General features: G+C 39.0%; 3 protein-coding genes and 1 non-coding gene across 10 annotated transcripts; all 4 read left to right on the forward strand.

The window, feature by feature from the left end:
* The first annotated feature begins 9,182 nt into the window (after positions 1 to 9,182).
* abcc9 (ATP binding cassette subfamily C member 9) lies at positions 9,183 to 76,250 on the forward strand. 5 transcript variants are annotated; one of them, XM_088645733.1, is made up of 40 exons: positions 9,183 to 9,352; positions 12,798 to 12,939; positions 16,054 to 16,175; positions 17,645 to 17,811; positions 18,015 to 18,257; positions 19,668 to 19,859; positions 23,154 to 23,318; positions 24,791 to 24,946; positions 25,931 to 26,065; positions 26,404 to 26,566; positions 27,569 to 27,609; positions 28,295 to 28,437; positions 29,543 to 29,651; positions 31,462 to 31,569; positions 32,099 to 32,171; positions 32,716 to 32,821; positions 36,103 to 36,141; positions 38,079 to 38,117; positions 39,185 to 39,286; positions 40,025 to 40,109; positions 40,462 to 40,542; positions 43,223 to 43,360; positions 46,438 to 46,563; positions 47,447 to 47,546; positions 48,158 to 48,411; positions 49,371 to 49,525; positions 50,037 to 50,106; positions 51,142 to 51,299; positions 51,841 to 51,933; positions 52,854 to 52,956; positions 54,501 to 54,611; positions 57,935 to 58,055; positions 60,491 to 60,621; positions 61,297 to 61,375; positions 65,463 to 65,571; positions 66,989 to 67,092; positions 68,318 to 68,451; positions 68,603 to 68,665; positions 69,813 to 69,991; positions 72,189 to 72,328. In XM_088645733.1, exons 1-39 carry the CDS (start codon positions 9,208 to 9,210, stop codon positions 69,948 to 69,950), a joined length of 4,743 nt encoding a protein of 1,580 aa, XP_088501859.1. In that variant the 5' UTR covers positions 9,183 to 9,207; the 3' UTR covers positions 69,951 to 69,991; positions 72,189 to 72,328. The 5 variants fall into 5 exon arrangements, with proteins under 5 accessions (XP_088501859.1, XP_088501858.1, XP_088501860.1 ...); XM_088645732.1 differs by lacking the exon at positions 69,813 to 69,991 and having other exon boundaries at positions 72,189 to 76,250; XM_088645734.1 differs by lacking the exons at positions 38,079 to 38,117; positions 69,813 to 69,991 and having other exon boundaries at positions 72,189 to 76,250.
* A 4,473-nt stretch (positions 76,251 to 80,723) lies between these two features.
* kcnj8 (potassium inwardly rectifying channel subfamily J member 8) lies at positions 80,724 to 85,355 on the forward strand. The gene is made up of 2 exons (XM_088645741.1): positions 80,724 to 81,769; positions 82,775 to 85,355. The coding sequence occupies exons 1-2, from the start codon at positions 81,420 to 81,422 to the stop codon at positions 83,673 to 83,675; spliced, it is 1,251 nt and encodes a 416-aa protein (XP_088501867.1). The 5' UTR covers positions 80,724 to 81,419; the 3' UTR covers positions 83,676 to 85,355.
* A 6,163-nt stretch (positions 85,356 to 91,518) lies between these two features.
* On the forward strand, positions 91,519 to 104,281 carry cmasa (cytidine monophosphate N-acetylneuraminic acid synthetase a). Of its 3 annotated transcripts, XM_088645737.1 has the most exons (10): positions 91,519 to 91,924; positions 92,207 to 92,250; positions 92,896 to 93,266; positions 93,600 to 93,742; positions 94,144 to 94,299; positions 94,833 to 94,966; positions 95,412 to 95,506; positions 96,501 to 96,672; positions 98,968 to 99,121; positions 100,426 to 104,281. In XM_088645737.1, exons 3-10 carry the CDS (start codon positions 92,944 to 92,946, stop codon positions 100,638 to 100,640), a joined length of 1,392 nt encoding a protein of 463 aa, XP_088501863.1. In that variant the 5' UTR covers positions 91,519 to 91,924; positions 92,207 to 92,250; positions 92,896 to 92,943; the 3' UTR covers positions 100,641 to 104,281. The 3 variants fall into 3 exon arrangements, with proteins under 3 accessions (XP_088501863.1, XP_088501864.1, XP_088501865.1); XM_088645738.1 differs by lacking the exon at positions 92,207 to 92,250; XM_088645739.1 differs by lacking the exons at positions 91,519 to 91,924; positions 92,207 to 92,250 and adding an exon at positions 92,586 to 92,663.
* Positions 91,530 to 91,670, forward strand: LOC148655292 (U4 spliceosomal RNA). The gene has a single exon (XR_015941515.1). It is a non-coding gene; the product is annotated as a U4 spliceosomal RNA (small nuclear RNA).
* Positions 104,282 to 144,179: the final 39,898 nt, after the last annotated feature.

The raw sequence follows: 144,179 nt of genomic DNA on the forward strand, positions 1-144,179 counted from the left end.
ATTCCAGCATAGGCTGGCATGTGTCCTTTGAAATGTTTTGGTGATCATTCACAAGCATTTCAGTGTGTCTTGTCCAGAGGATTGCCCCAATGGTGTATGGTGTTTAACGATGAATAGTGTATCTCCTTGGATTGTTCTTAAAGTATCAAGCCATATTTTATGCCCTTTGCATTACAGGTGATGACAGAGGGATTCTCCACTGGTATGCTTAGACCACTCAGAAGTCCAAGCAGTGGAAGAACCCTCTTGTACACTTGTAGCACTTTCAATCCTGTGCAGTATCACACAGGCAGGGATTCACAGTGCTGCAAACACAAGTCTATAGTAAAGGATATGATAGAAGAATAACAAGGCAATAGCTCAGGGGAATAATTCAGACATAAGGATGTACTGTCTTCCGTTTAGTCTCTGTTCTCCAGTACAGAATGTCTTAAGCACAGCCACTGTGACGTTTATAGAGCTGAAGGTGGGTCCCAGGACAGGCTGATTGGATGACTGACCACACATAGAGAACGCAAGAATGTGCTTGCGTTCTCACGTTAGTCAGTCACTCCCCCTCCACTGGGAGCCTCTCACTGCTGTCCAGCTGCTCCAGTCAGGGCACGACAGAGACTGGTCTGCCACACCACCACATGTGGCACATAAAGCTATTAATAATACAGGATTATAAATTATGTTGATTCCACTAAAAAACACACCACTAAGGCAAGCCATGCAGGCAGGAGAGGTGAATGTTGGCCAAAGACATGCCACACCTGCACAGCCCTGCTGCCGGCTGAGAACTGACTCGGAGCAGCTGAATCTGCCACTCAGCGGGTGCAGATTGACAGATTGGTATCCGTCCCAAACTCTGAGGACTATTCTCCGCGGGAAGAGGCTAGCAGCTGATAAAAAAAACCTGGATAAATCTTTCTTATCTGCTGGCAAAGAATTAGAGGAAAAAGCGGCTTGGGTGCATACCAACTGGATGAAAGCAAGTGTGGATACAGACACCACGTGGTTAGAACCATTTTAAGAACCTTGATTATGATTTCATTAACTCACCCTCATCCACAGCAATAAAGCTTAAAGACATTTGTGTGGCTTCTACTCTTCATTTTCCTATTATTTATTCAGAGCTTTAACAATAATAAATCAAAAAGGCAAGATTCTTAGAATTACTCTTCAGAGCATTTATGTTGGTCCCAGAAGACACCACATCCCTGACTACTATAAATTTGCACCAGATCATTTTTCTTACACTGAGAGTTTGATATTTAGTCATTTTATCATGCTTGTCCATTTCACTTACGAATGAAACAACTGAGTTAATATTACTGGTCAAACTACATTTGTCACCTTAAGAAAATGGACTGTCACTGAAAACCTCTGGGAAATTTAACAGATAAAACAGAAAGTACTTCATTGTGATTCATATAAAATTGTGAGTATTTTGCTACACTGACCAATTTCTGCTTGTTTTCTTTTCATGTCCGTTTTAGCAGCGATGTCATTTCTCTTATGTCATTACTTTTGTGCAGACTTGTTGTGGATTCTTTTTCTTCTCCTTTTTATTGATGCACACAGCATGTGTACGTGCAAAAAAGGGCAATTTCAAACGGCCTTAAATGTGATGGGAAGCTTGGATTTTCTCAAAGAGGTGATTCTGTTTCCGCAAACAGCACCAGTACCTCCGTCCAATTCCTCTGGTCCCAGTCCTGAAGGCTCAGTCCCATGCTCTCTGCCTAGCTGGGGGCCCTTTGATGGAGAACACATGCAAGACTTCCTCTGGGTGTCAGGGCTGTGACTGGGGCCCTTCTCCAGGGACTGTTGAAGGATGTGAACTGCAGCATTTCATCCTAACACTCACACACTGTACCATGGCTTACTAATCAGACCACTCCTTGCAAAGCTCTAACTCTTCTCCTCAGACTAGAGCCACTACTGTGAGGGCTGCTCTCACAGACTGACTCCTTCCCAGTCAAGTGTATTTATCAGTCAGGCTTGGTGACTTGGTGTCGCAGTCAGCACGGATGGTTGTGTAGACATGTCAGCCTCACTACACTGAAGTGCATGTACAGTATCTGAAGTCTAGCCAGCAGCTTCTGTTATACCCCAGTATAGTGATGGGGACAGTATACTGTAAAAAGGCGCTGCCCTTTGATTGAGATGTAAAACTGAGGTCCTGACTCTCTGTAGTACTGAAATCCCAAGGCATTTCTTGAGGGTTGTTACCTCAGTGTCCTGACCAGATTTCCCAATCATGGCCTTCTAATAATCCCCATCTATGCCATGGCATCATCACTCTGTTCTCCTCCCCACTGATAGCATGCTGGTGTACTGTGGCTGCTGTTGTATCATCCAAGTGGGGCTGCCTACTGGTGGCGGATGGGAGTCCCCATTACCTGTAAAGTGCTTTGAGTGGAGTGTCCAGAAAATTACTATACAGCACAATAGAAGCACTATACAAGTGTAAGGAATTATTATGATAAGTCTGCATATCTTTTGCTAAGTATTTTAAGACATTTACAGTAGAAGATTTCAACCAGGTAAACAAGAGAATTTTAAAACCAGTCCTGTAAGAGACTTGTAGCCAGTGTAGGTTTTCCAGCACAGGAGAAATATATTTGGCTTTTGTAGACTGTAGTACATACTGTAGTAATGTAGAAGCTTTGTGCCTTCTCATCTACATCACACAGAAGCAATGCCGAAACTAGTAGAATGGGTTTGTGTTACTCCGAGCCTTCCACTAACAGGGACCTGTTTGACTCACCTGCAATCTGTCTGTGTCAGGACGTCCCCTCTGGATCACTGTTCTGATGTATGTACTGTGTGGTTCTGCTTTCCATATGGAACCCCTCCAGTACTTTGGGTTGCTTCTGTTAATTCCTCTCAAATCTTTGAATACCTAAACTCCGTCCTTGGCAAGTTCTCCCTTTCTGCTTCAAATAAAGGTGCTCTTTTTGCTATGACATAAATTTCAGCCCACTTTTTCCTAGCTGAATATACTGTATACATTGGGTCACCCAGAATCATTCACCCTGCCAGTGTTTTCTATATTAGACAGAAGTATCCAATGCTAAGCAGAATTAAAGATATATAGTGAGATCAAATAGGTCGCAGTGAGCCAATGTTTTATTTGTTTCCACCTTTTGGAGAGAAAAAAAAGCAAAAAACATAGAACAAGACAGGAAATGTCAAATTCTGAAAAGAAGAACAAAAAACATGCTTGTTTTTGGATATGACCCCAACCTAATAATACCAAACTCCTGTGTATCTGTATATTAGTTTGTTCATTGGGAAATTACAATAAGCACTGTTTCAAATAACATGGCCTTCTTAAATATCTTAGAAATGATGTGAAGGATATCTTTGTGTGAAGTCTGGTCTTAATGTAACACTCCAGACAAGGCAGTGCTCAGGTCTCAGGGCGTAGTAATGCCAAGAGCACTGAACTTCAGAGCTTCTCAAACAGCTAAGCTGGCTCAACATTCAGGTATCAGCTTCCACCTCAAAGCATCTGCTGGCATTCCTAACAGCTATAAGGGCCCACAGCAATTAGAGGAGAACCCCTGAATTTCAGATGTGTAAAAATCACACTACCAAAAAGGAAAGAGTAAAGGTTACAAACAAGGATTTAAACAAATCTCAAAAGTGATCTATCTGTCTTTAGAAAATGGGATAATCTGTGCTTGCAAGACTTGTCCTCCAGGCAATCTTCCACAGTTCAGTTATGTAGTCAGTGAGCTGGATGTTTGCCTCAGTGATCCTAGCTAGGCCTGTTGGGTACTAACTACCGCCTATTTTTATATTAAATGTTCTTTTTATTATGAACTTAAAGTGCTGGTTGCGTGTGGCAGTTTAGCATTGACAGCTCTTATATGGCTTTCCTGAGAAATATGGATTCAATTTATGGTTGTGGTGGTGGTTGGATGTAACCCTATATCCCAAGACTTTGAACCAACAGTGGTCCACTGAGAATAAACCATAACTGTAACTATAACTAAAACAGCACAGAATACGGGAAGTACAGAGCCATTTATCCCAGGAAATTAAACAAGAAAAAAGCTCTCAGAGGAGTTAATCACACAGTGATATCTGATATCAGCTTCCATAGATAAAACACTGTACATAAAGTTACATCCTGATCTGTCAAGCTAACCTTTGGGTCATTCCACTCCAGTTCTCTTTAAATCACATTAAGGCTAGATTAAAACAAACAGGAAAAGTTAAGTGCCTGTGCTACTGTAGCTCCCCATGGTACATTTTGAGGATGGGATGATAAACAAATACCACTTCCTGGCTTCTGTGTGTGTTTATTAGATTCTCAGGCCACAAGAGAGAGTATTTTCTGAGGTATTGTAAGGAACGCTCTCAGACAAGGGCAGGTGATGCCAGTGGAGGCACATCTTTGTAGATATTACTGTATTTCAGATCAGGGGATCACTGCTTCATGAACGAAAGTACAGTAGCTGAATAAAAAACTATATGAATCCAAACTCTTTATGAACTTCAAATACCCTAAATCAGTCCCTTATCACTATTATACTGTACATGATTATTTCACAAACCTATGGCTCTCTTTTGTGAGGGTGAATGGCTGCAGTTTTTTTTCTGTGTACTTATTCACATTTTCAGCCAGTGAAAACCTCAGTGAGGAGAATGCATTTCTGTACAGAAGAGCTTCAGACCCACCTTTTCCAATGACCAAAATCAACTCCCTGGCTGGGCTCCATACTTTTTCACTTCCTGTTTTTGGTACAATGTTGCCATACCTTGGATAGTGGGAAAAATTACTACTTTAAAATTTAAAATTTAAAATTTAAAATACTACTTTAAAATCTTCCGAGTGTGTAACACAGAACAGATAACCGTGGTCCATTTTTTCTCCTGGATATTTCAAACATCTTTTGACTTTTTAGCGGTTTTAAAATGTTTTGTTAGTTTTACAGTACTTTTTCGTTTTTTTGCTCTTAAAAAGAGAGTAGCATGGATAAAGAGCAGTGGTTGAAGAGGTACTGTATGCCTGTGAAGGTTGATACAAGCTCTAGGTGAAAAAACTGCTTGTTTCAGGTTTCTCCTGGGTACAGTAAAAGGAATTACAGTACACTGCATTATACAAGCACATCTGAATTTACTACGTGCTCACTCTTGAGATTCTGAGCTTTTAATTTTAGCATAATGTATTATTAAGCTACATACTGGTAACATTTCTTCTGATAACACTATGTTAACATCTGAATATAAAGAATATTGTACTTGACGTGGTTGTATAAATAGTTTGTTAGAGGTGATGAACGTTACGTTTGACATGATTACAGTAGTATTCAGTAAGTATTCTCTCACCATTTCCTTTACACTAAGGGTGAAGAAAAACGACACTACTGTACGTGGTTGAGCGTGAAAAATAAAAACTCGCTATGTATTTTTATACAAGAACACGCTAAAACAGATTTCATCTCACACTGCAGGCTACTGTACAGGTTGTATCGATCAGTCCATTCGCACTACACACGATTTGTTCACAGGTATCGGCGAATGCGATTGTGATAGTGGCATGAAATATTAGCGGCACATTTACGCTTTTAATAACAAACGAGCCGCGGTCTGTGGCAGCCCGCTTTCACAATCGCAGCTATCCACCATTTCTAAGTATATGGATATAACAATGGGAACCTCACAATGTCATCCTACTCCAGCGAGGGTAATATAAACGCCGAATTGCTCCGCACTGACTGGCCGACCAGGGAAACAGAATCGCCAGTAAGTGTTCGTGGTCTTTTTTAAAACCGCAGTAATAAAGACGTCGTGTGATTCTTAGGCTCTTTTTTTTTTACCTGTGGCGAAAAAAACGAGTACGTCTGTAGATTCTAGTCTTTAAATGCTGGTTGGTCGAAGTGAAAGAAAATACAGCAATCAAGCTTGGCGTTGCTACTGTGTACAGTATATTGCCTGACCAGGAACCGACGAGGAACACGCCGTAACCAGAGCTGCTACTCCTATTCTGCAAAAATAGACCGATTTTCTATCATTATGACTTCACTCTATGATGATGATGATATTATTATTGTTGTTGTTATTATTATTATTATTATTATTATTATTATTATTATTATTATTATTATTATTATTATTATTATTATATGCAGCCTCTCTTTAATTCCTACTGTCCTTGCTTATTTTATCTTAGGGATTCCATTAATACTTAATACTGTATGTACTGTACGTAGGTTGCTGTGCGGTGCATTAGTGATGGGCTTTGATTGTAGCCCCGATTCTGGGGTTTAAGGTGTGATTTCAAATTATTGGTTCTCTTATGTTGTAATACGGCAATGTTATTGTAACTACAGATTCTGTCCGACCTACACCTACAGTACCACATTCATTGCTTCATTGAGGCGGAAAGACTCTGGCAGGGACGGATCGCGTGTTTCTTTCATTCTCGCCTGTGTTTTTTGCTTGAGCTGTTTCTTATACAGTACATTTTTTCAAGCGACCTCAGATTCTATGAATAAATGTCAAAAGACTGTTTAACAAAAACACCACAACGGCTACATTTAGGCATATTACTACTCACAGTTAATGGTGTAGTAATTATTAATAAAGGTAACAACATGCCATCAATGAGATTCGAAGAGCAGTGTGTATGATATCGTGGCACTAAGGAGTTGTGAAAATCCTCTGCCCATCAGCGACACAGTTGATTCATAATTTGCTGTCAAGACTTGCTGCACTATAAAAAAAAAAACTATTGAGCGTGACCAGGGCTCCGACAGAAGGCAGGAAATTACAGTAGCTCTTTTCATCTGTCGCACCAAGAGAAACGTGTCTATTTTATTCAATTCATCTGATTATGTGCTCTGTGCAATGATTACAATAAATTCCATACAATTCAGTTTTCGGGTTTGAAGACTGTAAGCGTTCGAGTGAAAATAATCTCCTAATCCTATAAAAACAGAGGTGTATTTCCATCACGGGTTACCTGTAAATGGTACAACAACAAATCTATTTCTTTTTTAACTTCAGCTGCAGATCCTTGCCTTGCTCAGAGGCCTGCCGTGTTGGAGGGGAAGTTTGTCCCTGTAGATTTGGACAAGTTTGGAAACCCGATAGTGAGGCAGCAGTCTGAGCAGCTGATGCGCCGCAGCTAAAAATAATCCGCTTCCACTATTCACTGCCTGATTACACACTCGAAAAATCCGGGAATGAGAATGAAAGTGTGTCAATAGCCAAAAGGATATTTTCTGAGGTAAGAATTTCTTTTAAACGGTTTATTTTCTCTTCTGTGGTAAGCACACATGTGAGTTACTGTAAGTGCGTTCATTACGTGTAGCCGTACGGTACGTTAAGACTGAATTTACTATTGCAAGAACTTCTCAGTATGGGCACATTTACTGTACAAATTGTGAGTGATTTGGTTTTAGTTTGACGTTCTTTACGATGCATATTTGGGATATTTTTTGAGAACTTGCTGACGAAAATTAAAGATTTCTACAGAAAAGTCCAATTTCCGAGGCGAAATCTATAGGTTATCAATACAGTAGCTTATTTCCTTAATGGGAGATGTGCTGTAATGATTACTACCATTTATTAAAATATTAAATGTGTATTTTCTCTCTTTTAGTGCTTTATTATTATTATTTTTATTATTATTATCACAAATGCAGCACGGATATTTTAATGTATTTCACAATGACACAGTAGACTTTAAAACACAATTTGGAAAATGCTGAAGTTCAGTTAATGACTGTAATCAATACTGCTCAGTAATATACCGCTTAAAATTGAGCATTTATGTTGTTTTGATTACGCCATGGCGTTATACTACTTAAGATGTGAGCAGCAGGGCAGAGGGATGAGGTTGGGAATAATTTTTATTGAAGTATTAAGGTCCCAGAGAGATTCAAGGGCAAATGTACTGCAGGCTGCCCAAGTGAAGACTGGCTTCTATCCCGTGTCAAAACTCACCTACTGTACAGTCCAACCTCATGCTGTAGGTGGCTAATGGAATCGCTTCACGATTTGTGCAGATTTCCTTAAAGTGATTTTTGTGGTGATGATAATATTAATATTACAAGTTCAGGTAAATAACAACATTTAGCATGGCATTTTTAATTTTGAATTCTCCGAATCCCTTTACTTCAAAATGTGATAGTTTTCTTTTATGAAGTGTATTTGAAATGGCTTTAAATGAATGGATTTTTAATTTCCATTGCAACTGTTGCTTTTTTTCCCAAATCTTTGTAGACCTGTATCTCCTGGTCTCACTATAATCTCAGCATAAATATTTGTCTGTTTCAAAGCACGTCTGGATCTAAGTTTTTTAATAACAAAACAGGGAACGTACAGCGCTGTCATACCTAGTCACACCTGTTACACATGCCTTTACTTTCAAAAAATTAAATTTTTTGAAAGAAATTTGCTAACCTTCCAAGCCAAACATTCAGTTATAGTGAAATGTGAACAGCCTATATGTTTGAATTAGTAAGAATATAGGAAACAAAATCTGATGTGAAACTTAATCTGGTGGAATTCCTTCATGTGGTCTAGTCAGACCAGAATGACCTCTGGGAATTGGACTGGTATAGTTCCAGGTGCTTGAATGTCCTAACTCATTGTGCTGCTGTCCAGCCAAGGAAATCCTCACAAAATTAATTACATTCAACAGTAACTATTGATTTTTTTTACCCTAGCTCATTCATTGAGAATTAGATCTTTTTACAACAGAAAATATTCATCTTAACATAATGAATTGCAGTTGGTGTTTTGAATATTCATTCTAACCACTTTTTGGAACTTGATGCACTGGCATTCTTGCAAAACCAGAAAGATGGAAATTGGAAATTGGATTGAATATCTTTAGTCTGTTTCAGTCACGTGCCAGAGGAGTACTGTCCTATCTATAAAAGTATTATCCTGTCACTTCTGACAATTATTACCCTTTTCAGATATCCAAAACATGCTTACAAGTGAAAACACATACAGTAAAGCACAACCCCCAAGGTAAACAGTTTAAAACATACAGACTGTATATTTGTGCTGAAAGAGATCTACAGTATGTCTAACAATATGAGCTAGAACCTGTTTCCTGCTGGTTTACTGTTAAGTGCTTAGAGTTTTACTGTTGTGATGAAATATACAGTATAATAATTGCCATAAAAGCTATGATAAGGATAATTATTGTTATGTGTTCTTCTCTACCAGCTCTCTCAGAATCAAGTTGGCATCATGTCCCTTTCATTCTGTGGTAATGACAGAAATGACTCCTACAGTGTGGAACCCAGAGTCCTGGACAATGGCTGTTTTGTGGATGCTCTTAACTTGGTTCCCCACGTCTTCCTTCTCTTCATCACGTTCCCCATTTTGTTTATTGGTATGTAAGGTGGTGTCCTCTGGGACGAGTTACTGTTCACACCTGGATGGTAGCCTGAGAGTTTCTCATGTACACAATGCACTCACTGTGTGACCTCTGAAACAGTACAGTAAATGGGATCAGATGGGGTCGGTGTGAGGTGAAAAAAAGAAAAAAATGAAAAATGTGGAAACAACATTTTTATGGAACCTGAATATTTTAACCACTGCATGATATAAAACATGCATTAAGTTTGAATGAATTGTCTAATTACAGTTTGGGTACTGGCAACATCAAATCAAACCTGACCCAGAAAATTGCTTGTAGTGTTTAGTGTTTTCATGACAAATGTCAGAAAAGGATCTGCTGAAGTGAATTAAATGCAGAACCAATTAAACAAATCAATAATTCAGTTTGGCAATTTGCCAAATATACCTCCAAAGTATTCCATCTAACTTACTCTAGAGCTCACAAGATTATTGGGAATCTTTTGAACTGAAACGCAAACAATGTGTTGTTTATAATTAAAGATTTCTGTTAAAAAGTAGATTTTGTGCTCGAACATCTTTAGTCATATTTGTCCTTCACCTAGTCCCCACCAAGCCCTATTAGTAAATAACATTGAATTTCTTTGACAACACAAAAATGTACTTTATTATTATTTTTTTAAAATCAATCAGAATTCAATATCTTTGTGTGATGAAGTAAGTGTTTACTTTTAGTCCTACCTTAGCCTTAGTCAGTTAAGATGGTACAGTACGTGGAATCAGGTGCTAGAAGTAATTCTACCTGTATATAAAAATCAGGAACTTTGTCAGTTTGGTCTTAAACATTCAGGTTTCCGGTAACACATCATGTCAGATCCAAAGAAATCTGTGACAGTCTTAGAGAAAGAATTGTTGCTGCTTATCTGTCTGGAAGGGATTAGAAAGATATTTCAAAACTAAATGAGGCCTATAATTCCACAGTAAGATAATCTGCAAATGGAAAAAAACAATTAAGACTGTTACCGATATACCTAGGAGTGGCCATCCTTACCAGATTCTGAGCATTTGAGATTTGACTATATGATCATCCTAGAAGCCTTGAAGAGTCCCAAGACTACACCCAGGGATCTACACACCTCTCTTCCTGTGGCAAATGTCAGAGTTCGTGAGTCTCCATCAGGGAAAGCAGAAGGAGGAAACCCTGGTCTCCAAGATGAACTTTGCTGCATGGCTTAAGTTTGCAAAAAAAGAGCACTTGAACAAAAAACAAAACTGTTGGAACAATGTGCTCTGGTACTATAAGTCAAAAGTGGACTTGATTGGCCATAATGCAAAATGTCATGTTTGGTGAAAACCAAACACTTGACCAGAAGAACTTCACACCACTCATCAAACACAGTGGTGGTGGGGTGATGGTTTGACTCTGCTTTGCTGCCTCAGGACCAGGACACGTTGCTATCAGTGAGTCTACAATGAAATCCACACTGTACCAGAGTTAAGATAAAGGAAAATGTGAGACCATCTCTCTGGCAGCTAAAGCTAAACTGATAGTGGATCATTTAACAGGACAATGATCAATTGTCATTTACCAATGGAATGGCCAAGTCAAAGTCCAGATCTAAAATCCACAGAGATGCTGTGGCAGGACCTAAAGAGGAGCTTTGCATATATGAGGACCTCAAACATCACAGAGCTGAAGCTGTTCTATAAAGAACAGTGGGCCATTTTTGCTGCTAAAGGCAGTGCTACATGTTACTGAATCAAGGAGTGAATATTGAATGCTGGCTGATTTATTTTTTAAATAAAGTAGAATTTTGTGTTATTGGTCAAACTAGTTTTACTATTAAGACTTGGTGAAGACTCAGTTAAGGTCAAATATGTCTAAATATGGTCAATATGGTCATCCACAAAACCTTAAGGGGGTGTATTTACCACTGTATTCTTATATACAGTAGTACCTCTCAATACAGAGCATTCTTAAGGCATTTAACATCAATTGTACATTTTAAATACTACATTATACAGAATATACAATTAAACTAATGTAGTTGTAATTGGGAAATTAAAAGAAAAAAATGTATTGAGAATTAAAGGCCATAAGTTTTAAGATGAGTTCTAATAATTCTTATTAAAAAGCATCTGCATAAAGTCTAGAGTTTAACATGCTGGCTCTGTTTCTAATATTTTTAGTTCAAACCGCGTTTCAGTTTGGTACTCTTGTTTTATGTTGCACTTGAAATGTATTCTCTGAGGAAACTCAATTTTCAGTTTATCTTGGTTATTTTTTGCACTGTATTCCTGGGAATGTCTTGTATCAGCATCTCTTAATCCATTCTCCCAGGACCTTTTAATTGACACTTCCTGATAAGTCCTTTCATGAGGTTATTTTGATGAGCGTCTGTGAGAAAGCCTAGTAATGTCTTTCACTGAAGAGACTTTGTTACTTCATTTTCATGCAGCAACAGAGAATGAACAAGACAGAAAAGATTAAGTTGCTTATTAAAAACTAGTACCCAGACTGTGCAGTAGTAGAAGCATAAAAAGTAATTTTGTTTTGTGTCATACTCTTCATTCATGAGGGTCATTTTGCACAGCACAGACTCACTTCATCCACCACTTATGGGCAGCTGCTACTTGTCAATAAAAAAAAATATATTTCAGCCTGTTTAATTATGCATGATTATATCTGGATTTTTAACTTAAAGGGTTTGTTTGAAAAGCAGTCAAATCAAGTTTCTAGATGTAGTGTATATGTTACCTTAATTTTTTACTAGTGTTTTAAAGAAACATAACTACCAACTGGATTGACATACAGTATACACTATTTGATTTGAAACCCTTTAGAAATGGACATCTGTATTTCAAGGAGAGGTTTTTTTTTTTACCCATAAACATTTCTGATTTATTTCCATGGAAAATATTGTAGAGATGAGATGGTGTCAAGGTAAGTAATAAGAGATTCAGATATAAGGGTTTGCCTGTAGTTGATCGATTTTACATGATGCTTTCCCCAGTGCCGTCCAGAGTGGGCTTCATGCTCAGGGACTGGTTTGGTTCCTATATATAGATGTGCTATCAAGATCCAGCCCTGACACTGAATATGTCTATGGATGGACTAAATGGGCACTGAGGGACATATGTCACATCTTTTCCATTTGGTACAGTAGCAGGTAGTATTTGGTCCTTAATATTAAGGTAGAGCTGACCATGAAAAGTGTTGCATAAAAATAAAAAGTGGTAGATTAATTGATTACAAAACAAGATGATTATTGGTGGAACTGCGAGAGGCCCTGAAGACAGTGCAATACCAGTTCAATACCAGTACAATACCAGTGCCCATTGTCCTCCAAGGTGACCTAGGTGCTACACATAAGGTATTGCTGTTCTTGTATTCTGTGGCAGACATTCATTAGTCCTCAGAATGTCAAGATGCAAAAGCACACTGAGACTCCATTCAGGATCCTCTTTTGTCTCTGCAGGCTGGGGCAGCCAGAGCTCTAAGGTACAGATCCATCACAACACTTGGCTGCATTTCCCTGGTCACAACATGAGATGGATCCTGACCTTCACTCTGCTGTTTGTTCATGTGTGTGAGATAGCGGAAGGCATTGTTTCTAATGGGTAAGCCTCTTGATCTGCTCCCGTCAAGCTGATCTACTAAAGTGCAGCAGGGCAGAGAGCGAGAAGGACTGCTCTAGGTTTCTGTTCAAAATATGGAAGTCTGATTATATACAGTATAATTTGCTTTTGCATTACAGAGTTGCCATTAATATTAATATTAATGTGTTTTGTTAGCTTATCACTCTTGTTACCATAATGGGAGTAATCCCAGGTTTGCCACAGACATACAGTACAGTACATACTAGTACAAATAATTGTAGACCCAGTATAGCTTCGGGTAGAGTAGAGTAGTTTATTGCCATATCTACACATACATTGGAATTCTTAATCACGCTGATCTCTTGGGATGTACCAAATTAGGAATCCTGACTGGGGGTGCATTCAACAGCAGTAGTGGTGGCCAAAATTATTAATTGTCTTGTGACCAGGAACCTGTGGATCTCTATGGGTATGCATTGATCTTTCTGTCTAAATCACTGTAGCAAGACCTTCATAAGCCTACTTGTGTTAAAGAAGGATCTTACCCAAGGGAAAGCTTGTCTGCCATCAATTTCTATTTGCTGAGATATACTGCAGGTTCTAGCAGCCAGATTAAGCTGGAATTTTCTATAATATTCAAGTTTGAATGTTCTATAGGAGATAAAATTAGAAAAAAAGATGGAAATGGACAGATTTATGCTACTAGAAATCATACGATGTTGGTACTATATGTTTCTCTTGAAAACGCAATGGATATTTATATTTTATGGTTCTCAAAGCCTTTTACTTGGTAAATGGATGCATGCACAGATTTCAAATAATCAAGTTGTTAAAATGCAAAAAATAGTAGTAATAGTAAAGTAATAAGAATAAGAATACAATGTTCGTTTCAGCTCTTTGCCTTTCCAACATGGACCATGCAAGGTGCAACTTTGCCTCAATGTTTGTAGCTCACAAATATATTGTAAAAAATGAGGAGGATGGAATGCACAAGTGTTCCCTAGCTAACACACAGGAGAAATGTCATAACCTGGATGATCTCTGCCAGAACTCTTGGGAGTTAGAAGGGGTTTCTGGGGGCACAGGAGGCAAGTCAGCCTCTTGAAATACTGGGTTGCCATCTGCATGTCCCAGAAGGCCAGTGGAGAGCAGTGGAATGGAATCCAAATTAGCAGTGTGTCACTGGAATGGAATTCCCCCAAAAGATGATGTGATGCTCTTGTGCTGTATGGTTGCGTACCGGGGAACATATTACCATCAAAAAATGGTTTAACCTTTGGTTTGTTTGGCATTCTTAACTCTCCCTTGCCATATCTACACATGTGAGATTTCCCAGTGTCTTTCTCTAAGTGGTGAACAGTCTGACTGCAGGTTTATTTGCCAAAGCTGAAGAGAGCATGTCATATCTCATATACCTACAGTACATTAAGGTTCAGAGACAGCTGTGTGTAATGCAGATTGTAAGAGTGGTATAAACTCTGTATATAGCCATAAAACAGCACTGAAGTGCTACAAGCAAGCATGGGTTTAACACAGACAGCAAATGTTTATATATGTGTGGGTTGGTATAAATTAGAAAGCTTTGGTTTGTTTGAAAATGTGCACAGTGGAGTTTTAATATACTGACTAGAATATCAATGCATTTTTCCAGCCGAGCTCTTCTTTTCCATTCAGTAAGTGACTGCATTGCTGTTTCCTAACTCTGTCCTTGAGAAGCTGTGCTGAGCTATAACTCTTCGTTTAATACAGTTTATGAGACAAGGATCAATGCAGACTCTCGTGTTTCTTACATTATTGTCTGTCACCTTCATTTTCATGAGATCACGTTTCTCATCTTACTGAGCATCCTATTGTTTTTGTTCTGTTAGAGTTTCTGTTATTTAACCCAGTTTGGCTAAAATCACATTCCCACAACTTTCCCCAGTAAGGAAAGAGACTTCATAAAGAACTCTTTTTCATTCACAACAATAACAATAATAATAATACTTCTTCTGGGGACTCCCCTCCACCAACACCAGTGTGCACCCCGAGCTTGTATGAAGGTGACAGCAGCCAGAGTGCTCCAGTACACTCACCACACATCAGCTATCAGCGGGAAGGAGAACAGAGTGTTGAAGCCAATACATAGAAGGGGATTAGTAGGAGGCCATGATTGGTAAATCCCAATAGGAAGTTTGGCCAGGACGCTACTCTTTACAAGCATTGTCCTCAGATTTTAAGTGACAACAGAGAGTCAGGACCTCAGTTTTGTATCTCATCTGAAGAACGGCACCTTTTTATATTATAAGGTCCCCTTCACTATATTGGCATATTAGGACCTACACAGACTACAGGGTGAGCGCCCCCTACTGGTCCCACTACTACCTCTTCCAGCAGCAACCTTTCTCCCATCCAGGTACTAACCAGCTCCAGTGGGCTGCAGGGTGATATGGCTGCAAGTTCACTAGGTTTGACTTTACTGATTTTTATCAATGTACTCATTGTACTTCAACAACACCAATACCTGACAATCTTTTCTGGATCTTTGTTTTGAATATTTAGTTTGTGTGGTGAAAAGAATTTAACCAGAAACAGAATATAACAAGTAGCATTTAAAGAAGCACATTAAAAAGGAATGAGATATTGCATTAAAATTTCATAAAAAATTCCAATGGTACCAATGAGGCTTGTTCATATTAAAAAGTAAATGTAAACAAAGATGTAATAATTTGAAAAAAATACCAAGAAAATAATATCCTAAAATATAGTAATTTCATATTATTCTCTTCCTATGATAAATGTAGTTTCACCCATTTCACAAATTTACAACAATGGATGAAAGGAATCATAAACTCTCACAAATATAAGCCATGATCGTTTTCTCTTCAAATTCACTTTGGTTTTCTTTAAAGTAATCTTAAAACCAACACTTACTCTCTGTGCACTTACCTGAAGTCATGCAAATCTTCAGGAAGTAGACAAAGTTCATATGACAAAACATATATCCCCGGATTATAAATGAAACCCGAACTGGTGGCAGAATTTCACCTTAGACAAGAATGTGGCACGAATGATTCTGTATTTTGATGTTATATCTCTTTCTACAAACTGAGTATGGATTACTCTAGCTATTACACTCTTTCTTTTTCTTTTTAGGTACATGAAAACACACCATCTTCATCTTTTCATGCCTGCATTTATGGGCTTTATAGCAGCCACTACATCTGTAGTTTATTACCACAACATTGAAACCTCCAATTTCCCCAAATTGCTGCTTGGTAAGTGAATGGTCAAAATGTGTTTTTTTTGCAGGGGAGAGCTCTCATTGCCTGCCTGGCTAACATAGAGCCAGCAGCTGCATATTGGGGGTGATTCTCCATGTCAAAAACTTTAAAAGCATGACTATACCACTGCTTTTGGCAAAGTGATATTTCTATTACCTGATTTTTGGAATGAGGAACTCCTCTGCAGTTTAGGTCAGCATATAAGCTTCAACATTATAGGGAGAAGGCTCTAATCTAGTCTTATTTTCACTACTTTTATGCAGAGTATTCTTATCACATTTGCAAGTATGACTCTGCTCATTTCTTTTGTTAAATTAGTGCATCACTCTTTCAGTCCTGTGAATTTTTAAAGGGACCAGTTGGGGTGCAATGGTCGTGAGGCAGTTAGTGCTGCTGCCTCATTCCTCTGTGTCCTGGGTTTGATTCTGGCATATTTTGTGTGGAGTTTACATGTCATCCTGTGAAGAAAAAGGGAAAGGTTTATTCCATGTTAAAACCTGAAGAAGGCTCCACAGCCGAAATGCTATGCCTCTTTTCTTTTCCTTTCAGCATGGAATAAACCCTTACCTGTTCCTTTCCAGCTTGCACATGCTAATGCAGCTACTGTACCTAGTCAAACTTCATGTTATCCTGTGTGTCTGTGTGGACTTTCGCAGGGTACTCCCGCCTCTCACATGTGTGTAATTTTGCCATTCAGGATGTGGTCCTGCCTTACACCATGATATTCCAGAGTAGGCTCTAGTTGTCTCAACCTTAGAATACCAGTATATGTTTAATGGAAGGATGGAAAGGGACCAGTTATTAGGGCAGCTGTTAGCAGAAGACTGTTGATCTTTAATGTGGTACATAAGGGATTTCAGTTTAGGTCTTGCAGTTAGAACAATTTAACAAGGCAAGGGTGAAATGATTGTGAAGTCAATAGGAGTAAAATGTGTGTAGTTGGACCCTGTATTTGATTTCTTGTCTAAGGAGACTTCCAGGCACTCAGCACGCACAGCCCCAGACAGGTACTTAACACTCCATTGAAAAAGACTGGAGTTTGAACTCTTTAGAAAGAGTTAGAGTGTAATTCTGACTCTTTGAAGTGTGTTGCACAGGCCATGCAGGATATTCATAGAAGTGCGGATTTTTATATTCAGGATGGAGTACTGTGCCGTATGCAATAATGTATACTATTCATGTTGTCAGAGCTGAAAAGTGCAGGTGGTATGATTTCTGATGGGAATCTCCAGGGCTTGTGCACAGAGGAACAGTTCATTTCTGTTTAAGATTAAAACCTAGTTTAAGATTTAAATAATCTTTCTGACAGTTGAAAATAGGGCCATAGACCATAGGGCCTGGTCTTTATAGTAATGGAGTGTCTATGAGCTTGACCTGGTTGTTTAGAATCATTCCAGGCTGCAGGAGGGAGTACATCTCTGTATCATATTTTAATGGTATAATTTTTTTTCTCTAATTCACAGCTCTGTTCATTTATTGGGTACTGGCGTTCATCACAAAGACTATAAAGCTGGTAAAGTACTTTGAATACCAAGTGGGGATTCAGCATTTGAGGTTTTGCATCACTGCTATGCTGGTCATCCTCTATGGGCTGCTAATGGCAGTGGAGATCAATGTCATTAGGATCAGGGTGAGCACATATTTTCTTTTTCTCTCCAATGCAAGTGTCTCCTTTATAAGAAATTAAACAATCCCACTCCCCTCTCCTCTATCACACCAGTACAACTTCTCCTTCCAATTAAATATTCTGTCTCAGAATGATGGAAGTTCTTGGAGTTGGAGCACGTTGAATTGTCCTGATATTTGAGCGGCTTCCGTCTGTGTGATTTCCAGAGGTACGTCTTTTTCACAAACCCCCAGAAGGTGAAACCTCCAGAAGACCTGCAGGATCTGGGGGTGAGGTTCCTGCAGCCTTTTGTTAATTTGCTGTCCAAGGCCACATACTGGTGGATGAACCCTATGATCATCGGTGCCCATAAGAGGCCAATTGAACTGAAGAAGATTGGTAAGCTACCAATAGCTATGAGGGCTCTGACCAACTACTTGCGCCTGAAAGATGCCTATGAGGAGCAAAGGGTGAGTAGTATAGACCACATTCATACAAGCTTTTGCTTGCTTTTAATAACACTGCAAACCTGAAAGGCATTTGTTGTTAAGATACATATACAAGTCCTCTAAATCTCACTGGTTAAGGTATAGCTATGATAATGAGCCCTAATAAGGGTTAAATATCTGTCTGTGGCAATTTTCTGCAATTTAATGTATGCAAAGAAGAATTAGAAGTCTTTTTAGACAGGTTTGCTTTCTAGTGTTGGGAAACAGAGCTAAATAACAACTTCTCATGATTCTTAGCAATTTCTGCTTGTCCTTAAAAACACTGTTAGACACCAAAACACCTTTTGGCTTTAGTTGATAAATCCTGATATCTCTCAATGCGAAAACATCAATCAGGTGTATTTAATAATCCTCATAGGAAAAACACCACATACTGGTGGGACACAGAAGTGTTGCTCAGCTTGCGTTTACTTTCCTGGAGCAATTGTAAAATCACCAGCTTTTCTGAAGTGTTTGTGTTGATGTGTTCTATGTTTATTAGGCTTAATCCTTCATAACAGCTCAGAACAGTACGAGCATTGTGGATTTTAAAACATTATTTGTTGAAGGAAAACCTGCTGGCTTACCCCCAAAACTAGTACTTTCAGTATAGTGTTTATGAAAGTATATATACAGCTACCCTCCAAAGATTGATTGGCTAAGCTAAATTGTCCATTTCTTGAGTAGCAGGTTTGAAACCCCTTTCTAATTAACCTATGCTATCTGGATATGATCTACAATTGTACAATCTGCTACAATTCTGACTCCAACTTATTAAGTGTGAGCTTCAGGTGAATAAGATTGTTACTTTCATATTCATAACTATCTACGTTTTTTACTGTATTATATAGAGTATTAAGCAGGAAGGAAAAACAAAAAGAATTTAGAATGATATTTTATAGTGTATTTATTATTAAATATCATACTTTTTCCAAGAAATATATTGAAAAAATGTTATACCTTTACCAAGCAGAAATGTATCTAAATACTAAACTACAAAACAAATTTGACAAAATTGAGGTTTTTCTAAAGTAGAGTTTTTTCTTAAAGTAGGTACTTTGGTACAATGTGTTTTGTTCCAGATTCTCTTGCACTTAAGACAGAAAAGCTCAATGTGAATGTTTCTGCTTTTGACCTGCAGCCTTGTGACCTTATAGGGGATCTTTCTTTGATGTCTTTTAAAATTGCTCTCAGTACAGCATGGGATTTCGTAAGCAGATGTATTTTACCCTCTGGAACATCAAAGCAGGTCTGAAATGCACAAGATGAAATTAGGATAAAGGAGCTATGGAGCAAAATCCAGGAAAAAAAAAAACAATGTAGCTGAACCCGTTGCTAAAGCGTTTTTCATCCTCTCTTCTGTTCCCTGGTGTCCTGACTGCATGGAACAAGGTGGCCGACGATCCTGAAAAGGCCCCCTCGATCTGGAAGTCAATGTACCGGGCGTTCGGACGGCCCATCCTGCTCAGCAGCACCTTCCGCTACCTCGCTGACCTGCTGGGCTTCGCCGGGCCGCTGTGCATCTCCGGCATCGTCATGCGGCTGGAGAATGAGAGGAACTCAACTAAGAGCGAGCAGAACAACGTGAGTTCGCAGGGGTAGTGTCACGATTGTAGTCCCTCCCCTTTAAGGGCACTCCGGCACTTTTACTTCTGAGTTGATTTTGTGCACCTGCCTCCTATTCAGCCCACCTTAAAAGCCAGAAGCTCACTCTGTTCCGGGCTCTGCATTGGTCCCGAGTTCGGGACCTGTAGCGTCTGGTTCCGTTCCCCCTGTTTTCCTCCCTCATCCCCGGATTGTGTCGTCTGCATAGGGTCCCGAAAGAACGCTTTGTTACAGGTAGCACAGGGTCTGTGCCTTGTTCCTGGAGCTGCTTTCAACTTTTTAATAGTTAACCAACACAAGCAATTAATATCAACCTGTACCTGGGTTTTTAGATGTCCCTTCATTCAGGGGTCTGGAACGAAAGCAGTTATACTTCTGTGACGCAAAGGGTCTTATGTCAGGAAATCATTAAGTAAACATTGGTTGTTCAGAGGGAGCAGCTACTTCGGTAAAATGGGACGAGGAGAGTTCATTTGCTAAATTTCTTAGCAAAGTATTTTTGAAATTCTTTAATAAGGAACTTTTGAAACTAGAGTCTGAGAGCAAGATGCTGGTTTAAAAACCTAATAAAGCTATATAAAGGTTATATAGATACTGTAGGTGGGTGACCCAATAGAGTTACTTAGCACTAGGGTCAGGATCCATTGTCTAGCATGGCTAAACTGCTGAAATGTTGCCTAGGATGTACAAAGATTTTATAAAACAAGCTTTAGTGTAAATTTGTAGATAATAAAACAAAGGTAAAAGTAACAGTATGATCATGATAAAAGTAACAGCAATGATAAATCACAGAAGATTGTTATGAAGCAGTGTAAATGTATGCAGTCAAACACCAGATTAAATTCCTACCTTGTTCTCTAGCCTCAGTGCCCTGTTTAAGTCTTTGGACTACATTATTGTTCTAGGTGTTCTTTTTTCATGTCATTTCAGGTCATCTTGCTCTGTGTTCTCTCTTTATAAAAAAATGAAGTGCAACAATGTTTTAATCAGAAACTCCCTTGGCATTGACAACTGGTATTTCTAAACTGTTTGATTTAGATGATTATATATCAAGTAATTTTCTTCTTGTGTTTATCATAACTTAGCTCACACTTGCTGAAGAGAGCTATTTTAGCTCAGCTTATCTTTTGTATCATATAACACTTCTTCAGGTGACATATGCCTGGAAGCTTCAGTATTTCAAGGTTTGTAAGGACGTGGAGTGTTGCTATGTAATCTGCATATAAACTATCTCTATCTCTGAACCTGTGTTGTATAAAGAGTAGTTCTCAGTCTTGGTCCTGGGTGACCACTGTGTCTGCTGGTTTTCATTCCTCCTCAACCATCTGGACACAGACTGGGATGACCTATCAGTCGCTCCCGCAATGACATTTTTTTCCTTCTGGGTAAATGCAATTGGTTACATCCCAGGAAACACACCTGCATGATGGCAATTTTGAAACTCCAGAATTGTCACACGGCTAAAAGCAATTACAAAACCCATTCACCTTTATTAGAGATGGAAGAAAATTGAACAACACACTCACAAACAGGAAATTGAAAATAATTTGTCCGATAAGGACAAGTAAATACCAGAAGAGACATACCAGATTTCACAACCACTGGCCTAAAGGGTCTTGTTTCTTCCCTTTTGAGTTCTCAGATACTGTATGTATCTGACCTACAGTGATTACTGACCTCTAAGAATATAAGAACTGTTACAAAAACAGACTAGGCCATATAGCTGATCTGTCTAGTTTTGTTGCTGGAGAGATCAGGAAAGCCCAAGACAACATGAAGAACAAACTGAAAGCAAAATTACACATTCATTTTAGCTGCTTATGCCTTAATGCTAAAAGTTTAAGGAGTGCAATGCAAGACCTCAAGGCTATACATATAGAGGTAGCTTTGACATTATAAGAATAACCAAATCGCAGGTACAGAATGATGATGGGGACTGTTGTGTTTGATCAATTAGAGAGACATTAGGGCTTTGAATAGTTAATCCAAGGTATTGTGTGTTCCAAGTCTCTACTCACTGAGCATTTTAATCAATCATAATTAAAATCTGCATAGCAGTAGTTTTCTAGAGCACGAGTAATAGACATTTGAGTTAACTTACCTTTTTATCACGTTATGGGTGTTTATTTTGAATTAAGGAGTCATTTGTTACCTGTTTCTAAAATTTATCCACAATAAATGTGACTCAAGTCCCAGTGAAAAGAGCCAGAGTGGGTCTTTACAGTATGTCTTCACTCAAAACCTTTAGCACAATAGATACATTAATAATTAGCCAGAGTCAACCAGGGATCTGTTTCACATTCACTAGGAAAACTAGTAAAGGGTCACAAGTAGAAACTAAAAGAAAATACATTTAAGATGGAGGGAAGAAAACATTTTTCACAGTGCTGCAGATATCTTTCCAGCCAGCTGGTTGAAGCCCCAAATCCAAACTCTCTCAGGACATATCTGTATAAAATTTTAGATTTGCTTAGCTGCTAAACTGCCTAATAAGCAACATGAGCCAAATGGCTCTGATTCGCAAACTTTTTAAGTTTTTTTAAAATTTATATTTCATTCCATTTAGAAAAAGAAAGTTTTGGAAAGTTTGTATTAAACTCTGTGTGAATGTAGCCCACAATCACTGCTCCTTCATCAGTGTCATTTGGATTTTTTTGGTGTCGATGCTGAATGTCACGAATTAAGAATTCAAGTTCACTCAAGGCTCCTCTGTAGGATGTAAATGTAATCTATAGAGAATGCAAGAACCGTACACTCGAGAGCAGCAACAAACTCTAAGATCTCAAGTTAAAAGGGTGACTGGTCTCTTCCTGTGCCTCCTGTGAAAGACAGTAGGAGAGGGTAAACTCATTGAAACGCTGGGCCAGAACAGGCTTGCATATCTTTGTGACATGGAAAATTCTCGACTCACGTCACACTCTCTCAGCTTTTTGTGATGGCACAAGTGTAAGTTTAAGACTTGAGCCACCCTGGAAAATGTCAATGACTGTTTCCTAATGTCCTACAGTCTCACCAGTAGTAACCAAACTTTTCCAGCACCTGTGGGGGATTCTGCAAGTGCACAAATTCGACAAACAACAAAAAAGAATCAGGCAGAAAGCTCGAAAGATCGAAATCTGTATTCTTTTCTTTGAAGAATCATATACAGTACCAGTATAATGTAGGAAACATTACATAAGATTTTTTTGTGATTCTGTATCCTTCATAAATCTGGTTTATGAAGGAGTCATGCTAGCATGTTGATCACTTGCAGTCTGTGTTGCTCTTTTCTAGGCTTGGTTTTTTGGAGTTTACTTCCTGTCATCAAATGAGCTACTGCAGAACACCTATGTCCTGGCAGTTCTACTGTTTCTGGCCCTGGTGCTGCAGAGGACATTTTTACAGGCTTCGTATTATGTTACCATAGAAACTGGCATCAACCTCAGAGGGGCATTACTGGTAAGTATGAATTCCCCTTTACTCCCAGTGGGTATGTGTTTGCACCCCCCTTTCTGTTCTTGTTCTGTTCCTGCTTTTTTTCTAAAGGCAAGAATGTTTTTTTTTTCTGTGAATACTTTGCTATCCAGGATTTTTCCAGCAAAGGTCAAATACAACTACATTTTACAACTGTGAGAATATGTCTATTTGTCTTTGGACAGGAACGTGAGATACTCTCGTTTGCTTATCAGGCATTGTCATCAAAACTATCCTAAAATGAATTAGATGTTCAAATCTAACACAAAGGCTACATCAATTGTTTACATGTACTTTATTTTTCTGATCTGTTATGCAATAAATCTTTATAAATAACTAACCTAGCTGGAAAAATACAGATTTGATTAGTTACTGCTTGTTTTAGCTCTACACATTTTAAGTTCACATTGTCTGGCTGTAGCTTCAAGTATTTTCAAGTGAGAGCCGTTCCTAATAAATTATGTTTTCACAAAATAACAAAATTAGTGCTCATGTATTTCCTGTGTTTCTTTTCTGAAATAAACCAACAGCTCATCCAGTCATGAGGAGCAAGTCCAGAGCTATACAAAAGATTCATTACACCCTTAAAATTGTCTCAGAATGTCTTCTTTGCCAGCTGTACCTGGAAAAGTCAGTGCTGTTTCAAATGTTGAAATGCTATGACGACCTAGTAGCTAAAACATAATTGTTTGAATGAATAGATATCCTGGCATGTTTTGAATCTGTGTGCATTCCTTTGTGCTACACTATTTGCAGAAATGGAAAGGCTAACAGTACAGGCTAAACATTAAACAAAACATTCAACAAACAAAAACTAGTGTGGGACTAACAAAGGCAAAATCATTAGTTCGCTTTGTAGACAAAGATAATCCTTTTTGTCTCATCCTTAAAACTTAGAGTAATATCTGGATATATTTCAGGTGTAGCTTAAATATTATTGTTGTGACTGATAAATTAACTCAGAGTTCTGGTCCTGGAGAGCCAGTTGGACGTACAGTAGAATAGTTAATTCAACAATAGTGTGTTCCAGGTCTCCACTCAATATGCATTTTGATCTGTAGTTAAAATCAACATATTTGTAGTTTTCCAGAGCAGGAGTAACAGATCCTTGCAATTACTTACCCTTCTAGCATATCAAATTATGTACTGTATGTTTGTTTTAAGTTAGATGCAGTCTCTAACCTCTTTCAAGCCTTCTCGTCATCTCATAACATTAGTCTAAAGTAAATATGATACAAGATGCAGTGAAATATTACAAGCCATGGTGGGACTTTGTGTCTTGGCTCCACATTTCTAATTGCAAGAAAATTGGATAAAACAAATAAACTAGGAAGTTCATGTAACACATAATTTACAGTGCATTCCGTGAAGGAAAGTTTTGCAAGTGACTTGTGAAAGATTTTGCTGTTGGTGCTTTCCCTGAGCCCCGAGCTTCTCTTTCTTTGACTTCCTCGCAGGCCATGATTTATAACAAGATCCTGCGCCTCTCCACCTCCAACATGTCCATGGGAGAGATGACCCTGGGGCAGATAAACAATCTGGTGGCTATAGAGACCAATCAGCTGATGTGGTTTCTGTTCCTGTGCCCAAACCTCTGGGCAATGCCTGTGCAGGTAACAAGATTATGGGCCCCCCTACTCCCCAGCAGCCCATTGGATCTCAATAGACAGACAGCATTCACACAGAGATTGCACGGTCTGTTACAAAAGCATTAAGGATAAATGGCAAATGAGGATCTAATAGTGAGCGCTCATTCAGTTCCTATTGCAAGAGGGCATTAAGAAGATAGGTATTTATCCCACATGAAAGCAGGCACTGCAGGAAAGCTCTACAGTAGCAGTGAGACGTTGTTTCAGCTGCCATTTCAAACGGAGTTTGGCAAGTAGCAATTGCCTTTTTTGTTGTTTGCCCTTAGAAGTGGCTTCTTCCTGGCAAGACCCGTCATGTTCAGCTGGTACCTTTCTATCACTGTATCCCCCCCTTGTTTAAGAAAACCTTGATGGTCTTTATGATGGATTAGATTTGGCTGAAAATTCAATATTTATCTGAGGGAAATTTCTGAGACAGATGCATTTACTCTGGAGTAGAGTTAAATCCCTTTGATTACACACAGACAGTAGTGACAGTCACACTACTTTTATAACTTTACATCAGAACTCATCTGGGTTGCTGTAGCTAAGGGGCTGAATTGAATTCTTTATGCAATTGAAAACCTTTTGAATTTCATTAAAAAATCCAATTATTTGCTAACTATGACCATTTTTAGCTTTAGCAGTTTGCAGTGTAGATTCCAAATCTAAAGTCTTACTATATACGAATGTGTCATGATTGCAAACACAGATGTCCAGAAAATGTGGACACTATGCAGGATGCTGAATAACTTTGCTGGGCACTGTATATTTACATATATGAAGACATAAATAGCACATGAAAAATTAAATGTACTGGCAATTTATTGCAAATTACTTTAAATGAAATAAACTTAATTATTTTAATTTTATCTGCAAGTGCAGGTTATTGCCTTTTCTTTGACATGCAACATCTGAAAGGAAAGCACTAATGTAGCTGTTAGTGAGCTGTTAATGTGTTCTCTACAGATCATCATGGGAGTGATCCTCCTGTATTACCTGCTGGGTGTCAGTGCTTTAATAGGAGCCTCGGTCATCGTGCTTCTTGCCCCAGTGCAATACTTCATAGCCACCAAGCTTGCCGATGCCCAAAAAAGCTCACTGGTAAGTATGCATTTGAAGAGTATCTTGCGTCTATGATCATAGATGTTGGCGAAAGGCACGGGTTTCATTAGATCAGGATATTAGAAGCACGCCTTTTTCTTTGGAAGACACTATACAGCATCAAACAAGGCGAAGAGTGTTCAGTGCCTGCTAAATCAAACATTGTTCTAAAGTTGCTATATAACCCCAAAAATCCCTTTTCTTGCACATCTGGATGTACATTAACTTTTAAACGTGGAAAGAAGAAGAAGGAAGTGTTTTTGTTTTTGCCATGTAATGCAGAGTATTTTCGAAACTTTGTACTTTATCATGGTGTCTCATATTGGCTTCTGTCCCAGGATTATTCCACAGACAGACTAAAGAAGACCAATGAGATATTGAAGGGGATTAAGCTGCTAAAACTCTATGCCTGGGAGAACATCTTCTGTGCCAGTGTAGAAGAGACCAGGAGAAAGGAGCTCATCAGCCTGAAAACCTTTGCCCTCTACACCTCCATGTCTAGTAAGAATAAGAGAACCCCAAAGGATTAAAAGCAATTTTTGTACCATCAATAATGCTGTCACTGTGGACAGACTTCACTAGCAGGGTGGTCTGTGGCTGTAAGAACACATTGAGGTGTCGCATCTGCACCCTCCTCAGAGCTTCTCCAGTTAGAGTCATGAGGAGTTCATAGAACAACAGTTCATCAAGCCTTTTAGTGCACCCAGTTTGCAATATGCATTTTAAAATTCTGTTTACTGGAACTCCACTCTTAATGCAGAATTGGCTTTTACAACTGTAGGCACATGTATTACCCCCAGAGTTTGGGTGAAAACAACAGCAAACATCTTATACAGATGTCAGGCAAATCTTAAGGCATATGAGAAAAATGCCCATTAAATAAATGGCTCTGGATTCCATCCTTATATAATTTGTTTGATCATTATACAGTACATTTTAAGCACTGGATTAGTTTGGTGTTGTTAAAGAAAAACATAAAACTGAAATCTAAAATTTGATCATTGATATTGATACATATTGACAATTGATACACATCCCACTGAGCTACAGCAAAAATGAAAATGTTTACAAAAATACAGGAGTGGTTCATAGGCAGTGAGTGTGAGATATATTGGAAATTGGCAAAAACGTAAAAGTACAGTAAAATAGTAAAGTAGGAAAAGTGTATTTGCTGAGCTCTTTGCAGGCTCAGTCCTTCACAACAGAACACCTTATGTGTCATAGTCACCACCAACACCACACAGAGCATCAGTCTAAACAACAGTGAATGTTCTCCAAATAAGGTTTCCACAATGACCTCTGTTGCGTTTGTCAAATAAATATAAAAATGTTTATAAAACAGATTTGTTTGGCACATTTTTGGGAATAAGTGCAGTCATTCCATGTTATTTTGTGAGGTATGAATATCACTCCTGCTGAGATATCAGTTAACAGCTGAATGGTTTGATAAACATGCACTTTTCCATGACAAATGTAAATAACTTTTGATCTCCTTTTTTACAGTTTTCATGAATACCGCTATCCCTATTGCAGCAGTACTAGCGGTAAGCAGATGTACAGTATATGTTATACTTTATAACTATGTATACCTTCCAGATGAGCCCATTAAAAATTGACTTTTTATATAGGCACTCCATTATTTTACTTGTTTATTGGTAGCTATTTTTATTGTTCCTCTCTCTTTTTATTGTTATTTCTATTATGAATCTTCTATAGGCCAGGAGATGTTGAAGTTGGAAGTTTCAGTCTGCCTTGTGAAAGAATAAATTCTTATTTCCCTTTGTGTTCCATGCATCAGACAAAAAATCAGGAAACCATTCCACATCTTACCAAAGTTTTACATGGCACACTCTGACCAAAAATAAACTGGAACCACAATCTTTTTAAATGTTTAAAATTTTTACACCTAACCAATGTGGAATGACCTATTATTTCTTTATGTTGTGGCTCACAGTTATATCTCCTTCTTGTACTGGACAGCATCTACATCAGGCCCCACATAGTGGAATACAGAAGCCTATGCTTCCTGATACTGCTGCGATTGTGGCTGTTCTAATCGGAGCTTAGATCTGCCGCAAATGTGTATCATCTCAGCACCAAGTTTGCTGATTTGAATGTGGCCCAGCTCTGATCCTCATTATTTTAGTTGAAATCTTCAACTTCATGCAGCGCATTTTGGAGGTAGCTGGTGCTGGAGGTAAAGCAGAGTCTTCTCCTTCTGCCTCACAGACCTTTGTGGCCCATGCCTACATCAGCAACACTAAACTGAGCCCAGCAGATGCCTTTGCTTCCCTGGCCCTGTTCCACATCCTGGTCACTCCACTTTTCCTGCTTTCCACGGTGGTCCGGTTCGCGGTCAAGGCTATTATCAGGTGAGGAGACGCCCAGGCCTGCACTAGTAGTGCCAAATAGAAAAGAGTGACAGTCATGTGGACGTCATGGATCTGGGCTTCTTCTGCTGGAAAATGCTGGAAACTGCCCATTTAATTAAGTTCTTATGGAGAAGTTGGTTCACCCACAGTGGAAAGTGATTGGTGATCAGATTAAATTGGAAAGTATGAGTGTCTTATACCTTTGGCACAAAACTTATCCCAGTGCCCATGACTGTAGCAAACTGAGAGCGCAAACGCCTGCCGGTCACTGCTATGATGGGAGATATGCCCCTGCTGATTTCTCTCCCAGCCACAGTTGGTGCACTGTTTTATGATTTGCTTGACTGGAATTGTGATGAATTACCCTGCTTCAAAATACAACCAGAGTATTGGTTCTGCATTGGGAATTTGAAAAACACATCTTGAATTAGGGGTGAAAAAACTTTCATCTCTACCTCACACTGACTCTTTAAAGCAGGGGGTCTCCCACTGAAGGCTTTTTATAGTGGGGTTTGCCCTCAGATCGATATCTGACTGAAAGGCGTTACAAGGGATGATTAGGCTGCCCCAATCCATGTTTGGAGTAGAGCTCCCCTATATTGTGGACATTTTTATAAGTCACTGTCTCAGGAAGTCCAGGAAGGATCCTAGTTTCTTACTTTTCTCCCCCCTGCCTTCTAGTAAGCATTATAGGAGCATAAAGGCATGTATGCTCCACATTCGGAGACTGAGTTCTGCCACTGACTACCACTGACTACCACTGACCACTACCACTGACTCACACACATATTTTTTTGCAAACTGCTTGTGCTGAGTTTATTTAAGTTAAGTGTTATTTAACTTTCTTGTTGTTGTTGCTGCTGTTGTTCTGTATTTAAGTTGGGTGTGTCCTTAATTATTTTGTATTGGAGCATTCATGCAAATAAGCATTTCATTGCACTGGACATGCTATTGTGAGGTTGAACATTGTTGACAATGCATGTGTGGCTCCACTGCTCTGTGTTTCTTCTGTGATCAACATGATCCTTGTGGAACACTGCTCCATCTGTCCAAGTTGCACTGGTCCTTTGTGAATGCATGCTCAATGCCTCTGTCTGTGTTTCAGTGTACAGAAACTGGGTGAGTTTCTCCAAAGCGATGAGATTGGTGATGACAGCTGGAGAACTGGAGACACGTCTGTGTCATTAGAGTCATGTAAGAAACACCCTGGAGTGGTGAGTACACCAACCCCAGTCCTGCAAGTTCCCCAGATAGTAAGATAATACTGATACCAAAGATAATTCATGGCACAAATGACTGTAAATGCTATTGAACAAGAGTCTACAGTCACACTGTGGCTTAACTTGGATTCAGTTATAAAAGGCAGCAACAATAAAAAAAAAAAACTATCAAATGTGGTTATTAATTATTCTCAGTTTGTTAAAGCACACTAAGTGTACATACACCAGCTAAACAAGTTAGCAGGACAATTATATTTAGCAACTGCACTATCTTTTAAAATTGTTACTATAATAAGCTGGTCCCTGCAGTGCTCTGAACTGGAAAGTACTGCTCACTAGTAGAAGCCAGTTGAACTTTTTCTGCTGGTAATTTCACTAGTTTTCAGTGCAGTATAAGCACAGTGGAGCCTCTGCTACCCTTGCAGGAAAAAAACTCGCTCTCCATCTCTGACTGGTACTGTACCTCATCCACTATGTTCTTCCAAAAACAAAAACAATATCCATGTTGTTGCCACAAAACCCTCACTATCTGATTGGAAAGGTGGTCCAAGTTTAGTTTTTTAAGCATGGTGTTAGTGCCCTCACTTCAGCAATGAATAAAGGCCACAGTTAATACAGCTCATTAATATGTTTGCTGCAGAGTGTGTACACTTCCCTTGAGTCTGATTTTCTTTGCACAGCTATCAGACAAGCATGCCAACAACAGAGAAAAACCAAACCACATACTATTCACTTCTTTTAAAATGTACTTATCTTGTTTTTTTCACAAAGCTCTAAGAGTGTTCCTGAAGCTGAATAAATACTATAAATCAACTAATTGTTGACCAGAATTGGCTGGACCATTCATTCTTTAATTCATTATGTGCCTTGTGGGAACATTCTATATTTTAAAGAAGTGTTATCTGGATGAAAGTCTTGCCAAAGAACCCCAAATTAGCTACTGCCAAATTAGATAAAAATAACACTTCTGTAATACTGAATGTCATCTATAGCACATACAGCCTGTTGTATTTTTTTTACTGTTTTCTGTTGCACGGCCTTACTGTCTCTGTTATGCCTTATGTATTTAGAGATTTAAAGACAAAAGCATTAATGTTGAGTTTTATAGATGTTGTCTTCAGGCAGATATTTTGCATGACCTCTTGTCACATGTTTTTAATAGCTCTACTCTCAGGCCTGGAGTACCATATTTCAGTCTCAGCTACAAATAATTATTATGACCTTTTAACGGACAAGCTAAAAATCGTAGCCTAGTTCAAAGCAAAAATGAGGCAAGACCACTAATTATATAAATTATATGTCATTTCTCATGCATTACTCATTTTCCAAGAAAATCAGTTCATTTCTGATTCATTCTTGTACCATATTGTGGTATTTTCTAATTGCTATCTACAGTACACAGGGACTAAAAGCACAGATTAAATACTGTCATGTTGTCCTTTCAGATGTTTTTATCCTTAAAGTTTTATCCTTAAAATTTGAAGCCCCCAGTCTTTTTCCACCATGACTACTGTCATGCTTGTAGGAAAGGTTCAAAACTGCCCTATAGTAACATTTGTCCTTTGCAAGATACTTTTTTTTCCTGATGTAAGAGTGCTCATATTGTGTGCTTTATTTGTTTGCCTCCTTCTTTTTAGCTTTATGTAGATGTGTTAGCAGGGTGCTTGTCCTGAGGTAGCCTGTCCTTTGCACAAAGCTAATATGGGGATCTGTTCTCAGGCCCTGCTGTTGTAAACACTGGGGTCAGAGGGCTCAGGGAAACCCTAACACTCTCACGTGCTCTCTCCTCCTTGATATTCAACAGACCAAGGCCATAAACAGGAAGCAACCGCTGAGGTATCAACTGGAGAGCTATGATCAGCCGGTGCGAAGACAACTGCGGCCCACCGAGACCGAAGATATAGCGGTCAAGGTCAGGAGGTCGTCGTGACAACAAACTCAGCAGCCGCATTTCTCAGGCTCTCTGGCGCTCCAGCTAGACAGCTTGGAGATTTCTGCTGCGATGTCTGTATCCAGATTTCATTAAGAAATCCTTGTGAATGGGGCTTCAGATGATAGCTGGGTCAGCTCAAGCTTGCTACTGCTTACCCATAAGTTTTCAGCTGCCCTGTTTTAATTCACTTACCTTTCCTTCTCATTTTTTTACATCATTTCCACTTGGTGAGTTATTTTCAGAACTGACTTTCCCCATTTAGCCTAAAACTGTTTCTATTTGAAACAAATACCTCATATATACAAAAAGCAAGCAAGGGGGGAAGAATGTTTACATACCCCATAATGCTCAGACACTAATAATGTTGTCAATGTCAATACTTTAATCTTCCCTTTCAATTGCACGTGCAGCTTTGAATGTCCTTAGTTTTAAAAGTTCATTTTTCATCCTCTTTTTTAACCAGTGCTTTACAAGTTTACCATTTTCAGCCTTTTTTTTTCACTCACAGGTGACTAATGGGTTCTTCACATGGGGAAGCAACTTGTCAACATTATCAGATATAAATATCCGGATTCCCACAGGTAATATGATCTAAAAAAAGTCTGTATGCTTTAGCAAAAAAATAATACAAGAAAGGCCTCCGGACTACTTCTCAAAACACGTCAGTATCACTGCATTTCTGTCATTACCTGCGTCACCTACACGATCACATACTTTACTTCATAGAAATGTGCTCTGAAAGACACTACCTGCACTCATATTCCTGAATTGAAAGTGTACAAGCGAAAATGGCATGTGTAAATAAATGCGGAAACTGAGGCATATTGATGTTTGTGTGTGTGAAGCTAATGAAGCTTCAATGCTTTTTGAACTCACTCTTCATTGGAGTTGCAGAAATGCCAATGTACTCTACTCACTCACTACTGTTTTCCCACACTCTCCTGTACTCACCAACTCCTTTGTACGTGCACTGCTGTCCTCACACTTGTACTTACACACCTCCCTCCTGCCTTTACTCACACAGTTCCGCAGTACTGACTACTGTTCACTCACTCCAGTACAGGAGCTCCAGTACTGGTAGGCACTGCTGCACTAAAGCCTGTCGGTGCCTGCTATCTCCACCAGGGCACCTGATCATGATTGTGGGGCAGGTGGGCTGTGGGAAGTCTTCCCTATTGCTGGCCATGCTTGGGGAGATGCAGACCATCAGTGGGAAGGTCTACTGGAGCAAGTAAGTATGGCAGTCCCAAAGGATAACAGGAGGTTCTTCATTCTTTTTCATGGCATCTCCTTTAGAATTCTGTTTCACGTACTGTATGATGAAAGTCGTTATGACCTGTGATGTTTTGGGCTTTACATTTCATGGATTTCCATTCATTGCTTTAATGATGTGTTCTCTGTGCGATTTATAAAGGCAAATGGTAGCAGATAAAGGCATGCTGGGGATTTTCGTCTAAAAGCAGTTTCATTGACAGGACAACTAATATGTGACAAAGGCATTGTATTCAGATATGAACTCTTTCCAAATGTTTTTTTTTCTTTATTTTTGAGGTTCACAAAGCTAACTGAAGCTGTTTACTTGACACCAAATGCTCAATGATTGAGAATTGATTCTTCTTAACTTGCTCATCCATGTGTTTTTTCTGTTGTTACTTCTTTTTACTTAGTTTTCCTCCTCCTAGCTGACGCTGCCTTCTTACTGTACGCTTCACCCAACCCCAAGGGTGTCTCTGAATGTCATCAGTTTGGTCTTTTCTCATTGTTTCTCTGGCTGGTCTCATTAAGAAAGGTCATCAGCTGCTGGACTTTTTTAAAACCTTGTGCTGTTCATGTGCTTCTGCTAAAAGAACCAGGCAGAGCTTGATGTATGACAGAGAGCTTGCTGGGCTTCTGCAAAATGGCTCAAAAACAAACACACATCTTCTGTTTGCTCTTGTTTAACATCCACTATTAACATTGAGACTTCAGCTTGTTTGTTTTTATAAACCATCCATTCTACATATCTGGATGAACATGCTTCAGATAACTCTCTTCATTTAATAATCAGCTGTCTTCAACGGGCAGCTTATCCATTCTTCATTAACAGGCTTAGACACCAGATGTGTGTATTGCTTATGTGCATTGTGTGTTGGAATGGACTGAGTTGAGCTAGTGATTAACACTAAATGCAAGCCCTTGATTATTGAGATGTGTAAACTATTATTATACTGTAGTATTATTAATTCAAACGTTAAAAAATAGTATCAAAAAAAGCACTTTATTAAATTCTTAAAAATAACAGGATCCAATCAAAGAAATGGAATACGATTGATTGCAAGAATAAGATATGAGAGAGATCAAGAGAGATGGAAACGATGTTAGACAGCCAAGCAGGGTAAGCCAAATTTATTGTGACTAAAACACTCAATAAACCTTCAATTGGCTTCATTCTTGTTATAACTAGTGAAATAATAATGGGACATTTCTAGATAATGAAAGGGAAATGGCTGCTGTACAAAACAAGTGTTTCACTCAGGTGTTCACTAAAGAAAAGGTCAAAAACATGCCTCAGGTGGAGGAGCAACAGGATTATTTATTAAAATGGTACTAGCACAGAGGAGGCAGAAGAGTTTTGAGCACTAGAATAGCTTAAGACAAAACTCTACAGGGCCCAATGATCGATATGGAAATAAGATCCTAGCGGATAGTCTACATGGATTTAGAAAAATTAGATCTTGCCTAACTAATCCATTAGGGTTCTTTGAGCAAGAAACAACAGCAATGGACACACCGATATTTCACCAAGATTAATTCTAAAATGGTGTGTACAATAGTAGGCATTTAAGGAAATGTATGTGTTTGGATAAATAATTGGTTAATAAATAGAAAAGATATAGGGGACAGATAAGGGGGGAATGCTGAAATGGGAAATGGGAAACGGGGTGATGTAATTAATGGAGCAGCACATGGATCTGTACTAGGACCACTGCTCTTATTTATATACTGTACAGTATGTCTAAATTCTGGCGTAGTTTGTAAACTAGTGAAGTTTGCAGATGATACCAAAATAAGAGAATTATGGTTAATCTACAGCAGTGAATTTTTTATTTGGCTTTATCAAATACTGTAGAAAAAGCAAATAAAATTCTTAAAGCTTTTGATAAAATTCAGTACTGCACAAGCACCTGGCAGATGACATTTAATGTATACAAGTTCAGAATCTTACATGCAGTAGCATAGTTCTAAATATAGTAGATAGAGCGCTAGCTATCTTTTCTTCAATTTACTTGATTGTGGCCTGATTTTTGTCTAAATTATCCATAAGCAATTTAGGATGAGCAAACACAGATGGGACACTATCACACACTCCCAATTACTTATGTTCCACACACATGAATGAGGGTAAGTGTGACATTTCTGAACTTGTTCATGGTCACTACTTACTGACCCCATAGAAAAAAGGTCTTGGTCAACTAGAGATCAGTTCGCCTGATTGGCTAAGAGGTCATATGGAATGAAAACCGGACCAGGTTTCAGAACCATTGGTCTAAATCTGCTCAGGAGACAGAAGGAACAACCCCCTCTGTAAGGATATTACACCACTGTGCATTTTTCATACTAATAAAAAAGCAACATTGCACTGTCTGCTTCTGGGCATTTGTTTTTTGTCCATATTTCACATTATACTTCTAAATAATCACATGAGAAGATTTAGATTTTTTAACTCAGGGAAGGCAACTCTAGTCCTCGAGTGCCACATTTGTTTCTGGTATTTCATTGCATCTCAGATCTTGGTGACGCAGCTGAACTTATTAAGTGGATAAAATGTCAAATTAGCTGTATTCCAGGTCTTAACTGGGTACTAATTTAAAACCTGCAGGAACCCACTAGAGTTGTGGACTAGAGTTGCCCATTCCTGCTATAAATCTTCACAGTAACGGTACTGAACCTGACGTAGTGTCTTCTATTTAGTGGGCACACTGTCCTGTCACACACTGATGTTGTTGCACATACTGCTACCTGCAGTGTTCCTTATTATTTCTTTACATTACGTATCTCTAATTATATTTATGCTACACTTTAATTACCCATACAGTATATATAATAGGTTTATTCCATGCTGAAAAAAAGAAAGAAAACACAACGTTTCGGCCGTGGAGCCTTCTTTAGGTGTATATATTACGTGTTAACATTGTAAAGATTCCATAATAAGGTAGAAAAAATACTCCTGCAAAAGAAAAAATTGCTAATTTCATTACACAGCTGTGTTTTTTAACAGCTGCTCCTAGTGCAAAGATTTATTTGGCCTATCTTCTTTTGTTCAAAATGGAGGATAATAAAGGGTTTGTTTTGATGTTTCCAAATTTTATGAATGCATATGCACTCAATGTCATTTACCAAGCTGTCACTGGGTAATTGTAGTGTATCTAGATGTTATTAGAGAAATTGAAACCAGCGTTCACATTATGCACCTTTCACTAACAATAGTCAATGTGTATGTTCTGTTTCTCGTTTCGTCTGCTGTCGAAACAGACTGCCTGAGCATGAGATGCACCACGAAGGGAACTTAAGGTATTTATTGCCTAATGGGACCCTTGTTTTTGTTTCTTTATTTTACTTTTTTAAATCTCTCACTCACATGATTATAATGTAATTTTAAGTCACTGCTCACTACTTTTTGTGTATTTAACTTAACATATTTTACGAACATGTAATATCCATATCAAGTAGTAGAGGCATTATTATATTTTTTACTTAAAGTATAGATACTTTAATTATCAGGCTCAATGTGATATTAAGGTTCTATAAGGTTCTATACTGTGAATAGCTCAGAGTATTAATTGTTGTTTTCCATTGTGAATCTTTTTGGATATGCTGCTGGAAAACTATAAAAGGACAATTTAATATTGTTGTATTGGTTTTCAATGCTCAATATACTTTCACTGTGTGTCACGGATGTCAGAAGGGCATGCCATGGAATGACGAGGAGAGCAGTAGAGGCCCAATGTGTAGTGGCAAAAGGGGTAATACGGAGGTTAGCCCAGGCTCAGGGGGGTCAGACGATGTCTGTATAGAAACCTATGCCCTCAGGCCACGGACGGGGGGCACCCTGGTGCTAGGCGGGTCTCACGACATCTGTACCCTCAATGCTGAACCAAGAGCAGAGCAGAAACAGGTAGTAAATAGGCTACACAACAAGACCCACCAGAAAGACATGAACAATCACAGGGAACTAGGAACAGGACAGAAGTAGACCGCCCTCTAGGTGTACAGGGCGTGACACTATGCTGTTTGCCTATGAGTGGTAATAATCCAGTATGAAACTGTAAATAGATTAATTATACAATACAAAGCTGAAAGCAGTCACCTAGTTTTGCATTTAAAAGTTCCTGTTATTTCTCTTTATGGTGTATGTACAGTAGAATAAGCATAGGTGTCTTAAATATAATTTATCCCAACTAAATTATATTTAATTTATCCCAACTAGTTTTAATTCTGATGTATATCTAATATTTTAAATATAGTATTGACATACTGATAGGAGCATTACATTATGACAAACTTATGACTTGGATTTCAGTTATGTGCCATGGTGCCATGGCATTTTGAACAAAAGCAGGATAACTATTTTATACAAATGCAAAAACATTCAGGATCAGATTGTCAAGCATTTGATTCTGAACTGTAGTTTTTTTAGACAAAAGTGTTTCATGATTAAGCTCAAGGTAAAGGGAGGTATTTATTGCATTCAAATGTTTTTTGTTCTGTTGCTTCAGTGACTCACGACTTTGCAGTGATGGAATCTAGTAATGGCACGCAGACAGCACTTAGTGTACTGGAAAAATGTCATTTGTGCAATTGGCTGATTTTGTCAACACTGTCTCCCCATGATTTATCATTATGACCTACTGTAAATCATGCAAAATGTTGAGCCGAGAGCTAAGCATCCAAGGCTTTCAATCATGTAGGATAATCACTTGCGTTCTTTTACCAATGGCATTTTTTTAAATTGTGTTTAAGATTGCTCAGTTACTGTAGAAAAAAAGTCTGTCTTTCTTTTCTAGCTTTTGCAAAAATAGTTATTTTTGAGGTAAACTTCTGATCTCCAAAGCCAGTGTCATGAAAGTTGAGAAGTGAACTTCTGTTGCCACACCAAATGAATGGCCTTCAGTTTCCGTGACCTGGCTTTTCCTTGGCTTTTTCCCTGAAGTTGTGACATCAACGGAAGTATCGCACATGTCCGCTACTGTGACTACAGCCACTACAAAGGGCAGGATGTAGACAGAGACTTATCTAAAGTCTAATTGATTTTCCTTTGAAATAAAAAAATAAACGTAAACCTTGAAGATGGTGGAGCGTTGCTTTTAACAAGAGCAAAACAGGTACATGTTTAAGATAACTCAGCGGCCAAGGGCGTCCACCCTTAACTGGCTTTGAAGACTGCTGGCATTTCTGAAACATGTCTCTGTCCAGTAGAATCCACCTAATATTATTTACATGACTTGCAGTGTACATGAGACGGAGCTGTCTTTCGAAGCCGACAGGAGGTACCTTTTAACCTTTATCTTCAGAAGTAAAGCTGAGTCTCAACATAAACCCTAAGTCCTTCCCCCAGCTCCAGTAATTGTCCTCCTGTTGTGTATGTGGTAGCTGGTAGTGTGTTTGGGAATGTTTATGCATACATGCTGGGAGTCTGTCTCTTAGTTTAAGAAGTGAATCAGTTTATAGGGTGAAGTCCTGCTTGAATGTATAATGTAAGTTTGGCTTTTGTAAGTGGCTTCCTGGGATTTTCCTTGATGTACAATTCCCATATGTATGGGAAATTGTTGTACTGTAAGTACCTGGAATGACCTATACAGCCATAATGTCAAAGTTTTTTTTTTAAACCCACCACCACCACGCCAACGTTGGAGGACTTCTTTATTTATTTATTTTTTTTCCCTGTCGAAGTTGATACCCTGGTTCCATTCAGGAAATGGCTGGCTGACATCATCAGTTACCTGCTTAGCAACCCAATGAGCTACAGTAGATGGGCCCGATGGCCTCCTCTTGTTAGTAACTTGTACTGTATGTTCTGATTTTGTACAAAAATAGAAAGAAATAATACATATTCATATAGCATAGATTAGTAGATAATATAATAAAAGAAAATATATATATATATTGTATAAGTGGGAATTGTATATAAATGAAATTCAAATACATTATCCTTTCTGTTTTTAATAGTTCCTCCACTAAACTGGAATGGTTCTATTTTGAACTGTTTGTGGAAACATACAGTCCTAATTTGGTCTGGTCCAATATTGGAGAAGTGTACGAAACATTGCCCAATTGCATAGCAAACAGGATATATTAACCACAGTCCAATCAGATGATCAGATTCATTTCCTGATTGACCTGAGTTAGACTATGGCTCCCAGCATTTTGCTGTTTTGAGGAAATGCAGCCCATGATTAACAAGTCTGGTACCTAGTCATTATGCTCACTAGGTCTGCCCTTCTACTCCTTTCTCATCATGATTTGTCTTGGATTGATGTCTTCCTCAGAAAAAACATTTTATCCTATTTCCGCCTATCTCCCAGTTTTTTCTAATGTTTTTTTAAACTTCAAACAGCAAAAACCGGAACTCAGTGGCCTATGCTGCCCAGAAGTCATGGCTACTGAATGCGACAGTGGAAGAGAATATCACATTTGGAAGCCCTTTCAACAAGCAGAGGTAAGTCTGTGCAAAGCTAATAGTCATTTAGGTTGCAACCTCTAAAATATTTTCAGAGAAAGAATAAAAAGACAAGCATGATGTGATTGTGTTTTTTTGCTGAGTCAAATGGAGTCTATGAGGGAGCCCGTGTGTTAACTGCCTTCCACAAAACTCCCCAAATTACCCTCTCATAAAAGCCACATTTGTGATGTACTGTATCTCATTGGCTGCACAATGCACACAGTGGAGTAAACAGGTTGTCTTTCATTGTGCAGAGATAAAATGTGTCTTTATGCTACAATACTAAAGTGACTACCATAAATATAATATGTTCATACAACATCAAAGGCTGCCATTGTAGAGGGTTCATAACTTCTTATACTGGCAATATACATAATAACTTCTAAAGAACTCGCACCTTTTTGTTCCAATGTCAAGATGAAATCCTAGTTGAACACATAAAAAGGGACCGTGCATGTTGTCATTGTTTTGTTTTTTTCCAAAACTTTGTCAACATGACTACATGTCTACGTGACATTGCGAGATATTGCATTGGAGTAGCCCTGGTGATATGTCATTGTTTCTGTAAGTTTGAAATCTCCGCTTTACATTATGTGTCTTTGGACATTACAAGACATTTGAAGGAGTGCTGTTACAGCTGGTCTCTGGACAAAACAGCCAAAGCTAACAGAGAAAAGGACAACACCGTACAGTAAGTCAGTGTGACTGAGCCAATGTTGCATCCTGTTGTTACAGGTACAAAGCAGTCATAGATGCTTGTTCCCTGCAGCCTGATATAGACCTGCTGCCATTCGGGGACCAGACAGAAATTGGAGAAAGGGTAGGAATCAAGAGTTCTGCTGACTCTGATATTTCTTTTTGGCTGCTTACCCTGATTTCAGAGAACAAATAAGCAAACTCCATACAGTATATCCTTTTATGTTTTTATGAAAGCTCTTGCTTAGGGCAATAAATGCATTGTGATCAAGTAACTAGTTTCTTGGCACATTTATTCTGGCAAGCATCCACTGAGTGGTGTCTTTCTTAAGCAAATGTCTAGTCTTTAATTGCTCACAATTAATTGCTTTAATTGCTGTTTACAATGCATAAGGTTTGCATGTAGTAGAGGATTTTGTTTTGGTTTTGGTGTGTTTAATGTCTACAGTGACTCGTAACTTTTTCTTGTCTCTCAGGGGATTAATCTGAGTGGGGGCCAAAGACAGAGGATCTGTGTGGCACGGGCTCTTTATCAAAACACAAATATTGTCTTTCTGGTAAGATTTCTGTGCTTGTCTGCCGTTATGGATAGGGGGAACAGTCAAGAAGGTGGAATATACGCGGCCTAAGTATTGAACCTGCAGAAAAAATGCAAAGCTGAGGAAAACATTCTCCTCTACTTTAAGTGCCTTTGTAATCAAAAACAATTTTCAGATTGTGGATTAACTATGATAAATCTGCCATTGCTTATACTGTCAAAGACCTAGATAAAATTAAAACTTGAAACCACATTCCACCTGCAAATCGGAAAAGTGTCACATTTGTACTTTTAGTTTTTCCCCGAATACTTTTCCTTTTACCCCATAAAAAATGTCCTTCCAGTGGGGAATATGTAACTTGTGGTTGCCTATGGGCTGAAGTTAAACTATATTATTGGAGAACTGCCATTAGTTTAGTATTGCACTGCTGGAGTTTTTTCTCATTTTTTAAACAGTGACCATAGTTGTCAAGGATCCTAGTACTGTTCTGGGTACCTTGAGTTTAAAAGACTGTACATACAGTTGCAAGAAGTTTGTGAACCCTTTGGAACAACCTGGATTTCCGCATTAATTACGCATAAAAATGTGGTCTGATCTTCAACTAAGTCACAATAATAGACAAACACAATCTGTTTAAACTAATAACACACAAACAATTGAACTTCTTCTTGTCAGTACCGAACACATCTAGGTTGGAAAAAGTATCTGAACCCGTGTATTTAGTAACTGGTAGAACCTCCTTTAGCTGCAATAATTCAAAATAATTCACAAGTCATCTTCATCCTGCCGATGCCCACACCACAAGCTCAGAATCGGGAGCGCTTGTTACAATCTAAAAACGAGATCATTCTGAGATACGGATGCTGAATAGTGGGTACTGGGGCAAGGGGCAGGGAGGGGCTCCCTCACTAGCTAGATTCTTCTTCTCATCTGTTTCACAGCTAATCTGGAAGTTACTCTTATCAATCTTCAGATTAGTTTCATTCCTCTCTGCTCTTATTCCATCCAAGGCCCCAGATCTTGCTTAGAACAAGTTGAGAATAAGCAAATTCACGAATGTGAAATGCGCAGATGTCAATACCCTGTTGGATATTCTTGTATAATTACTTAGCTTGGTTTTGCCAGATGGGTTCCAAATGTACAATATAATATATTAAGGATTTAATGCCTCTCTGTATCTACAGTGTCTATGTACAGTATGTGTGTGCATAGTTGCACAGCATGTTAAAAAAAGTCACAGGAAGCATCTGTGTCTGATATCTTGATGTTGCAGTGTGGGGGACCACCAAAGTGGGGAGCCTGGGTCTCTGGCCCCCATTCACCAAGCCATAGGGACATCTCTGATTCTTTGAACAATGTTAGTGACCTTGGTTCCATAAAAGCAGAGCACTGTTGTTGACTCTGGGTTGACTCTCACTTGCTGTTGTCTCCAACAATCGCCACCTCTCTTTTTCTCATGGCTGACTTTACCAAAGTCCAGACACCAGTATCAGTATCAGTGATGGTGGTTTCCTAGGAGTTGCTGCCTTGCAAATTAAATACAACTTGGTGACAGACTAGATTCCTTGATAAACAACAGCTGTTAAATCATCTGAACTCTATCACTTACGTAGCTCTAGCAAACACAGGAAAGATGAAAAAAGGAAACCTACTTGAGGGACAGTGTAGGTGATCTAATCAGTGGTGGCTGCACTGTTGTTCTAAGAGGACACCAGCTGGATCGCTTTTTCATTAGAAAGACATAAGAACAGTCTGGGTTGTTTCATGTTTTGTGGGAACGTGAGGGCTGCAGAAAAGCAGATGGGATGGATCAGGGACCCGGCCAAGGCTGCTGGGTTTGCTCTACAGCCTGATATGATGGAGCCAAAAGCATTCAAAAGGAACATTTCTCCCTTTGGCTGCAGTAAAGAGTGTTGTACTTCCAATAACAAAGTCAGTCATTGTGCTTTGCTAACTTTCACACAATTTATTTTGTGAATAAACGTGCGTGAGTAAGTTTATTCTTATTCCAAATAGTCCTTACAGACAACATAAAATTAGAACCTAAATGACCAACATAAATGAGAACCTACTATACATAGTAAATTGAAATATACAGAATATTTCCCTGAAGACCATTCAATTGTTTCAATCTACAGCTATCTAATTACACAATTTTCAATACTGTTTCAGTACTGGTTGTTGAATGTCTCTCTGCAGAGCTGGCTTACTTAATTTGGCTTAAAGCTCTTGGCAAAATAAGGTGCATTGTCTCAGGTACTGTGAAATATTTTAAGATATGATTAAAGTAAAGCTTTTGATTTAGATTAAAATCTTATATCCTGACAATTCAAAATGTCAAAAGATATAATGTAAATATACATTTGAAGAGATCAGTTAAGACATGTACACTTTTTATCAATGTAGAAAGCCAAAAAGCTAGAGAACAAGTAAAGGTTTATTCCATGCTGAAAAGAGAAGAAAGGAAACACAATGTTTCAGCTGTGGAGCCTTCTTCGGGAGCCTTCACCGGATAAAAGCTCCACAGCCAAAATGTGTTTCTTTTCTTCTCTTTTCAGCATGGAATAAACCTTTACTCATTCCTTTGCAGCCTGCGTATGCTGACGAAGCTACTTACTTGAACTACAAAAAGCAAGGGTACTGTTTTGTAGTGCAAAGACAGGACCAGCACATTCTGACTCTCTCTCTCCTGTGTCAGGATGATCCTTTCTCAGCTCTGGACATTCACCTGAGTGACCACCTCATGCAGGAGGGAATTCTGAAGTTCTTGCAGGATGACAAGAGGACAGTGGTACTGGTGACGCACAAGCTGCAATACCTCATACACGCAGACTGGGTAAGTCCTTAACAACTTACACGAGCAGGGCTGAATGTATGAGCTGCAATAACTGTCTAATGGTATAAAGACATCTGTTTAAATATTACCCACCCGTCTCATGAACATGTTGTCTCTGAAACAATGTGCTAGTATATCGTATTTGTCAAAGGATCGCAAAAACCCCTAAAGTGCTTAAAGTGTGGCACCCACTTAGGTGACAAGAAGCATCCAAGGGTGACATTAGGCCACCTAAATTTCAATTAAGGTGGAAAATTAGGAATGCCAGATTGTGCAAATCCAAAATGGAATTTAATTAGGAAACTAGGGTTAATATCACCACTCTTTTGTGTATTCAGAACCACAGATTATCATGGCACAGTGTCCCTTGTTACCCTACTGGGATCTTTGTTTGCGAATTCTGCTTCAGAGAAGAGTGGTCCACTTATTTCCCTGATTATTGGAGAATCAAGGAACCTGATTTTACCTTGAGATGTCAAAACCCATTGCTAACAAGGTCAGCCTTTGCTTGGTTTCTGAGATCTGAAAAGATCAGGCTACAAGCAGGTCACTGTTGAATCTGTGTACATAAGATGAGTACTGTATAAGAAAGACCTTTCTTACTGTATAAGAAAGACCATTAATATGAACTTCATTGCATTTACTGTATACAGTCAGGTGTTTCTGTAGTGGAATCTGCTTGTGGATATGACATTTGCGCAGATCTGTTGCTGACCGAATCCAGAATTACTTTGAAGGACTGTCTCACCTTGGCAGAGCAAAATGTCAGTGCTTTCACATTGATCACAATAGAGCTGTCAGTCTAGTGTCTAAGATCGAAGGTAGCGAAGATGAATTAGAGGAAGGAATGCATTTTGTTTTTTGTAATAGCGGTATAGCTGGTGTCAGCATTGGGTAGTTGGGAAATTATTAATCTACAATTTCTTACCTCAGCAAAAATTGTTCACATGTTTCTATATCATAATGCAGAAAATGTGTTATGATTAACATACTGTTACTGTGCTATTAAATGTGTTCTTTGGGATTGTTCAAGAAATCAGCAAGGCAAGGTCTTGGATCAAGTTGTTACTAGCTGGTAAATGAAGAATATGGCCTCATTTTTTAACCTTTCTTAGGTCTTCATGTTTTAACTGTATATCAGAACTGGCAGCCTAAACCTAGAGAAAAATATTTCTAATGTATTTGAAATAGAGCATTTGCTTTGTTTACTAATTAAATACAAATTGAAATTGAATTGAACACTTAAAAGAACATTTTGAAGGATTATGCCTAAGTTACTTTCCAAAACTTTTCTTTAACATTGTAGTTTTGGAAGCAGAATAATTTACATAAGGATTCATGTATTGTGTCAGCAAATAAATGACATGCAATATATTGTGTAATCCAGCGGTTTTGTTTTGTTTTGGAAGCACGCACAATGAGTGAAAGAGACAATGGATGTGTGCTGGCTGAGCTGGAGTGTTTCAGTTTAGAGATTTCAGACCATCTCACAGGCCAAAGCCATCCCTTATAAGCCTCGTTTTTATACAGGATGTTATGTCCAATGTGCTTTGACAATTCACAATTTTGATGTAACAACTTAATAAAACATATTGCAATAAAGCATGCAGCCTAAGTGTCTGTGTGAACACAGCCCCTGCCTTTAACCTTCAGCTCTAATTTGCAGTTTACTTATTGACGCAGTAAAGTACATGGCATTTTTATTTAAATATTGCTGTACAGCCCCCAAGATAAAAGCTAATGTAGGAATGTCAAGAATACGTTGAAGGCTAGAGCTTAAAGAAGCAGTAAAGTCACTTTGGATAAATGTGTTTTCTAGATAAATGTGGATTTCTTCATTCTTTACATGTTACATTTCCAGTCAAAGAGGCTTAGACAACCTGTGTAACTCAACTGTACATGCAATGTGAACACAATTGCATGACCATGACATTATCTACATTGTCATTGCACCTATTCAAAACACATGAACACAGCATAGTATTGCACTGACACTTGGGGTGACTGGGTCCAATACTGAGGTCACCTCCTGTTGACTCATTGGAAGCTAACTTCCTTTGTTTAGATTATTAAAATAATTAACAGGGATGGGTATAACGATATTTCAGTTCCATACAACATGTTGAACAGAAACCACACTGGGAGTGGTAACGTTCAAGTATACTTTAGCTCATAACTGTTATTTTTCTTGTCTGATAATTACCGTCAGGGGAATGTGACAGCTCCTACTGACGTGGCCAGGAAACTTTGAATAATGAACCTTGCTAGTGTGTGGCTCCATTTGTCACGTTGACTCTGTGTTTATTAGAGACCAGATCAATTGCTGCTAGTTTTTCATCCAGCACATTGTTGGAGTTATAACCTGAATTAAATTAAAAAGTTAAAATTGATGCCGATGGTGACATCTGTTGCGTTCTGTTCACGGCTTGCAATTGTGCAATGCAGATCTAAGTTGTAATTGACACAAGAGGATTTTTTTGTGCTTGGAGTGTGAATGTGTATATGTGAGTACAAAGAGGTTCAAGCAGAGAGCTGTGTCAGCTGCAAAGGAGCAAGTAGAGGTCAACCCACGCTGAAAAGAAAGAAAAATATGTTTCGGCTTTTGAGCTACCTTCAAGCCTGAAGAAGGATCCAGATCCGAAATTTAGTCTTTCTACTTTTCAGCTTGAAATTAATCTCTGTTTCTATGGATGGTGTGGTGGCTAAGGATCTGCACCTGTGGCAGGAAGGTTGCTGGTTCATATCCCGCAGCTGGCAGAGTAATCCTCCTCTGTTGGGCCCCTGAGCAAGGCCCTTAACTCCAACTGCTCCAGTGGTGCCATATAAATGACTGACCTTGTGCTCTGACCCCAAGCTTCTGTCCCTGTCTGTGTCTCATGGAGAGCAAGTTGGGGTATGTGAAAAGACAAATTCCTAATACAAGAAATTTTATATGGCCCATAAAGTGATCTTATCTTATGTTATAACAAATGCAAACATACCAAACAGAAAAGCCTCTTATACATAACATGGCTCTTATACATAACATTGTTTTGTTCTAACCCTGTGGTTAAAAGCCAGTGGTGCCTGTGTTTCAGATCATTGCCATGAAAGATGGCACTGTGCTTCGAGAGGGGACCCTGAAGGACATCCAGAATAACGATGTGGAGCTGTATGAACATTGGAAGACCCTCATGAACAGGCAGGACCAAGAGCTAGAGAAGGTCATTTCCACATACTCAGCTTTCACAAAAATACCACATCGAATAGAACACAGTTAGCTTGTGCTTGCAAAAAAAAAACAGCTAGTCACTCATTCATGGCATCTTTCGAACAACAAGATATCATTTATCCATCCGTCCTTGTATTATCTAAACTGCTTTACCCAATAAATTGTCGCTGGGAGACCTAGAGCTCAGAATTGATAGTGCTTATTATATAAGCTTGTGACTGATGCAATATATTTCAGACCTTTTTATACCTTTATATAATTTATATTTTAGAAAATATTTAAAGTATCAGTAATTAAGGACTTAAAATTTGAGTGAAAAATAGAAAACTGTGGTGAAGGCCCTGATTTAGGGGGTTTGTGACAGTCTAAATTGGTTGCTTGTCTACAGCAGGTATCCTGACATTGTTTTATTTTAATGATTGAATTCATGTTTGTTACTTTAACGTGGAAAGAAACCATTGAGATTTTGGATTTATTTACTGCAGTTTTTTTTCTGGAATGGCAAATTAAAAATATAACTTTCAAACAAGAAGAATTTAGAACACTTAAAACTGGAGATTTAAAGAATTCCATTTTGGCCTTGCTTATTACTTTTTTTACTTTGGTAAGCATTTTTACCCAAATTTACTGTGTATGATAAAACATCTTTCATTGTTAACTGCAACTACTTTTAATTTTTGGGTTCAGGCAACGATAGACATCCTTACTTGTCCAAATGTTCATCGCTTCTCACTCCTTGTTAATGAAAAAGATACATATTTATAAGTAGTTAAAAATGGAACAATATGGGAACATAATTTGCGGTTATTTTACTTCAGTCTGTTCATTCACATACTGTATGTCACAACATGCCCCTGTATTTTTTTTTCCTTAAGGACACTGAATCTGATAGCTTAACAGCCCTGGAAAGGAAAAATTTGAGAAGAGCCCTTTATTCCAGAGAAGCTAAATCCCAGACAGATGACGAAGATGAAGGTAAATAGAGACTCTGTTTTTGGAAGATGAGAAATAGTCAGTTGTTGTGGCTGGATATCCAGAGTAGTAATTCCAAGAAGGGCTCCGGAACCAGTGTTTGGCTTCCAGCATGTATTTGTACACCATCATCGTACCAGTTAATTTCTGTGTTGATGGAGTCAAGAGATTCATTCCAAACAGGAATGTAGGGCATAAGAAGCTAGAAAAGCTTCTTTCATTCTGGTACGTTCTTGTAAAACAATAATGTGTGACCTAAGACAAAACTGTATTCTTAGCCCTTACATTGTGTAAATATTATGTTTATGGGCTGATGGAAGGAATTACGTCTTCCCTAAAGAGGCCTGGTGTGTGAAGGTACAGTAAATGTTGCTAAACCCTGCTTTGAGTCCATTTTGAGAAATATCTTCCAGCATGTGGTTGAACGACCTTCATCAGTAAGCTGCTGACAAGCAAAAGCACATGATGGGACCACAGTGCTCTTATATCCATCTGGTCTCTTGCTTTGTAGAAGCTTTAAGTTTAATTGTTTTTTCTTTAAAAGAAACGTGTGTGGTGGTAGGGGGAGAGTGGAGTGCTAAGTTCTTGTTTGTCTCCTACTATGATCCTCACAGAGGAGGTAGAGGAAGAAGATGACGAAGACTCTCTTTCTACTATCACGAGCCGCCGTTCCAAGATCCCCTGGAAGGTGTGCTGGAGATACCTGACCTCTGGAGGCTTTGTGCTGCTCTTCATGATGATCTTCTCCAAGCTGCTCAAGCACTCTGTCATCGTTGCCATTGACTACTGGCTGGCTACCTGGACGTCCAGCACCTACAGCCCACCCAGCAACTCCAGCAGCACTACCAACACCACTCTGGAGGAATCGGTGCGTGTGGGGACATTTCTGATAGGCCCCGCGCAGTGATTTTCTTGTAGTTTTTATGTGTTATAAACTGGATCATGTAGACAGACATCAGTGTGAGTGGAAAGCAAGACCCTGAAGGAATGGCTCAATACTTAATACCTCACCACAGTTCCTGTCATTCTGGTAGAGGAACATTCCAGTTTTTAATTTCCTGCCAGTCCTCTGCAACCTGGTGTGACAGTAAAGAGTGCAGCTCCCAGTTTAAATGATGAGTTACATTGCTCTACTGAACCCCAGTTAGTGATTTGACTGTATTTTTCAGGCCACTGAAAATAGAATCGCCTAGTTTTGATCTCAACTTTCTCATAATGCTGCTAGCATTACAGAAACACAGTACCACCTAGTAGCCTGATCTCATCACATCAGTACTGTAGATCTGTATTGTAGTAGTTATCAGTACCGGAATAGGAGACTTTCAGGTAAAACCAGGCTGCTTCAGTAAGTCTTAAAGGTGTAATTTTATAGTATGGTGATCAGGGATATTGTGCTGTTGGATGTACTGTACATGTACTATTCTTTGGATAATGCATTAAACTGAGCTGCTGAATACTTCATCATGAAAGATCCCATGGCACTGGGGTTGTATCACTGGTATGCTGACTAAATGCCGTTTTCCATTCAGCTTGCACAGTCTGACCTTACAAAAGCTCACCCTGAAATCAACTAGTAAAGAACTTTCTCACCTCTCAACCTGGTGTGCTGCGTAGTGAAACTACTGGTGCCCTACTATTGGTCAATCCAGTGGGTCCTATAAGGAAGGTGCTTTGGGATCTTTTAGTATGGTGAATGCTAGGAAACATTGATATTATTAATGATAATAATCCTGTGTATACTGAAAACTCTCTCCCTCTCAAAGTCAAAACTCCTTCATAGTACCTAGCTGTTTTGCCTTTCTAAGGTTGCATATCTGTCATTTCTAGAATCGTTCCTATTACATTGCGGGTTTCAGTGTGCTGTGCAGTGCAGGAATTGTTCTGTGTCTCATCACCTCGTTGACTGTGGAGTGGATGGGCCTTTCAGCTGCCACCAATCTTCATCACAACCTGCTCAACAAGATCATCCTTGCCCCTATTAGGTACTGCTTGACTCTGTTATTTTGAGTGTCAATTTAGAAATGGGCAGTGCAAATTCCACCTATTCTTTGCATGGGATCTGGAAAGTTATTGTATATTCTGGGGAGTACAAACATCATGTACTCCCAAATTTATATTCTACATAAATTTATCTTCAACACTAAGAGTAATGTTACATGCAGAAAAAAACAGTATGAAAAAGGCTTCTGTGTTATTCTTAATTCCAAGATTACAGTCTCTTCTTGAAGATCTGAGAGGCTGCTTAATTCATTGGATTTTGTTTAGCTGCAGAGAAATGAGCATTGAACTATTGGTGGCTATTGGAAACAAGCTGAATAAACCCTTAAGATATGATTCTCATTACCAAAACATAATCAGTTTTCCCTGGGATCTGTAGCATGAGTCTTTTCCACAAGGGGAATTCTGTGTCATTTACCTTATCTGTACTGGAGATGTGCCATTTCAATTTCATTCATATTGTACTCTGTTGATAGTGAAATCATGTGGTTCTAGGTTTTTTGATGTCACTCCGCTTGGACAAATCTTGAACCGTTTCTCTGCAGACACCAACATCATAGATCAGGTAAGATAAAAGAGAAATATTTTATTTTTTATCAAATGGTGTATGAACTATTTTAAAGTGTTGATTAGAGCTAGTCTCTTTACACTCTGGTGAATATTGTGCTCATTTCTTGGCCTGTTTTATTTAAGAGTTAAAGAGGAACTGAGGTCCAGTCATTAAAATCTGGTAACAAAATAAATTGAAGGCATGACAAAATGGTACAAATTCTGAATTAAGCACAAAAGTGTGAATTTTGTGAAAGTACTGTTTGTTTGCCATGTTGCAAACTGCTGGTCTCGCCAAGGACAAGTGAGAGTGAATGAGAGTTCGAGAGAATTGTGACTTGAGGCGGCCCTTCCTGCTCACTAGTTAATGTAATTACTAATTAAATGCGATGTACGAATGAATAAGTACAGGTTTTGGAGCAGACATTTCACCTCATAAATTCCAACGTCATCTGCATACAGTTAACAAGTAAGTAGTATTTGTCTGCAAAATTATCTAGAAGTCGAGAGCAATATTTCAATTGAATTAAAAGAGATGTATTCAGAAGCCTGCTTGTTTATAATGTTATAGGGCCACTTCACATCACCGGATGTTTTGTTGCCTCGTTCTGATTCGCAGACAATAATGGCAATATGGCACTGTGCATACAGTACCTGGAAAATTGGGGGTTTAGGTTTAGGAGGTAGAAACTGGGAGGAGCCACGAGGCATTACGCTACATGTCAGCTGCTTGTAAAGTGAAGACAGTATCTGGCAGTTCGACTGGGTGTGAGTTTTCCTCTGTTACTAACGAGATAAAGCAGGGTCTTAGGCAAGCCTTTTTAGGGACCTACATTCAGCTGCTCATAAAACAATGTCAGTACACAGGACTATGTGCCTAAGAAAGAAGAAAACTGTTTCCCCACATTAATATGAATGATGGTTGAACTACTTCATTTGGCTTTAGGTGTGAACATATCTGACGAAGGTTGTCCAGAATTTGGGCAGGTGGACATGTCGATATGTAAGGTGTGAGTGAATTATGACGATGGCTCTTCTTGCTGTTCCTCAGCACATTCCCCCAACGTGGGAGTCTCTGACACGTTCCACACTCCTCTGCCTCTCTGCCATCGGAGTCATCACCTTTGTCACCCCTTACTTCCTCATCGCTATGGTGCCGCTTGCTGTGGCTTTCTACTTCATCCAGAAGTACTTCCGGGTCGCCTCCAAGTGAGTGCTAACTTCGGTTTACACCAGCTCTGGGACTGAAGAGCACCGGGTCTCCTTGCGTTCTCACCACCTCTGCCTTCAAGCAGAGGCAATTAATACAATTAATGCCAAAAGAAGATGATTGAAAAAGATTGAAAAATAAGGTTTTTGTCTTCTTTTTCCCTCACCGTTGATTAGGAAGGCTTAGAAAGATCTCCCTCTTGCTCATTTGTGTACAGTGTATGTTTGAAGAGAAAATTAAATCAATACTATTAGAATAGATTGCCAAAAAGTTTATAGTGAGTACAGAATACAGCAACTACTGTATATTCTCAGAAAGGATATAACATAATGTAATATATTTTTAATAATTAAGACTATATCTTCTTATATTAACTTGATATACAGTAAGTATTGAATTGCCCCTGACTACTATAAAGTATGTCCTTTCTATATTGTATTTTTTTTTAGTTTATCTGAGTTTCTCCTAGATAACATAGGTTTTTATTACTTACTCTTATGCGTCTGTTTTCCACGTTCCTCCCCATGTTACTGCTCACAGAGACCTTCAGGACCTGGACGACTCCACACAGCTGCCCCTGCTTTGCCATTTCTCAGAGACAGCAGAAGGTCTGACCACCATCCGTGCTTTCAGGTCTGTGAACGTTTCTCCTGCCCCTTTGGTACGTCTCATCCAGGCTGGTCACAGCCCCTCTACCCCTGTTCTTTCTCATTCCAGATGAATTAACTAAGCAATTAAATCTAAGCCATGACTTTGAATGTGAATATGCTGGACTGCTTGATGACAGATGAATAACAATATTTACAGACAATATATCAGCACAGTGCCCCTTTTTGGGCCATAGACTGTAAAACAATATGAAATGGTGAGAAGGAACAGAACATAAGACCATTTATCTTAATTAGGATCATTCACAGAACACGCTATCTCTTTGTGTCGCCAAAGACATATTTGACCGGTCAATCTGGCCCGTATTTCAAGGATCGCAACGTCTAATACAATAGATGTAAACTGTGAAATCATCTTGCAATTCACAATAGAACTGCCTTTTCCCTGCTTAGTGGGGTATGTTAGTAAAAGGATAAAAAAAGCTTTATCTTACTTCACTGTAGTGAGTTTTGCTTAACAGCGAGAGGAATCCATTACATTTCTCTGACGACTGCCTAGTAGTGGAAGAATGTTAATATAAACAACTTGACTTTCCAAAGTCTCTGTGCCAGACGTTTCTTCAAAACACAATGCACTGCAGCTGGGCACACTAACTCTGAGCTGAGTTCAGTCTGGGCAACTGTTGAAGGCTACACGGTCCTAACACACTATCTGCCTTCACCAGCTTTAGCAACCCTACTCATGAAGATATATAATAGAAGGCTTATGAAGATGAATAATGATGCTATAACACTGAGGCTATGCAAATATAAGTTGGGGGATTTTCATGCCAACTGCTGATGTTTACGCAGAGGTTGGACAAAATATTTTCTTTTAAGTCTCCTATGAAATCTAAATCCAGATGTGTGTCTTAGGCAGTGAACTGTTTTCTTTGTGCTCTCTAGACACGAAGCTCGTTTTAAACAGAGAATGCTGGAGCTCACAGACACCAACAACACTGCGTATTTGTTTCTCTCGGCTGCCAACAGGTGGCTAGAGGTTCGAACGGTGAGTGTGGGATTTGTCCCATTTGTATTCTATCAACATAGCAGGCCTGCAGCCATACCTGTCTGAAGACAGTTTTCTGCAGATAACAGCAGCTCGAGAAGGTGAGAGCTGGTCAATATTGGTGGTGGTGGAGGGGAGTCCCTATGACCTGTTAAACGGTTTGAGTGGAGTGTCCAGAAAAAGCACTAAGTGTAAGTAATTATAATTATTATTAATATATGCACAGAAACAACACCTACTTATTTTTCCTTTTCCTTAATTTTCTGTTTCACTGTGGCTTAAAGGTCCTGATGTGAAACATTGTAAATATGAAACCTGTAGTGTATGCATGGGTATGTTTTAGGTAATGCTAGCAGATAGATCAAAAAATATAATGCAGGTGTAAAAGCAGCTCTGGAAGATGTCATTATATTGTGTGCCAGAGTAGCGATAGTTGCAAAGGGGGTTTATATGGTTGGACAGTCTAGAGAGCCATGTGAAGGGGTTAATCAGGATTCATATGATTAATAGAGAGATCAGGCAAATGTGTGTGTGCAGAAACCTGCAGAACCGGGTGCCACTGGCCAGGCATGGAGAAATATTCTGTACTATGGTCATGGTGATCAAGTAGGTGATGAGAGGTGGGCATGGCTACAATAATATACCAGAGTCCTATACCAGGGCCATAACCAAATCTATTACTATTTAATCAAAATATTGTGTTCTTTTAATCCTCTAGTTTTCCCATTGCTAGTCGTTTCACCTGTTTTCCTGTGGCACTGAATCGTTATGGTCTTTCGCCCTAGATAGGGCTTTACCATAAATATTGCTGGCACAGCTGTTCTGTAAAGAGTTCTTACATCCTTGAAAAAAATAGAAATGTATAATAACTTCTTACACTTACAGTATATAGCGCTTTTCTGGACACTCCACTCAAAGCACTTTACAGGTAATGGGGATCTCCTCCACCACCACCAATGTGCAGCATCCACCTGGATGATGCGAAGGCAGCCATAGTGCGCCAGAACGCTCACCACACATCAGCTATCAGTGGGGAGGAGAGCAGAGTAATGAAGCCAGTTCATAGATGGGGATTATTAGGAGGCTATGATTGGTAAGGGCCAATGGGAATTTTGGCCAGGATGCCAGGGTTACACTGCTGCTCTTCTCGAGAAACGCCCTGGGATTTTTAATGACCACAGAGAATCAGGACCTCGGTTTTATGTCTCATCCAAAGGATGGCACCTTTTTACAGTATAGTATCCCCGTAACTATACTGGGGCATTAGGACCCACATGGACCGCCCCCTGCTGGCCCCACCAACACCTCTTCCAGCAGCAACCTTAGTTTTTCCCAGGAGGTCTCCCATCCAGGTACTGACCAGGCTCATACCTGCTTAGCTTCAGTGGGCTGCCAGTTGTAAGTTGCACGGTGATATGGTTGCTGGCATTAAATTTAAGTTGAAGCTAACGTTATTGTTAACAAGCTGAATGTTCAAAGTTTGTAGAACATATAGCAGTAACATTTCTCGTAGCTGCTGACCATGTCCTCCTCTTGTTCCTCAGGATTACCTTGGGTCTGTGATTGTCCTCTGTGCGGCAGTGGCCTTCATATGGAGCTCCATGACAGGACTGCAGTCAGGGCTAGTGGGACTGGGCCTGACATATGCACTCACGGTAATTGCTCAGATACCAATTAACGTTTACACCCAACATTCCTAATTGATAATGGTACTCTAACATTTTTATTGTTGGTGTATACCATTGTTATTGCTGGTATAGTTGGTGTATGGGATAGAGGCTGGTATAGAATTCTTTGTTCTTTGGCACAGCTTTGGTGAAAAGAGTAATTGAGGCACAATGGGTTAAACAAATATTTCTTAACAGTGACAATACACACACAAAACAACACAAAATGTATACATGCTGTACAACATTCAAGTTATTCTATGTACAAATTTTACAAATAAGGCATCCCGGAGGCCAGACTGCTACCAAGTACTCAACCCCTAAAAACAAAATTAAATACTTATACTCCAATCTGTTTTGTTCAGGTGATCTGGAATAAGGACCTCTTACCTTTTGTTACTCTTCTCTTGTCTTATTCTTGTTGTACCCTCTCTTGCCCACTCTGCCCCCTTCCGTACCTGCCTGTTATATACTGCTTTCCTGGCCTGTTGATTGACACTTAATCGTTTACCCAGAACTTAATTAGCTAAGGTAAACCAAGGTAAACTTTACGATAGCTTTGATCACTGAATCTGGTCCTCCTACACCTCAGCATAGATCCCCTTGCTTTGAAGCTGGAAATGTTGAGGAGAGCCAGGTATCACAGATTCACTTCATAACAATATATTAGAAGTTGTTGTCTTGTTTGCAATGTCACGCTAATCTCAGTGAACAGAATAAATACAGTAGCAAAACCTTTGAAACACATATGTGCAAAATGCTGTTTTTAAACTTAAATATGTCACAGTATTTTTTGAGAATTTGTTCTTTTGCTCCCAAGCCTACTGCATTTTAAACAGGCACCTAACAACAAATTCTGTAAACGTGTATAAACTTTTATGTTTCTGTCAGGTTGTGTTATTTGTCAGTTAAACTGTCTATGCTGAGATGGAGGAGAACATCTTTATCACAGCCTCTTAATAGTAACAGTCTGAAATGACCTTAGGACCTAAGATGTTCTGTCACTAGTCTTTGTTTATGTGTATCAAGTGGGCTATCTTGTGAGTTACAGTGAGCTGTTTATGGAAATTTGTGATAAAAATGAGGATCACTGTTGGAAAAACATGTACAGCAGACATACAGTAACTATTGACCTTATGTATGAAAACAACATTATTCAAAGTTTTAGGCATAATGTTTTTCTTTCTATTTATGTGAATTATACAGTATGTCCCAATCCCAATGATACTTTTCCAAACACTCTTTCACCTAACTAGCAGATTTGTTTTTTTTGGAAAATTAATTTAAGATAACAGGTGTAAATACACTAAAATAATACTTAAAACAAATGTTAAATGTTTAATGTTTAAGAAATGTTGGTATTTTGCCATTTCTTTCTGGGACATTCTTTCACTTGGGCTGGATATGCTGTTAATCAATCAATAGCCTACAGTAGTTAGAATTGTTTTTCTGCCCAAGTGATATAGTGTTTATCTTCTTCCTCTTTCTTTATTTCTTGTCTCAAACCTGATTCTCTGACTCTAATTGATTGATAATATTTATATAGAGCTTTTCATTAACATATAATAGGGGACTGACTTCATTCACTGCTGACGTGCAGCCCCCGCCTGGGTGACACACAGCAGCCATTCTGCACCAGCAGCTGACCTATATTGCAGGTCAGGTGGAGAAGTGAGAAAGTATTAAGGCTTCACCAGTTGTGTTAAGCAGGTCAGATTGTGCAGACCTGAAGTGAAATCCCAAAGGCTTTTAGTGTCCAAAAATCCAGAACATCAGTTTATTGTCTAATCTCTAGGTATAGCACCTCCTTCAGCACAGTGTAAGTCTGCTCCAAAGGGCAATGTATCACCTACTGGTCTTCCAACACTGGTAATACTTGGGCCCACAATTTCTAGACCTCAGACAGTAGAATTCTTGTAAATATTCTGATAGTTGATGTTTAAATCATTCCGGAAGATAGTGTCTGATTGGGGTCATGGAAGAATATTCTATATGTTTTCTATAACTTCAGCTGATGTGAGTTACATCTGTTGAATTCAGCAGCACAAGTACTGTATGCTTTAAATGTGAGTTAAGTTTATGAGTTGGTTAAGAATATAAGAAAACTGTGAATACCAGAGTTCCTCAGCCAAGACATAAATCTTACTTTTTGTGATAGATATGGTGAGTATATTCAAGAGTTGAAGGTATGTAATGTTATGGGCGTTTTTCATCAATAGATTGCTAAATGTCATTCTTTTAAACAACCCTGCACTTGTTTTACTTGTGTAATTGTTCAGGTCTTTTACAGAATGCAGACTGTAAATATTATGGCAGGGGGAATGTTGTGTGGGGTAGGCTGTTTCTGTTAAATGACATGAGTCTGTTTACATTCAAGGGTGTGCAAGGATGTATGTCTGATCTTAGATGCAACTAGAATGTAGGAAAACTCTATAAAACAAAGATATATGACCAGTACCAGTCACAGAATTGATCTATACATATATAAGATTTATATCAATATTGTTTCTCAGATTACTATGCTTGAATATTTTTTACTTTGTGAAGTCTTTTGCCTTTTGACAGTGGGGTTATTATTCCTGCCTGAACATGCTTAGAATAATCTGTTAATGCACAAATCTATAGAGGTTTGTTAAACACACAGAAAGGAGTTGACCTCCAAGAGATCACTGAACATAAGAAAACTGAATAGTACTCAATTAAATGCCACAGACCTTCATTTAAGTAATTCCTTTGAACTTCTGTTTTTTTAATTACCAATTTTTTAAACCCAGTGTTCATCAACCTTAATAATGGTCACTCTTCACCCATCTTACTAGTAACAATAATGAATACAAGGTTTATTACTTTTGTATAACAAAGCTATCCATTGTTGTACATAGTCTCATAATCAATACTAATATGACAGAGGGAAAATTTAGGCACAAGGTCACATTCGCAATGTGCATGTTAAGTTACAACTCCAGCTCTTGATCTCCATTCCCTTTTGGAGTTGTGGCAGTTGAACAATATCAATTATGAGGAAAAGATCGCCAATGAATGAGAAAAACCTAACTGTTACATTGGTGGAATGTACAATTGTAAGACCCATGATAGCCCAGTAATGCATAAGACTATCAAATCTAATCTAATGAGAATTATGCAAATGTTAGGGATTTCAGAGGAATTATCAGAAACAAATCCTGGATTAAAGAGGTAGGTCTGTGATATACAGTAAGATAAGGAGAAGTGAACTTTCCTGCCAGCTGTGCTGGTCCAGACTATTCTGCCGTTCCTTAACCTCACCCGCCCTTTGTCTGTCTTTGTTCCAGGTGACTAACTATTTGAACTGGGTGGTAAGGAACCTGGCAGATCTGGAGGTGCATATGGCAGCAGTAAAGAAAGTGAATGGATTCCTGACCACAGAGTCGGAGAACTATGAAGGCTCGATAGGTACAGTGTGTAATCCTTACTGTTGATCCAGTTCTTTGGTCTTCATTAATTCGAGAATTGCAGAGCTGATTAGAGTCAACGACCTTTGTAGAACATTATAGACCTTTAAAGAAAGACGTTTGAGGAACATTAAAGAAAACATAACGTTTCGGCCGTGGAGCCTTCTTCAGGTGTCAAGGAACCTGTTTTCTTTCTTCTTTTTTTTCAGCGTGGAATAAACCTATTACTTGTTCCTTTGCAGCCTACGCATGCTGACGCAGCTCCCCACCTGAACTATTATAGACCTTATTTTTGTTTGATCACACTCATTGCCCACCACCAGTTACACCGTTAACTGTTGTGCTGTACCCATAGAACATTAAGGCCATTGGAAAACCACAAAAAAAAAGTTACTTCCATACTAATCTTTTTGTCAAGTCCTACAGTACGTTGACATTGTACTGATTTAAACATGCTATTACCTATATTAGAAACATATTTTCTTCACCTGTAACTGGGTAGAGCTCAAAGTGTTTTGGCTTTGGTAAATACCGCTAAATCTAATGACAAATATAAACTATTTGAAAATAGAAATTGGCTGGTTTATAGCTGATTCAATTATGCTATTTATCCCCAACTACTTTTCATTTAAAGGAGCACCAGCTGTATACTGTATTTATTCTTATAGTTTTACAAACTAATGTGACATAAATTAATCACAGTATTGAGAGTTAGCCATATGTGCTTTTGGTACTGTGGGAGATACAATACAATACAATCTCCCATTGTAAAATAATTTAAAATAATTTACACCCTGAACAGCGTCAGCCGAAATGCCAGAAGTAGGGAGCTCGGCTTTACGTCTAGGAGCCTAACAGTGACATCACCTCTGTGTAAAAATCCTTTGGCAATATAATATTCCTTGTCAGCATGTAAACATGTCCCATGGTAATGGCAGAAGAATTGGCCAGGAAAGGAGGTTCAGCAAAGCATAAACATATTCTGAAATGATACCCCTGAACTTTTAAGGCCTTTGGATTTATCAATGCTAAAAATGGAGTATCCAATCTGTGAGGTAATGGAAAAATCTACAAGATAGCACTGGAAAGTCCAATCTGAGGGGAATTAAATGTTTAAAGCTCATGAAAGAGCTGGCATTTCATCCACTCTAGTTAATTCTTTTTTCTTCTTTCTAAGAAAATCATGATGTTCCCTCACTCTCATGGTGGTACTGTTATTCTCAGATAATATCGTGTTTTTTGAAGTAATTGGAAACCTCATCAGCATATTATCTTATGCTTTCCATTCGTTACAAATGAGAATATTTCTATTCTTATATAGTATTTCCTATATCAATTCATTGTCTCCTTATGTAATACCTAATATCAATCTTCATATTCATCTCTGTTTAATGGAAACTCTGGTTATTAAGGGTATTATATGGGGGGTTTTATATACAGTAGTGTATGCAATAATAAATTACAAGGTACAGACTGTCACTTTCTCCAAAACCCTCCATTTAAAACACATGAAGAAGCCCATCAATTAATTTGAATACCAACATGTTAAATGTATAGATATACAGTATAAGCAGTATCAATGTAACAGATCTGTAATGAACTTAGAAACATATCCTACTGTACATCTACAGTTTCAAAGAGGCAAAGAGAATTGATATTGCAATCACAATGTTATGTTTATTTCCACAGCATAATCATAGTTGATCTGGTGAGAGTGGATGGCTCACTTTTCAATGTATAAGTCATCTCGGATAACACACAGCACATAAAACACAGCTTCATTATGCCTTAAATAAACTGAAAGGGGTCTTATTTGGGTTAAATGGGCTTTTGTTTTTCTACACAGTCTATAATCAGTCTTGGTATCAGATCTATTACATCTGCCTAGAATGCTGTTTGGAATCTTCAAACTTCATCTGCTATATGTGAAACGCATGTAGATGTCCGTTTGTTAATTCATTCTGTGGAAGAATTGGACTCAGTCCTAAAAATACTCAGAGTGTGCACTCCAGTATTTTCCTAATTTAAATGTTGTTCCTTTGCCTACAACAACACAATTTTACAGAAGGGCTGATAAAGCATGTTAAATACTAAAACAACACACAAACAATGACAAATGATAGATTAACAGAATATTAATCTTAAAATTCTTAATATATTTTTTCCCTCTTGCAATACGGTATATTATCACTCTTGTTTTGTTTTATATTTTTTAGTTCAATGTGAAAATATCATAAAACACGCTTAGAGATGTAGTTTCTTGATGAATGTGGCAACTTAACACCTGTAACTTGAATTATTTGATCCTCTTTGATTTAGTAAATTACTCTATTGGAATACATATGGAATCCGTGCTAAAGTTGGATTCTTAGGGGTGCCCTCCTGATGATCCCAAAATGAACTGCGCTGTGTCCTATTTGGCCTCTGCTGTGCCAGATCTCTCCCAGGTCCCTGAGGACTGGCCCCAGCAAGGAGAGATCAAGATCCAGGACATGTGTGTGCGGTATGACCCCATGCTGAAGCCTGTCCTCAAGCATGTCAATGCCTACATCAACCCAGGCCAAAAGGTAGGGTCTCCAGACCTTTATAACGTGCTTGGTTGCTAGTGATCCAAGAATCCAGTTTAGTAATTTTCTATCAACTCCTACATTATTGGTTTGAACAAGCTGGTTATACAGTTTGTTCCTGGCTGCTGTTACCTGCGATGTAAAGGATTATCTCCTTAAACAACCATTTTAGACAATTTGTTCCTGACCAATGTGACTCTCAGTATGAAGCACTTCCTCCTTGTGTAGCTCCTGGCACTCTTAATGAGATTCAAAGTTTTGTGTAAAACTGTCTAGCTAGGCTAATATCTCAAACATAAAAGTTCCATGAAAGCTGTGCTGTTCAAGCTAGCTCCTTGGAGCCCCTCAAGAGGTGACTTGATGGAATTCTAAACATCAAGAAGCTAAAAGGCCAAGCAAGCAGGGAGAGGAATGGCTTTTCCTCACTCTTTACTTGTTCCTTATGTTCTTATATTCTGGTGCGAAACAAGAGCATTAGTGATATGCAGAGTACTGTCAAAGCAATGCTATGCATATCACTTTGATCAGATGTTTTAAAAACAGAGAATATAACAAAAGGTTTAAAAACTCAAAACTATAAATATTTTCAAGATGTAGGAAAATCCCAAGTATGTGCTAAACATGCCAGAGGTTGTAATGTAGAGAGCTCTTGAACTCCTCTCTGGTGTCTCCCAGGTGGGCATCTGTGGGCGTACAGGCAGTGGAAAATCCTCGCTGTCTCTGGCTTTCTTCAGGATGGTGGACATGTTTGAAGGTTAGTTTCCATGAATTACATCGTGCTTTGAAAAACACAGACCCGTGCAGTGGCCCTCGACAGCTGAATTTCCCACTGCCGCCACACTTCTTTTAATAGGATCTGAATTCTCCCTTCTGATACATCATTTCATCCTTGACAAAAGCTGTGTTTTGCTGGGTCTGTACCACCCACTGTTCTGCTGTGCTCTGAGCAAGAGGAAGGTGCCGACAACTATTTAGCAGCGCTGATGATTGTTTTTGTGCTGACGTGTGAAAATGTCTGGGGGCAATCTTGTCCGTGCTCTAAGGCTCATTTTGGCCGAGTGTTCACAGTGCATCACGGATACTCCTCTACAATTTGTCACACTTGAAGGGATCCCTTCAAAACCTTCTCTTGGTGGAATATTTAATTAAAACAGCATGTTAGAATCTTTCTCAAGAGAGTGCACGCACATGCAAAGTGGGTGACGCACATGAGAGGAGTAGATGATGTAGGCACAGCTAGAAAAGTAATCAGTGCTGCTTTCTGGATTTTCATGAGCCGTACTGGCTGCACAATATATGGGGCTGTCTTTTCCACACATCGGAGGATTCTGCGATCAGCAAAAGCCACGACACTTTAATTCCTGGGCTTTGGCACTTGTACAGCAGCCACTCATTTTCCATCACAGCTTGTTCCTGATGCTCACAGTCACAGGAGTTTTCACAGAGCTCAAGGATGATTTGGCAAGGGGAAAAAAACAATCATACGTCATCAGTCTGACTAGCACATGCCTCACCTTTTGGGAATGTTCTTCTTCCATGTGTTGTATTTTCTCAAAAATGACATTAACTGGCTTCATGAAAAGGAATAACAAAATCACGCAGCACAGCAGGACAGATATATTCCAACGCATCATGGCAAACATTCCATTTCCTGTGCCACTGTGTACGTTTCATTTTAGGCTTCAGCTACAGAGTAAAGTATTTGTCTGGTCTATTTATTTAACCCTGGTTTATTTCCAGCAAAACCAAAGCTTCATTCATAAAGAGGAAGCAGAGGGTCAGGCAAAACAGTAAGCACATTTGGGGTTATTCATAGAAACAGATGTCTTAATCAAACCATTCTGTTACGGTAGAACACTGAATTGTTTACCTCATTCATAAAGCCACCATCGGGATAACATGATGTTCTTGTTGTGCTGATAAAAGTGATAGAAAATAGTAAACATGATAAAGCACGCTGTGGTAATGGCCAATAGAATTCACATTAATGATGGAAATCCAAATAGCTGAAATTGTGCTCTCAACAACATTTTATTCTAAGAAGAGAACATACTGACCATGTATAAAAATGGTTAATAAATTAACTCAAAGTCTGGAAAAGAAATTAAACACATGTGGCCTGAGCCATGCTGATATTGCTACAACAGACCATCTTCAGATAATCTGAAAAGTTTGAGTGAATCAGGCATTATTTGCAAGACCACGTAAGTATCTTTGCTCACAGTAAGGACACGTAAGAAATGATGACTACCTAATGTATTGTGGCCTACGTAAGTGTGTGAAGAAAGTCCTGGGTACTTATCAGCACATTAAAATAATGCTGTGGTCCACCCTGGTCATGATGGTTTCGGTAAAAGCATTGTCCCATGGGTATATTTCTGCACTACGGACTTAAATTTCTGTTTTGTAAAGAAAAGCCATGAGACTTTGCTTCAGATATTTAGTATTTCACTTACAGTTCAAGAAAGGTTAGGAATAGGATGATTTCATTCAGCCTAATTTTGCTAGTGACTAATTGATTTGAGATAACTCATCCAGCCAGTTTTTAGGAGAACTCACAGTATCAGGTTCAACAGCTTGGCTGGTGTCTTGTTCCACATTTATTTTCTATAACCATTTAGCCCAATACATGGTCACAGTGAGCTGGACCCTAACCTGACAGACAATGGGCACAAGGCAGAGTACACAATGGCTGGGATGCCAGTCTATCACGGTGCACACACATACACAGGTTAGTATAGAGACATCAGTTCATTTAGACACATGCCTTTAGACTGCTGGAGGGAGGTGTTAGAATACTCACATACTGATACACAGTTCCAAACCCAGGAACAAAGAGCCAACTTGTTTTTGGTCAGCTATTATTAATATGCCATTATCCCATGAACTGTTTACAGTTTCCTTTACAGTTATACATTTTTAGTTATTTTCCAGTTGTAGAGCTGCAAAGATGCTGTACATTATTTTCCTCCCAGACTGAAATATTCATTTTTGTTCCTGTCTTGGGTGTTTATTTTATGAATTTATTTTTCCCCCGGGTCTATATCTCTGTATTCCTTTTCTGTCTTTGAATCTTTATGCCTTTTGTACAATCTGTAGAACATTCTTCTTTTTTGTTTTTTATCTGATTTCCTCACAAAGACATCTCCATGATTTGGACATACTGTTGTAAGGATTGATTTGTTTTGAATCTTTAGTATTGTGCGTATCAATTCTAACCTCCCTTCTTCTATTGACTGGGATTCCTGTTAAGATTCCGGGTTAAAGATTCCATTCTTAAACCAGGTTAAGAATCAATCATTATCCATTCAACTGTCTCAATTTCAATTCTAATTTACGTGTGAAGAACTGAAATCTCCCAGTAATTTTTGTTTTAACTGGAAAAGTCAATTCCCATTTTCAAGGATGACCTGGCTAAGAGGCTTAAACATTTGCGGGGCGTAAACCTCTTCTGTCTATCTTGTATTTTTCACTTACTCTTTCTTCATGATACTGTATCTCTCTACTACCCATATTTCAGTATTCCTAATTATGTTACAATTCCCTATGAATGTATTCCCCTCTGTCTCATGCATTGTTCCTAATAATTCTGGTCAACATACAGTATAATTACCTGGACCTTTTACATTTCTCGTTTTGGCTGTGCTTCCTCTGTGGTTTCATTGCAGATTTTCTTTGATTTCACCCCCCTTTCTATTCTAGTTGACATGTTTTGCAGTTTGTAGATCTTTGGCGTGCATTGACTGGAAACCCTCCCATTTAGATGTAATCCATTCAATCTAGCCTGTTACAGAGTACACAGTAGCAAATTGATCCAAGGATCTCATCCAGCCATTTCTTGAAATAAATCAGGATATCAGTTTCAACAACATTGTTCCAGATTCCCACATATGGCTACTGAGCATCACCCAGGTGGAAGCTTCACTTCAGCTATAGCAAACATAGGACTCTTCTCTGATGCATTCTGGGATCCTTTGGAACGAACAGCACTACTCAAATGCAAAGAGTTATCATTATAGGAATCATTGGTGTGACAGTGGGACACATGCCTTAAAAAGTCTATGGAAAGTATGTGGAAAAGGAATGTGAGCCTTGTTACTGTTTATACCTATAGCCAAGGGAGCTCTTGTTACTTTATTGAAAAACCATTGTCAATAAACTGTTAAAATAAGCAACAAAAATAACATTCAATAAGCCAGCTAGGTATTCCCCAAGGCTGTCTGAGAACTGAAATACACAGATCAGAAGAGAAACCTTTTATACATAACGCCAATCTGATGTCTGGCTACTGGCTACTGGCTGTAATGTATTATTTTAATTTATCTTAAAACTCCATCGCAAGAATTGACACAAGCAGTTCTAAACAGGAACAGAAGGCAACTGACCTGCTTTTCTTTTTTCGACCCATGTAGCCCAAGGGGAAAGCTCCATCCGGTCGGGGTTGAAGATACTTGAATTCCACAGCCTCACTAGTCTCTGGCCTTTTGATTTCTGTAGAAAGCCTAAACCTGCTGTGTCAAACATTTAATTGGTTTTACATTGTGGACTAATGGTCTAATGGTCAGACTAATGGTCTGCAAATGCATTTAACTTGCAACATACAGTAGGTATGATTTAAACTTTGACAACCAGGGGTAAAGGTATTAAAACTAGATGATCCACTCAGCAACCAGTTACTCTTAATTCTTGAGATGACAAATTGTGCTGAAAGGTTTTTTGTGATCCATAGCCTTCCTTAAAACATTCCTAGTCCCCCTATTTACTTGGTTTCTTTTAGTGAAGGCTTGACTTAAAATGTCATAATAAATTAACTGTTGTTTTGGGATCTTCTATACTGACAGGCAAAATTATCATTGATGGTATTGACATCTCCAAGCTGCCTCTGCACACACTACGATCCAGGTTGTCCATCATCCTGCAAGACCCTGTGTTGTTCAGTGGATCTATTCGGTGCGTATGGCTGTGTGATTGAGGTCCGAGCAACGTGGTGCGGGCCCCGTCCAACATTTCTGAGGTCTTCCTGTGCACTTTACTTTGCATTATGGGAATAAATACACAAGAAACCCATTGCATGCTTCACTATGAGGGTGAATCTCAGGTATGAGATTTCCTTGACCCTGGTATTACTTTCCTGTGCCAGGAATCTAAAAAAAAAATGACTTCCTGCTCTTTATTTATCCCACGTAAATTAAAACATACTGTAAATAGTGTTCTTAACAAAGCTTTATTAAGAAATGTCCTGTTGCTGTTCTTTGGCCATAAGTGGAAGATCTTCTTGCTATGTCATAATAAAAATACACAGTGGACGTCTTCCAGATAATATAAGCAAGTACAGTAGCTTTAAAACTGTAAAAGAATATAAAAAATCTATGTTTTTAAGATAGGAAGTGTATATGTAAAAAATCACTATCAAAAATCATTCTTTCTTTTTAGGATGCATTTGAAGTCAAATGCTTTTGCACATACTGTACTGTAATTATGAGATACAGTCAGAGCTGCAATACAACAGCTGGTATTTAGTATACCATGGATGTTTATGCTATAGTGGATTTTTGACAGATACTGTAAATAACATTTAAATGTAAGAGTCAGGGGTGTGTTGAAGCCATGCTGCATGTGTTGAATCCTTGAACCTTTCAAAAATAGCCTGATGAAGTTTTTGGATCAATAACCTCTTGACATTTTGCAGACTGTAATGGGCTGTTTGATTCTCATGGTTGTAAATCAGTGAGACAGTCCGAGAGGACATGATGCAATGCTCCAGTGAACACGTCGTTAACAGAAGGAATTCAGAAGCATTAGTTCTTGCAATTGGAAATCCCTCCTGATCTCTATTCCTGGAGCCTTCCGGCTTTCACTCAGAGCCTGTGCGGTTCCTATTATGGAAGTCTTTTCATCTTTTCAACAATTATTGAGAAATTAACATTTTGATTCTTTATACTTTACTATACTCCTCATTTCTTATTGGTTTGGGATGCTATAAGACTACACTAACACTACATTGTAGAACTTGAGCTCATTTTCATCATATTAGAGTGGGCATTAAAGTAGTCCAGTGCTTGTAATGCTAAAGATCCACATCATGCGCAATTGCAGGTGTTTAATGCTGTTTATTCTGTCTCCTATTACATTCTATAGCTCTTCAGGTATGGAGCTAATCCATTTCATGGTTTGACAGAAATGGCAGCAATTATCCTATATTGTTACTATGTTATTTACTGGAAGTACTGCTGTGCTGAAGAATGAAGTCATTCAAAACAAACAAGGCTTTAACAAAGTTCTCTCTTGATACTTGTCCCCTGGAATTGTAAGAGCCTTGCTCTGAGCTGGTGGGACAGTCCACTGACTAGCAACTTGAATTTTACAGGTTTAACTTGGACCCTGAGCGCACCTGTACTGATGACAGATTGTGGGAGGCACTAGAGATTGCCCAGCTGAAGAACATGGTCAAATCCCTTCCTGGAGGACTAGGTAAAGCAGCAGCTTCACAAATACTTATTACAGAGTGATACCACTATCAGAAAAGACAAATATTGACAGGGAAAAAATTATTCATCTCTGAGAGACAAGTGAAGAAAAATATGAAAGCACTGTTGGTCCCTCAAAGTTTCTGAGTTTGGTTTACGGGATTCCCAGGACTGGCTATGTTTATTTATTGCTTGTTACCAAAATAAAAATAAAGTTGATAAAAAAGAGAAATATTCACAACTTTCTAAATTATATCTGACTCATTTACTTGCACAAATACTTTTTTACAGTCCGTGTGTGGAAAGGACTGTGACCAATGTGCTCTAATAAGGAAGTAAGGAAGTGCTCTTATAAAAATGATTACTAGTAGCAGAAACAGGGTGGCGCAGTGGAGCAGTGGTTAGCGTTGCTGCCTCGCAGCACTGGGGCCTGGGCTTAATTCCCAGAGTGCTATCTATGTGCAGTTTGTATGTTCTCCCCAAGTTCACATGGGTTCCTTCGGGTATTCCAGTTTCCTGGTACAGTCCAAAGAAATACTGGCAGGTTAAGTGGCATCTGGGAAAAATGAAGATCCATCCAGGGTGTATCCTGCCTTGGGTAAGCCCATGGCTTACCAGGATAGGCTGTATTAGATAAAGCACTTGGAAAGTGGATGGAGTAGTACACACAGTAACAGTGATTATGGTAGCAAGATTCAAGATTGCTTTATTTGTTATATACAACAAGTGTATTCGACAAGTCGTAAATGACAAACAGACATTTATTTACAATAGACATTATACTGTAATACAGCCGAGATGGGACATAGTGCAAACAGTGCAGTACCTTAAAGTGCAGGTGCAAAATGTGCAGGTGCTAATTTGAGCTGTGGACTGATGTGGACTGATGTGGACTGCTTGGAGGAAGAAACTGTTTTTGAATCTTTTCGTCAGTGTTCTGAGAAATACCTCCTACCAGAACCCAGGCATGAATTGGGTCCCAAAGTATAGCAGCAGTCGAGATATATCCGGTCCATGGAGGGTAGCTCAGTCCCAGTGATTTTCTGCGCGGACCTCACAACCCTCTGTACGGCTTTTCTGTCCTGTACTGTTGCTCCACCATACCACACCATAATACCACCGGTCAGGACACTCTCGGATCGTATTACGTTAAAAATAAGCCGTAGCGGAAGAGCAGCTTTATGAAGTGTGACTGGGCGGCCATGTCTCAGCTGCTGTCTGCATTGCAGATGCGATGGTGACGGAGGGCGGGGAGAATTTCAGCGTGGGCCAGAGGCAGCTGTTCTGTCTGGCCCGGGCCTTCGTCCGCAAGAGCAGCATCCTCATCATGGACGAGGCGACTGCCTCAATCGACATGGCAACGGTGAGCCACTACTCCCTCGCTGTACCTTTTTTTGATTCTGCCATTATGACAATTATCATTGTAATTATGACGAGCTATTTGTACTGTACGTCATTACCGGACAGTGCCATTGGTCATGTCATCCAATATGTTTTGTTTTCCTTTTTGCTAGGAGAACATTTTGCAGAAGGTTGTGATGACTGCCTTTTCAGATCGCACTGTTGTGACCATTGCTGTAAGTATCATGACATCTGCCAGTGGAGATCATGGTTTGCAGGACTGTTAATAATTGATGTTTTTTTCCAATTAGCTCCTGCTTTTATGTTCTGTGATCCTTCTTATCTGATTTGTATCTTATCTTAACTACATTAACATATGGGGGTCAATTTTTTTTTCCCATAGATTGAACTTTTTTCAACCTGCTGTTCTTTTTACCATTTCCTTCAGCTAGTATACAAATACCCAATATACATGAAGTTGTTCAAGTAGGTACAGTAGCTGCGTCAGCATGCTTAGGCTGCAAAGGAACAAGTAAAGGTTTATTCCATGCTGAAAAGAGAAGAAAAGTAACAAAGTTTCGGCTGTGGAGCCTTCTTCGGGTGTGGGTACGGTGACACCCGAAGAAGGCTCCACAGCCGAAACTTTGTGTTCCTTTTTTTTTTCACTTTTCGCCGTGGAATAAACTTTTACTTGTTCCAATATACATGAACCTTGATAAATTGTAATTGTTCTCTGTTTTTAAATCACATGGAGTTGACATATTGCATATATATCGAGCAAGGACTGACTAGTCAAGTGAAACTTGAGACTTATTGAATAATGAATATTGAAATGCAGGGAGTAGAATTTGTCATTTCTTTTAAAGACAAATATTCAAAGAAATTGTTTTTTTTGTGTGTGCATTTCTATTCAATACCCTTTTTCCATTACAAAAATACCGGAACTCTGGAACAGAAAGTACACTAATAGCTCTCTTTCTTCAGCACTCAACAATATATTTGAGGTAATTGTAAAAGACTTAGATAATTTGCAACATTTCAGTCTGATTTGCAGTGACTGTATACTCATTTTAAATCATGAATCCATGAGCGAAAACAGCACAAATAGTTAAAGAAGAAAATGAAGTGTGCAATTGTTTAAATACAATGATCTAGCCCTACAAAAGCGGGTTCTATGGATTTCCAGTGATATGATTATAAATCCAGTTATCAGACCCCAGCTGTTTCTCTCTCTGTCTCTGAATCTTTCACTGATTGTTTTTCAATTCCTTGCAGTGCTCTTTGTGTCCGCCCCAACCCCCTCCCTGTCCACGATATTTCTCCTCTTTGTGTCTTGCTGCCTGTCCTTCTGTCTATTTTTCTCTACCTCTCTCTCCTCTCCAGCACCGCGTGTCCTCAATCCTGGAGGCTGCGCAGGTTCTAGTTTTCTCCTCGGGAATTTTAGTGGAGTGTGACACTCCCGCCAACCTGCTGGCCCAGGAGGATAGCCTCTTCACCCTTTTAGTGCGGACACACAAGTAGCTCCTTCGCGGCTCTGCAGCTGCACCAGTCCGGGTGCTCTGGTTGGTAGATTTTGTGCCCCTCCCCTTTGCCAGTGTCCAATCCATGGCCTCCGCTAGAGTGTGAGATTTGCATTTCTACCCTCTAACCTTTTATCGAGTAACTCAAGTGCTGTGCTTTTCTGTGGGTAAACCTAATGAGGACTGCAGGAGTGTTGTCATTCAATTCGTTTAAACACTGAAAGGGGGCGGAGCGGTGGCTCTGTGGCTCAGGATCTGCGCCTGTGACTGGAAGGCTGCCGCTTCGTATCCCGCGGCTGGCGGAGGAATCCTACTCCGTTGGGCCCCTGAGCAAGGCCCTGAACCCCAACTGCTCCAGGGGCGCTGTATAAATGGCTGACCCTGCGCTCTGACCCCAAGTTTCTCTCCCTGTCTGTGTGCCTCATGGAGAGCATGTTGGGGTATGCGAAAAGACAAATTCCTAATGCAAGAAATTGTATATGGCTAATAACTGATCTGATCTGAAAATATAATTTTCTCTGTTCCCAGTGGAGGAGAGGGGATTTACACTGCTACAGTATATACTATAAGAAAGGTCCTTGGGCGAATGTTAATCTAGTTTATGTTTTCCTTTACAAGTCCTGTAATGCTGGGGATGTGCAGATGGATTTAAGGAGAGATAATCAGAGATTTTATGGGCATTATGGCTACTGCCTTGTTGACACTCTACTGACCTGCCTGAGAACATGAACAGACTTTATTCAGGTTGTGATTTTTAACCCCACCAACAAGCGCACTTGTCACCCAGTATAATAACACAGGTGTTATTTTATGTATTATTTTCCTTTTTGAGCACAACATTTTTGGCTAGTCTGTCAATTAAAACTAAAACATTCCTTTGGTCCTCAGAAGGTTTGGCTTGTCTATGCAGCAGGCCATGTGGGGGCACAAACCAGTGTGATTGTAGAAAACCGCAAAACCGATTAAATGCAGAAACTCCTGGGTCTTCCGTTGCAGTAGCAATTATATCACTCGTAGAGGGCAAAATCGAATGAAGTCAAATCGTGAGCTTTAGATTTAAAATTGATCTTCATTTAAATGTATATTGCAGCTTCAACTAGTACTGAAGTTGATGATAAACCTACAAAAATATACAAATAAATCATATTTAAACAGTGTATGTGCAGATCCTGGATAACCACTGTTCCTCAACACTCCTCCTATCAATGGACGTTCCTACTGTGGTAAAACTACCCCTCTGATTCGTTTACTGTGGATGGGGCATTCTTCCTGCAGTTTGACCACAACAGGATTTCTAAGGGCCTGTTTGTTTTGACCCTCCTCATAAGCAGAAAAAATTCTACTTGGCCACAGTTGAAACTGACTCAGAATTTATTTATATTTTTGAACTGAGAGATCTTGGGGAGTGTGCAAGCCATTTATAACTTGAATGGAAAAAACGATAGTAAGCCTCATTTTTTTTTTAGTGACAGACGTTTCAAAACTAACTCATCTTTGGCACCCAGCTGGAGGAAGAACAGAAGAGCTGGGGTCATAAACACTGTAAATGTCAATTTAGGAAATGGTCCAAAAGAAACAGTCATTTTTTCTGGGTCGTACTTGTACATTTTTGTTGATTGTTTTAAATAAAATAAAATGTTGGTCCTAGGTAAGAATCCTAAAATACTGGTATTATTAATTGCATCTGAATAAACAGAAACCTAATGCTCAGATAAATCCAATTAAATTAAAAAGATAAAACAAGTTCTTGACTGAACGGTTCAAAGCCTTAGTTCCTGATAATGCATGAACCCAGTTTTGCACCCACCTTTATGCACCAGCAGCCCCACTCCACGTCAGTTCAAGTACAGATGGGAGAGATACAGTATTGCTTTAACAAATTGAATTGAATTAAGAAGGGACTTTAGGAAGGTCAGATTATATAATCCCAGAGCAGGCTTTTGCCTGGACACCAGAGTTAACAGTCCTACTATTTTGAAAAGTGCCATGGGGATCTTTCATAACCAAGCAGTCAGAACCTTGGTTTAATGTCTCACCTGGAGGAGCGCACCTCCGACACACAGTGCCACTGGTCTCCTTACTGTGGTTTTGTTGTTTTCAAAGTTGTAGTCCAGAGGGAAGCACTGGTCTGCCACTGTTACTGTGCCCAGTGGCATCCTCCCATTCATACTTATCTTATATTCATATCTCTTCAAGGCTCCACTGTGCTCTGATGCTGTGTGTTATGCGTGTGTTGCAGCATCGTGTTCACACTATCCTGACGGCAGACCTGGTGATTGTGATGAAGCGCGGGAACATCCTGGAGTACGACAAGCCTGAGATGTTGCTGGAGCAAGAGGACAGCATTTTTGCTTCCTTCGTCAGGGCCGACATGTAGCTCAGCTCCTGTCCTCTGCGCATTGCATGTGTCCAGGGCAGCCTCTTTAATCAAGACAGCAGATTTATCAATCAATTAATCAGTCAATCAGCTGTCGTGCTTTAAATTGTATTTTTTTCCTGGTGACGACCATCGAAAAATTCCTTTATGGTAAGTTAAAAAAAGACCACATGTCAGGCATGTCAGGAAGATGGACTTAAAATGACTGAACAACTGCCTCAGTAATAAATAACATGAAGTTAAACGTTTGGTAAAGGGCTCAATATGAGCATCTACAGGAAACACACATGTTTTAAGCAAGGTAACTGTGAAACACAACAAGGGCAGTTTATGCAATAGCAATTTATTGAATTTATTGATTGTTTGATCAATTGATTGAACATTTTTATGAGCATGGTCGTATTTTATTAAAAAAAAACTATCACAGAAAGTCTTTAAATATTTGTATCTTTGTTACTGTTGATAAGTGCTACATACGTTCACATTTTTGTGCAAAAGCAATAAAGGCAATGCATCATTCTTCAAATGCAGGAAAAGAAGGCTGGTTTAAAAATGCTTTTACTGTATGTTGGTCTTCTCATGTTTTATCTTGAGTCATGGGAAACAGACTGCTACCCTTTACATCCCTGGAAGCTTTTCTTGTTTGCTTCATTAGATCAAGGGCACAGCCATGATCACATGAGATCCCCTGCTGCTCAAATGTATCTGACATGTACAGTACCTAAGAGCACCTTAGTCTTATCCCGATGTACTGAAAGAAGAAACACAACCTGTTGTACCAGCTTATTATGCACAAAGCTTTGTATCATTTAATGCTGATGTCTGCTACACAGGGTTCTGCTTGATTCATGTACACGCAGAGCTTTCTGCACATTTGCACTGGGCTACTGTTGTTTTCTTAACGGTAATTACATGATGCAAAGAGACCTTAGGAGACATGTGACTTCCTCAAGTAATTAATGGTATATAAAGAATATGAATTTTACAGTTTTCTTGGGTAGATAATTCTGATGGTATTTGGTTAATTAGGTACTGAACGTATTTTATCAGGAATGGTAACAGACTTGAAACAGATTTCTTCTGAACATAGAAAATAAAAATGAAAGCACAACATGCGACTGTTACTTGCAGTGTACTGTACAATTTCAGAAGATGTAATAACCCATTATATCCTTCAGGTCATACTGTGCGTACCTTGCAATCATAACTTCTGTTTTGGTTTAATAAATCTAAGAGAGAAAGAGTAAAAACATGAGTGGGACAGAAAATAGCTTTAATCATTCTGGTGATGATATGCAAATGTATTTGCATAAAACACATATGCAAATGATTGTATGGTTGGTTATAATGAAGATGTAGGTTCCAAATATTTTGGCCCATCACTGAACTGTTTGTGTCCATCCTGCTTATGCTTCAATAGCCGTGTTTTCAAGGTCAACAGAAATAACAAAGCATAACTCAGCGAGACAGTAATAGAGATTGCTTCTCTTCTTTGTATACATCTCTCAAATCACAAAGGATTAGCTTTGCAGATTGCATTTGGAGTCTTGTCTTTATATGGGCATTATGATTTTTGTATTTGGGAAATATTTGCTCAAAGGAGGTGTGCTTTATAAACAAAACCATTGTGATTAGAAGAGTCATTTACAAAGCTCAGTCTCTCCCCTAGGACGAGGTATGGTATAATATGCTGGACCGCTGAAGGAGGGTCTGTTTTATAGATAATAAATGTTTCTGTATATATACACTCCTGTGCACAAGTCTTAGACATTTGCATAGGTTTCATACTGTCACTTAATGTTTTTTCTTTATTTAATTATATAATCTATTCTGTGGTGATCTTCTACTGAAATTTCAGCCATTATGTTTTGAGCTAAGAAAAAATAATGATGAGGAACAACTGACAAAGAGTTCGATTTTATTAGTAAACTACAACGCTACACAGAAGCTACTCATGTAAAGTTCACGTGGAGTTGATATGGTCATGTTTTCGAAGCCAATGTGAATTAAAGATTGTAGAATGACAAGTTTGATTTCTTTTCACACACTAAGCTGTATTGAAAACAGCCTAAGCTGTTTCAGTAGTAAAAACACTAGCAAAATTGTTGCTGCTCGTAACATACATGCATTTATTTTAACTCCTGATTGAATTTAAGGTGTCTGAGACTTTTGCATCATCTATGTTATGTGTGTGTATACATAAACAGATTATTAATATTTTTCTTTACTTGGAATGATGGATTTGGATGCTGAGTTATTCTTTTAAAGGTGGATACACAGCAATGTGCAATTAAAACTTTCGTACAGACATTAACTTACCTATTACTGCCGAAAGTTACAAAGGCCGCTCTGATCAATTCTGTCACCCCTTCTCTTTGGTGCTTTTATTTTAAAAGAAAATTGGTATGTGCACAAATATTGATTATTCACATGGCATTTTTGTGAGAGCTGACTATGCAAATGAGCAATTTCATCCCAAGTACAATTTACAGAGATATCCATATACAGTAGGATGGTAAAATAATACATTTTGCTTTTTATGATATCTACTGTAGTATGTTCCCTGAGATTGATAACACATGAAGCATTTGAGTGTGTTTGTTGCGTCTGGCCCTTTTATTGCTGGTTACTAATCTGTCTTTTCTAGTGTAGCTACATACTGTACCACTGTGAAAGGCAGATTCTCTAGAAATCCAAGACAAGAGTATCTTAGACAGTATTACTTATTTTATGTGTACTGGCTTACATGTATAGGTCCTCAGTGGCTGAAATTTAACTGGATTCAATTATAGGAGATTTTAATGGCAGGAGACCAGAAATATTGGTCATTTTGACAAATTATGTGAACATCTTAAATAATTAAGAGCTCTGGGCACCAAAGCCAGAAAAACGCCAAAGAACAGATTTTGACATCTCTAGCTTAGACAGCTCATAAACCACAACCCGAATGGGTATGAAATATCTCCTGAATCTACTGAAATCTGTTTTTGAAAGTGTTACAGTATCTGGCTGTTGCATACTTAACCACTTTAAGAGAAAGCAAAGCTTCCCTTTGGGTGATTTCCTTAAATGGAGTAATTTGTATGGAAAAAGTGACATATGAACATAACAATCATTATCTACCGTATAGAATGGATAAATATATAATGGAACAGTTGGACTCATAAATCTTTCCTTTGAAGATGCAATCCACTTTTATCTGTCTTTGAAATCTGCATTCAACTGCAGATATGAATGGCTTTGCAGAATTCGTCTTAAAAGCCATTAATAGTCCTTAGACCTTCATATGAGATGATACAAATCATCGGTTTTTCTTTTCTGATTAGATCACGAGGATACTCTATAGTTGGGCTTAAAGGAAAATTTAAAGGCGTCTGGTGTGTTATGAGGTATAATTCTGCTGAATCCAGCTCTGCCTTACCACAGTGCCAAATAATAGATTATATACTTTGAGTACAATTATTGTTTTTTTTTACTGTTGTATATACTTACAGTAGCTTTCACAATTGTCTTCTTTATACCAAAACTCTCTTCCAGTATTGTGATTCTTCTGAAGAATACCACTGATGCCTGCAAAGGTATTTCGTTCTTTTTGGGGTTGTGAGGAATAAATATAATTAATAAAGATTATTTCTTTTGTCTCTAGAATATATGTTTAAGCTAGGGAAACACCTCTGTAAAGAGATAGAAAGCTTTTATGATTTTACTTTTCATCTCTGCTTTTTAATGGGGAACAGCTCCGATTGCATTTTTTCATTCAAGTTTGCATTTGCCTTTCAGCTTTATAACTGATTTTCTTTTTGTCTTAACTTTACATATCAATTATGATGTTTTTGACAGTTTAAAATGGAACATTTAACAAAATGTACAGTTTTTTACACTTGAAACTTTTACTGGCAATAAAAAATTGTGTTTTGTGTGAAACTGATTTTCTGCATCCTCTTCAGCTGCTGCTGACATTATTGGGCTCTACTCAGGTGGCGTTAACAGTACTGTATCTTTGTCAGAAATGATGTAGTGCAGTGTGTGAGTTATTAGTTGTATCATGCATTATCTCAGGTTCAGAAGAGTGTGTGTTTTTGCATTTTGGGATATTTTTTTAGAATAACATGAGCTTTTAAAAGATGCGGAGCGAGTAATTATAAGTCTTTGAAAGCAGGTAGTGAATAACATAAATATTTAGATACATAAATATATTCATTTTGCCACTAGTATATCTAATTTGTACAGTGCAGTTTATTTGACTTCCTTTAAATTCACTGAAGACCTGTTAGGGATTAACCGAACAGTTTGGGTGTTCCTCATGAAACAGAAGAGCAGCTGTTTCTATATTCTGAATTAAAAATACAAATATGAAGGGATTATTGACTGAAGGACTTTGCTAATGAAACTGAATTAAATTAGAATAACTGAATACAGAACTATTGAGTCAAAACCAGTATTTTTCCAAAAACAAAGTGGCTTTTCCCAAATATAAAATGCATAGTTTAGCCAGGTCTCTTGATCAGATCACTTTGTATACTATGGTTTGAAAATACAGTCTGGAAATCTAATTATATCTGTGTGTCTCGTTTCAATCTTCTTTATTTTTTTAAACTCACTGCATAATACATTATGATTAAGATCTTGGCAATATTTAAAAACCTGCAGGAAAACAGTAAAACAAAAATATTTTGCTGTCAGTAGACCCTTTTTTTTCATCTCGGATTTAATTTCCCAGATGTTAGCAGTTGTAACACTAATTTTCGTCAGATCGGTTTATAGAAGCCGTCTGTTCTAAGAAATGACGGCATGTGCTATAATAAAATACGTCTTTAAACATCTCAAGCCTAGACTAGACCTTTTCTGCCAAAAATAATTTATCTGTTGAAATACTCAGGTGGTGTTGTTAGTATTTAGATTAGTGCTTAAGAGAAAAAAAAATAAAGTTCACTTCCAATAAACCCCTTTTGCATAGATGACTGGTTTTTTTTTTCTTCGAATCCAGTACTTCACTTTCGTAACTAATATGATCGCGCACGATCTGCCTGAGCTCCTTACTTTGCGCTGACTTGCTCTCTGGTGCCACCTGGTGGGCACACTGAATGACACTTCAACGATTTTGGATCGTGAGAACTGCTGTTGGGACCTTCTGATTTAAAGAGGAACAGCGCCTCTATTTTTACATTTCGGGGTTAGAAAGCATCGGCCTTGAACGCATTTCAAAGCACAATGAAACTAAAATGCACACATTAACCTGCCAAATCTCTAAATTACATCACAAAACAGACATATAAACACATTCCCAGGCATGCGCTGAGCTCTGTAATTCAAAACAAGGCAACAAAACTTCGGTTGAGGAGTAGTGGCCCTATTACATTGTGAACAATCATGAATGCATTGCTTTTAATCCAATAGGAATATTGATCTCGATTTCAAGACGATTTTGCCGACAAATACTTCTTACTTGTTAACAGAGCTGGAACATTTCTGTGGTGAAATATCTGCTGTACAACCTGTATTTAATGTGCTCATACATCGCATTACATTTGCCATTACGGTGACTAGAGAGCAAGAAGGGCCCCTTCACATCTCAAGTCTCGTCAGCTCTCGCTCTCAGCTATCACTTTCACAAAGTTCCCAGTTCTGTGCGTAATTCAGAATTGGTCAAATTTCGCAATACCATCAATTCCCATTTGTTTTGTTACCGAGATTAAATAACCAGTCTGAGAAACTGGGAATGCAGTTCCCCTTTAAAGTCAGCTACAAACACAGGAGGGCAGAGAGGAAGAACGGTGGCTCAGTGGCTCAGGATCTGCGCCTGTGGCTGGAAGGTTGCCGGTTTGTATCCCGCGGCCGGCAGAGGAATCCTACGCCGTTGGGCCCCTGAGCAAGGCCCTTCACCCCAACTGCTCCAGGGGTGCTGTATAAATGGCTGACCCTGCGCTCTGACCCCAAGCTTCTCTCCCTGCCTATGTGTCTCATGGAGAGCAAGCTGGGGTATGCGAAAAGACAAATTCCTAATACAAGAAATCGTATATGGCCAATAAAGGGATCTTAAGGCTGCCTCCCAGTGCCAGGTTGCTAGGCTCCATGCTGGCCTCAGACACCTGCCTGTGTTGACTTGCTCACACCACATTTCTAAGGGTTAACTCCTGCTGATATGGCTGATATTGCAGAGATATGCAGAGTGGATGTATCCCTTCCCCAAGTTCGATGCCCAGTCCTCAGGGGAAAGGGAGTGGGGCACCCCACCGAAAAACTCTGTCAGGAGTGGCTCTGGCATGTTTTGGCCCCTATGCCTAACACAAGCACAGGTGTGTATATTTAGTACATTAGCAGCTGAGATTTCTTCAGCATGCGAGTCAAAGAAATGTGCTGCACCATACAGTACATTAAGTATTTCATTAAACACCCCGGGGGAGAATGGTAAGTGCTGTTTCTCAGCTTTAGAGCATTAAGAATGGTTACAAACGAGAGGTCCCTTCTGGCCTGTTGGTAATAAATTAGGATTTCATCCATCTATTCCTTGAAAGGATTCGAACACAGCTTGTTCCTTCTCCCATAACCTCTTGTGTAACGAATGACTCCTGTTACCGGTTTTACATGCTTTTCCACCCAGTTTCCTCTTGTATCCTCTGTCTGGTTCGTGTTTCAGCGTTGAGAAGAAGCCGACTTCTCCTTTAACTGTCAGTGCCTTCGAGGATTTTGAAAACTTGGATCAGGTCCCCTCATAATCTCCTCCATTCTGAGACTAAAAAGGTTCAGCGTTTTTAGTCTGTCTTTGTAGGACATTCCTTTAAGCCCTTTAATGTATTTGGCTAAATAGATTCCTGCAGTGTATCTGATAACTGTTCTCTGGACAGATTCCAGAGGAGCAATTCCTTTTTTTTGCAACAGGGCGACCAAAATTGTACACAGCACTCAGAACAAGGTCTCACTAGTGTATTTAACAATATTAACATCCAACCATTTTCTAACCACTTCATCCAGTACATATCACAAGGGAGCCGGAGTCTGTCAAGGGCAGAATGCGAGATACACTTTAAATTAAACATGAACGCCAGGCCGTAGCAGGGCTCACAGACAAACATTCACACACACTCTCTCACCAGGGCTATTTTCCCAAAAGCCTACTAACAAGTCCTGACTAATTTAATTTCCTTATTCTAGTCGTATTTTAGTATTGTGTGTAAGCATGACTAGTTTGCTATGCCAGAATCCATGTCATTAAGCAATCTTAGCAAAAGCCTTCTTAAAATCTCAAATATCATATCATATACTGTATGCTCTGTGTGTCAGTTACTTTTGTTTCTTGCTCAAAGAACACTAACTAGTCAGGCAACACCTACCTTTGATATATCCATGTCTGCTGTCCTCTAGGATTTCATTCCCTAATAATTGTTTCCCTAACCTTACATGTAATAGAAGTCTGACTTATTGGGCTATACTACTATATACTAGTTTCAGCTTTGCCCTACCTCTGTCTTGAGAGACTGTTGGATGCTTTAATTTAATGTAGAAAATTCATTTCCGATAGTATTGGACAACAAAATCTGTATTTGCTATACTAAAAAGAAATGAAATACAACTTCACCACTAATTCACTGTTGTTTTTTTTATAACGGATTAAAGACATTATTCGTATTTATAAAAGGCTTTGTAAGATCTATGTCTGTTCATGGACTCAAAAAAAACTGTCTATCTATCTGCACATGTATGTTATTAAACACTTATAACGAGTTCAGTGTTTTCCACCTGGAGTGCTTTTCTTGGCTCAGGAAAGTGGCATAACTCCGAGCCTGACCACCTGATAAAAGACACCCTGTGCAGAATTCTAGGTTTAGATTAGAGAATTAAAATTAGGACTTTAAACATTTATTGATTGAATACTATAAATCTGGAACATGAAAAATAAATGTGCAGTAATAAAAAATTAATAGGGTGCAGAGATAAACAGTGTTGTCCTAGGGATGGTTGATTTGTATTATGGGTCAATAAAATGCAATTTTCTAAATTCTAGTCTCTTCTGAACTAATGCATAGGTAAAAAAAAATACCAGTAAATTAATTTCCATTTTGAACAGCAATAATAAATTCACTCCCCTTGGAAAAGAAAACATTGAAAAAACAAATTTCGAGATTTCTTAAAACAAGTATAATGAATATTGAGAATAGTTTTAGTAGAATTTTTTGTTATGGTTCAGTACACGTTATCGAAGTCATTCGAAGACTTTTTTAAAAAGAAATCTGCCAACACTGCTCAGTGAAATCCTCCTGTTCTAGCATTGTTGACTACCTGTACTTTACTTTTTGTTAGCTAACGAGAGAATGACGAAGGGCATCAGTTTAATACTGAAAGAAACGATTTTTCGGTTCTCAGACAATCTCGGCCGAGGCTGTACTTTCTTTTTCCTCAAGACAGACGAGAAAGGTGCTCCCGCCCCTAGCCTACACGTCAGGCGGATCTTTGTTGCTTTGGGAGGCAGTGCAAAAGTAACTGCTAGGAGGGGTACTGATTTTCAGCAAGTAAGTGTGTACTGTAAATCCGTTTGGAAAACCTATGACAATGGATGCTCCAGCCTAATCTGTGTTTGTGTCTTTTTGTTCCTGGAATTACTCAAGAGTGAGAAGAGTGTGAGGAAGGCGAACGTGCTCCTATCTTTTTTTTTCCAGCGAGCTCTCTTAAAAAGTCCGTTTTGAAACTTCTGCGATGTTCCTGCTGTGACAAATGATCTGTTACTAAGACTGGCAGCTCGGTTTCGTTCTTCGTAAGCATATGTAAAAAACATAGGCAAATGATTTTGTATTCGTAATGCGATTTTTTTTTAGCATCTCAAAACGAGTTTCCCGAGATCACGTTCAACACTTACATTGGAAGTTATGAAAACAAATAATCAAATTGATCAAATCTACCATTTTCTTTCTTAAAATGAAGCCGAGTATTTAATAGCTTGTCTATACTTGATAATCCCTTTTCATTTTAATGCGGCTAGTGTAATCTTACAAAGTAATGCGTAAAAACAGAGGTGGCGTTGAACAGATTTAACTGCGAGTAGTTAACGAGAACAGGTGTTTGCTGGATTCCTAGTATCTTTCGTACTATGCTGCAAAAATGCTGGCAAGAAAGAGCATCATCCCTGAAGAGTTTGTGCTGCCGGCGATCACCAGCGGGATACCCCGCAAGCCCCGCTTCCGAGACCGGCCTCGGAAAGCTCGGTTCATCGCCAAGAACGGCGCCTGCAATCTGGCGCACAAGAACATCCGCGAGCAGGGCAGGTTCCTCCAGGACGTGTTCACGACCTTGGTGGATCTGAAGTGGCGCTTCACGCTGGTCATCTTCACCATGACGTTCCTGTGCAGCTGGCTGCTCTTTGCGATGGTGTGGTGGCTGGTCGCCTTCGGACACGGGGACCTCGATCCAAACCGCCGGAGTGCGATCGAGCAGTGCGTCACCAATGTCAAGTGGGTCCTCTTCTCTTAATCCTTTAGAACTGGCGATGCTTGCTAGCTAGACTCAGCAAACCAAGTCCTAACTAAAAGAATAAACTTTACTAAACCAAACTTAACAGGTGCTCTGTAGCGCGGATTTGGGAATTTTACCTTAAAAATTCGACTATTTAGTCGGCTCTATGTCACTTTTGTATTTTGTATTTCAAAATGACGTATGTGATAAACGTTGACCATTGGACATGATTATTCATATTGTAAAAAACAAACCTATCTATGTATAAAACATTTATTATAAGCAGACAATTCTGTAGCTGAAAAAGCAACAGTTCGCAATCGCTACTGTACATGGTCTAATTTCAAGCATTAGTTTGGAAAGCGCGGAGAAAACAATTCACAAACCTAGAACACATCAATGAACGAGTATACTGTATATAAACATGTTCACCAGGGTAGAAAAATGTGTGATAATTGTGAATGTACACCACATGTTATTTAATATTACAGAATGACACCCATAGTTCTTTAGTCCTGTTGAGTCCTGTCCTGTGAAGTAGTAGTTGAATGCTGAAGTTGTGACTGGTGTAAGATTCATTTAACTAAATGTTGTTGAATCAGAAACAATAAAACAGAAACATTTGCTCTAAAATGGTTTACTATGATTTTCACTCTTATACCTGAATTAATACTTTTGAATGTCATTGAATTCATGTTTGAATTTATATTCCCTGGCAAAAGCCTGCATTTGTACAATTGCATTTTAACTCTCTTTTCCATTTTTTACATGCTGAAAGTTAAGACACGCTGTGCTTTTGGCTGTTATGTGACTGTGGGAGAAACAGTGCCTGAACGTCCCCATAATCTTTTAGTAAAATTCTGATATTCCTAAAATCTTCTAAAAAGAAAGAAACACCTTAACCCTTTTTTTTGGGGGGGGGTATTTGTTAAGAAAACATCATCTCCAGTCACTCTTCCCAGCATGCACTGTTCAGTCATTTCCCTTTCTCTGCTTCTCTGCAGGTCTTTCACGTCGGCCTTCTTGTTTTCCATTGAAGTGCAGGTGACCATTGGGTTTGGGGGCCGTATGATAACCGAGCAGTGCCCCATAGCCATCACTGTGCTGATAGTGCAGAACATTGCCAGTCTGATCATCAACGCCATCATGCTGGGTTGCATCTTCATGAAGACGGCGCAGTCCCACCGCCGCGCCGAGACGCTCATCTTCAGCCGCCATGCCGTCGTGGTCGTGAGGAACAACAGGCTGTGCTTCATGTTACGCGTGGGGGACTTGCGCAAGAGCATGATCATTGGCGCGGCGGTCCGTCTGCAGGTGGTGAAGAAGACCACCACGCCCGAGGGGGAGGTCATCCCCATCCACCAGATCGACATCCAGACCGAGAGCCCCATCAAGAGCAATAGCATCTTCCTCCTGGCTCCCCTCATCATCTGCCACGTCATCGACAAAACCAGCCCGTTCTATGACCTCTCCGCTGGGGACCTGCAGAGCAGCGACCTGGAGGTCATCGTCATCCTGGAAGGGGTGGTGGAAACCACGGGCATCACCACGCAGGCCAGAACGTCCTACGTGTCGGAAGAGATCCTGTGGGGCCACCGTTTCGTGCCCATCGTGACCGAGGAGGAAGGGGTGTACTCGGTGGACTATTCCAAGTTCGGGAACACCACCAAAGTGGCGACGCCGCGCTGCAGCGCCAGGGAGCTGGACGAGAAGCCCTCCATTCTCATCCAGACGCTGCAGAAGAGCGAGCTTTCGCACCAGAACTCCCTTCGGAAGAGGAACTCCATGCGCCGCAACAACTCCATGAGACGGAACAACTCCATGCGCCGGAACAACTCCTCCCTGATGATCCCCAAGGTGCAGTTTCTAACACCAGAGGGCAGTCAGAACACGTCTGAGACATGACACGCTGCCTGGGCCTCACTCATCAGCTGCTGCTTCCTCAGAACTCTTGGGTTACCTCAAAACATCTGCACGGCATTAGGAGGGGGTTGTGTCCTCACTGTGTGTTACGCTTTCTCACAGAATGGTTAGTTGTGTGCCTTTTAATTCTTAATTTAAATATGACTATTTAAACACTGCTTTGTGGATTGTGTTCAGATGCAACACGCTGTATAGAAACATGAAGTAAATCTCTCTTGCTAGTTTTCGAAGAATCAGAAATATGTGGCATCTAACAGATCATTGGAAATGGAAAGTTTAATCCACTGTTCAAAACTTTCACAATAACACATTTATGTATGATTTTATTAAAAAAAGGGAAAAGGAGGACATGGTGGACTGCTATTATGACTTGATTTCTCATTAAATTTCTATATCATACCACAAATGGCTTCAGAAGAACATTTTAAAAATGACTTTTCTTTTGTCTTTCTTTTTTGATGTAGTACAAGATTTGCTTCACTTCCAACCTTTAAGTGCAGCTTAATTTATAAAACTACATAAATAGCAGAAAACATTCATTAATATGTTTTCCCATTCTGTGCTTTCCTGTTAAATTTGAAGCTTTACATGTTAGCAGCCCCTAGTCCTATTGTAAATAGTGATGATAAGAAAAGCATTAGCCAAATCACAACCCCATTTACTCAGCAAATCATGTATTACTTCTTAAGTATTTGAGGTGTGGTGTATATGTATGTGACTGAAGTACCATTTTATAATTTAAATTATTTATTTTGAGAGAGACCAATGTTTTAATCATTGTCACCTTAGCACATCCATTTGAGGAGCTTGAAATCTAGACTAATATTGCACATACTAGAAAACATACCAAATACATACTAGAAAAGTACTCTAACAACATTAAAATATGATGAGTGTTATAATCAATCATTCTTGAGCTTAAAACATCAAGAAATGCCTTTAAATAGAGCAAGAGGTGAAACTAGCCCCTTTAAAGGTCAAGGTACAGTATGTATTTGTCTTGTAATTAAAGAGTTACATATGTGAATATTTTTTATTTTTTATTTTTGCAAGTATTCTTACACTAACACCATTCTGAAATATGTAATACAAAATCCACAGATTTATCGTAAAAACAAATTTATTTTACTATGCAATGGTTTTGTTTCTGAGGTATACAGTATATAGTATTTCTACTGTTGTTTTCCTACAACATAATTAACAACTACTTTTGTAGCATAGTGTAGCAAGTCACACAAGTGAAAAATGTTATTTCTTTCTAAAAAGGATTGTTTAAACAACTAAATATCCACAATGATAAAAATATACTTTGTTGTTGTAAGAAATGCCAAGAACCATATGTTATGAGTTATCTTTTTGAAAGAAATTGATATTTTATCTATTTAATGCAACATTGAAAACTTGAATCATACAATGAGATAAATTGCTGTATACTGCAATAAATGTTTTCCTATATTTGTAAACATGTTAATATCTGTAATAACATGTGATGAGATAATAGAATGCATTTTTCTTCACTGAAAAACAGTAAAGAACATTAGGTTTTACTTGTCTTTTACCTTTTGTTAACATCTGGGTTAATACAGACCTTATAAATCACATTGCCCACTTTCTATACATAACATGTAGACAAATTGGAAACAATAAATATTTTTGGATGTGTTACCTGTACTGCAAATTACCTGCACTGCAAATAGGAAAGCAGTTTAATCTCAACAAAGAAATTCAACTACAACTACAAGGTACTTCAGGAAAAATGGAAAAATATTATAATGTTGGAGCTGCAACTTTACAGATGTACCCAAACCCATCATAACAGTTACTGGATTGCACAAGAAGCACAACACAGTAGTTCTGAATATTGTTGAAGTTTATAAAAGAAAATAGTTCTAGTTAAACATTATTCAGAGCTAATACACTGTGTTCTCTTCCCATACAGCCATAGGTCTCCTTGAAGACTATGTAGGGCTTTCTTGTAGGGCAATTTACTTACATTTATTGAGCAATAAATTCATACCTGATTATTTTGTGCACAATTCACTGCAGCATTTTATATAAAAGGATATATCTATAAAATAATACATTGTTTATGCAGTAAATTTTCACAGTACTTAAATTGTGCTATCAATAGCAATTTCCTAACTCACAGACCTCCCCAAAATCAAATAAATAATATGAAAAGAAATTTATTTAACAAAAGTATGTAAACATAAATGATATATTATTCAAAAGCATTAGTTATTGGAGCATTTCCTTTTCCATGATTTTCTGAGGCATTTGTTTTCACTAGATTAAAACTGGCATTTTTGGTTCAATCAGTAAAACTTCAAAGGTTAAAATCTATAAACTAACAAACACGGATCATTAAGGTTTTTTTAGCAACGTTGAAAACAAATGGTGAGGTTCATTTGTAGTTGTAGTTTGATTAAGTTAAATTTGGCACTTGTCTGAAGGAACAAAAGCTTTGAAATTGGTCCTATCAGTGTATTGCATTAGTTCCCATGAGTTGGGATTAGTTCCGCAAAAGCAACGTTGTTTTATTTATGCAAAATGCTGTATGTTTCCTGCATAAAAACAAAATGAAACTTCAATAACGTGGTAAGTCCAGCTTTGATTCATCCAATTAAGACTTTACAACAGAGCTGCTGAAGACTGCTGGTGAAAAAAAAATCTTGCTTAACACTTGTGTGATTTCCAGCTGGCTCAAAGTGCTTTCGCATGCACTATATTTGCAGTATTACATAATGAAAACATAATGAACATTTCCCATGACCTGTAGAAGAACTTTGTGCAGTAGCTGCAGCTGGTTCTCATAGAAGATGCTCTGTACTGCTGTGTGAATTACGCAGACGATAGTAAAACTGACACAGCTGTGAAGTCTTTAGTCAATTTAATATGATATGGATGATGCCAAATAGACCCATGCATTTTCTATCTCCTGGGAGCTGAGATTCATTTTTTTCAATTTATTATGAAGCCACATTGAGAAATGGTTTGACACAAGGATCAATACCTTACAAAAACAATAAAATATTCAATGAAATGAGGACTGTAGTAGAAATGGCTAAATATTTAGAAACTACTGTTCTTTTCTGTGTTCCATGTTCATTTCCATTCAAGAACATAAGAACAGTTACAAAAATCAGCAGGCCATTCCACCTACCCAGCCTGTTTGTTAGTAGCGACAAATAAAACAAATAAAATGCCTCCCATAATAATAATAAACTTAATTTTATATAGCACCTTTAAAGATGGCTTCTCAAAGTGCTTTACAGAATGACAACAGCAATAAAAAATACACAACACATGCACAACGAGAATACACAATGATCAGTTAACAGTTTTAAATGCACTTCCTACCAGATTTCACTTATATCTTGCTTTGTATTTTATATGGATGATTTTGTCAGTGCCCTTGAGAATTTTTTAATTCTTGTATCAAATACTTTTGCAATCTTTGTTTAAGTCAAAAGAGTTTCAGGTCCATCAGCCTGCATCTAGCTGCTCCTCTCTGGATTCCAGAGCAGTAATGTATTTCTATACTATGGTGACCAATATTCTATTAGGACTTACTATTGTGTTATACAATTTGGATAAAACATCCCTTAATTTACATTTAACTACAGTATGTATCCTAACATTTAGTTTGCCTTTTTAATTGGATCCATGCATTACCTGCCTGCATGCAAAACCCTGCTCTTGTCTGCATTAAACATCATCTGCTACAGTAGGTGTTTGTCCAGTCTTCAATTGTATAAACATCTTTTTGAATTTCATTTGCTGGTTCTACATTGTTTGACAGTCCTACGGATTTGGTATGACCTGCAAATTAGACTAGTTTGCTTAATATACTGTATCAGCATCTAGATCATTGATATAAATAAGGAAGAGCAGTGGTCCTAGTATACAGTAGATCCATTTTGGTACCCCAATCTTAAAATTCACTCTCTTGTTATTAACCAATTCACAATCCAAACTACATTTCCCTGCTTGCTAACTACATTTTTAAAAACCTTCTGAAAATTTAAATACACCATATCAGATGGTGGGTGGAGCAGAGCAGTGGCTCTGTGGCTAAGGATCTGCACCTGTGGTTGAAGGTTGCTGGTTCAAATCCTGCAGCTGGTGGAGGAATCCTACTCTGTTAGGCCCTTGAGCAAGGCCCTTAACCCCCACTGGTCCAGGGGTATTGTGTAAATGGCTGACCCTGTGCTCTGACCCCAAGCTTCTCTCTGTCTGTGTGTCTCATGGAGAGCAAGCTGGGGTATGTGAAAAGACAAATTCCTAATGCAAGAAATTGTAAATGGCAATAAAGTGACCTTATCTTATTATGATCTGTGTATTCATTACTGTTGTTGCTCGTGCAAAAGAACTCTACAAAATGTGTTGAGGCAAGACCTACTGTATCTTTTCTAAATCTATGCTGACTATTCTCTAGTATCTGATTTCCATATAGGTGATCTTCTAATTTATTTCTACTAATTGTTTCAATGATCTTCCGTGTAATCGTAATGGGTGAGTGCTATATTAGCAGTCCTTCTATCAGTAGGTGTTACTCCTTCCTGACTTGAGAGAGTGCTGGGAGAGCTGCGTCAATAACGTCTGGGTAACACCTCTTAACATACTGTAGCGTTAACATATTAACCCACTTATCTGATATACTTAAGGATTGACATATGGTCTGGTAAGATACCATTGTACCTTGGAGATTTTGTTCATTTTATGTGCTCCTGTAACACATAACACTTCTGTCTCCTATATGTTAACATCATCCAACACAGTCCTCGGTGTTGGCTCACTCTGAGCCATGTCTTTTTTTCCTTTGGAAACATCTGAGTGAAATATTCATTTAGTACAGGCTAGGCAAAACCCACTTTTTCAAACTACAGTAAATGCTGACTATTTCTTAGTATCTAATTTCCATACTGATTATCCTCTAGTTTAGTTCTAACAACTGTTTCTATAACCTTACATGTAAAAGAAGTCAAACTTATTGTTTTTTAATGACTTGGTTCAGTTTTGTCATCCTTGTTACAGTGTGAACGAGCAGTACTTTGGCAATTCTCTAGTTCATAATAATAATTCCTTATACTTACAGTACATAGCGCTTTTCTGGACAGTCCACTCAAAGCGCTTTACAGGTAATGGGGACTCTCCTCCACCACCACCAGTGTGCAGCCCCACCTGGATGATGGAACAGCAGCCATAGTGCCCTGGTTCGCTCACCACACATCAGCTATCAGTGGGAAGGAGAACAGAGTGCTGAAGCCAATTTACAGAAGGGAATTATTAGGAGGCCACCTGGACTGAGTGATTGCTGGAAGAGTTGTGTCAATTTTTGTATTTACTGGAGTAATTCAAGGGGCGTACCTTGTTCATGAGTACAATATCAGCGTCTCAGCTGAGATTTAAACCCTAAATGCTCTCTTCCAGACGTCATACCACTCTTTCACCACACTGTGCAATTACAGTAAAGTCACAAAAATTAAAGAGATTAAGAAGGAATCTAAATTGAAATTTTGCTACAGTACAAGAGAGATGCTGGCTGGAATTTAGTTGGAAGATAATTCGATTTTCTATCTGGGCTGGTAAGATGCCGTGAATGACTATATCGTAGTTGGAAAGTATAAACTTGCTATACTTACTACTTAACAGTGGCACGAAGGCTGATATATGGAATGAAGTGCGTTTGCTACACATTGATACAGATATATGACAGATTTCCAAGAATTTGGCTTTTTTTCCAGAACCAAGCTAAATTCTATAGGGTCATACTTCCATCTAGTGGCAGCTGTAGGAAGGATTATACCTCAGAGGAATTTTCCTGCCTTGCAAAGTGACAGCGTTACGTATCCCCAGAAATCTCGGAAAACTGACAAAGGAGAGAACGTTCCGGTTTACTTTTATTTTACCTGCTGTAAGTCCATCGTTTTTCGATTTACTCAAACCTGCAACACTTTCTCCTCTCACCCTGTGATCTGTGCGGGTCCTAATGCCCAAATATAGTGAGGGCGACACTATACTGTAAAAAGGCGTCATCCTTTGGATGATAGCGAGGTCCTGACGCTCTGTGGTCATTAGAAATCCCTGGGTGTTTCTCGAAAAGAGTAAGGTGTTAACCCCATGTGCCAGCCAAATTTCACCCTGGCCTTTACCAGTTATGGCGTCCTAATAATTCCGATCTCTGAACTGGCTTCATCACTCTGCTCTCCTCCCCACTGAGAGCTGGAGCGCACTGGCGCACTTTGGCTGCCGTCGCATCATCCAGGTGGGTGCTGCACATTGGCGGTAGAGGAGGGAAGTCTCCATTATGTGTAAAGCGCTTTGAATGCCCAGACAAGCGCTTTGTAAGTGTAAGGAATAATAGTAATTATTTTATTAATAAAGCGCCTTTCCAATCCCAAGGACGCATCGTGAATGTACATCATGAATAAAGAAAAAACAAAAAAAAGTACAATAAAAGTAAAAAAAAACGAGCATACGGATATTCACAGAATGCCTGTAAGCAATCATAGAACTTTGTACAAAGCTAAGTTTTAAGTTTGGATTTAAAGAGAGTTACGGAAGTTGTCTCTCGTAGTCTGAGGAAGGTATTTGCACAACACTGGAGCAGCAGCGACAGACAGAGGCACAGTCACCAGAAGTCCGTGATTTAGTCCAGGGGACAGTGTCCGGCGGACCGGCCTCGACTGAACTGATCCTGCGTGGGGGAGTGTAAACATGGAGGGGTTCAGAAGTGTAGGAAAGACTAATTTAGACTGATCAATTTTCACACTCGTCTGTCGGGGAAAAAAGCAGGTTTAGTGTGTATATAAAGGTCAGGTTTCTGTGTATATACATTATATTAAAAAATGTCCCGTATACAGTATCTGAGACTCCTGTCACCAGGAACTGATTGCGGCGGAGACTGGAGATTCGTTCTTTTTACGAACTACAACTCTTAATTTTAAATTTCTTTTCAAAGGTTTATATATTTTGTTTTACAGAGTCAGAATTTGTATCGCCTTCTGATAAAAATCTTCATTTATTGCAATTAATAATTCGATGTATACAGTATGCGCAAATGCCGCAATAAAACAAGGTACTGTACAAAAAAGGTAAAGATGATGTGCTCTGATCATCCTCTGCTCTGTTATAATTAAAACGCCAATTATTGTCTCAACGTTAATATCGTATTGCACTTATGCCCGATTATCGAAAACAGGGGGGAGATGGAGTTCACGGGGATAATCACTTAATTCAGATTTTATTCGTAGTAGGTAACCATTTTCGCTTTATTTAGCGAAGAACGATAATCAGTATTTTACACAATAATCGATTATAAAAAGAAGACATAACACAACGAGAAAAATTCACTTTTGTCTTAATACACTTCAAATTATCTAATTTACCTATCACCCGTTGTATTTATGCAATAAAAAATATCCTCGTTAGCTAATTTTACATAAGGGATGACTGAAGCCGATCGGTTTTCCACCACGTACAGATGCGTTTAAACAGCCTTTTGTAATCGCTTAAAATTGTGCTTAATCCACTTTTAAAACACTTTCCTCCGGGTTACGTTTCCAGGCGGCTGTTCGCTGCGTGACGTAATAAACTGGTTTTGCATCCCATCATGCCTAGCGAATTTATTTTATACACTTCGCTGACTATTTTCTGAAAATGAAAACGGTTGCACGGTAAATATATAAATAGACTGAAGTACCAAAAGTAAAATAATACTCTAATGGTATTTCTGTGTCAGAACTGTAATCTAATATGCCGGCGATATCATACTACCATATCCAGCAGAGTATGTTACAGAGGTGGGTACCCTCTCGGAAGGAGCATGGTGTCAGCTTTGCGCAGTGGCAGTATCGTAGCCTATGAGGTTTATCCGAGGCGCGATTATTGCTAGTTGAAAACTTTTCCCAATACCCCGCCGTGACGACTTGAAATATAGTCGGCATTGGCAATTTTTGACAGTCTCTAAGGAGACTGATAACATTGTTAAAAAACAGATGAAACTAAAGATCAATGTTTTAAGTGTAGGTTGAATACTAGAGTGTATTCTAATAACCGGGTTTGTAGTGGTTCATAGGTCCCAGTAGTGGTGTTGTTAGGTAGTGTTGATTTTGTTATTTGGAGTTATTACGATAAGTAGCTGCAGGTGTTTTCTTCGCTGAAAGAACAGATGGCTTTTCGATTATGGGACCGCCTACAGGTTCCTGAGGGAAACGGGAAGAAAAATGGTAATAAACCTTCACTTTTGTTCCTTTGCTGTCTGCAGTCTCCATGTGTTCGAGAAATCAAGTTCTTTTTCCATAGGGGAAACGCTTGAGAATATATAAAAACCGGACAGAAGGGGGTTATAGTATAAACCCCCTTACAGTGGCAGTGTGTCAGTCGGACGCGGCTGGTAGTTCAAATCGCCAATTCCAAACCTTTTTCTAACGTGACTTGAACATTTATGCTGAAAACAATATTTACAACGTTCGTTATACAAAACAAGTGTTTAAAACCTGTTATTTCAGACCTACCTGGTCGCCATTCAGAAAGGAAGAGACGGTGCAGTGAGGTAAAACACAACTTAATTTCTTAACCGCGTAGTTTGTCATTTTATGTCTTGCACGAGCGGAGGGAGTGTTATTTTCACTCGTTTTTACAAATCACACGCATGAAGTTCAGAAACGTATGTTGGTATGAAACAAGGTTTTATGTATGTCTTGTATTTTTGTGTGCAACGTGTAGCTTTATTTTTATGAAATAGCAGTCCGATCAAAAGCAAAGGGCGATGGGAAATAATACAATATTCAAATAAGGACTTTGCGACACGTCACGTTTCTTGTCGCTACCGTACGACGTAGAAAAGTGTCGCAATCCTTTGCTGAAGCTTCATTGTAGTGTGCGATACCATACCGATGTGCAGTATTTCTAAAGCCGAATGAATTGATTGAATGGTGCCCTAGCGTAACCTAATTTTTAATCGTGGTGAGAATCGGGTCTGATAAATTATGATGCGAGTACAGTGTTTTCGAGGAGCGAGTCTAGAAATGAATGTGTAATGAGCTTATAGTCCTGATATTACGGTAGTGGCGACATATGCCTAGGAAGTAGCGTTTCCAATTTTTCAGCCTGACGGTATTGCATGACATTGTTTTGTTTGATCCGGGGCCACCCCTCGAAAACGACTATATAGTGACAGTTTTGCCTCTTCCTGCAGGATTTCCAGGTTGGCGGTTCCGCGCACGGCACGTAGCTGCGGCAAAGCATGGATCCGCCTGCGGAGGAGTTCAATGGCTCTGCCGGGGCGAGCTCCGGTGCCGCCGCGTCCCGTAAACACAAGCTCAGCTGCCTCGGCGGAGATCCCAAAGAGAAACCGGGGGCCGGCAGCGCCCCCAAAACGGAGGACGGGCGCAGCCCCCTGGCGAAGAAAAAGAAAGAGGAGCCCGGTAGGAAGAGGCACTTCGCGGCCCTGATCCTAGCGAGGGGGGGCAGTAAGGGCATCCCATTGAAGAATATCAAGATGCTAGCCGGCGTCCCGTTAATCGGGTGGGTGCTGAGGGCGGCCATTGACTCCGAGATGTTTGACAGGTAGGGGCTCCTTTACGACCCAGCCGACATCGGTCCATACATGTGAGCGAAGGGGGTTAAATATAAATACATCTTCACGAACCTGTGGCTCTCGGGCGTTATAAAAAAAAAAGAAAATGGAGCAAATGCAGCGGATTCACTAGACCCGCTGCAAATACTGCAGCCTCTTATGCCTCTTGAAGGTGTTCGGGGTGCAATAAGATCCTTGCAGTTGACTTTCTTTTTACTTATGTTTCCGTATCTGTTTAAAATGCAATAAGCTGTCTGAAGTTCCGCCAGTGATTTCGGCTAGTATGCCTGGGCATTATCGTTTTTATATGTTCTGTTAACCAGCGTGTGGGTTTCTACGGACCATGACGAGATCGAGAAGGTTGCCAAGACCTTTGGGGCGCAAGTTCACCGCAGGAGCCCCGAGGTGTCCAAAGACTCCTCGAGCTCCTTAGAGACCATCCAGGAGTTCTTGAGACTCAACCCAGGTACGGCGGTCCCAGCTCCCCAACCCCATCGGCCTCCTTTTAACTTTCAGTTCCGTTTCTTCCCTAGTAAATTCGCAGCTCGTTGACATTCTCATCCTTTTAGATTTAAAGATCCAAAATGCAGGCTGTAACCTCGTCGAAGCTCTCTCTTCAGTCTTGTTAGTAAAAAATAAGACTGGAATACCCTTCAGGGGGAATGCTAGTTGTTAGAAAGAAAAGCATTGCTTGTAGAGAATTTCTCCAAATAATCCTAATGTAGTAGTCAACCTTTTTTTTTTTAGGATGTTAAAATTATTTTAGAAAAAAAGCATGAGGTATAAGTGTTAGGAACTGGGCTGAGATGCAGTGGCGTGACCCAGGGAGATATATAAAAGCTTGTGTGACTTGCCTGTTTGTTGCAGAGGTAGATATTGTTGGCAACATCCAGGCCACCTCCCCATGTCTACACCCCTTCCACCTGAAGAAGGCCGTGGAGATGATCACGGAGGAGGGCTACGAGTCCGTCTTCTCTGTGGTGAGGCGCCACCACTTCCGCTGGCAGGAGGTCAGGAAAGGAGGTACTCTCGGCCGGGCACTAGGAATTTCTGCACTGGAGCACAATTCAGACGCGGGTGGTCATATGAGGCGCGTCAGCTGTATAAGCAGTGACAAATGGTGATTTGGCTTCAGATGCAGAGTGCTAGAGTCGTCAGGTGCTCCTCATGCAGCCCCAGCAGTTTTAACTGCACAACAACATCGACGCACATGGATGGTGATGCTTGAATCGAGGCTCAATCGAGTCTGCTCTGAAGCGTTGGCGCTCAGTAGCGCCTTCTGGCAGATTGCCATCTCAAGTATTTTCAGAGTGTGGAAAGGCAGAACTTGCCCTGCCCCGGAGGATGCCACCCTGCTAGTGTCTCATTTCAGTGACGTTACAGTGACTCAAGTCAGCGAGAGCAGAAGAAGTCAGCTGCTGCCAATAATTGGCAATAGCTCTGGGGGTTGGGGAGGAGGAGAGACAACATGTGGGTGAAAGCTTTTCTACCAGTCCTTGAGGTGTGTGTGTGTGTGTGTTGGGAGCTGAGTGAAATTCCCACTTTGAACTTTTCAGAAGACAGGTGCACAAAGCCTCTGAACTTGAACCCAGCCAAGAGGCCGCGCCGGCAGGACTGGGATGGAGAGCTGTGTGAGAACGGCTCCTTCTACTTCGCTACCAGGGAGCTGGTTGAACAGGGGTACCTGCAGGTACTGACATGCTTTTAAAAACAGAGGCAAACCATGATCAGTGCATCTATTCATTTCTCATTGCCATGCAATTAAGCTATTGAATTTCCCCAGGTCCTCATTGGTCTGTCTAAGTGTACATGCTAACCATGTTTGATGTGATTTTGTAGATGAGGCTGTATGGGTGGTATTTCTAAGGTGAATTGCAGTAACCCAAAGTCATTTCTCTCCCATCATAAAGGATGGATGTCTTTTTCATCGGAGGACACCTGGTGATCCAAAGCTCCCCTCGCTTGTAGATGCATTGTGGTTTGAGGCTAATGAAACGGGAAAAGAATGAATGAATTTCCCAACGTTCAGGAAATAAATATCTTCAATCTTTAGAGAGTGTTGGATCTTAAAAATAGAAATTGATTTGAATACGGTATGTTAACTAAAGTCATTTGCAAATTCCGTTTTATTTCAGGGTGGTAAGATGTCCTACTATGAAATGCTACCAGAGTACAGCGTGGATATTGATGTGGATATTGACTGGCCGGTTGCAGAGCAAAGAGTCCTCAGGTTAAGAACAATAAATTATTAAAATAAATAAAAGAATTATAGCTGGAATGAGTATGAATGTCACCGTACGAAGATCTGTAAACAAGAGGAGCACATTCAGTCCGTCCAACTTGTTCATTTTTGTCATTAATTGATCCTAGGAGCTCACTCAGCTATGCCATGAAGTCAAGACATTTCATGTCCCTTGCTTTGTATTTGTCCCACCATAAATTTGATTTACACCCTTTTAAATGCCCTTTGCAGCTTCTAAAGTGTTTGCAGTTAGGTATCACCTGTGAACATGACTAGTTGGCTAGGTATACCAGAAGCTAGATTCCCTTATCTCCGAGATGCTGGACTTCATTCGTTACTTTTCATTTTCTGTTGTAAAAAGCAGGAAGCATACGATTTTCTTCCTTTGGGGTGGCTGTGTCAGGTACAAAAAATAAAAAGGGATGGAAAAGTACCAACAAAGATAGAGTGGCAGATAAGCAGTAGTGAAAATAGTGAGCGAGAAATTAAAAAAATTAAAACCCCAATGTTGCAGATATACCCGAGCGGTGGATAGTTTTGGGGCACGTGAGTTCTTTATTCTCTGGTGGAAAAAATGTCAAATATTTATCAACATTAACAATAAAACAAAAAATGTTAGATAACAAACATTGTGTAATGTTATACTGTTGATAAAAATACATTTTAGAGGTGACAGACCCAGAAAACTCAGAATGCTAAACCTAATCTGAAACACTGTATAAAACCCTTAATGGATCTTTATGACCACTGTAACATAAGGAATACAAATATTAAATGTATTTGTACACACAATCTCAAGCATGACTTACAGTATATGACAGAAATTTGTAGCTAAGCAAATTCAGACTTGAATGGAGCTTTTGCAAAGTACATTTCGACCACTTTCTGCGCCCAATATAACGGAACCACAATCTACGCAAAATACTTTTACTTTCATCCTTGAATAAGCAATAATTCAGACTTCTGTTCCTCTTTCCTGTAGGTATGGCTACTTTGGAAAGGACAAGTTAGAGCATGTGAAGCTGTTTGTGTGTAATATTGAAGGCTGCCTGACTAACGGACAGGTGTACCTGTCAGCCAATGGAGAAGAGCTGATTTCTTTTAATATCAAAGACAGTGTGGGAATCAAAATGCTCCAGGACCAGGGAGTGGAGGTATGTACATTCATTATTGCATTCTTTGTATTCTACCAGTACACCTGTTAGGGTTGTTCTTAGTATCTGATATAGCCAGCAGCCATATCACCCTGCAACTCACTGCTGGTAGCCTACTGAAGCTAAGCAGGTGTGAGCCTGGTCAGTACCTGGATGGGAGACCTCCCGGGAAAAACTAACGTTGCTGCTGGAAGAGGTGTCAGTGGGGCCAGCAGGGGGCACTCACCTTGTGGTCTATGTGGGTCCTAATACCCCTCTATAATGATGGGGACACTGTACTGTAAAAGCTTTATGTCTCACCTTTCAGATGAGACATAAAACAGAGGTCCTGACAAATTAGGTCATTACAAATCCCAGTAATGTGTTTCTTGAAAAGAGTAGGGGTGTTACCCTGGCATCCTAACCAAGTTTCCCTGGCCTTTGCCAATCATTGCCTCCTAATAATCCACATTGTCCATCCATCCATTGTCCTCCACACTAATAGCTGATGTGTGGGGAGTGTTCTGGTGCACTATGGCTGCCGTCACATCATCCAGGTGGGGCTGCACACTGGTGGTGGTGGAGGGGAGTCCCCATTACCTGTAAAGTGCTTTAAGTGGAGTGTCCAGAATAAGCAATTATTATTATTATTTCATAATTCTTAATAACAGACTAGTTGTAGTTAATAATACAATCAAAATAAGAAGGCAAAGCTTAGAAATCTATTGCCACTGCAGCCGTAGCTTATTCTTTTTTTATCTTCTTAACTGTGCAACATGTTTATGATAGTCTATAAAAGCAATTTAAAAGTCAGGTTTAAAAAAAAGACATAGGTTGTTATTGCTTAGAGCAGATCAGAGAAAGTCTACAATCTTTTACTGCCTGGATTTCATAGTAGTGTAACATCCTGTTAATAAGTTAATAAGTAACTAATTTGTTGTCTGGCCTTCCAGAGTCTGCAGTTTTCTACCAGTATTTTTTATAGCTGTGGCAATGAGAGTGGGACTCTAGACTAGACTAATCTATTGTCTGAATCCTCCCTGAATGCCCTAGTTACTCTCTCTTTATCCATGGCTTGTTAAGGAGATGTAATTTATTTCTGAAACATTCTGACTTAACTACCTTAACTACCTCTGCTCTTTTACTCTGCCTCCTTGAACAGTTATTCTAAACCATGTTGAGTAAGGCTGTAAAAATGTCTTATAAAATAATTAAAGTTAGTGACATCGCTAGAGAGGCACAGAATTTGGCAAAAATATCTTGCTGAAAACAAGTTTGAGGTGCCTCGGGAAAACACAGTGTCCCTTTTCTTTCATAGTTCATGCAGATATTAGTTAATTCAGATTTTCTAGCTGTTCCAGAACAAACAACATTAATCAGGTATTCATTGTTTTACACACAAATTGATAATAGATAAATACTTTATTGTCCACTACTGTGGAAACTTGTCTTTGGCTTCTCGCATAAAAGTACAAAACACGTATGGCAGAACATGAAAGTCACATAAAATCACATAAATATACATGAAATCAGAACAACAGTATGTAATATATAAATAAATGGATGAATAAATAGGTAGTGGGAGGGTCTACATTTACATACATTCATTGAGCAGTTTTTTTGTAGAGAGGACAAAGGACTTTTTATGTTTTTATGTGAATCTGATACCCTATACTGTCTCCCTGATGGGAGCGCTATGGGTTGAGAATAGCGTGGAATCAGCTGTGAGGTTCTGAGGTTCTCACTATTCTGAGAACTGTATCATTATATAAATTGCTAATTGCTGGGACTGCTGTTTCCCAATGATTTTTCCTGCTGTTTTCTCAGTCTTGGACAGTTTGGTTTTACATTTCAACCCGAGGTTTCCATACCAAATTGTTATATGAAATGCCAGTATGCTCTCAAAAAGGCTTTGATATGCCAACTCTGGGACATTTCGAATGACATTCAAGTTCTTTAGTCTTTGAATTAAAGACAGCCTTTGATTTGCTTTCTTAAAAAATATTGTCTGTTTTCTTAGTGTAACTCAGCCTGTGATCAATGTGTTCCCAGATTTTTTAAACTCTCCACAACGTCTACAGACGGACAATTAAGTACTATTGGCTGCAAAGGTTGCCCACCATCTGTTTAAAAAGAACTAATGACACCTAACGCACAACTTAAATGTCATAATACAGTGAGACTATATTTCTAAACCATATTTAGAAAGAGTGCAAAAATGACTTATTCAGTAATAAAATTTTGGTTAGTGGTGTCTCTAGGGTAGTACAGCATTTGGCAATAATAAAATATTGTCATCTTTCCACTGTGCTGCAGGTGGTGCTTACCTCCTGCAGTGACTGTCCCATTCAGAAACTGATGGCCAGGAAGATGGGCTGCCTGCTTCAACAGAATGAACCGGACAAGCTGAAGCTAGTGGAATCCCTCATGAAGGAAAGGAACCTGACATGGAATGAGGTAGCTTATCTTGGTGAGTCCCTGCTTCTGCGACTTTCATTCAGAGTGGCTCGTGATGGGTCCACCGCAAAAAGACAACTGGAACGCCTTGGATCCTCGCTCCACTGGGATGCGAATCTTTTCCTTGGCCATGAATCCTCTGTTCTTGCATTTCTGTCGGTGTCTAATTTTTATTTTCCGATATTGTGAAATGAAGAGGAGTCTTTCTGCTCCAAGTGCTACATGTTGCCTTAGCAATCATATGTTGTATGAACCCCTGTAGAAGCCGAGTTAAGACATTGCAAGAAAAAACAGCTTCAAAACACTTCTTTTACGATAGGTGTTGTGAAGGTTTTCGGTGCATTTTCAAATCATTGCACAGCTGTGATGATATTGAAAACAAGCAACAAGATTTCTGTAGCCAATTAGAGACTGAACAGTGATAATAATACTATGTGGTAATACGTTTTTTTCACCCTAGAACATAGTATATGTTATTCAAATTGTAATTGCTAGTAACATATGTGATGATTGTGACACTTTAGCTTAAAGGGGAACTGCAATGATAGTTTTATATTAGGGGTTAGAATCAGCATTGATGAGTGCATTTCAAAATACAATACGTAATTTGTAAAACGTATACAGTAACATGTAAAACCTCCAATTTACATCACAAAATGGACAATTTCCATCTATGTGCAGTGCCATGTTTTGTGATTCAGAACAAAACAGAGGCAACAAACATCTGGTGACATGCTGTGGCCTTATTATACTGTAAAAAAGTAGGCTTATGAATACATCTCTTTAACTCTTTGACACCTGAAGAAGGATCCACAGCTGAAATGTTGTGTTTCTTTTCTTCTCTGTTTTGCATGAAAGAAACCTTGACTTGTTCCTTTACATCTCTTTAAATCCAATAGAAATATCGCTCTCAATTTTCAGACAGTTTTGCCGACAAATACTTGTTAACGCTGCGTGCGGATCACGTTGGAGCATGTCTGCTGTGAAATGTCTGCTGCGACCCCGTAATTAGTCACTCGTACTTGGCACTACATTAGGAATTACATGACATTAGGAAGGGCTGCTTCAATTCGTGGCAACTCGAATCCGAGTCTGAGACAACATGGTGACTCACAGTACTTTCACAAAGTTGACGATTTTGTGCTTAATTCAAAATGTGTAAAATCGCTCTATAACGTCAATGAATTTATTTTGTTGCCAAGAATTAATGAACCTGAGAAACGGGGACTGCAGTTCCCCTTTAAGGAGTCCGTTACTGTTACACGTAGCCTGTGCTGTATTAACTGCCATTGGTCCCACCACTCCGCCGTCTCCCAGGTTACGATGAGCCGGATGTGAAGTGTCTGAATCTGGCGGGAATAAGTGGGGTGCCCCCGGACGCCCTCGGGGTCGCTCTCAAGTCGGCGAAGTACACATGTCGGAACCCGGCGGGCGAGGGGGCGGTGCGGGAGCTGGCCGAGCACATCCTGCTCTTGAAGGAGAAGGCCCGGTCCAAGTCCAACCAGGACAGGATTGACCGCAGCACCTTTTAACTCGCTCGGCAAGGACGCTGCTCCCTGTCCAGGAGCCAACTGTTCGAACCAACCAAAATGCTCCAAATCAAAGTTCTGTTTTTTTTTTTTTTTTTTTTTTTTAGGGTTTCCCCTCAGCAATCTGGCATGTTCTCTCATGTCATCATTGTTTAAAAACATAAGAACAGTTACGAGCCTTGGGAGACCGCTTGGCCCAAAGTTTAACACATCACCTGATCCAATTGTGATATTTCTCCTTCATTAGGTCCTGGGATCCCTTTAGTGGAATTTATTCGAGGGGAATTTTTAAATTTTTCTGTTGCACTATCAAGTAAAAATGCAGTTTTTAAGTGTATCCTCCGAATGTATCCCATTACCTTTTCCAATAATATTGCGTGACTGTAAAACATACCATTTACAAAATTATACTATCGAATTGCTTTGATAGTATACAGTTGTTTGCAAATTTTTACAATATTTGAAATAGCATCTGTTTTTTAACCTGTTAAAATGGTAACAAAAGTTATAACAAAACTGCTGTATAGTGTTGAAGGATGTTGCTTTTAAGCAGTACAAATTTGCATCTCAAGGGGATACAGCTGAGGGGTTGTGGGTTCAAATCCCATGTAGGAAGCTGCTCTTGTACCCATGATCATGGTGCAGGTCCATCACTCAGACCTCTCCAGCGAATGCCCTGCTGTATAAATGGCTGCTTCCCAGGTTGTCATGGTGAATGAGAATTTTTCCTCAGTTGATTTATCTGTTTAATTAAAGGATTAAATTAAAAAATTAAGATTTGTTCAAAGAAAGGATTAGCAGCTAAGCGTGGGTGCTTTGGCAAAATAGCATTTTATATTAACACTACTGTTTTCTGTTTTTAATTCTGAGGTGTTTTAGCTTTAAAAAAACGGATGTATTTTAATGTATTTTGATTGTTTTCTCATGTTGTGTTCTATTTTGTATCTCCTTTATAAAAAGAAATCTGAAATGAACTATGAATCTAAAAAACGTGTACACATGAAATAAGATGCTGATATTTTGTGCTTTTTTATCTTGTTCAGTTTCACAATGCTGTACAGTACATGTTAAATGGTTTGATTATGATTGCATTGATCACCAGTTATTTCAGATTAAATTATGAATACGTTTGTTTGAGGTTTTGAGATTACAGAGAATGATATATTTTATTAAAAGTTCTAGATCAGACGGGGGGGGGCTTGATTGTAGTCTTTCTTTGAAAAATAGGACTGCTGCAAATTCAGTTCTTTCAGTCATTGGTATTCAAACTAGTACATGAAAATGTATACACCTATTGTACTAGTGAGATATGAAAGAATGTGAAAAGCAGCCATGTTTTTCTTTTGTTTTAGATAACCAGGTTGGTGCCCTAAGCTACACTATACAGTCCATTTTGGGCCACAAAAGAGTGTGGTCATCAGAAACCTCGAAACAGATTAAATGAATAAACTTGGGGGTTTTGTGTTGCACCAGCAATTTGTTTTTATCGCTAGAACAAAATCTACTAAAGACAAATCGGGAGCTGTAGATCTGTAAGTGGTCTACATTTAAACAAAAGTGGCAGCATCAACAACAACTGCAGTTGATGATAAACCTTAACATCACTTTATTAGCCCTATACAACTTCTTGCATTAGGGATTCATCCTTTTGCTTACCACAGCTTGCTCTCCATGAGACACACAGATACAGAGAGAGCCTGGGGTCAGAGTGCAGGGTCCCCTAGAGCAGTTGGGGCGAAGGGCCTTGCTCAGGGTAGGATTCCTCTGCCAGCTGCAGGATTTGAACCAGCAACCTTCCAGCCACAGGCACAGAGCCTTAGCCACAGAGCCACCACTCCACCCTGTTTTGAAAATAAACAAGAGATTCCTCTCTCTTGACTCAAGAAACCTGAGGCATTTTAAAGGAGAGGAAAGCGGTTACAATTCCCAGAGCTGAGGAGGGCAGTCCAGAAAAAGGTAAAAGGGGGAGAATGGGGAAGGTAAGCCAGTTCCTGGGAACTCGAATGCCAGTTTGAGACAACATGGAGACTTGCAGTACATTCGCAAAGTTCACAATTTTTTACAGGGAAAAACAGTGATATCAGAGTTGCTTGGAAAAGCATTAAATCCACAGTCGTTTACCTGTGTTAGACAACATGGACGGCCAACTACTGGCAAAGTACCTGGATATTGTTTTACATACCTGTAACAGTGCTCACTTTTCTGATCCTAAGGAGTTTGTTAAAACTGACATAGCGAAGGTGTACGGTTTAGGAGGATCAATGAAAGAAAGAATACAGGCTGAGATAATGTGTGTGGCAGCGTTCTTCAGATTCAGCGGATCAAATCTAGGGTATTTTATCTAGTTTTTCAGACGTCTTTTAGAAATGTGATTCATTCCCTCTCTGTGGAAGAAATTTTTCCCAATCCCCCAAAATACCTTGCCAGATGAGCTTAACAAATACCGGCCAGTGGCTCTGCCTCTGTATAAGAACTCTGGGGAGAGTAATGAAGAGATGCATTATAAAGGACCTTATTGATCCCCTGTAGTTTGCACACAGGTTAGGGAGGGGTGGAGGTGATGAAGTGCTCACTTTATTAAGCAAGGATTTTCATCTTTCACAAGGTAAAGCCAGGTGGTGGACTTTTGTTGATTTTTCCTCTTAAACCATTCATAAAATGGCACAGAAACTCACAAAGAATTTTGAATTTAATGGGAACCCAATTAGATGGTTTTAGTTTTTTGAACAAACAGGTCTTGGCAGGTGAAAGTGGAGAAATAGTCATCTAATGTACAGTATGTTGCATCTTTATTACAGCTGTAAATGTGATCCACACCTAATAATAAATGGTGAGTTAAGCGGGGGAGAGTGTAATGCATACGCCCGACAGGCACTGTGTAAGAGCCGGCTTACCAGAGCGGTGATGTCACCGCCCTTCCCTGTAATAGCAGGACCACAGCCACTGGGCTGTGGAGAGATCTCTCTTTAGCTCACCAAGCTGAGTCCCTGTTGAGTCCTGGGTTTGAGTCCCCGACGGTGGGGGGCCGACCTGATGCGGCGATGGCGCCCATGTGAACCCCGTAGCGTTACAATAATAATGCATTGAATTTATATAGCACATTACAGCGAATCTCAGTGTGCTACACTTGCTTCTTTCTGTGTTGTCAGGTGTTTCTGTTCTGCATGACCAAACATCTTTGATAGTGTGACCATCGTGGTTCTGCGCAGGTTGGAGCCCTCGCCGCTCCACCCCGATGGTTCATCCCACAACACCAGGGCACAAACCCGGGTCTCTGGCGTAATGCATCACGGAACCAGCTGCATGAGCTAAAGGCGACCTCCCTCAACCCAGGCGGCTGAGGTCCCTGCTACATGCAGGGAGGGCGATGACATCACTGTGCCCAAACTAGCTCCACTACAATAATGCATGTTCAGCTGGTCTTGCTGATGAAAGCAAACCATTGTAGGTATTTGCCTGCTCCTCCTTAGCACCCACATTATATTATACCCTTTGCTACTAACTGCTTAGTTAAATATTTACTAACACAATGAACAGTGTTCCTCCTCTTTGAATGACAGTCAAGACGGGTTTGTGAAACCTGTTGGACCTGAAGCATTGTGTGAGAGAAGGCTAATACTGTCAATAAAGGATGTTTAACTTTGCTTAATGGCTGTTAAACCAGTTTTTTTTACCAACATTGCAGTGAATGCATTGCAGTGTGGTTTATATTCAATGATGTTCTTCCCCTGTTCGAGAGGGTTTCCTCCAGGTGGAAAAATTAAAGGTGGTGCAAGTGTGTGTGTGTGCCCTGCAATGGACTGTTCTCCTGTCCAGGATGTATCCCGCTGAGCACCTGCAGTTTTCCAGGATAGGCTCCAGCTCCCCCATGATCCTGTACTGGATAAAGTGGTTAGAAAACGGATGGATGTTGTACAGTAACTGGGTATTTAAGCTTCACTATCAGACAAAAGATAGTGTCCAAAAGACAAAAGACAAAAGAAAAGTCCACTTTTCACCCCACTGCCCTCAGGCAAGAGATATAAGAGCATACGGACACTTACCACCAGATTCTTCAATAGCTTCTATCCACAAGCAGTGAGACTGGCGAACACATTTAGCCATCCCCCTCGGACCACACCTACACCATCACCATCTACCTCTCTATGATTTCTTATCTATTGCACATCTCCAGTTATTGTTTACACATCTGTATTGTTTACATTCAAACTGTCTACATGTTTACTTGCACATTGTCTATTGTTTGTTTGTACATTGTCTTGATGCACTGTTTGCACTTTGTTTTATTTTTTTACACTTGTTTTACAATCGAGAGACTTTCTGTAAGTAAGAATTCCATTGTACCAGTACCGGTTACATATGGCAATAAAGTTCAAGTTCAAGTTCAAAAGAAATGCACAAATCTCTGTAAACATTGTAATATTTTAGTATTCTAAATGTAAGTTCATTCAAATTTGAAACGTGAAAGTTTTTTAGAAAAAATAAAACATCAAACCATTTAATTTCCAATAATGCTATTTAAGATTGCCAACAGAGGTCGCAGCTTTCCAGCGTTTTAATTTTTCTGAACCCGTTGACGGCGATATGGGAAGAATGACAAGCTCATTGAGCCACTAGAGGGCGGTGTTCGCCCGTAACTGTATTGTATCGCAAACTAAGTGGAGCTCAGATTCCACAAAATAGGTTTAGCATTAGCCAAAAACACACACGCACACATATTGTTTCTAGAGGGCAATATTAAATCCGATTTGGTTGATTTAATTAAAAAAATATTTAAATGGTGATACACCAATTGAGAGGGATTTAGGCCTTTTAGCTGAGTCACTTATTTGAAGCGTTACTACTATGGTGATGCTTCTTCCTCCAAATAGAAATTTTACATGTACACATGACTGCATAGGAGCTATCATTTGTTGCATTTTGCATAACTAGGAATTAGTCCAACAAACCCCATCAAACAGTGTCTTGTTTACCTCTGGGTATCAACCTGAAAAGGCGAGGTCTTTGATACGATGAGGTGAAAATCATAATGGGTTGTGTTATTTGAAAACATGCCAATACCAAACAGAAACATAATTGTAGAAATGTAGACTATTGTGCTGTTTTATTTTCTTTAAAGGAGGTTAAAGTAATATTTTCAAAGCAGCTATGGCTTTACATTTGAGGTTTCTGCTGTTGTAAAGGACGCATTTATAAAGGCGGTGAAAATGTGACAGTTTATGTTGCAGTTTCTACTGCAGTGATAAGTAAGGTGTTGTCTTAAAGCCTACATTTGATTTCTAGCATAGTTCTGCTACATATATAGTCCAGTTTATTGTAGTTTTTTTTTATTGGTGTTTAAGAAAGGTTCTGTAATAAACAGATAAAACCCATAATTTAAAATGGGTATCTATGCCGTTTGTATTTCATGTCTTTGTCCAAATAATGATTGGCAGTGGTCATTTGAATCTACTGGTGTTTGGTAATTCAACAAAACGGTCAAATTACCAACATTCTTTCTTGTGTTATTTTCAACTTATCACTATTTCCTTAGCTACTCCTTTTATAAAACATCTTTAAGTTCAGTGTTGTAATGCATATTGTACTTTTTTATCTTTAGATCCTAAAGCTAAGTTGAAACTGGAGATCCAGCTTGGTTAGTGTAGTAATTCAGTTTACTCTGGATGTATGTTTCTCATAAGATCCTTCGTATTGTGTGATAGTTTGCCCAGGATGTCCTCTGCATGAATTCATCTTTCGATCTTTGAATGTCAGAGATATCATGCAAGATCTCTCAAGTGATAACTTGCTTTTTCAGTGTGTTGCTCATGGGCTTTTAAAGTCATACTGTATCTGATACCACAGCAATGCCCAGCTTTATAATACCCAGAGTTCTGTCTTCTGATGTAGGATTGATGTCTTCTTCAGCAAGACTGGGGACAGTTGTGTTATCCCTGAAAAAATAAGAACTCATTATAAGACCGCTTGTTTTGTCAGGGTATCACAGAGGTAGAATTCAGCAGAATTTTTTTCAGTTTTTTATCTCTCATACACAATTACAGACACTGCATAGCAGGGGTTTCCAACCCTGGTAAGCCTCAATCCAACAGATTTTATATGTAACCTCTCCATAATCGATTTCTAAAGCTCGACATGCAATCTAGCTGTGATCAATCAAACATGTGGTTTGTTATTTCAGTAAATTAGAGAGTTATTGGAATGAAAATCGGGATGCCCTTCATCTCTCCGGAATCCCTTGGGTTTCCTTAACTGAACAAGTCCTTTGCTGAATTGATTAGTAAATATCAAACATTCCCAACTTAAAAAAAAAACAAAAAACGGGTGATTAGGCCGGCTTTTAAAAAAATGAATTTTCTCTCATCCTGTTACAAACTATCACCCAGTAGGCACAAAGTTAAATAACACTGAGCCTCAGAGACAGAAAACATGAGAGAACTCCATACTGGTATCAGTATGGAATTACTTGAAATCGAGTATCAGGATGAAAATGCAGTGCTGTTCTCTACACATTTCAACTTATTGTGCAAACTATGTGACAATGTATTAATAGAAAATGTTTGTAATATTATGAAGCAAAGTGAAAGGCAGCATGACCACCATCAGAGAACAGCCGTAACCCAGCAAGGCAAAGCTGATAGGAATGAAGAGCTTATTATATCACAGCAAATACAATGCAAATTACTGTGTGATTCAACATGTAAAGTCCATGTTTTATGGTTAAACTTTGCCACATTATTAATAAAATTTTCAGCTTTTCACATGAACACTGTTGATTTTATGTTCTAAATTAAAAAAAATAAATGTAAATTTTAGAAAAAAATATGATTCGATGTATAAAAACAATTCGCAATGTAAAACACTTTGGAGTGGGACATTAGTAAGCTCTGCTCAATCAAGGGGGAGCTTTTGCTTTTTTAATTTAAATCCTTTTCTTGTTAGAGCTTGAATAACAGAAAATTCCAAATCATTATGCTGTATGCAACTCACACATTAAAAGTGATAATCAGAGAACATATTACAAGACCTATTCATATGGTATATACTGTGGTATCACAAAAACCCTACAAATAGGAATATTGTCCTCTCCCCATATACCTCCTGTTGAGGTTAGTATCCAGTTTTATTCAGTTTATTCCATTTTATTCTGTTATTTCAATTAACCTCCTAACCACTGATACGTGCGGGGCTTCAGCAATGTCCCAGGGGGACCAATAAAGTATCCTGACAGCCAGGATTTAATTATGAAAATCCAGGCAGTTATTTTTTTTATCAGACATTACCCATCAACTTAATAATAAGGCAGTATTGGCCAGATATGCAGAAGGAAAAAGATGCTAATGAAATAATGAACAAGAAATGAAAAATAAAATTGAGGTTTCTGCACCCGATAGTTACTGTGCAGGAGGCACACAATAAGCTGGCTGTGATGCAGTGCTTTTTATTCTGCTGACAACTTACTAATGCAACTTATGGTTTTAACAAACCAAGTTTGACTTGATCAATACCTGTATATTCCAACTTTATAGGCATCTTTGTATCTCTGCTGGAGATCCAAAATCTTATTTCAGAGAATAAATATTAACACAATACTTTTTTGGGGAATGTAATCTAAAGTCTTAGAAAAATGAAAAGGTGGCAATACTGTAAGTATGGGAACTTGTGAGCTCAGTGATTGATTTAATGCTGGTACAGCCAGTAACAGAAGGCCATTAGGTTTGTGAATCAGCCACATGACAGACCAAGAATGTTAGCTGGCTGAGGGTAAATCACAGACAATCAGTTGTCATCTTTCCCCAGGATTTAGAGGAGGAAAAACATCAGTAACGAGCCAAGTGTACCGAGCATGACAAGTTGTCTTCAACAAATTGTTAAATCACCATTAGAAATAAGTAAGAAGAAGTATAAAATGATATACAAATTATTTCTACTTTTTCACTTCCATTCTGTAAGTGATTTCATCTACATCTTACAACTAGTGAAAGACTGCACTGTTTCTATACATGGATGTAAAGATGCCTGGATTGGTAAAGATTTAACTACTGATGAATTTATGCATTTTCATACAATAAGTTATTTAGCTTGCTATTTTTAAATGAAACTCAGTTTTCAAAAAATGGAACTTTCAGGTTAAAAAAAAGAATTTTAGAATCAGTTTTTATTCAGTGATTATTCTAATAATTTTATGCATTTAGATTGCTGTGAAGGATCTCAAATCACTTTACATGTACAGTAAAAAGTGTATGGTGATAGTTTTCATTTTTGCTCTGTTCTAATGAACTGTGTATTTTACATCAAAAGATTATTATGAGCTAGAAGTATAGAATTTCAGCTTTCGTGTCTGGGTATTATTTTGCATATACCCATCCATTTTCTATCCTCATAATCCAAAACAGGGTCACAGGAAAAGTCAGAGCCTGTCTTGGCAAGCAACTGGGCAAGGCAGGATACACCCAGGCTTGGATGCCAGTGCATTACAGGGCAGAAACAAGCACACACTTACACCAGTGTAGATTTTCCCAGAAGCCAATTCACCTACCATATTACATATACTGTACATACAAATACCACACAGCATGCCTTTGGACTGTGGGAAGAAACCAGAGGAAATCCATATGCACACAGGGAAAACATACAGTACAGAACACCATGCAGACAGCACCCCTGGAATTGAACCCAGGGCCCCAGCACTGCGAGGTAGTACTGCTAACTACTGTGCCATATATTGCATACGTGTTAAGCCATATTAGAAAATGGCTTTTGTCACAAAAAATCACAAAGACCATCTCGTCTATCTGGCTGATTTGTTTGTTGGTAGACTTTGGGGTCATATAAGACAAATATCCTTCTTTTACTTGTAAGGTTTCCAGTGGTTTTGTATATGTTTAACAACACAATTTACAAAACTTTTAATAGTTTGACCATAATGTACTTCATCCTTCTTCACAGAGCAGAATTTTAACTAGCACAGCCTTGTGCTAATCTTGGAGCACACACTGCCTGCTCTATACTTAACATCAGGCTGGAGCCGTCATTATCTGTATGGTACAGTACTGCTGGAGTCGCACCTGACATGGAGATAAGGTCTCACTGTTGAGGTGCTCAACAATGATCATAAAGAAACTGCAATAGTGATTACCTTTGTCCTTCTTCCCCTGCTCACTGGATTGAGAAAGAGCTGTGTGTATTGGACACAGTCATTTCTTCAATTCACGATAAAGATGTTGCAGATTCTAAAGGCACCACAGAGGCACTGTCACGAACCGCATTCCTATGAGCACCTCTCGCCAACACCCGCGCACTAATTAATCAATTGTCATTCCTCACGCTCTTCCCTATTTATACCCTCTCACTCCACTCAGTCCCCGCTCACTAGTGAGAATAACCCTTGGCTTTCTCTTGTGCACGTAAACTACTCTTGACCAGTTTTCTGGTTACCTGGCCTTGTTTCCTCCTGCTTCGACTTCGTCTTGTCTCTCGTTTTGGATTTGGATACTCTCGGCCTGACTCTTGTGATTCCCAACCTAGCTCTTCTACCTCGACTACGACTTTTTGCCTTTTGCCATTGGGATTTTGGATGCCAATCACTAGCTACAACCTACAGTCTCAGGACCGCATAGGGTCCAACCAGGTGCTCCTAAGGCCCTCGTTGACAGGCACCTGACACAACCAGCAAGAGTCCTTTTGGACATTTGGACATTAAAACCATTTCTTCAAGTCTTTAAGAATAATGATCTGTCCCCTTCCATTTCTGATAGAGGTTTCGGAACTTGTCCAGGGCTGCTGTCTGACTACGCAGGAATTATGCATCACAAAATAACCTACTGTGTGCTTCTTTGTGATAGCCCTTCCCTTGTTATGTTAAAGTTGTCAGAATAAAAGTGGCCAATTATTATGTGGACACATAATATTTATTTATTCAGGCACGATGTGTCTGGTACATTTCCTTTACTATCCACACTCATTAAGCAGTCAAATCTCTTTAAATATGACTCATATGTATTCTGTTTGTGAATTCAGGCCTGACACAAGTAAACATAAGAAACACAAAAATAGCCCTTTGCCCACCTGCCTGTCATCAGTGTAGACTGAGGTGTGATAAGCACATTTTCCAGAAAAATAAAGAAAACAGGTCAGACTTGTAGGTAAGAAAAGAAGACATGTCCTTATGAAAAAGGTAATGCAAGTTGGAATTTTAAATCTGACATTTAAACAGCAAAAAATAAGATTTATTACAAATGTTTGCTTAATTTGAGCTGCCCACAGATCTAATTGAAATTTGCTTGTTCACGTATTTGGCCTTTATCTGATTTTACATTGTGGTCATACTGCTGCCAGTAGCTTTGGCATCACTTTAACTTTAAAAACAGTATTTATTAAAGTCACAGTTTCTGCTCAACTCTTCGAATTCCAACTTGCTTCTTACCCCTGACCTGTATACAGTAAATTCAAATTCAATCCATATTGTATTTTGCAGGATATCTGGGGGGATTCATTTAATCAGGGATATTCCCAAGGGATTTATATGCGATAGCTGCAGAGATATGTAAAAGATTTTGGACTCAAGAATCTGCAGGTGTTCTGTATGCCTTTGTTAGCAGGAATCATGCAAGCTTTTATGAGTGTGCTTAATAAATACACAAGTCATCAACCCACCCAAATAATTAACCTGCATTTAAACACAGCAAGGAGGTAGGAAGCCCACAGGCACAAAGCCTAGCCTGGATCTACAAAAGACATATGGGAAACGTCAATTTAAGCTCCACTCATACCCAAACAGAACACTACCATGGATGGGTTCTCTAGAAATTTTATTTTTTGGATGGCAAATATCTTATTAAAAAATGCTTTTAGACTAGAAGCTAATTAAAAATGTTCTCAAACTTCTATTTTGTGTATTAATGTCTAACTGAGGGAACAGAAACGTTGTGAGGCATTTTTAAAGGGACAGAGTGAATCAAAGACACTTTTGCACACCTTCTTTTAGATGAATGTCATCACTGTCTCCTGAAATGTTTGACAGAACTCACCATTTCTGACAGAGGAAGCCAGTGGAAAGAAAATTGTTTTTTCAGAGACAATTATGGAATAAACAAGCCATGTTGACAAATGGAAATCATGCCTTCTTTGTTGTAGCTGCTTATTCACAATGAGCCCAGAAAAAAACAGACCTTCACTACCTTTGAACTTGTAAGCTTATTATGGAAAATGGTCACTGCTAGTTGGATGTGGTTTATTTCCTAGGTAACCATATGCTCTTGTGAAAAATCACTATGGTAACCTGGTTTCCCAACTTGCTTCTTTAGAGATAAAAGAAAAGCAGTATTTCAGCAGTAGGGCTATTATTATTTACAATCTACTGTTCAATAACATTCATTTACAGCAATGGAAGTGGTTTTAAATTTGTTTCATTTTTTCAATTCATACCAAAGCACAAAGAAAATGCTCAGGTCCTATTAAATAGATATAAAAAATGCATACTAAAACACAAATCAATAAACAATGCTAGGATTTCATTATGAAACTTGACACACTGTCAAAATAAAAACATTACCAAACCAATTTCAGGTACCGCTGCCTTGAGTATTAACACAATCTTAAATGTGTACAGCCTTTGGGAAAACAAGTGTGGATGTTCTTCCTCGATTCTTGTGTATCTTCAGCTGTATGGCCAAGGCTGACCATGGCCTTAGTTTCCTTCAGGTCAGGATAACAAGCTGTCTTGGATCCTTTAATCTTGAAGTCATTTCATTTTATTTCCAGCAGTTTCTGTAGTCTTGCATTCTTATTCTGGAAAATGGACACTTCTGGATTGCTTTCCATGAAAAGGAAAACATTTGCATTCTGAATCAGTATCAATGAATGATGTACCATCCAGGGTGTATCCTGCCTTGTGCCCATTGCTTGTCAGGAGAGACTCAGGCTCCCCCCCCTCCAGCCCTTTTGGGTAAAGCAGTTTGAAAATAGATGGATGGATGGAGGTTTATAACCATGCTCGTGTCCATTTTATTGGCTGAGCTCATAATGCCTATTTTCAATCCTACTGTATGTTGTAAAACATTCTTGACAGATCACGTCAGAAATAATTGATGATTTAAAAAAAAGACATTGATGTGGCCTCAGTCTTTTATTTGCTATAGTGCACTGACCAACGGTGCATTTCTGCTTAGACACATCTTGTAGTTCATAAAAAGTCTCTGGAATGACAATAGAATAAGTGCACAGAACTAGATTGCGAGAGAAGTGAGAGAGGAGGAGGTTGCAAGAGTGTGCAGGGGAGATGGAATTAGAAGGATTACTGTAGGTACTGTATGTGATGTTTCTGCAGTTTAAGCTGGCTTTAGCAAATCAATAGATTTCTTATGGGTGGCAAAGTGGAATTCAATTCTGGACCTGGACCAAATCTGCATGGAATTGGTTTATTTGGTCCTGATGTGAATGATTGTGTCTGTGTGTACCCTGTGATGGACTGGCGTCTCATCCATGATGTATCCTGCCTTGTGCCTGTTGCTTTCTGGGATAGGCTTTGGTTCCCCCTTGACCGTTGGATAAAGTGATTAGAAAATGGATGGATGGATAGTTTTGCTATTTCTATGCTTGAAAATAATTAACTGCTGGATTCATGTAAAAGAGTATCTTGCTACAGAAAATCATCATGCTTTGCTCTCTTTCAGTTGTTATTTCTACAGATTTAATGAAGTGATTTATTTCAGTACTGGGTTGGTTTTGTGTTCTTATTACCATTTTACTACCTGGTCTTTATATGCAACCTTGCTGAAACAGAACAATAAATCATATTACAGCAGTAGATTAGTAATGTACAGTAGTATGTGGCTTCAATTTATTTCTTTAAAATGTTTAATTGCATACAATACACTTTCTACCTCACACTGTCTACCCTAAATGATTAGCATAAAATTACAGTGCAGGTCAATTTGTTCCCTCAAAATGTCTTTATACAGTAATTTAGCAGTGGAGTGTAACTGAGTTCTCCAGGTTTAAACACATTAAAAGAACTGTGTGGCACAGCAGTGCTGAACATTGATGGACAAACAAAACCACTTTCATGAGTATGTCTAGTAAAATAGCATAAAAAATAACTCCATGTTACATTAACTGTACAGTAGCTCTTCAAAGATGAAAAATCTCTTATTTTTGTAATAAAAACAAATATTGGTATTGAAAAAAGACTGTAGGAATAAACAAAAAATTGTTGGCTTTCTTCCCTTTAGAATCAATAAAAAAACCTCACACTTCTTAAGAGGTTATGAAGAACAGTTGTAAAAAAGTAAGAATATGTTTTTAAATCACAGGAATTTTATTTATTAGGAATTGTTGCAGGGCTACATTTAGGAAAGAATCTGTATCTGTATACACAGGCCAGGTACATACAGTGAGTGTAGAAAGTATTAACCCCCATCGTAATTTGCCACATTTTGTTGTGTTACAACTGGAAAACTCAATATACTTACATGTTCTTTATCCTTTTTGATCCATACAACATCATCTACACTATCAATGTGTTTAAAAGTTTGGAGTTAAAAAATAAATTAGTTTAAAATAAAAATAACCTAAAAATCTTCATCGGAGAAGTATTCACTCCCATAGCATTAACACTTCTTAATAAACTCAACCGGCTGCCTCCAAATGTGCACAATATGTTGATTGGAATCCAGCTGTGTGCAATTAAAGTGGTTAAACCATTTAGATTGAACACACCTGTCCTTGTTTGGTTAAATACACATGTCTGGGTGAGTTCTGACAACTGGATATCGCATACAAAGCAATATGAAGACAAAGGAACTTCTGCAACTACTATGGAATGGAGTTGTGGACAGATACATCTCAGCAGTGTTAAATCAATTATGAGGAGGTGGAGGACACATAAAACTACTCAGAATCTGCAATGTCCAGGTCGTTCTCACAGCCCTGGAAGCTGGGCAAGAAGGACGTTGGTCAGAGAAGCTGTCAAGAGGCTGAATACAACCCTCAAAGACCCACAATGTCTCATGTTTAAGATGGGTGAAGCTGAATGAGTCAGTGATAGCTCAGGTGCTCCACAAATCTGGCCTGCATGGTAGAGGGGTGAGGAAGAAGCCATATATGAAAAAAGCTAGATGAATCCTGTCTTAAATATGCAAAAAGGCATGTAGAGGTCTCTATAATAATTTGTAAAATGTTGAATGCCACGTGTTGTGTCTGGTGAAAGGAGAGCACTGCTTATCTCTCATAAAATGTCATCCCTACGTCGAAGCATACGGTAGCAACATAATGCTGTGAGGTTGCTGTTCATTGGCAGGGACTGGCAGGCTTGTCAAAACAGAAGGCAGAATAGACCAAAATATAGATCCTAGAGCAAAACCAGGGACAGTCCCAAAAACATCTGAAACTGAGACAGAGATTCATATTTCAACAGGACAATGACACCAAACACAAAGCCAAAGAAACCCTGGTCTTGAGTGATCCAGTCAAAGTCCAGACTTAAATACCTTAGACAATATATGGCGGTTGTTGTACAGCACTGCTTCCACCAGTAACCTGCAGCTGCTGAAGCAATGTTGCACGGAAGAGTTGGTGAAAATTTAAACCCGCAGGATGTGAAAAGCTGGTTACAACATAGAGCGAATCACTTGAGGATGTAGTTGTTTTAAAAGGGGGAGCAACTAAATATTAAATGCTTTAGGTCTCAGCGGGGGTGAATACTTGCCAAAGCTGGATTTTTCAGTTTTCTACTTTTCATGAAATTCGTACAATAGAAATGATTATTGCCCCATCAAAGTGTTAAGTATGTTTTGTTAATGGTACAAAAAATATCCTGTTCAATTGTGTTGCAATTTGAGGTACTTTCTACACCCACTGTAATGTCTACACCACCAAAATTCTTACAGCAAGAGTTAAGACTAATTGAGAATAATTCTTGCTAGAATCGTTTTCTAATGCGCAAAGAATAAAGTTAACTAAATAATTTTTAAAATAAAATGTTTTCACTTGCTAACATTCTCTTCTTTTCTATTTGCGAGACGTGTGCTGGCGACTCTGAGTGAGTCTGTGTGTGAGAGGGGGCTGGGGAATGCTGGCTCAGTTATGTCCAGGAAACCTTAGGGATCAGATGATAAAACTTTCCAATTAATCAGGGCTGGAGTCTCATTAAATCTTTACAGCCTCTATGGCAACAACCCCACCAAAGCACCCAGCTAAGCTTACTTCTATATGGGTAGAAGAGTATGATGGTTTAGCTGTGCACTGCTTTGCAGCAATGTGAGAGCTCAGAATTAAAACAAACTGGTAGAAAGTATAAAATCAGTCTTGCATTGAAATGCTGTAGCCAACTGCGTAACAAAGAAAGAAATCAGCTGTTGATTCAGTATTAAAGCCCTAAATAAAGCCACACTCCTAATGAAACGTTCATCAAGAATATATCAATCGTGATATATTTTTTGTCTTGTGATAAATTTAGAATTCTTTATACACTTACTGTACATCTGCGGCTCGTTTGCCGTTTGGCAGCTTGCCATCTAATGACAGTGTCATGGCACTGGTTCCCACAGTGGGAGAATGAAGAACAGCAGATAGGCTCCTCCATCCTGTCTGTTAGTCTTTTCTGTCTCTCTTTCTTAGTAACTCTCATGTTTTTTTTTTAACAGATGTGTGTGTACCTTGGTCTAATTTTTTTCTAGCTTAAAGTCTGGTGGCATGGTGGTGCCTCACAACATGGGGCCCTGGGTTCGAATCCTGGGGGGGGCTATGTGCCTGTTCTGTAGTTTGATTGTTGTCCTGTGTTTGTGTGGGTTTCCTCCAGGTGCTCTGGTTTACTCCCACAGACCAAAGACGTACTGGTAGGTTAATTGGCTTCTGGGAAAATTGGCCCTGGTGTGAATGTGTGTGTCCTACGATGGACTGGCATCCCTTCCAGGGTGTATCCTGCTTTGTGCCCGTTGCTTGCTGGGATAGGCTTCAGCTTGCCTGCCACCCTGAATTGGATGGAATCCCGGGCCCTTTCATGCAGTGTGCTGAACTCCTTCTTTGTTTACATTTTTTCTTAATTTCCCCGTTAAACCAATGAGGCCGAATTTTGTCTAGACCCGGACTGTTTTGTTTTAGGGATTACTTTCTTTTGATTCCTTAACATTGTGTTATTGCAGTATTACCATCCTTCTACCATTGATTCTGTATCCACCCGTTTTCTGATCAATGTCTGTAAGCTCTGTCTCGTTCATTTTCTGCTGTGGGAAGAGTCTGTAAGGCTTGTGTGATGAGGAGGTTCTTGGGGAAAAAAAGCTGAGCTTATAGAAGACAGGACATTTCTTTTGCTGCAGTATGTTAAGAGGGATGTTAATTTCCTTTATCTGCCACCAGTTAATTTACAGAGCACCCTTCTTTCTTCAGGCAGATTCTTCACAGCCCTTCATCCTCATGGACTGTAACATTCACTCCCTACTTTGTGAGAAAGAACAACAGTTTAATGATTCACTCTGGACCGTGACTGTCTTCAAAGCCTTGTAAGAAGTGCTGTTGCATGCATCTTAACAAAACTGAACACTGAAATCACCCTCATTCATGATAAGATCCAATTTACTCTTGATGTCTAAACCATTGATTCTAGAAGACATCTGGGGTTCTACAAGGTTAATAATCAATACAAAATAATAGCAATTTGTTTGTTTTTTGCCCTTTTAATTATTATTATCTGTGTTTTCTGGGAATCTTTCCATTATGTAGGAAGAGAAACAATGGAATTTTTCAGTATGGTATAAACCTGAGTGTGCTGCTGCTTACAAAATAACCATAAGATTTAGAAAAACAATTGCCAAATAGTTTATATTTATGTCCTGTTGCAAATTAGATTTTATGTGAGAACATGGAATATTATCTCACCGTAATTATATCATTATTCTTGTAATGAAACTTTTATATAAGAATTTGTATTGTAAATTAATTGTACCTTAGAGACAGTGGAAACAGCTCACGGGTGGTATGATTATACAATTTAAAAATGTGTTTTTTTTACATAGAGACTAAAAACAGAATGAAACTTTGATCCTTATGACTACATTAAAAAAAACAACAATTATATGTCTGGAGTATTGTCTCTGAAAATATTTTCAAAAGACGAAAAAAATCACATGCTGTAATGACTAGTTTGTCACAAACAGGCTGAAAGACAAAACACATGAGCGATAAGATACTGAATACTAAATGTGTTTAAACTACCGCAACCCATCCTGCTGTTAAGCTTTCATATTGGAGTTTGCAAAGAAAGTTAGGGAGCGATGTCAGCAGGCAAGTTAAACCTCCTCTCAGCTGCTCTAACTCATAGATACCATATGTGAGTTTTTGTTTTCCTTTGCATTTGTCTTTTGCACCCCTCCTCCACCCCATCTCCACCTGTGAAGCTCCCCCTTGGTCACTCCTTACTCTGCAGGGGGGTCCCAGCTTCCTCATCCTATGGCCAGGAGCCGGTCCTCAGCCAAGCGTGTGAAGCCAAATCTCACTGTTCCTAAACACTCAACTGACATTTTGTAATGCATTTAATTCTTGGGTTGTTGTTACTCTTCGTGAAGTGTGGAAGATGACAGATGGGAAGCCATTCTACTCATAGTACTGTGCCTAAATAACTTTTTCAAAGCTTTTCTCTATTCTTTGGAAAATGAAAGTTGATTCTGATGACTGAACTAAGAATCAAATCAACTAATTTCTTTAGGTTCTGTCTCTTGGACACTGATTACCAGTGAATGTGTAGCCCTAATTAATTAAACTTTTCCCACAGGTGTGGATGAAGTTATTGTATAGTATTTTGTTTTTGAAGTACTACAGTATTTTATATTGCTTGATTTTTAAAACCTTTTAAAACCTGCAAAAGACTAAAGTAAGTAAGGCTGGCTAAACGCACTTCAAACCAATGAATGCTGCATTTCAAATTACAGTTTTATTTCTCACATTACTCTTCGAGGAATATTTTATGGTCTGTTGGGAAAACAAAAACATTCTGCCGGCTTGAGTTGATCAGAAAATGGATGGGCGAAAATGATTTAATTTACATTGCTTGAAAATTCGTGCTTCATTGATTCCCAAAATTGATTGTGGCTTTCTTATTTGTTTTGGATGAACGCTGGATTTCTGTCGCATGTGCCATAAGGCTCAGATCGTGATGATCTGTGCCATCTAGTGAATCAAAATAGCACAGGGTAAAATAGTACAGAGTTTACTGTTCCAAACATCACAAGTGGGACCATGAGCTTACAGAACCCTCAGAACCCTGGATAAACTGGACTTCATTAGATGGACCTGAGATGTCTTGTTTTCTCTGGCCTGGGCTGCAATAGTACCTTAAAGTGTCATTGAACATAAGAGTTATCTAGCAAGTTTACATCTTGTCAGCAGTGTGGAGAAGCAATAAAAAGGCTGATACAATAGTATGGTGTATGGTAAAAGCATGTTATTTGAACTAAGGTAGTTAATTTTAACTACTTGTATGTGTAGACAGTACAATGCACGAGTGAGACCTCATTTAGAATATTATGTATTATTTTAGTCACCATGTTGCAAACAATATTGTTGGTTTGAAATCAGTCCAGAGAAGATCGATCAGATACTGTACATTCTGGGGTTAATCACTGTAGGAAAGTCCTTCAATGCCAAAAACTGATAAAACTGAACCTTTTTACAGTTGTGGGAGTGTGGCAGATGCTACTCAGCAATGTTGTAGAGGTCGATACTGTGGTTTCTTTCAAGAAACTGCTGGATGAGATCAATTCATCGATTAGCTACTATGTACCAAATGGGCTAGATGGGATAAATTATATACTCTGGTTTATAAGCATTCTTATGGCATTAGTTATACCAAGTCTCTATATATGCATCTATATGCACACTGTATTGTTACCTTCTGAATACTACACTATGATACACTCGTGCTGTGTGCTGACAAGAAATCAATATCTTCAAATATACTGCATCATATTCAGCTGAAGAGCTTCAGTTGCAAATCAAATGTGTCATTTTCCCTTTTAGCTTTTTCTTTAGATAAGCATATATATTTTGGGACATTCACACCTTCTGGAAAAGTGTGTAGATCCATGACCAGCGGAGTGGATCTCAATTTGAAAGTCATTAGGTTATTTTTCTTCTGTGAATGTGCAGGTTTAAGAATTAAAGAGAGAATGGGCTGGAATGGATGGTATCTGAGAGGAATGAGCTTGCTCTGCAAGAGTTAATGAAATGCTTTGTGAATCTTTCATGTGTTACACAGCTCCAGTCTGCTAAGTGTAGTTCTTCACGGCTCAGCTTCAACAAAGTAAATTGTGTGGATTGTGAAATGTATTAAGAAAGCAGGCCTCAACAATGAAAATGATGTTTTTGTATATTTTGGTTTGTGTCTTTGTGCATTGGAAAAGTTTGTTATCCACGAAGCCAATACAATAGGACACATTCAGATTCCAATACTTCAGAATTTAAAAAAAAAACAAGCAGGGAGGAACAGGAGTCAAATACACCACGGTCACGTTTTCCTTGCATGAGGTGTGATGAGAGGAGGAGGCAGGGGAGGAGGAGAGCACAGGAAAATCAGCACCATGATGTGGAGTAGGATGTGCTCTCATGACCCAGAATCTACGCTGGTATTTCAGCTTGAAGATTGATATTTTTAAAGAAATGTTGCTTAAGTTTCCAAGCGACGTTTTTCTTTTACCAAAAACAATTCCCATTTTGTGAATTGTAAGTTTTTATTAAAAAAACCTGAACACTTCAAGGTGTAAGATACGTTTTAGTAAGTGTCTGTAAAAAACAGAAAGAAAAAATGCCCATTGACCCCAGATTCAGCATCTTTGGCAGCAGTTATCGTTGCATATCTTTGGTAAATATCAAATGTATAGGCTTACATAGTATAGGCTGGCTTGCAATTTTTGCCCACTATTCTTTGCAGATTTGTTAAAATTCTCTCAAGTTGCCGAAAGATCACTAAGGGACAGTTGTTTTGAAATCTTTCCACAAATTCTTAAAAGGATTCCAGTCAGGACATTGACTAGGCCACTCAAGGACATTCACTTTTTTATTCTTAAGCCACTGCAGTGTAGCTTTAGCTCTTGTGCTCTGGGACATTGTACTGCTGACAGGTGAAAGTCTGTCCCAGTTGTAGTACAGAAGCAGGTTTTTCTCTAGGATTTGCCTGAACTTTATTTCCCCTCTGTCTTGACGAGCTTCTCTGACTATACTGATGAGTAGCAAACCCTTAACATAACGCTGCCACCACCATGCATAACAGAAGGAATCGTGTTGAATGATTCATGCACCATGTTGTTTTCACTAGACATAACATTTTGTGTTTAGACTTAAAATTTTCTAGTTGTGTCTCATCTAATCACAAAATAAGTTTTTGCAGCACACTGTAATTCAAATACTTTGCTGAAAACTCCATGCAGTATTTAGATGTTTGTATGTTCAGTAATGGCTTGCTTCTTGCCAATCTGCCATACAGGCCAGCTTTAACTGCCTCTGTAGCTTTTTCAAAGTCCCTGTTGGCCTCAGACTGACATTCCTACCCAGTATCCTCTGTACCCAGCTGGTTAGTGTTACAAAGCGTTTTAAGGACCCTATGCAGACAGCACAATCTGGAAGGGAGTGAACAGACATGGGGAGGAGACGAGGAACTGGGCTGGTAGACGAACAGGGGGGCGTGACGAAGGTGCTCGGGGGTGTGTGGTCCAGATGAACAGTCCAAAGGGAATCCAGGGGAAAAACCAGGGCGAAGTCCAAAAGTCCAAAAACCAGGAAATGCAGGAGGAGACTAAACAAAACACAGTTAAAAGCCTGAATGGGATCTGGTGCTAGGACGGGGAATAAAAAGGGGGAACGGGACCAGGCGCTCCAAGTCGTGGACTCGGCTGGTTCGGAACACCGATAGGAGGCTAATGCCCTCCGAGCTGTGAACGTTGGGCAACTTGGTGGTAGACGGACCTCTGGGTGTCCGTGTTCCAATGCAGAGCCCGGAACAGAGTGAGCGTCTGTAGGGAGGCTGGAACAGGGAGCAGGTGCACAAAATCAACTAAAATGTGAATGAGCCGGAGCGCCCTTAAGGGGGAGGGACTACAATCGTGACAGTCAGTTTGTATAGCCTGGTGTAGTACGATACACCTTACACTTCCTGATGATTGACTTCACTATGATAAAAAAATACAGTGCTTCTCTTGCTCTTATTCCGCACTTTCATCCTTGAGTTGTTTTTAAAGTTCCTTAGTTTTCATGGTTCTGCCTTTACTTCACTACCTGACTGAACGAATCAGAGTTATATACAGTATAGTAGGACAGAATAATTTATGATGAAATTATAAGAACACTATTAATCCACACAGACGTTAAGTCATTCAACTAATTCTGTGACTTCAGGTAATTTTGTGATTCAGAATAAATGTAGGTTTGCCAAAACTAAGGGTTTCAATACATTCTGTAAGGATCTAATCATGGCCTTTCCATTTTTCTTTCATATTAATAACATATTTACTTATTTTTTTTTGCTTTGAATTTGTCGAGTGGATTATGTCTACAAGAAATATTAATTGCCACTTCAAAGAGTCATGACTGTAAGCTTTACAACTTCAACTTCTGAAAACTGGGCAAGGGTCAGAATACTTTTGCAAGGCACTGTATAGTACCATTCGTTACCCACCTTGATATCACTCTCTTTTACCTGGGCATAAAACTGATGTTATCAAAAATTAAGTAAATTAAACAGCTGTTGCTATTAAATGTTGCAATCTTGAGATGTTTTTGTCTCTATATTGTCTTCATTGCTTTCGTTCTTCAAATTTGTTGTGTGTGTGTTGTGTGGGTTTTCTCAGCATTGAGTTTCTGTGATCTCAAGTCATAATTCCCTGAAAAGGACTTTTCACCCTCCAGTATGTGTGCAGCCTGGAGCCATCAGATAAAAGGCACCTCAACATGAGGGCCTTTTCAAGTTGGATTCCCAGATTTAGTGCTTCTAGCTCAGCCTGCGGTAAAATCTAGTCCAGTATATAAACCCTCTTATTCCGCTGAGCATGGCTTAGGGTGTCATTTACTCCCATTTATTGTCAATAGACCGAGCTCTACATCAAGTGTGTTTTCTGTGTCTTACAGTACCTTTGCACTGTAAGGTGATCCTCTGACATTTCATCTGCTTTTACAGTCACACATGCTCAGTGGGCCATTTTCAGAGTAAAAGTGTCATTTGTGTTTAGCCAGTGAATTTTATTATGTGTTTAAGAAAACATACAGTAGTAGCATTGAAAACTGAATTAGATAGTTACAATTACATAATATTAGTAAATCTGACTTTGTCTTACAACACTCAACTGCTGCAGGACAATTGCAAAGTATGGTATGTAAACAAAATATTTAAGAATTTGAATTGTACTGGAGGAATTGTCTCATACCAACTGTGCCAACAAGCCCTTACTTTCAGACCTGAAGACACAAGATTTTTTACCCAAAATCGATAATTGAATCAATTATCTACTTACATCCAATATGTACAACTGCCCCACCTTAGAAAAACAGACAACTGTTACAACATTCAAGAAAAAATGTTTACTTAAACAGCAGATTATTTTTTGTGACAAAGCTTGTTCTAACAGTGAAAATGGAAAATGTTCATGTGCTTCACAACTTCTCATTTAAATGCATTTTTTCAGCTTTTATATCAGCAATGCAGTAGAATTCGAATATGCTTGATGACTTTAGACAAGTAAAGAAAGCAAGTCGCACCACATATTGATAGAAATGTAGCATTACAAGGGAGTTGAGTTTGATTTATGAGTTTCATTTTAAAGCAAATGTATGAAATGAACAACAAAAAGCAACAAATCTGATCTTTCTATATCAAGGTCCAGCGCGTTCAGCATAAATACCCTCAGCACCCACTAGTCCACCTGCTCACAAGTGGAACACACAAGCATTCTTTTTTGCTTCAAAACAACTCACTTCTAGCAACTATTTTTAGGTTTTATCTTATCTCTGAATGAAAATTTTCTTATGATAATAACACTCTACTTTGAATATATGTTTCCAAAAAGCATTTAAGTCAGTTAACCATTGACTATTGAGGAAATTCAATAAGAAAATGATTGTCTAAGGAAGGAAATGAGGCTCCCCTGCAAATGTAAATTTTGGAATTTACTTATTGGTGGTAGATGCAGAGATAAGGTCATTGTTTATTTCATCATAATTAGAACTTGCTAGAACCCTCTCGGTGTCACTGTTTTAATCAATGATTCAGTACATGCCAATGGGTTGAAAGCTTTCTTAAGCCTGACTAAAACCGATGGATTCGTAATATGGGATTAGGGTTGACATGAAATGATGAAATAATTAATAATTATTACAAATAGAGGATTACTAAAATAGAATCAGAAAACCAATACTTAAGTAATCATAACCCTCACCTTTTTGCCAATAATATCTGAGGCGTTAGTATAATCTTCTTTGTTCTATAGCACAGCTCCTTAATAACAACAACAACAACAATAATAATAATAATAATAATAATAATAATAATAATAATAATAATAATAATAATAATAATAATTCTTTGCAATTATTTAGCACTATTCTGGACACCCTACTCAAAGCTGGATTACCTAAGGCAAACCAAGATAAACTTTACAATTGCTTTACAATCACTGAACCTAGGGCACCTACATTTTGGCGAATATCTCCTTGCTTTGAAGCTCCCAAGAACCAACAACAGGTAACAGGTAATGTGCAAAACAACATCAGTTGTGCAAAATCATACATCAACAGAATGAAATAAGGGATAGAAAATTATGGGGAGTGAACTTCTTGACGTGAGGTAGAGGTAGATTTCAATGTTTGTTTGAGTTACAATCAAGAGAGAAGGCACTGTGAGGGTTCAGATCATAGGTGAGAGAGGCTGGGAGTTTAGTAGTTTAATATTTTGTTACAAAATTCTGTTGTTTTCTTGAATGCTTTGGTTCTTTTCTGTGCTGAAGAGTTACAGCAGATACAGGGCATCATTGCAGTCAATTATATGTCATAGTGCTTTTCTGTATAAATGTTTGTGCTCATAATGTAAAGGTTTCAGGTCCATGCAGAAGTAAAATAGAGGTTTTTCCACAAGTTCTTTGTTCATGTGCTTACTTTCAAAATGCAATCACTAGTCTCCTGAATACTGTGTAAAATTAGGGTACTGAGGACTGTGGACAATGGTTTGTGGTGAAATAATGCATAATTCACACAGCTCACCAAGCACTATAGTGTCAACCATTACAGTACTACTAAACAAAATCAAATAAAAAACTGTAGTAAGTCTAACTCACCCAATAGCTGTGGGCAGCACTCGCAGCAAGAGGTGAGATTATTTTTTCCAAAAAAAGCCTGCATAATGACACTATTTCTGTTGTCCTTTTTTGATCTTTTTGACCTATTCTTGGCTTTCGTAGTTTGTCACTTGAATAGAAAGCAGTAATTTTTTTCCAAGTATGTTTTTGTGTCTAGTGTTACAAAGTGCTGACAGTTAAGGTTTGCTGAATTCTGGAAAAGGAATTAAAATGAAAGGTTATTCTTAAATACCAGTATTCTTAATGTCTGATCCTTTACTGTCATGCAGTATTCCATAAACACGTAGAGAGTCTAAGTTTATATTTAGAAGGCCATCGAACTGAGAATGTTGCCTTTATTTCTGTTCATTAATTTTCTTTTTTTTACTGTTTCTAGAAGCACAAGACACTGTAACTGTCTGTAGTGCCATTCTAGTGGTCTTATACACTAGATTCTGCTTCCTTATTTGCTTCAAGCACCATGAGGGCATACTAGACTTCTTAAAAACCTGACACCAACAACAAAGTTAATATATATGTTAATGAAAAATGACCTGTTATTTCCACAAATACATTCACTAATTTCCTTCCACCATTCATTGTGCATCTGTACAATGTCATTAATTCTCACCAAAAACTACCTGTAGCACAGATATCACTGCATTGACTTTAATTGAAAGTGCTTTTTTTTTTCCTTTGTTCTCTTCAAATGTGTACAGTACATTTCACAGCCAGTCGCACACATCTTTTTATCACCTATTTTGGAATGCTCAGAAAATTGAACTAACAAATCCAACAAAAAAAAAACAACTCAATTTTTTTTTTTACTTTTTATATCCTGTAAGCCTTTAGGAGAGGAGCCTAACAGAGCTGTACTGTAATTAGATGTTGTGAGTTTTCTGAGATCAGCTGCGTGAGATTTTCTGTCTTCCAATAACAAATTGCAAATACAGGCAGGTGGATATTGAACTGAGAACAGGACCTACTTTCTCACACAAAGGGCTGCGGGAGTCTTAAACAAGAGCTCTCAACGTAGTTCTCCCCAGCTATGTTGTTGAAGCCGATACCCTGGTGTCTGTTAAGAATTGGGTTGAAAAAAAATCTTGGATTAATTAGCTATGAGCAACCGACAAGCTAGATGTGCTAAATGGCCTCTTCTGGTTTGCAACCTGTTTTCTTCTTTTCAGTGCATGATATAATTCAACGAAATAAAAACCTATAGTTTTGATCATTGAATGGAATTGATTGCTTAAATAGATTTTAATTTGGGGTAGAAAGGCGGCATGCTTGATAGCATTGCTAACTTACAGCGCTGGGGCCCTGGGATGAATTCTGGAACTGTGTTTGCATGGGTTTTTGCCAGGTTTTTCTCCCACATTCCAAAGACATACTGGTAGGTTCATGGTATGTGTGTATGGCTCACTGGTATGTGTGTATACCTGGTGATGGACTGGCCTGATGTCCAGAGTTTTTCCTGCCTTGCGCCCGTTTGCTGATCGGGCTAGGCGCTGACTTCCCAGTGACCCTTAATTGGATGAAGCTGATAGAAAGTGGATGGATAGATTTTAAATCTTGTGCAATGGAAATATTTATAATGAAAAAATTATTGTGTAATCAAGTCTATTATCAGCATCTCATGTTTGAAGTTGAAATAAGACATGCTGGTTTCCATTCAGCTCTTTTGGAAACAGAAGTAAAAAGAGATCTGATTCCACATAAAGTGCCCATTTGATAATACTGTCAACATTGTGGAGGTGAAGTGTCTGTGCAATGTTTACACGCATTCTTCACTCAAAACATACTAGACGTCTTCTCCTTATTCTCCCCACAATGTTCAGCTTGTGAAAGCCTGAAAGTCACTTGTAATCTACATGCTCTAATGCCTCAAGCCTCAGATCTGCACATGGTTTTACATGCAAATTCTTCCATCGTTTCATAAAGCTTGAACAACGTATTCTCCTTGTTTCCAGTCACACATTATTATGCTAGATAAGGTATAGAAAAATAATGAAAAGGTCAGTAGCATGAGGCACAGAACTTATATTAATGTTAGTTGTGGACATATGTCATGGGAGCCGGTTCTGACTCCTGTGTAGTACGTAGTTAAAGACCCTATGCGTGACGGTATAATCCGCATAGGTCTGGAGAAGGATATCAGGGAAAGATACAGCATGGTTAGGACCAGTTGACAGACAGAGGGGAGGCAACCAACTCGAAAGCAGTCCAAAAAGGGTAATCAGGGTGCAGCTCATTATCCAAAGGCCGGGAGGTCCATCCATCCAAGACGAAGACACTTAAAATCCCCAGGAAGGGGAACCAAGACTGGGAACACACAACTAACAGGACCAGGTGCTCCCAGCCCAAGACTCACATGGTCAGGATGCCTGGGGAAAAGGCCTTGCCCTTGGGTTTCTCCTGAGCCTGATAGATAGGTGGGAATTCAGATGTCCATCTTCCATTGCTGAGCCTGGAACTGCAGAGATTCTAGGCTTTTAACCAAAATACAAACAAGACACACCAGGAAATAGTAGAACCTAATCATAACAGAAAAGGGTAGGAGAGCCTTGAAGAGGAGGGATGTGGAGCATAACGCATAAGCACATAAGAACACAAGAAGTGTTACAAACGAGAGGGGGGAGATATTCTGCTACTCTGGCTTCTTTCATGAAACACCATTATTTCATTAAAATAATTTAAACCACGTTTTTAAAATATGACTATGTTGGTGGAAGATTTGTATTTTACTTTCCCACTTTCGACATCTAGCATATAGTACTGTGACATTATATATTTTCCAAACACAGACCAAATTTTATGTTAGGAAATGTCCTTTTTTCTGCTTTGAATTTACAGCTGGTTAATTTTTACAAAATCAAAGATTGATTTGATTGAAATATCTTCCCCTTTTCTTAGATTTTACTTTTACTTTAACTTACTGTTTATTTCTTTCTGGGTTTTACTCATACTGTGTACTGTAGTTCAAATACGTTTTTTTTACAGATATTCTCATCCTAGATAACGGAGCTCATTTGTCACAGATTGAGTTTTATATTTGGATAATTTCACCATGAAACAAACAACATTTGCATGCAACTTAAATACCATGTGTCTTCATTAGTCATCTTCTGACACATTTATGCTTATATAGCACTTTTCTGGACACTCCACTCAAAGCTCTGTAGAAATCTGACTCTGACCTGGGGTCACTGCTCCTAACCTGGCTTGAGTGAATTTTAAAGACACCGGCTGCTGTAGACCATGGTTGTACTGGACTATAAAACCGTCTTTAAGAGTGTTGTAATTCAGGACACTGTGGGCAATACAGTATACCTTGTGTGTGTCTTCTCCCAGTGTTCTCTGGAAATGGCCACTCATCTCAGACCTTCACTGGACTGTGTCTCGACTCCTTGCATCCCCACAGCCCTTTACAGGTAAGGGGGACTCCCCTCCATCCCACAGATGTGCAGCACCCACTTTGATGATCCAATGGCAGCCAAAGTGCCCCAGTATGCTCACCACACATCAGCTACCAGTGGGGAGAAGATCATAGTAATTAAGTCAATTTATAGATTGGGTTATTAGGGGGCCAAGATAAGTAAATGCAAGGAGAAAATTTGGCAAGGACACCAGGGTAATACTCTGTAGCAGAGTGTATGCCGGAGTCACGGTTGAGTCATCATTCAGAGAAACACATTCGTTGCACAACCAAGAGGAATTGGTTGCACCTGGAATCACCAGGTCTCTATAAAAGCAATGCCTGAAGCAGTCAGAGACTGTTTCTTGCAAGATCTTCACAGTTGGTAGGAACAGTGGGAACTAAAGAAAAACCAAAGTAAAGCTAAAATGTTTTTCTTACAACTTGCTTCAGTAGAGTGGTTATAATTGTTATAACATAATATATGTTATAATATAACAAGCAGTTATAATTGGTGTAACCAACATAGCTAAGGGAGTAGGAGCCTAACTGCAAGGATGTGGCTAACAGAACCTCCCTTCACTATAGCGAGGAATGAGCTGTGAAGCTGCTGCACAGGTGTAGATGAGGTGGCGGGAGGGGTATGAGAGAAATGAGCAAAGGGAAGTCCAGTGGATGAGATATACAGTAGCAGAATTTTTTTTTCAGAAACTCTGGTGGGCACCGGATGTCGCGGTGCACCGCACGGCAGTTGTATTCCAAATCTCAATCAGTCGGATCACACGAGTACCCAAACATGATTGAAACTCATTCAAATGCAAGAGCTTCTATCCGTGGTCTTGATTGTTTCCCACTCATTCCTTTTGGTTTAGGGAACAGGTCAAAATCCCATGCCCAGAGAACTTCAACTAGAGTTCGCGGAAATGCTCAGTGGACACCTCAGGTAGGGTAAGGATCAGCATTTCCACACTACTTACAGAATTTTTAATTTCAAGAAAAGTGGTTTTGTGATCATGCTGTATATATAGATGAATGGAAAAATTAGGATCTAACCTGTCTCCAGAACTTCTGTTATGAATTCCTTTTCCTCACAATACATGAGCACACAATTCACAAAACAGATGCCTAAGTTGGACATTGAAATAACACTGAGAGAAAATAATTATGTTTTCAGCCTAACATATACTTGAACTATTGTTCCAAAAATATGCTAGTATTGTTTAACTACAATGCTGTCAGCCTTTTTGCAGTGAGGTTTGAAATTGTGCGGGGTGGATTATCGTGATCAATATTGTGCAGTGTCAATAGTAATATCCTTAAGCCAAGGCAGTCAGTAAGATACAGATTTTGACATCCTGTCTCAGATGTTTTGAGAAATGATTTCCCTTGCCATGTCAGAACAATGAGGGAATTTAAGATGGTCCTTCTGGCAATAATGCATTTCACCTTAGGTGCTTTCTGTCAGCAGTGTACTTACTCCAAGGGCATTGTTACACTTCATTGATTATTCTCTTTTGTGTGTCCAGCCACAGACAGAAGCCTAAATAATACTGATTTAAACACATATCAGGGATGCCAGATAACTAGACAATTGAAAAAGGTGGCAGGTGAATATTGATTAAAATCACAATGAGAAATATATCTATACTCTGACAGAATGTGGGGTAAAGTTATAGGGGAATTCTACTTTGGGCTTGGGATATGACATGCTCTATACTCCCTATAGCCTTCCCCATTTTCTGTCACAGAATAGATTTATTTCTCATTGTAATTTTTTAAAAAATGAAAAAAGCTGTTCAGAGTTAATTAGAGTTGTTCTGAGTGAATTAAGCACAGCTATTGTTAATGAAAAGCCTATACTCAGGGTATAAAAGGGCATGGTAGAGTGGCATAAGGTATTTCAGTATATGGTAAGATAAAAGATTTAATGCAATTCAGCACCCTGATATTGTTATGAGCAGGTTTTATAAGCAAAATAAATTGCTCAAATACATAAGATATGAGCTGAGGGGAAGATAATTTTCATTCAAGTTAACCTACTCATTGAACTTATCTTTGAAGATAAACCTACTATTTAAATATGTCAATGTGTCTGTCACAAAGCCTTACCTTTTTTTCTAGGGGCTTTTTGCATGGGTAGCAGTGTGGCACAGTGGTTATTTCTGCCTCAAAGCACTGGGACCCTGGGTCTGACCCCAAGCTTCTCTCTGTTGGGGTGTCTCATGGAGAGCAAACTGGGGTATGCAAAAAAAGACAAATTCCTAAGGCAAGAAATTGTATATGGCTAATAAAGTGATCTTATCTTATAAAACAGACAGGAGTTTTGGAGAATCTGTTCTTTACTTGCATGCTGCCTTCAACATAAAGTTAAAGGTGCAGGATGTCCTCTTTGAAACCCAGTGTGGATTGTAAAACCTGTTTTGTCTGAAAAAGAAAGGTTTCCAGGGAAAAATTCTCTCCGGCCCATGGAGGAGCTCTTCCATAAAAGAACACTTTACATATGCTGTCGATAAACATATCTTGAAGAGTAAGGAAAATTATTTTATAGTATAAAATACATCAGGTTCTGAATTTGATCAGCATTGTATATTTCAGTTTGTAATTCCTCAGCTCTGGAGTTATTTTACTTCTTACATATTCCATTTGGGTCCTGACTGTCACTCCTCAGGGTATCACAACATTGGTGTTGGCTACTGTGTTCTGACTCAGACAATGATGAATAACACATAAAGCACACAGACTCTGGGAGCTGATTTCCTAGCAAGAAGTGTACAGTACAAAAACAAATTATAGTGGACTTAGACTGTTATTCAGTTCTGTTTTATTGCAAATTCTGTGAATTTAAATGCTTTAATTAAACCCACTGATTTCTCACAGTCTTTCTTACAGAGGCCAGGAGCTCCAGCACACATCAGACAAAAGAGAACATTGTGCTGAAGTGACAAGGTGAAGGTGCTTGCTTGCAAATGTACCACAATCATCTAAATTGCAGTTCTATAGAAGGCTGTAGTTGCAGGTGTACTTTTCAGACAGATCTCTGCAGGGTTGGGGTGAAAAATATAACAATGGATTTTTAAATAACACCTAACAACACTTCTATTGTATTATGTTTTATAATGCCTGATTACAGGTCACTATTCTCTTTTATTATTCATGTTTTTTGTACTCTGGGTCAAGTATTTGTTTACTATTTCCATCACAATTTAGGTCTACTAAAGATGGGAGTATATCAATCATTTACTTTCTGATTTCATTTTGTTGACATAAAAAGAAAGGGAGAGAGGCTGTCACGACTAACTTTTTTTAGCATTAGATGTTGCAGCTTATTATTGTATCACTTGTACATTTAATAACATTACCGACATTTTAAGAAAAATGCAGGACCAGTAAAAAATATAAATTGGAAGTGATACTGTAGTTGTACAAGTGCAGAAATTGTACAAACTAAGTCTATAATATGAGTGACGGTTTGATTTATTATACTAATGGGAGATATACAGTAGTAGCAAGCAATTGAATGTAAAAAGTACTCTGTTTAGTCTTAGTACTTTCACAAAGATGAGATGGTTATGTGGTGGAACAATTGACAGGTAAATACTAAACAAAATATCGATGCATAAATTGTTGACATAATTGTTGATGATTAAATAGCACCTTGTATTCCTAAACAGAACCTAAAATATTTTTGAGTGGGGAGTTGTCAGTGTATGTTGGCTGCAAAGGAACAGTGAAAAGCAAAAGAAAAACAATGTTTTTGCTGTTGATTGTTTCTAGTTTTCAGTCTTTTCCGATTTTAACGATTTTTTGTCTTTCTTTTTTTTCTAATCTAAAAGTATAATGAGGAAGGATGTCTAGACTGAAATATTAAACTGAGGCTCTGTTTATATGGTACGCTTCAAAGAGCCCATCTGTTGGTTATGTGTTGGAGAGAAATACAAGTGACACAAGAAGTACAATTTACCTGAACAAACTCAAAGACCTTTAAGTCCTGGTGCAAGAAACAGCTTCAAATGCTAATTTTTCACTCATCACAATGTATAGCAGAGGGTGCGGCTTCTTCAAAATGTTTTCAGCTTTCTTAGTAACTGAAAATTATTTGGGAAAAAAATGAGAAACTAGACATTGTCATGGGAGACATATTTAAAGGTTAGCCACCTGTCATAGCTCTGGGGTCTTTATTTAGTTGATCAAGGCGCTTGAGGAATGCATGGCATTTTCACCAGTGGTGACAGTCTGTGAAGCTTGCATTGTAGGGTTAAATATCCATTCTGAATATCTTTTTTCCTTTACAGAATAAATTACATCTTTTGTATGGTGTTACAGAAAGTTGCAGTAATGCACTAAAGAAGGATTAGCCAGGGACCTGCTGCATGTGCGAAAATGTGTGAGTCTTTATGGGGTGGAGGGAAGGATGTGACAGTACCATAAAGGGTTGAGATTAGGTACTGACCTTCCAACACAATTTAGTTTAAAACTCCATATACAGTAGATTTGGGAAAACTGCCAGTGCCAAATGGTAGATATGGTTAATGTCTGCTTTTTAACTTGGGACAACCACTAGATGCAATGACTATGCATCAACTAGATGGAATGACTATTGATCTAGTCTTTTCATACAATTAGGGTAAAGAAACATCAGGCAAAACTCTGTTAATATTTGCATTGAAAAAGCAGCGTTCTGGACCCTAGAGATTCTGCATGTATTAGATCTAAAGAACCTAGCATTACTCTCACTTAGACTTAAGGAATCAAGAAACGGCATTCACAGGCTAGCAAAACCTTCAGCAATCTCTCAAGACAGAGGCAGCACTCATTAACTGGAACTTTTGCAATTTGCTTAAGTAGCACCCATCCACATAAAGGGTGATAAACCTGAACAAATTAGACTTGGTAAGAGGATTTTAGGTAATAGCACACAAAGGATTAGAAAAGGGGGGTTGTGCTCAATGTATTTGAACAAGCAGCAACAGTAATGGATACAAGAATAATATGATACTGCAAATTTAGATTTTCATTTTTTGATGTAATGCTACAATATATGAAACATTAATTCTTAAACTGATAGCCGCAGGCATCCGATGTAATACATGTATTTGGATTGAAAAGTGGCCAATGAAAAAAGAAATGGTACAGATGAACGGAAGTACTCAAATTGGGGTTTTGTAATTATTGGAGTATCACTAGGATTTGTATTGGCACTACTGCTCTTCCTGATTTACACGCATGATCTAGATCAGGGGGTGCTTATTCAGCACCTAGGGAATTACACTGTCACGATCGGGATCCCTCTTAAAGGCGCGCCGACCCTTTCGTATTTTAGTTGATTATGTGCACCTGCCATCTGTTTTGTGTCTCATTATTTAAGCCTGGGGCTCCTGCTATTCCTGGCTCAGCATTGGAAGATGGACACCCAGACGCCCGCCTACCAGCGGGTCTAGGAGAGACCCGAAGGCATAGGCTTCCCCACGGCGTCCTGAGCGTGCAAGTCCAGGGCTCAGAGCGCCTGGCCTCGTTACTTTCTTTTAACTTCTTGTTCCTGTACCAGATCCCGTTCCGGCTTTTAACATTTAAAAATTTGAAAAAATTCAAGTTGAGTGCTCAACTGGGAACAAAAACTAACAGGCGTGCATGTCTGTTCAGAGCCAGGAAAGGAAACCTGGGCTTAGTATGGTTAGCAAGCTTGTCGTAGTTGCAGGTAATAAAATATAGGAGGTGAAATAAACACCGTAGTAGTAGCAGCAAAGAATTTAAGAGTGTGCAAAAATGAATGCGTCAAATGTTTAAAGCAGATAGGTGCAGGTATATTTACACAAAAACAATATTTTGTACAATTTAGAATACTACACTATAAAATAAGTATGTAAAGGACCTGCTCTTAAAGCAGTGTCTTACATTCACAGGCTAAGAGAACTGAATTGCTTTGGCTTTGAACAGTAAGGAGATGCGTTTCAACCATTCAAACTCCTCAAAGGCATTGCAGCGTCACCCCATAGATGTCACGAAACAGTTCTTTCCAGGCCCTATGCAGACGACACGATCCGGAATTGTGAAGAAACACTAGGGAAAAAGTCATGCAGGAGAGGGGATGGAGACAGGGGGCGTGTCCAAGGGGTGCAGGTGTCCAGGGAGAGTGAATCCGGGGCGAACAATCCAGGAGTAAATCCAAATGGGTAATTCAAGGCAGAAGGTAGTGTCCAAGGCCAGGGGATCCATCCAGGAATTAAAACCATGAACTGGGTCAGAACCGGCAGGGCAGGGCAGGGCGGGGCGGGGTGGGGCAGGGCAGGGCAGGGCAGGGCAGGGAATCAGGAACCGAAGGTTAAAAGCATAACGGAGCCAGACACAGCAGGACACTGGGCTCTCACGAAGCGGAATTCAATTCTGCATCTGGCTTTTAGGGGGGAACAGAAATAGTGAACAGGTGCAGGCAATGGGAGAAAACAAGGAAGGGCTGGAGCGCCCTTAAGAGGAGGGGTTTGCGATCGTGACAATAGACTTCAGAATAAACCATGAAAGGCAAATCAGAAGATAAAAGTTTAAAACTAAAATGAACTGTAACCTAAACGGAGAGGGGAAAGCAATCTTTAAAAACCAACGTGTGTGTGGGACCCACTCCTTTACACAAAGGTTTATCTGGTGAAAAACAAAATATAAGAGATATAAGGCATTTAGTATGGAGTAAAATTGAACACAGTAGTTAAATCTCCATATACTTTGGCATTGCAAAAATTGAGATTACAAATGTATTACTACAAATCTGCTCTGTATCCTAATAACAATGCACAATAAAGTAAAATCATTCTGGAGATATAGACGGCTTCTTTAGAATAATTTGTTTCCTTAAAGCACAGAAAACTTGAGAAGCCTATTAAATAGACTGGTAATTGGTTTTGACTCACTAAATTGTATTGCATAAATCAAAGAATGGAAGCAATAGAAAAGGGCAGCATTCCTGCGTGTCTGCGTTATCAGTTTTGGTGTCACCTTTTGTGTGCAGTATATAATAGAAGAAAATTGGCCACCTGATTTGGCAGCACTTAAAGCAACAAAGCAAGAATATATTGTACACCAGGGGTTCAGAAGATAAGAGTACATATTACAGAGTAGCTTAAATGTATATTTTCCAAATTATTAACCCCATCTAACACTTTCTGAGTAAAGATGTATTGATACACTGCAATAAAAGACATGAAATATGTCACAGCTCTTAACGAAAGTTCTTTTTAAAAGAATTGGTGATTACTCTATGGTCAGCTGGGTACTTTGAATTCTGTCTACCTCCTAATAGCATGATGGCTAGACTAAGGAGTGTCTGCTGATTGTGTCTGTGTGTACTGTATGTGTACCCTGTGATGCATCAGCATTCCCTGAGAAACCAGGTTGCATTTAGCAGTGGTTTGGGTTGTAGATGTGTAACTGGAGGGCAATGAGTTCAGTGGGCATTTCTGTCACAATCTTGGGTAAACTAATTAACGTGGGTTGATTCACAAATGTAAGTCTAAAATTGTCAGCCACATACATTAATCAGTTTTCTATAGTCAAAACTCAAGAATTTAAATCAGGGGATGTTGTGTTAAAATTGCTCCATACACTAGCTAGGCCTCATTTAGAATATTATGTACAGTACATTGTTGGTCATGACAATGCAGTGGATTACTTCAGTGAAACATGAACCAGAGGACTAGTGGAAACTACATGGAAGGTGTGTTTAAATCGGAAAACAGGAGGCACCCCTTTACCCAAAAGATTTTGGCAGTATGAATACCGATACCCTGGTTTCCTTCAGGAAATGGCTGGATGAGATCCTTGAATCAACTACCCACCTTATCTTTATACTGCCTAATTATCTACCTATCTAGTAACTACTATTACTCACAAAAAGGAAGATTACAACCAAGATTTTCCTATTTGAAGTCCCTCTTTTGGCTCTGTGTCCGATGAATTATTGGATGGATTAATCTTATTATATTAAGGTAGGACGGAAATAAATGGATATTCTCATATGGAGTTTTACACAGGCATACTGTCTGTGGAATTGTACAGCCAGGTGTGGTATAATGCAGGGAGTGTCTGGTGTGGGGGGCCGAGCCCCGGATCAAGTAAGACGTGTTGCCGTGGAAACCACACCTAACGTGAATAACTGAATGAACGGCAGATGTAGAAGTGGTTTAAAGGGGGAAAGATCCAGCAGGACTCGGGCCTTGCTGTGGCTGCAGTGGTGAGAGAACAAATGCGGAGGCATCACACTAAAGCTATCCCTTTGAAGGAGAATGCATGGGTATTTTTTTTGATTAAGCAGTTCGTGTACATCACCAATTTACCATGAAACACTGCTACGGAACCTCAACCTGAGTGGTCTATGCAGGAACATCTTTGGTTAAACTTATAGTCCAAAATGAATGACCTGCTTTGAATGGGAGGGACTCACCTGGTGTCACCTATTTATTCATGATGGAGGACAATTTGGGGGGGAAACTTTTTTACATAGGCTAAGCATAGGAGGCTAATGGACATGAAAAGCAAAAGCATCACTTTCTACTGTATATAGTAGTGTTATCTGTCTTCTCGGCAGCACGGGCATTCAGATTAAAATAAATGTGAGTCACTTCTTTGCCTCCCTGAGCCTCCGTAGGTATAAATCAGCTTTGATTTTGCACAGCCGCTCCCTCTGTTTTGGTTTTCCTTGAAACCCCTGAGTGCTGTCTCCTGATAACCTGTTTCATGAAGTAACACTGCCATTTTAACCTTTTCATGTTTTCACTGATTTCACGAGAAGTTGAGAAAAGGAGTTTTGAAAGTCACAGGGAGGCAGCAGTTTTTAGAGGGCTTGAGGATAATGAGAAAAAAAGCAGTTTCACTTCCCGCTAAAGCTGGGCACACAACCAGCTCAACACAACACAGCATGTTTGCTTATGTCTTTATGAATGCTTCCAGATACATCTGTATTTTAATTCTAAATATCTGCTATATATTTGTTTGTACTTTTCATTTTCATTGGGTTATTTTTAGGGTTTAAATAAACATGCAGGGCTGCTGTAAATGCTGTATAAAATCATTTAATTTCTTGATCAAGGGCACCGTGTGCCTGTCTTTCTGTGCCAGGGGAGAGAGGTTGTTGCTGCTGAGTTTTATTTTTGTTATTTTACTTATTCATGACCCTCAGGAGTAAAAGCAGACTGAAAATGGATGGAAATTAACCTAAATTTGCTTATTACATGAAAACTGACTTTTCTCTTTGCACCCAAGTATGTTTGACTGAAGTTCTTTCTTCTGACTGAAGGCCACTATTTTTCCTGATTAGTCCTGCTTTTGCTATATCTTAAATGACTAAATGCATGTCTTGCAATTCCACTTTGCCCTTGTCTAAGATTTGTCTTACAAATTTGTAAGAAAGTCTATCTGTACTTTGTCACTCCACTTAGTCTTTGCTCACTGCAAGAAATTCTGTTTCACTTAAACATGACAATTTCAAAATCTTCTCCTGAACTAAGCCTAAAATCCCTTTCCTCCCAAGAAAATGACTTGAACTGCAAAGTTATCTGTGTCATTGAAAACTTAGAGAATAAGCATTAAAATAAAAATATAATCAGAAGAACTGTTTACATTCAAAGACAAAGTGATAATCTCAAAGGGGAAAATAGGCTTTGTAGAAATGGCAAAGTCAGTAATCTTATTCACTTTGAAGTGTATTATTCAGAGCAAAATTGCCACAGTATAGACTGCAGTATTCACTGAAAACTCAAGCACTACCAACATTATGAGGGCTTGCTGACAAAATGGCACTTTACACATAAGACTGAAACTGAGTTAACACTTAAGGAAAACCACAATTTTCCATACTGTAGATTTTGAGACAATTGTCAGTAGCTTAACACACCATGAGCAGCTCTTTATGTCTTTTTGAAGGTTTCTGTTCTGGCATTTACAGTGAAGTTAAAGGTGTGGTTTACTCATCTGAGGGTGAGACAGCTTAATGCTCATCTAGTTACCCACAAGGGCATGCCTACCTGTCATTCTGCATTTCGGAGCAGGTCCAAGGACAGATGCAATCGCAAAGTGACCTGTCCTTTAACTATGCAGTAACAAGGCTGTCTGCAGTGCCAAAGATCTAGGATTGATTCTTACTTCAGACCCTCTACTTTCCAAATGTGGATGTACTTCAGTGGTTATTGAATTATCCCATCGCCCAATTCAGGGCCAGATGGGGTTTCTACTGTGAATATTTGTGTTGTAAAATGTTGTACTATACCATTCTAACAATTGAAATAGGAAAGTTTCAAATTTCTATTGACTATTTGTACTGTTTTAAATGATAACAGTCAGGTGAAGGTTCAGGGGAGAAGTGGCAGCTCCTCCTCTTCCTCAGTTTTTCAATTACCTCTCTCTACATTTAAATCCTGCCCACACTCACGATCAGGTCTACAACTTCGAGTTCCCTCCTTCGCCTTTTTTCCTCATTGCCTTGTATCCAGGTTCCCTCTGGGGGTATGTGAAGCCCACATCCCCAAACTCAGCATGGCCGCGTCACCTCGACCCCTCCTGGGGAGGTTCTCACAGAGTGAGTCGGAGGGGACCCCCAGCCACATTGTTCTCAGCAGCTCTAACCTACTAATTCTTCTCCTCTTGGTCCCCTGAGGGCCCAGCTCCCAGTCGCGAGCCGGCGCCTCCCAAAGCGCCTCCCAGCGAGGCAAGGGAGCCTTCTTCTTCCCTTTCTATCCCATGATGCCCTGGCAGTCCAGCACCCAGTAGTGAGACTGTGCCTCACCAATGACTCTCAATCAGGGGTGTTTATGTTTCCAGGCCCCGGAAGCTGCCGAGCCAGCAAACCCGAGCAGCACTCATGTTCCCAGTGTGGTTTGGGTGCCACTTTACTAACCCCTGCTTCTTCCCAAGAATTACATCCAGTATGTCGTTGTAACGAACAGTTCTTTCTGGACCCTATGCGGACGACACAATCCGACGAAGTGGGGGAACACTGGGGAAACGTCATGCAGGAAAACAGGGTGAAGACAGGGGGGCGTGTCCAAGGTGCGCTGGTGCACCGGGGAGGTGTGGCCGAGGCGAACAATCCAAAAGAGTAGTCCTTAGAGAGAATCCAAAACACAAGGGTAAGTCCAAAACCAGGAGATCCATCAAAACGCGGAATTAAAACCAGAGGCCGGATCAGAACCGGCGGACAGGGAACAGGAATGGGAACCGAGATTAAAACCTTAACGGGACCAGGCGCTTCCAGGTCCCGGACTCGCACGGTACGGAAACCAGATGCAGAGCTCAGATGAGCGTCAGCGCCTGGCTTTTAAGGTGGGCTGGGAATAGGAAACAGGTGCACAGAATAAAGTCTCAAGTGAAAGGGCTGGAGCACCCTTAAGGAGGGGGGACTATAATCGTGACAGTCGTGAAAGTCAAGTAAATAGCCTATGCCAAGACCTGTTTCACATCTTTCAGCTGAGGTGTCCTCTAGATCCATAGGACCTGCCATTCTGGTATTTACAAATGTGTTTTCATAAACAGACATTTAATATAATTAACATCCGCATTCTGTGTGTCATTTATTTCAAATGTTCTTCATCCACACCCGTGGTATAGGAGGGTAATGCTCAAACCTCTATAAATACACAACAGATATATTTTTATAGTTTAATTTACTGATAGGTTTACTTTCATAGATTTGTCTGTGCCCAGGCACATTTCATTAGAATTTTGTGGTTATTGCAATTTTATTTCCATTTCCCACAAACAGCTTTCATAAGCAAATGCTTTGTGTGTTTCCATGACACACTTTTCACAGTTTTTACTCCAGGCATTTTAATCTCCAGGGGCACTATTCACACTACACTTCAAAGATACTTTTATTATTAATGATATTTTATTGTCCTGCTCTGTGATGGACTGGCATCACATAAAATGTGTAGTCTTGAATTCCACCCCTGTGCTTCTGGGATAAGCTCCAGGTTGCAACAACCTTTGCCAAGAATAAACAGCTTTCTAATAATGGATGGATTTTATTAACCTGCAAAATAAATATTTTGCATCCTGAAAGTTAATGGCAATATAGCATATTGCAAATCACACAAATGTGGACATTTAGGATGTGGTAACAAACATCAGAAGAACATAATAGACACCCCAATCTGCTTTTTAGGGTAAAATAGCTATGGTAACCAAATCCAGCTACTGTAAGTGCTTAGATTTCCACCTAAATGTGCCTAAAGCTTAAGCACAAAAAATAGCAAGGCTTGTGTGTCCTCAAATAAAGATCAAAACTGGTATAACAACTTCTTGGCTTGGTTTGTTTTCAATACTGGCATTCTCATGCAAGAGCCAGTATACTGGTGTCTTTTTCTGTAACCTTTCCCCACCTTTGCAAATAATATTGTAACACATACGGCCGACATTGCAGGTGTTGCGAGCTGGCCTACCAGCGCGGTGACGTCACCGCCCTTCCCTGCGAATAGCAGGGACCTCAGCCGCCGGGCTGACGGGAGATTTCCCTTGAGCTCAACTGGCTGGGTCCCTGTTGAGTGACGACGGAGGCCCGGGTTTGAGTCCCCAGCGGTGGGGGGCCGACCTGAGGCTGCAGAGGCGAGGGTGCATACCCACGTGAACCCGAGAGCGCTACAGTATTAACCATTTTTACCATGTGCTCCTTTGAAAAATTCCACCATTCTGTCAGTCTAAACAGAAAGTTAGAATACAGGCAAGATTTCATAAGCCCAGTTCCAGAGGGCATTGGTTTTGCAGGTTTTCATTCAAGCACAACTCTTTATGATTTAATCAGACTATTTATTGGCTTAATTGCAACCGTTAAGTAGATTGTTCTAGTTCTTAAGGTTTGTAATTTAAAGATTCAAAAGTGCAGGATTTCAGTACTGGGTGTGGGGAACACCTTTTTCACAGTATAGGACAGAAAAGATCCAGCCATACCAAAAGATTTGAGCTTACAAGGAAAGAATAGTCACTGCCACACCTTATTATATACAGATGCACAATGAAAACAGTGTTCTAAATTGAACATCAATAGCTTATTGGGGCATGTATAGTGCTATTTATGTCTTAAATAGTGAGCAAATTGTTGAATGCATGAATAGTGTTGTCTTTTAGGATAACAAATGACTGAGCTCAGCACTGTGATTTCATAAAAATACTAGGTGTTCAGTGTTTGGCTTTTGAATTTACTTAGAACTGCCAACATGAATTGAAAATGAACCTGAAATAGCCACTCAGAAATGCTGTAATTAGAGATGAATTAACTAAAATTAATTGCAAACTGACAAACATGTTTTCAATAAAGCACTAAAAGCAAAAAATAAGATCATTTCCCAGCTGAGTAACCAAGTGAAAGTAGTCAGTAGTCAGCACTATTGAAAGTAACAAGTTATAGGCTTATTCCATGCTGAAAAGAGAAGAAAGAAAACGTTTCAGCCGTGGAGCCTTCTTCAGGTGTGAGGGTTTTATTCAAGCACAACTCTTTATGATTTAATCAGACTAATTATTGGCTTAATTGCAGCAGTTAAACAGATTTTTCTAGTTCTTCAGGTTTGTAATTTAAAGATTCAAAAGTGCAGGATCTTCTCACACCTGAAGAAGGCTCCATGGCCAAAACATTGTGTTTTCTTTCTTCTCTTTTTAGCATGGAATAAACCTATTACTTGTTCCTTTGTTGCCTACGCATGCTGATGCAGCTACCCACCTGAATCATTGAAAGCAGTCCGTTTAGGATATCTGCTAGACAATGAGATGTTAGGTTTCCACCCTGAATGTCCCTTTGGACTCCCTTTGGAATTCACCGGAACCACGCCCCCCCGAGCAACAGTGCATCGTCAACATGCCCCCCTTTTCGTCTACCAGCCCCGAGTCTTCTTTCCCCCTGTTACGACCCCAAGTGTCTAGGGGTAAAGGGGTGTAACATTTAGGATAATTTTTGGAAGCAGGTGGGTTGTGGTGAGGGACTTAGGAAGCATGACAACAAGGGTCAGTGCAAAAGTGATGATTTTAAGGTGAATAAGTGACTGGCTCACAATAGGACACAATAACACACAGGGGTAAGGAACTAGAGTAGTGACAAAGAAAAGAAAACAAACAAAATGCTGGAGCTGGCAATAAAGTGAGGGAAAGCTGACCTAACTACAAAAGAAAACCCGAAACACACGGTCTTCGGCGTCTTCAGCACCCTAGCTACCCTTCATTGACTACCCTAAACTATACAAGACAAACGGCACTCACCCGTACTAACTAGTGTTACTAATACTAAATCAACTAGGTGTGTAGAATGTACCCAACAACCTAAACTAACCCTACACACAAAAGTTCACACAAAAACACAAGTGAACTAGGAATACAAATAAGGGAAAATGACAGGAATCAACAGGAACAAAAGAACACAAAGGTTGAACATATAACACGTTAGGACAAGGTAATGGCAAAACAAGGATAAACACACAAACAAACTAAAGTACAAAGAGACAAACAGAAATCAACAAAACAACAAAAATGAAGCTATATGAAAACACACACACACACAAAGCAAAACAACAAACCAACAAAGTCGAAGCAAAATCAAAAGCAAAGTGAGGTGATAACCAAAGCCAAGCGGGACCGAAGTCAAACGAAAGGCCTCTTTCTTCTGAAAACCTCCATGTTATATACTGAATAAGATGAACTCTGATTAGCTGAGAGGCTGATTGATGATGATGTCATACGGAACAGTGGTGCAATGACGGACCATTGGGGGAGGGAGAACAATCAAAGGTCAGCAGTGTGGAACATAACAACAAAACACAGACCACACACTGGGACATAACACCCCCGTGTTTATTGCTTATTATTTATTGCTCCCTTCCGGATTCTGCCGTCTACATAAGGTCCTGATTAACGCTTCGTGACAGATCACACCAAGATGACGTGCAAAGATAGTAGAGAGTAACCCTAAAAGAACTGCAGCTGAAATTGCTGCCAAATGTGCTTCCACCAAAAATTGAGTTAATGGATCTGAATACTTATCATCATATTTAAATTATTTCTTGTTAGTCTATACTGACATTTACTGTAACTTATCTTACACTTAGAAGTCATCTGTCTGAGCATTCAGATTCTGTTTAAAACATTAGATTTTAAAAAGTGTGTATGCATCATTTTGAAATTTTAGGAAGAGTTTGAATATTTGCTTTAGCACATACAATCATTCATTTCATGACACCTTTTTATTATATGGGTCAGCTGCTTCATGCAGTACATTTACAGTTGAAAAAGACTGCAGAACATTTATTTTTAGAAATTCTGTTAATACAAGAAATAGATATTAAACATCATATAAACATCAAAAATCAAAAAAGAAAAGTCAAAATCAAACATTTTCAGTCCTATTTTTCGGCTGAAATGGAGACTTTAATTGAACTTAATGATCGATGAGACACACTATCCTAATTTTCCAGTGCAGTCTTTCAGAAGGTCTCACCTGTCCAGCTGACATATGGTATTCATATTTTTAGCAGGTACCATTTCCAAACCTAAAGAGCTTTCGGGGAAATTAGGAGATTAATTTAAAGGGTAATCAAGTCATTGCAGTCACAAATTTGTTTTATCTGCGGGAGACAGAAGGAAACAGAATGTCTGTAAAACACATCACTGCAATGATATTTAAACACCTGCCAGCAGAACCTATCAGTTCTCTCAGCTTTTGAAAAGTGGGCTCATCAAAATGACTTATAGCAGAAGCTGGAAAAAAAAGCTGGCAGTACTGGAAGGGACATTTCAATGCAAATGTCGTTCATTGACCCGTGTGATTGACTATAAATAAATATCTTTAAAATCTTTTAAAATGCT

The sequence above is a fragment of the Lepisosteus platostomus genome, chromosome 9 (assembly GCF_059453375.1).
Source record: "Lepisosteus platostomus isolate fLepPlt1 chromosome 9, fLepPlt1.hap1, whole genome shotgun sequence".
NCBI lineage: Eukaryota > Metazoa > Chordata > Actinopteri > Semionotiformes > Lepisosteidae > Lepisosteus > Lepisosteus platostomus.

Coding starts and splice junctions, on each gene's coding strand:
- kcnj8 (XM_088645741.1), top strand. CDS start 81,420: ATGCTGGCAAGAAAGAGCATCATCCCTGAAGAGTTTGTGCTGCCGGCG. Junction 81,770..82,774: donor CAGTGCGTCACCAATGTCAA/GTGGGTCCTCTT, acceptor GCTTCTCTGCAG/GTCTTTCACGTCGGCCTTCT.
- abcc9 (XM_088645732.1), top strand. CDS start 9,208: ATGTCCCTTTCATTCTGTGGTAATGACAGAAATGACTCCTACAGTGTG. Junction 9,353..12,797: donor GTTCCCCATTTTGTTTATTG/GTATGTAAGGTG, acceptor TTGTCTCTGCAG/GCTGGGGCAGCCAGAGCTCT. Junction 12,940..16,053: donor GAAGGCATTGTTTCTAATGG/GTAAGCCTCTTG, acceptor TTTTCTTTTTAG/GTACATGAAAACACACCATC.
- cmasa (XM_088645737.1), top strand. CDS start 92,944: ATGGATCCGCCTGCGGAGGAGTTCAATGGCTCTGCCGGGGCGAGCTCC. Junction 93,743..94,143: donor GTTCTTGAGACTCAACCCAG/GTACGGCGGTCC, acceptor TGTTTGTTGCAG/AGGTAGATATTGTTGGCAAC. Junction 94,300..94,832: donor GCAGGAGGTCAGGAAAGGAG/GTACTCTCGGCC, acceptor TGAACTTTTCAG/AAGACAGGTGCACAAAGCCT.